Here is a 144179-nt window from a genome sequence, read left to right on the forward strand (position 1 = left end):
TTAAAAGAAAAGACAGATTGCATCTGCTGTCCTTTTTGCCTCAGCTCTCTAGTTGGTAAGATGTGACTCCAGTGAGGTATGGGGAAGAACTAGATTCTTCTCCTCTCCAGGGTCATGACAATCTTACCCACATGGCAGTTAGTACCTGAATTTTCTTATTTTTAATTAATTAATTAATTAATTTTTAGCTTTCAACATTCACTTCCATAAGCTTTTTTTTTTTGGTGAGGCAATTGGGGTTAAGTGACTTGCCCAGAATCAAACAGCTGGTGAGTGTTATGTGTCTGAGGCTGGATTTGAACTCAGATCATCCTGAATCCAAGGCCAGTACTCCATGCACTATGCCACCTAGCTGCCCCTATAAGCTTTTGAGTTTTAAATTTTCTCCCCCTCCATCTCCACCTCCCTCTCCAAGACAGCATACAATCTGATATAGGCTCTTCACATACATTCCTATTAAACATATTTTCACATTAGTCATGCTGTAAAGAAGAATTAGAACCAATAGGAGGAACTACAAGAAAGAAGAAACAAAATAAATCAGAAGGAAAAAAAAGAGCAAATAGTATACTTCAATCTGCATTCTAACTCTATGGTTCTTCTTTGTGGATAGCATTTTCTATCATGAGACTTTTGGAGATGTCTTAGATCCTTGTTTTGCTGAGAAGAGCTAAGTCTATCAAAGTTAGTCATCATACAGCATGGCTGTTACTATGTACAACATTCTCCCGGTTCTGCTCACTTCACTCAGCATCAGTCCATACAAGTCTTTCCAGGTTTTTCTGAAGTTTGCTTGATCATCATTTCTTATGGCACAACAGTATTCCATTATATTCATATACCACAACTTGTCCAGCCATTCCCCAATTGATGGGCATCCCCTGAATTTCCATTTCTTTGTAACCACAGAAGGAGCTGCTATAAATATTTTTGTGCATGTGGGTCCTTTTCCCATGTTTATGATCTCATTGGGATACCACCTTAGAAGTGCTATTGCTGGGTCAAAGGGTATGTAGTGCCAGGATTTTCAGGACGGTAAAGTTATACTTGAGTCACTGGAAGTTTCCTGCCTCCTTGCAGTACATCATAGTTGTAGAAAGTCAGATATTTTCTAACTGAGGCTTTACCACATAAAAAGACTTGCTTTAAAACTGAGTTTCCTGCATCCTTATCACAAATTCCAAATCCAGGTATAGGAACCACAAATGAGGTACTCTTCTCTTGGATAGCCTTCATCCAAGAACTGCAACTGCTTCTCATTTTCCTTTGCTTAAGAACTTGGGTGAGGTTATTCAAATTCTCCAAGGCCTTATGCAGTTTTGGCCAATTAGTAGCTTCATCCAAGGGCTATTATTTATTGTTATTGTTACCCAGTAGAGGTCACTGTTTCTGGCTCGGGATATAACCTTCTCTTGAAATCTCCTTTTCCTTTTCAAGAGGTAGAGAAAAATATAGGGCAGAGATTCTTAACCTGAAGTCTATGAACTTGGAAATTTTTGAAAACTCTATTTCAATATAATTGGCTTCCTATATAATCCCATATATTTTATTTTCTGCATTTTAAAACATTATTCTAAGAAGGGGTCAATGAGAGGCCGAGATGGCAGAGAGAAGGCAGGGACATACCTGAGTTCTCCCCCTGAACCCTTCCAAAGACCTTTAAATAATGCCCTAAAATAAATCCTGGAGTGGCAGAATCCACAAAAGGATGGGGTGAAACAATTTTCCAGCTCAAGACAACTTAAAAGTTGGGCAGGAAAAGTCTCTCTCTCTAACTCATAAGAACTTTCTCATTATTAGGGTAGTTAGAAGGAGTATATATAGACAGCAGGCACAGGAGTGAGTTTAATACAATAGGATGATATGTTTAAAAATAAAATTAAGGGATGAGCAAGAGGAATTCATTGGAAGAAAGGGAAAGAGAAGGTAGAATGGAGCAAACTATCTCATGTAAAAGAGGCAAGAAAGAGCTATTACAGTGGAGGAGAAGATGGGGGAAGCATGAGGAATCCTTGAAAGTTACTTTGATCAGAATTGTCTCAAAGAAGAAATAACATACACACTCAATTCAGTATAGAAATCTATCTTACCCTACGTGAAAGTAGGAGGGGAAGGGGATAAGAGAAGGGAAGAATGCTCATAGAAGGTAGGTGGATTGGAAGAGGCAACAGTCAGAAGCAAAACACTTTCAAGGAGGGACAGGGTGAAAGAAGAGAGAAAATGGAATAAACAGGGGGTTATAGGATGGAGGTAAATTATTAATCATAACTGTGAAAACATTTTTGAAGCAAATTTCTCTGAAAAAGACTTCTCTGTCACACATATAGAGAAATGAGTCAAATTTATAAAAATAAGATCCATTCCCCAGTTGACAAATGATTAAAAAATACGGTCAGTTTTCAGATAAGGTAATCAAAGTTATCTATAGCCATATGAAAAAATATGCTAACTCACTATTACTTGGAGAAATGCAAATTAAAACAACACTGAGGTACTACCTCATACCTATTAGATTGGCAAATAGGACAGAAAAAGGACAATAATAAATGTGGGAGGAAATTTTCCCACATCTCCAGCATTTATCATTTTCCTGTTTTATCATGGCAAAATTAAGATACTAATGAATTTTTGATGGAGTCATGAACTGATTCAACCATTATGTGGAACATTTTGGAACTATACCCAAATATTTATAGCAGCTCTTATCTGGTGGCAAAGAATTAGAAATTTAGGGTATGCCCATCAATTGGAGAATGGCTGAACCATTTGTGATATATGATCGTGATGGAAGACTATTGTGATAAGAAATGATGAGCTAGATGCTCTCAGAAAAACCTGGAGAGACTTACATGAACTGATGCAAAGTGAAATGAATAGAACTAGAAGAACATTGTATACAGTAACAGCAATATTGTAAGATGATCAACTGTAAATAACTTAGCGATTCTCAGCAATACAATGATCCAAGACAACTTTAAAGGACTTATGAAAAATGCTATGCATCCCCAGACACTGGTGGTGTCTGAATACAGATCAAAGCATACATTTTTACTTTATTTTGGGGGGGTACTTTGGTCTATGTTTTCTTTTACAACATGATCAATATGGAAATATGTTTTGCATTATAATGCATGTATAACATATCAAATTGCTTGCCTTCTCAATGAGAGGGATAGGGAAGGAGGAAGAGAATTTGGAACTCAATTTTAAAAATGAATGTTGAAATCCAGCCTCAGACACATAATACTCCCTAGCTGTGTGACTCTGGGCAAGTCACTTAACCCCAATTGCCTCCCCACCCCCCCAAAAATAATGAATGTTGAAAATTATTTCACATGTAATTGGAGAAAAACAAAATATTAATTTTTTTTAAAGGAAGGGGTCTGTAGGCTTCATTAGATATCCAAAGAGTTTATGGTATAAACAAGATTCAGTCTCTCTGCCTCTGTCTTTGTCTCTGTTTCTGTCTCTCTGGGGTGCACTTCCTTTCTCTGCAAAGCTAAAAAAAACCTTTAAAACTGCAAATTACAAACAGAATTCATAAAATGCACTCAACCCTCATAAGTCTCTTGATGGCCAAGGTGAAGATGATCTCTTTGAAGCCAGTTGAATTTAGTATACTCAATTACTCATGGGGTTTCCCTTCCCTCTTTCACACTCTCTAAAGCGTAACACAAACTTAGAATACAGTTAAGAATTATCTTAAATTTATCTAAGAAAGTAAAAATGTGAACAACCAATAATGAAAACTTTTAAATAGCAAAGAACTCTTGTCAGGGGTATGCTGGCACACACAAAAAAAGCATGCCGTATATACTTTTAAGTTTGGTCTATATTATTAACATTTTCTCCATCACTTTCTTTTAAATTTAATATTTTATTCCCCATCCCCTCCCCAAATTCTAGAACTCCCAGGTCAAGTAGAAAATATTCCAAGTAGCCAAAAAGAAACAATTCAAATATCATGGAGCCACGGGATAACACAGGATTTAGCAGCTTCAATATTAAAGGCTTGGAAGATGATGCTCTGGAGAGCAAAAGAGCTAGGATTACAATCAAGAATCACCTACATAGCAACACTAAGTATAATCATTCAGGGGGAAATGGATATTTAATGAAATAGAAATTATGTATGTGCAATCATATAAAACATATTTTCATATTAACATGCAAGTGAATTGGATTTAAGTGAGGGAGGGCTGCACAAAGTCACCAGGCTCACTTTCTCCTCCAGAACAATTTGGGTCCAGTGGTGAGATATGGATGAAGACAACTAGAAACAGTCCTGGATGAAGTGGGGGACTTTGGCTTTTTCAAGCTAAGATCTTTAGCAAGTCTCAGTTTGACTGAGGCAGTACCCATTCAGTGATTAAGGCTTAATTTTTTAAAAAAAGAGGCAAAGGATGGCTTCTTAAAAAAAAAACCTAGATCTGGGAGGAGAAGACCCTTAGGGTTTCTGACCAGAACAGAAACAACTGTTGATTTACATTCATTCTGAGCTCATCAGGGCCCAAGCAGTGACCAAGTAGGGATTGGTCTGGGACCAGAGTGATTAGGGGTTAAGTCTGGTCTTTAAGAGGAAAACAACAATAATAATAGCAAAAGTTTCAGAGATTAAAATTTACATTCCCTTTGGGCAGAGCACAGGCAGGTAAGGGTGTGATACCTAATGTGGAGAGAGAAGAAAGAAAGAAAGAAAGAAAGAAAGAAAGAAAGAAAGAAAGAAAGAAAGAAAGAAAGAAAGAAAAGAAAGAAAGAGAGAAGAGAGAAGAGAAGAGAGAGAATGGGGAGAGAGAGAGAGAGAGAAAGAAGAAAGAAAGAAAGAAGAAGAAAGAAAGAAAGAGAGAGAGAGAAGAGAGAGAGAAGAGAGAGAGAGAGAAGAAAGGAGAGAGAAGAAAGAAAAAAGAGAGAAAGAAAGAAAGAAAGAGAGAAAGAGAGAGAGAGAGAGAGAGAAAGAAAGAAGAAAGAGAGAAAGAAAGAAAGAAAGAGAAAAAAAGAAAGAAAGAAAGAAAAGAAAGAAAGGAAGGAAGAAAGCAAGCAAGCAAGCAGTGTTGCCCAACTGGAAGTTCTCTACTCACAGAGGTTACTGTTTGTCCTTCATTTTTGAACAGGATCATGACATAAGAGAGGTGATGCTGATGTGTTTGGGGTACTGGAGACCCGAAAATGCAATGGTACAGAGGATCTGCATCAAAAGAATTCAACCACTCAAGCCTTCTTTCAGTCAAGGGGCAGTTTATTCTATTGTCAATAGAAGAGGGCAAGATGCCAAGTGAATCTTCCCAACTTAATGGGGGCAAGATTGGTACTTATATAAAAGAAAAGACAGTGAGAAGATCTGGCTGGGATTAAGGAGTGGTAAATAGCCTGGGGTGGGCAGGGTAGAGACAATGAAAGGAGTTAAGTAGTCTGGGCTGGGTGGTAGAGCCACAGTAAAAGGGCCTTAAAAGGATTATTGAGTACCTAGGCCCCTGAGACCCCTTAAAGACCTTAGCTTGAAAAGGCCAAGGTCTCCCACTGCATCCTGGGCCATCTCCAGTTTTCCTGATGCTGCAACTAGTGACTTTGCACAGCCCTCCCTCACGAGAAGAAAGGACAAACAACAACCACCGTAAGTAGAGAGCTTCCAGTTGGGCAACACTGCTTCTTTCTTTCTCTCTTTCTCTCTTCCTTCCTTCCTTCCTTCCTTCCTTCCTTCCTTCCTTCCTTCCTTCCTTTCCTTCCTTTCTTTCTTTCTTTCTTTCTTTCTTTCTTTCTTTCTTTCTTTCTTTCTTTCTTTCTTTCTTTCTTTCTTTCTTTCTTTCTTTCTTTCTTTCTTTCTTTCTTTCTTCTTTCTTTCTCCATTCTTCTTTCTCCATGTTGGGTATCACATCCTTACCTGCCTGTGTTCTTCCCAAAGAGAATATGTATTTTGATCTCTGAAACTTTTACTGTTGTTGTTTTGTTTTGTTTTCTCTCAAAGATCAGCTTAACCCCCAATCACTCTGGTCCCAGACCAAGCCCTACTTGGCCACTATTTGGGCCCTGATTGGCTCAGAATGAATGTAAATAACAATTGTTTCTGTTTTGGCCAGAAACCCAAAGGGTCTTCCCCTCCCAGATCCAGTTGTTTGTTATTGTTGCCTAATTTTTATTAAGCCTTAATCACTGAATAAGCACTGCCTCCTCAAACTGAGACCTGTTAAAGACCTTAGCTTAAAAAGGCCAAAGTTCCCCACTGCATCCTGGATCATCTCCAGTTATCCTTATCTATATCTGGCCACTGGACCCAGATGGCTGTGGAGGAGAAAGTGAGGCTGTTGACTTTGCACAGCCCTCCCTCACTTAAATCCAATTCACTTGCATGTCATAGCATCACCAACCTGATGTCATGGTCCTCTTCAAGAACAAAAGGCAAACAATAGAATTTTCATATTAGTCATGTTGTAAAAGGAGAAACAGTTCAAAAGAAAAGAATCACAAAAAATAAAGAAAGTGAAAATAGTTATGTTCTGCTCTGCATTCAGACTTCAGCAATTCTTTCTCTGGATGTGGATAGCATTTTCCATCATGAGTTATTTGGAATTGTCTTGGATCGTTGTATTGCTGAGAAGAGCAAAGTCATTCATAGTTGATCATCACATAATGTTGCTGATACTATCTGCAATATTCTCCTGGTTCTGCGCACTTCACTTTGCACCAGTTCATGTAAGTCTTTCCAGGTTTTTCTGAAACCATCCTGTTTGTTATTTCTTATAGGACAAAAATATCCCATTATGATCACATACCACAGCTTGTTCAGATATTCCTCAATTGATGGGCATCTCTTCAATTTCCAATTCTTAGCCACTATAAAAGGGGCTGCTATAAATATTTCTGTACAAATAGGTCTTTTCCCCTTTAAGAAATCTCTGCGATACAGAACTAGTGGTGGTATTGCTGGATCAAAGGGTGTACACAAGTTTTATAGGCCTTTGGACATAGTTCCAAATTACCCTCCAAAACAGCTAGATCACTTTACAACTCTACCAACAATGCATTAGTGTCCCAATTTCACACATCCCCTCCAAAATTTGTCATTTTCCTTTTTTGTCATGTTAGCTAATTTAAAAGGTGTGAGGTGGTACCTCAGAGTTGTTTTAATTTGCATTTTCCCTAATCAATAGTGATCTAGAGTATTTATTCATGACTATAGATAGCTTTATTTGAAAACAGCCCCTTCATATCCTTTGACCATTTATCAATTGGTAAATAGCTTGTATTCTTATGTATTTGACTCACTTCTCTACATATTTGAGAAATGAGCCTTTATAAGAGCAATTTGCTATCAAGATTATTTCCCAGCTTTCTGTTTTCCATTCTAATCTTGGCTGCACTGGTTTTGTGAAATCTTTTTAATTTAATATGATCAAAATTATCCATTCTACATTTCCTAATGCTCTCTATTTCTTGTTTGGTCATAAATTATTCCCCACTTCGAAGATCTGACAGAAACTATTCCTTGCTCTCCTAATTTACTTATGGTATTGCCCTTTATGTCTAAATCTCATTTTGACCTTATCTTGGTATGTGGTGTAAGACATTGGTCTATAGTTTTTGCTGTGTTGTTTTCTAGTTTTCCCAGGAGTTTTTGTCAAATAGGAAGTTATTGTCCTTTCCAATCAACCATCCAGGTTGTCTTGGGCTGGGAATTTGTTTCACTCTGTCTTTTTGTGGGTTCTGTTGCTTTAGAATTTTATTTTAGTTTAGTTTTGTTTTGTTTGTTTTCAGGCAATTGGGGTTAAGTGACTTGCCCAGGGTCACACAGCTAGTAAGTGTCAAGTGTTTGGTCTGAGGCCAGATTTGAACTCAGGTGCTCCTGATTTCAAGGCCGGTGCTCTATCCACTGCACCACCTAGCTGCTGCTTTAGAATTTTAGAGCCATTTTTTTACAGGTATTTGGAGGGGTTGGGGGGGGGAGAGCTCTAGCAAGTCACTGCTTTTACTCCTTCATTCTGGCTACACTTCCAGCTCCCCAATAGGAAGTTATTATCCCAGAAGCTGGGATGTTTGGGTTTATCAAACCCTAGAGTTTGGCCCTTGCCAGCAGGAAGCAGTTTCAGAAGCTAAGACCTTTGCCTCTTACCCCAAAAGATTTTGGGCCTCATTTGTTTGAGGGGGTAATGACCCCTAAAAGGAAATGACCATGTCTTTGAAAGCAACCCAGTCCCTGAATTTTTCCCATGCATTTCAGCAGCCCAGATCACTGGCACCTCTGCCCAAGGCCATTGGCCCACCCCAGCCCACCTAGATCACCTAATCAGCTAACGACATTCCTTTCACTGTCTCACTTGGCCTACCCAACCCATTCCTTAATCCCATCTAGATCACCTAATTAGCCTCCTTGATTGTATTTTCACCGTTGCAGTTGGCCCACTCCAGACTACTTACTACTCCTTAATTCTATCCAGATCCTTTCACTGTCCTTTTTGTATATAAGCATCTCAACCAACTAAGTCAAAGATTCACTAGGAACTCTGCCTGCTTCTATTGGCCTTACATTAAACTGTCCCTTAACTGGGAGGAAAAAAAAAAAGGTGATCCAATTACCTGACAAAGATTCCACAAAGATTCTGCAAGCCACATAGCACATAGGTGGATCCTTTGTCCTTATGGAAGATTTACAAGGGGATATGGATATCAAACAGATCCAGGGGATTAGAAGAATGGATGGGTTGCAATCTACATAATTAGAGAGAGTACCTGCATAGTGCACATCTTGGATCCCTTAAAATATTGAACAAAGTAATGAAGTTTTTCCACAATGCCTAGCACAACATCCTGCATTTACTGAATGTTTGTTCAATCCATTGAATTGCTCAGAAACCTGAAAGGTCCCCTCATTTCAAGTTTGGGGATTATTCATTTTTTGTATTTGTATCCCCAGGGCCTAGCACAGTGCCTGGCACATAGAAGGAATTTAATAAAAACTTGCCGATTGGTGCACCTCCAAACTTCTGGCCCTGCCATGTACCTTTCCTAAAGAAAAAATAAGAGTAAAGCACGTTTAAAAGACCTACCTTAGAAGAGATAGTGTTTATTTTTCCATCAAACAAAATGAAATCTAACTTTATTAAGTAAAAAGGCAAATTAATTATTGCTGAAGTCTCACACCATTGAATTGCTATTATAGTTTCAGGAGCATCTTTATGGTAGAGGTTCTCAAGGATAGACTTTTTTTTTTTAACGTAGTGAGCTCTGCATTCTTAAAATGCCGGCAAAACCCACGTCAAAGACCTTATCCTAACAAAAGAAATGGGCTTTTAAAATGTGATTGTAAAATGTGTGTGTGTGTGTGATGTGGTGTATATGTCTATACATATGCATGTAGCAATAAAGGTGTAAGAAGAGAAGGTAGCGGTAAGTACACCTAGGGGAAACTCTCTGTAGGTGACCTCTTTCCTCCCTCCGCCCTCCCCCCCCCTCTACCCAGAGAAGGGGAAGGACGACTGCATACTTGAGTCCTTGTCCTTGAAGGCGATTGAATGAGCCGAGGGCAGGCGTCTCTCGAGTTTCCAATCACAATAGAGAAACTTTAGAGGCAGTGGAGGGTGCTGGGGCCCCGCCTCCTCCTCTCTCCTTGTAGCTAGGGCACGACTGGAGAAAGACGCAGCTGACACTGTCCTCTATTTGAGACAAATTTCATCACAGGCAATCAGCTACTCTTCAGGCAGGTAAGTTTTGGTCCTGGAGATTGGTCGCTTTGCTCCTTCAGGAAGGCGAGAAGGGATGGGGATGCGGTGCAGTTTTTTTGTGGGGGGAGTCGGTGCAGGAGAGGACCCTGGGCAAGAAGGATGGCTTGGCCTCCAAGTCTAGAGAGCCTTGGCACATCTTGACAGCCACTAGGATTCTCTCCCCGCTCCCTCTGATTCCTGGAGATGCTTTTCCAAAAGGGGGAGATGCAATTGGCGGGGAGAGACGGAAGCTCTTTAGAATGTACGGTGGTGGATTTTTTTTTTTATCCGCACTGCAGCAAAGAGGGCCCGGACCCCTGTCTCTGGTGTATGGCAAAGAAACCTGTTGCCTATGGGTCTCTGCAGCCAAGTCCTGAGAGCCCTTTGTGTCCTTGAGAGGTTCACTGAGTTCTCATCATCCTGGTGCCTGCTGGCAGAGGCCCAGGGCACTGTGCCCAGAAAACATGGGTGGGGGGGCGGGCGGTGTGTGAAAGTGTAGAAGTAAGGGGGTGGGGAAAGTTAGTAGAAAGACCGAGAAATAGGACAAAGGGATAGGGACGGAATAATTTCGAACTGGGCCTTCTACGGGTTGGAGAGAGGGTGGAGAACTGTCTCTTTTCGGGATGCCCATCATGCATATAGATAGTGATGAGATCCAGTGGTGGAGGGAACAGCAGAAATGTAGGATTGATCTGAAAGCGAATGCTACACTACATACAAGGAAGAAGGCATAGTCCCCTACCCTGTGCATGTCAAGTAATTGGCTGTCCAATTCTTTCCAGGCTTTTCTTGATGGGTTTTGTTGATTTCACCGTCTCCGTGTGATGAGTCAAAATGGCCTAGTCTCTCTGCAGAGACCTTTTTCTGATGGGAGCCGTGGCTGTTACTGTCTCAGCATCTTCCTTTACCTTAGCTACTGTGCACAGTGTGGTGCAAGGCGGAGAAGCACACGGGGTGTACCCGTGGGAGGCAAAAAGTATGCAGACTGCAATTAACAGCCCCAAGAGGGGGAGGTGGGAGAGGTACCCTTGTTTTAAACTCAAGGAAAAGGATTTTTCTCTTTTTTTATTCATAAATTTTGTTCTGATAATGTACACACTCCCATAGCAGACTCACTATTTGTGCCCACAAAATCTAATCCTGAAAACAGGACATGCAAAAGTGATTGTGATTGATCATAAATGAAACCTAACACTTTACTAACAGTTTACAATTACCTAAGTTTATGCTAACTTTACTGACAGTATAACTTTTATTAAAAGAAAGAGTGAGTACTTAAAAACTTGATTATTAAAATTATTGAATTTCAAAATCTATTGTTTGTAGCTGACTTAATTTTTATAGCTAGTGTTGCTGTGCATTTCAACCAATTTCAATTGGTTTTCTTTACCTTGCATCACTTCATACAAGGCTCCCCTTATTGCTCTGAATTCTTGATATCATTGCTGGGGGTGCAACTCATACCATATAGTATTGCAGGTAGCCCTGCTATGCTATTTGTGAACAGATAAATCTTTGTTTTTTGTACAAGTGAAGGGGTTCAAGTTCAGGTAGTGAGGATGATGGAAATAAAAGATCTGAACAACTAAATATGAATACATGTACATACACACATATATTTTAAAGAACTATACTTGAGAAAGATCTCCAGACAAGGAGCTTTGTGATTCAAGTTAATCTCTGGAGGACTCTCTGAAAGGCCCTAGAGAGATGACAAGCCTGTTTTCTGTAATAAAAGCAATGGTTCTTAGAACCTTCCTGGCCTGTTTTTATTACTTAGTACTCACCTGCCTACCTCTATTTACATTCTAAAACACGTCTGGGCAAATAATTTGAGTACACTTATGTATGCTGAGGGGGATATGGATGCTGAGGTTGGGGGGTTGGAGTGCAAGTCATTATCCTGCTTGTATATATGTGTACAATCAATTCAGTGAGCCAGGTTTTCATTAATCCCTGAAAGACAACTTGTGAGTGCATCATAATTGCCCAAATAAATCTATAAGGAAGACAATCACTGGATACTTTGTGCACTTAATGTTACTTTATTTCTGTAGCCAACATTTAACAATAAAAACAACTAGCATTTTTTTCTTTTTCTTTTTTTTTGTGAGGAAATTGAGGTTAAGTGAGTTGCCTAGAGTCACACAGCTCGTGAGTGTTGTGTGTCTGAGGTCACATTTGAACTCACATCCTCCTGATTCCAGGGCCTACGCTTTATCCACTTAGCCACCTAACTGTCTCAACAACTAGCATTTTATAATGCTTTAAGGTTTGCAAATCGCTTTACAAATTTTATCACATTTTATTCTCAAAACAACCCTGGAGATAGGGGCTATTGTCTCCATTTTACAGATGAGGAAATTAAAGGCAGAGAGAAGATAACTGATTTGTCACTTGTCACTTGTCACTTCACTAGCACATAGCTAGTAGAATCCAAGGACAGTTTTGAATTCAGATCTTTCTGACTCTAGGTCCAGAGCTTGTCTCCCATCACACCCGTCTCCCCATCCCTCGTCCAGTGTATATTTAAAATAACAATCAGTTAAATAATAGCCGGGAAGGACATTGTACTTTCACATTTTTTTCTTCAGCACCTACTCTAAAAGGATGGTTTGTTTTTAAATGTGAGTATCATAGTTATAGGCTTTGTTTTAGAAAGGAAAAAGGAAGGAGCTGCACAGCTTTGCTATCTTCCTTTCAAAAAATGTATTAGGGTATATGAGAAAATACAATGTTTGTATTTGAAAAGGCAGTGTCAGCATATTAACACCTCCACAAAGGATCATGAGTCATACATTTTAGAGTTGGAAGGAAGCATAGAGGTCATTTAATCTAGCACCTTCAGTTGAGGAAATTCGTTCTATTTTGATGCTTATGTTGTGGTGGTGACCTTGAGATCTCAAAGGCTGTGGTGAAAGAACACAAGACCCAGTATGTCATAGAATGCTGGAAGGGACTTTAAGGTAGAGGTCCTATGCCTAGTCACTGACTGTATGTCTTATGGAGGACTAGCCAAGTTTGAAGAAGTTCATTGTCATAGGCCTGGTCGATAAGTGATGAGTTTCTTTGGCCATAGCGACTCATTAAACCATACACTAATGTTTAGAAGGCCTACAATGGAAGAGTTGCTGTCTATTTGAGCTGATGGAATAACCACAGACAGGAAATTATTTATTGATCCAAGAAGTGCTGAAGTAATTCTATTCAATTTCAGCTGTTGGGAAGACAGGCTGGAAAACAAACAAAAAAAGTGACTTCTGAGCACCCAAAATAACTGTCACATAAATTCCTGCCCATGGTTCCATAAATCTTCATACAGTAATATTTCTAACTTGTACTTCACATGTAATTTTTTTTCACATTTCAGGTACTTTTTATTCTTATTTTGACCACTGTGTATGAAGGAGGAACCCCACCAGTAGTATAGTTTTTTGAAACATTTTTAAAGTTTTGATTTCTAAATTCTATCTCTCCTTTCCTGAGATGGTAAGCAATCGGATATAAATTATACATATGCAATCATGTAAAACATTTCCTTATCAGTAATTTTGTACAAGAAGATTCAAATAAAAGGAAAAAATAAAAGAATGAAAGTGAAAAATGGCATGCTTCAGTCTGTATTCAAACAATATCAGTTCTTTCTCTGGAGGCAGATAGTATGCTTCATCATTAGTTCTTTGGGATTGTCTTGGATCATTGTATTGCTGAGAATAGCTAAGTCACTCAGAGTTCTTCATCTACAATATTGCTGTTACTGTGTAAAACATTCTCCTGGTTTTGTTCACTTTACTATACATCAGTTCATGTAAGTCTTTTCAGGGTTTTCTGAGATCATCCTGCTTGTCATTTCTTATAGCACAATAATATTCCATTACAATCATATACCACATCTTGTTTAGCCATTCTCCAGTTGATGGGCATCCCTTTGATTTCCAATTTTGAGCCACCACAAAAACTTTTGCTATAAATATTTTTGTGCAAATAGGTACTTGTCCCCCCTCTTCCCCCCATTTTTTTTTATGTCTGGGATATAGACCTAGCATTGGTATTGCTGGATCAAAGGGTATGTATAGTTTTATAGCTCTTTGGGCATAGCTCAGAATTGCTCTGCAAAATGGTTGGATCAGTTCACTACTCCATAGACGGTTTAGCATATGATTTTTTAAAATTTTAATTTAATTTTGGTGAGGCCATCAGGGTTAAGTGAGTTGCCTAAGATCACACAGCTAGTAAGTGTCAAGTGTCTGAGGCCAGATTTGAACTCAGGTCCTCCTGACTCCAAGGCTGGAGCTTTATCCGCTGTACCACCTAGCTGCCCCCAGCATATAATTTTTAAGAAATTTAGCTCTCTGGTCTCCCTGAGCAGGTAAAATCAACTGAGCTTAGCACCTAGTTAGTAAGAATATGTAGTTAAAATAGGAAAATACCAGCTGGCTAGTTTGAGGTCTCCCAAAGGAGTTCCTCCCCCAGGCTGTCTCCTGTTAGGAGTCATCCCGCTGTCTGGGTATTGGTTCCACACATATCATATTAGTTTTTTTTTAAACTACAAATTCTTACTCCTAGTCTGCTTTTTTAGTTCTAGCTTAAACTCTTTTTAGTATTTGAACTTCATGGCTGTTTGAGTACATTATAAATTTCTTATTCGTACAGCAGGAAGAGTGGTGTCATAGAATAGTGAATAGAAATCTAGCTCTGGCATCTAGAAGACTTTGTTTCATATCTGACACATACTGTCAGCCCAGGCAAGTCACTTAAGCTCACAATGCCTTCGGCCAGAGGTATGCCCTATGGCTCCTTAGAGCAGCCTAAACCAGATTAAAATATAATTGAGAAATGCTTACACAACAAAATATAAAAAATAGATAATATTACATTTTAAAACTAAGTCAGTATGTGGGCACAGGAATCCTCATATATGAATGAATGGCCCAATTTGTATTTGAATTTGACACCACAGCCATAAGTGACTCTTAAGACTACGAGTTTCAGAGTAGGTACCCAATGGCCAAGGGAATTTTCTTTCTGGTAACTCCCTAAGCAAATAAAATTATAGGTCTGGTACAAAAAAAGTGCAGATATGGACTATCTCCAAAATTAAGGTGCTAATGTGAATGAAATCATGTTGAGCAAAATTTTGTAGTGATTTAAAAATGCAACAACAAGCAAATTGAGGTATAAAGGAAAGACTCCTTCATGTTGCAAATGAAGGGGGAAATGAATAAGAGGAAAGGAATTAGAATAATATTAGCCAAAATGAAATTATGTGTGACTACTTGGATTAAAAGCCTCCATTAAATGCATCATCTATTTTTTAAAAAACACTCTCTGAATTCCTCATAATACCCTTTAGGCATACCAGATCTTGTATGTTAGTTAGCAAATTGCTCCAGTAATCCAGTGAAGATACCATCTCAGTTCAAGTATACATCTGTGCGTAATGTTTTTTTTTTTCTTGCAGGACAAAATGGCAACTCTTAAGGAAAAACTGATTGTGCCAGTTGCAGAAGAGGAGGCAGCAGCCCCAAACAATAAGATTACTGTCGTGGGCGTTGGACAAGTTGGTATGGCCTGTGCTATTAGCATACTTGCAAAGGTACATTTCCAGGATGACAAATATAGTACATGGCTATTGTAACTTAGACTAGTTACATATTATCTCTGTTCTTCTCAGAAATGAATCATGTTATTAAAAGAAGAACTTTTTAAAAATTTAAATAAAAATTTATTTTAGGCAATTAAGTGACTTGCCCAGGGTCACACAGCTAGTAAGTGTCAAGTGCTTGGTCTGAGGTAGGATTTGAACTCAGGTCCTCCTGACTTTAGGGCCTGTGCTCTATCCACTGTGTCACTTAGCTGCCCCATAAACTTATTTTTGATAATCTAAAAAAAGAACTTTGTATAGCCTAGTTATTTGGGGCCCAATGAATAATTGAAGAGGTCATAAGTGATCTGTTAAGTTGACAATAGGGACCTTGGAACTGATAAGAGAACAACTAACTGTTCTCTCCTACTCTCTTTCCTGGCCCCTATTAAGGGCAATATTTTATCCATTCCTTCTATCACGTAGCAAGTTCTAGCTAACCCTATGCACACCTCTTCTAGGCCAAGTCTTAAGTATCTTTCCTCTGGTTTAGATTTCTTTTTTAGAGAAGAATGTTTGGTACCCTATTCGATTCTATTTTTTTTCTAATTTTCTTCCACATCTCTGCTTTGTTCTAATGGATTCCTTAAATGTTGGAGAAAAAAATAAAAGTTTTTTTCTTCCACTGAATATAATGGATCATTGTACTAATTGTGAATTATGCCCTGTACAATGCCTTGACCGTGCACTTTTAGCATTTTCAGAGTCAGATGTTTTAAGTTCTCAATATTTTACTTGGTGGTAGAAATCAAGAAATAGACCTAAAAAGCATATTATACATTTGGTCCTAATAATAATGAATAGCTTTGTAATAATTAGAAATGTCCCCAAATGGAATAACTACCTTTTGAGATAATGAGCTCCCAACTAGCTGAAGTGATTAGGTGGAGGCTAGGTGACTACTCGTCAGAAATGGTTACTGTTTAAGATGTTTGTTTGGTTTTTTTTTTTAGGCGATTGGGGTTAAGTGACTTGCCCAGGGTCACACAGCTAGTAAGTGTCAAGTGTTTGGTCTGAGTCCGGATTTGAACTCAGGTCCTCCTGACTTCAGGGCTGGTGCTCTATCCACTGCTCCACCTAGCTGCCCCTTATTTTTGTTTTTTTTTTTTTTAACTTCATGTTTAAGATGAAAGATAGGCTGGGTGACATCTAGGTTGGTTGGTGTTGGTTGTTGGCCTTCGTTCTCAAAGAGGAACAAAATGACATCACTATGTTAAGTCAAGTTCCAGTGTGTCCAGCTGTGGCTGATTAGAACAATACCAACTCAGAATACTGCACTACAGGTCTGGCACAAATGATCCATGTGAACAGTTAGGGTGGATTCTCTAAATTTGCACATCTTGCATTTCTTTTGAGCTACTTCAATTCTGCTTTGCTCATGCATAGCACCTTCTTTGATGAGGGCATGCCATGCTGGATGGTCCTGTGCCAGTGTCTCTCATGTCATACAAGCAATTCCAATGTTCTTCAGAGAGACCTTAAGATTGTCCTTGTAGTGTTTCTTCTGACCACTGTGTGAGCACTCTCCTCATATGAGGTCCCCGTAAAATAGTCTTTTAGGCAGCAAATGTATGTTTAGCATTCAAACAACGTGGCCAGCCCATCAGAGGTTCTGCTCTCTGCAATAGTCTGAATGTCTGGCAGTTTAGTTTGAGAAAGGACTTCAGTGTCTGGTACCTTATCCTGCCAGTTCATTGGATCATAGAACTGAAAGGGATCTTGGAAGTCACTTCCACTACAACACCACCACCGCTAGCCCCACTCTGTAGATGAGGAAATTGAATAACAGAGAGGTTATGTGACAAGGTCACACAGGTGGTGAGTGGCAGAACTGGCATTAGCTTTAGGTCCTTTACCTCCAAATCTTGTACTCTTTTCACCATACCATCCCGTCCTTTTTAACTATGATTTTGGGAAAATCTGGTCCTACAAAAAATGGATGACTTCCTTTTATTTTCCTCTATCTGATATAAATGTATTAGGTGTCTGGAATTTAGTGTAGCTGTAGAAAGAAAAAAAAACCCATCCCCAAATCCTAGAAAACTTAAGGTAAGTTATACCTACGTTTTTCATTTCCAATTTGGAAAAACAGTTGCTCTAAGCTAGACATGTATTTTCTCTCCTGGAATTTAAGTATTTAAAATAAAGGAAGAAGATGATAAGACCTAAAATATTTTTTCTTCTCCATCCACTTTTGAAAATTTGGATTTTTCACGGGTCTGATATTAAGCTTTCCAGATTGAAAAAAAAACACCAAAACTTCTATGTTTTAACAAAAGAGTATTTTATTTTCACTAAGGGACTTAATTCTCAGGTTTCCTCTTAAGTAAATGAAAATATTTGTTTTTTTTTAAAAAGATCAATTGGGCTTAACATACGTTATGCACCTATTATGTGTAAAGTATTGTGTTAGGTACTGGAGATCCCAAAATAGCAACAAATGTCTTATATTCCAATGGCATTTCTAAGACTTGTGCAAGAAAGGACTTTTTGTTTGCCTCATGTAGCAGAAAGAATTTATGAAATTAATAGTTTTAGAGATTGAAGGAATCTGAGAAGTTTTCTAGTCCAATTCCTTTCTAAAGCATGACATTTCCTCTGAAATGTCCATAATAAGTGGTCATATAGCCTTTGGTGACAAGGTACCTCAAATGACAGGGTAAATTCTTTCTTAGTTCTTCCACTACTTTGTATGACTCTTTACTTTAAATTTCTGGTTTACAAAATGAAGATACTCTATGCCATCTTTGGGAAGAACAGTTAAAATTATTTACTCTTTGAGACTGAAAATAATGATGGCTATCTTCCTCTTGAAAAAATATGTGTTCTCATGATTTAGAAATTTATAAATAGATGTTAACGAGCTAAGGATTGTAGTGTTTAAGTTGTATAATTCTTTTTTTTTTTTAAACTGGAGTACAAGGACTTCAAGTGGAGAGGTGAGAGAAGGCAAGGTTGGTAGGGAAGGTAGATACCATCCTATTATGATACTAAAATGAAGTGAAGCAGTTACAATGTCATATGATTTCAGAAGCCACAAAATGACTACTAGAAGCTGTAAGTCTGCTAGAGAAGAAAGGGAAAGACTATAAAACTAAAGTCTGGTCTACACTGGGGCCAGATAGCTTGAAGAAAGCCATTTTAATCATTGCTTACCAAGATCCATAACACTAGTCTCATGGCTAATAACCTTGTTTCTTAGTAACAAAATGACCACTCTTGTAAAACTAAATTGTTAGTCTTTCAAACAATATTTTGGTAACATAAAAATACACACACACACACACACACAAGCTTCCTAGCTATATGAATTTAGGAGTAAAGGGATTATTTATTTAAACCCCAAAAGAATTTAGTACCTAATCACATTTTCTATTTGTGTGACTGTAGGCTGTCTAGAATCCTCATTAGTGTGTGTACATCTAAATTCAGAGCTTCAGTGATGTTTTTAAAGTGCTGGATCTCTTCCTTCCTTGGTTGCTGAGTATAAATTTCTCGGCCAGTTTTTTTTCCCCCGCACCCACTGAAAGAGAACAGGATCTAAGATCATGTGACATCCTCTTGTGCTTAAAGCCTGCATTCTTTTGCTCTTTTTATCTTCCCCATCACACGTGGTGCTACTAAAATAAGCTAATATTCATTACTGCTCGGTTTCTTGACAGAACATCATGAGTATTATCAAGTGGTCTATTATTTTAGGGCTTTGGTGCCCATTTTTAAAAATGAAATAAATGAAGAATTTGCCTAATTGGGCCCAGGGCTGCAATGCAGTACATATAGCATATTTTAAGGTACATTTAAATGTTTTAATTTAAAATAACATTTTAGAGAAACAAATCCAATTGTAAGATGTTGAATTGATCAAATTATCTAGAAATAATAAAAGAACAAATGTTGAAAATAGAGCAAAGACATTGAAAAAAGAAAGAACTCAGTCTCTCTAACAATAGATGCAGTGTTGTTTCTGCTGTATCAAGCTGTCTTGTTGAATCAAATCCATCTGTAAATAATACATTTAGGGGATTTATATGCCCTCCACAATTTGATTCCATCTATCTTTCCAGAGCTAGAATTGGAACTCTGACTTTATATGCAGTGTGACCTTGAACAATATAGAGAGTTAAGTGCATTTTGGTTTCAGATCCTGTAACTACTACATACTTCTATACTTAAATGCAGCATTCCATCAATGTGGGTATTTTCTCTAATGATACCCATCTATCTACACATGTTCATCTAAGGTGACCCTTTCCATGTTCTCCAATAAATTTTCCACGGAGGGTGTAGAGACTTTCCTAATAAGCCCTTTTGAAATCGTGTAGCTACCAGAGGAGCCTATGGACCTCTGAACATTATTTATCCCTCCACCTTCCTTTGTATTGGACCCTTCTCTCTCTCTCTCTCTCTCTCTCTCTCTCTCTCTCTCTCTCTCTCTCCAGTTTATAGGAAGTGGGTTTATTGTGTTGACATACTGAATCACATTGTATGTTTATTGGAGTTAAATAATGATTAAAAACATAAATGCTTAATGTATATATGAATTCTCACTTCTCTCCCTTCTTCACTTCCCTGTTTGGAAACCAGCACACTAGAGTAAATCTAAATACCCAGAAACAAGTCATTACTGAATTCATTTAGTCTCATTAGAGTGCTCCAGGCCTGGGGTAATTTTAGGACAGGTCATTTTTTTCCTGAATTGTTAGACATGGCTAAGGGAACTTGTCCTATCCAAACTGGTGCCATCCACCCTGGACTTGGAGATTTCCTTCATGTTAGAATATTAAAAAGGTCTTGCATTCCACTAAATGTGTTCTCCTCAAGTTTCTAATTTAAGTGTCTTCAATCTTTAAGGAGTAGCTTTTGTAAATTTGTTTTTGGAATTTCCTTAAATTTAGATAAAGAAGAAAAATGTACCAATCAGAATTAGTTGAAACTTTTCTACATTTCTCTTCTATCTCTCTTGTAACTTTTTTTTCTATTGAAGTTTGGTTATTATTTGGTGATTACAAAGGGAAAATATTAAATACAATAAAATTTTTATTAATGGGAGAGGACCAATTTAAGTTAATGAAAAATCTGAATTAACATTTAAAAAGAAATACTGTTTCCTAACTTTAGGTTTTGTTGTTCAGTCATGTCTGACTCTCCACAACCTTATCTGGGGTTTTCTTAGGAAAGATACTGGAGTGGTTTGTCATTTCCTTCTTCAGCTAATATTGTAGATGAGGAAACTGAGGCAAACAAGGTTAAGTAACTTGCTCAGGGTCACACAGCTATGAAGTGTCTTGAGGTCAGATTTGAACTCCAGGAAATGCATCTTCCTGATTCCAGGCCAGGCACTCTATCTGCTGTGCCATCTAGCTGCCCCTTAAGCTGTAGGTACATACTTGGAACTGAGTAATATACTACTAGACCCTGATATAATAAGTAGATATTTTAAAATGAATTCATGTCTGGATGATCTCTGATTCCAAATTATTCTAGTAATTTGCTGAGGCTTTCTCACAATTAGAAATCAGCTTTGCTAGAATTAGTGAAGTTTTTCCATAAAATGATGTGAAATCCTGAAGGATCTTGATTAAGCCAAACAACCTATACTATATTATGACATGTTGACCAAACTTAATTTATTTAGGTACAACATTCAAGTTAATTTAAATCACTTCCTCTCCCAAAGGACAAGGTAATAAAATGGAAACAGCTTAGAGGCCCACGTATCAGTAGACCTAGTCATTGGCTCTGCTGTTATGTAACAGTGTGATCTAATTGAAAACTTTTCATTCACCTCTTTGCATCTTAGCTTCTTCTGTAAGCTAAATTGGACTAGGCTTTTTCAAGCTCCTAAAAAAATATAATGTGCTATCAGGGCCTAATTTTCAGGTTGTAACAGTTATATAATATCTTTTTATATTTTTTGTTTCTCCCTATTAGTATTGCAGTAGTTCAAAGGGCAAAGTAAATCTCAGTTCTCAAGTGTGTGTTCTAATATGTATAATTTAATACTTGAGCTTTTTAATCTTAGGAATTTGTTAAATCATTAAGAAATAGTTTTCTTCTCATTGATTATTTTGAAATTATGAAGTTTCTTTTTAAACAAAGAAATACAATGAAAAGTGAATTATAGTATGTAAGTACTATTTTAGCATGGCAGTAGGAAATAGAATTAAGTAATTATAAGGGGAAATAGGGCTGAATTTGGAGGCAGGTGATGTGAGTTTAAATCCTGGCTTAGACATTTAATATACCTGTATGACCTTGGAAAAGTCACTGTACTTCTGACCTTCAGTTATCTTATCTGTAAAATTAAGCGGTCAGGTTAGATCCATGAAGTCATCTCCAGCTCAAAATCTATGATCCTATGAGATTAGCAAAATACCAGATGGCCATTTATATTTCACCTAGTTCTTAGATATTGTTGTGCATCTCCTGAAACAAAAGATTTCTAGGACAAAGATTGGATTTTCTTAATGTTTTGTTAGTAAAGGGCCTGCTTTTGTATTTGTAGAGTCTTGCTGATGAACTTGCCCTTGTTGATGTTTTGGAAGACAAACTCAAAGGAGAAATGATGGATCTGCAGCATGGGAGCTTATTTCTTCAAACTCCGAAAATTGTGGCTGATAAAGGTAGTTTCAAATCTGTATTACTATATGTATTACTATATACATAAGTGAATTTCTCTCTCTCTCTCTCTCTCTCTCTCTCTCTCTCTCTCTCTCTCTCTCTGTTCATCTTCAATTTGTTTGGCTGCTCCTTTCCTTTGCTAGATTATCATTCATATCATGCCCCCTATCAGTGGATGCTCCCTACGGTTCTGTCCTAGGCCCTCTATTCTCCTTTTATGAACTTTCAATAACCTCAACAGCTCCCATGTTTTAACTATCATCTCTATGCAGATGACCCACAGATCTATTAAATATAGCCCTAATTTCTTACATTTTCCTGTTGGACACGTCAAACTGGATGTCCTAGAGAGATCTCAAACCCAATCTGTCCAAAACCAAACTCATGATCTTTCCCCACAAATCATCTCCATTCCAGACTTTACTATTTCTGTCAAAGGCACCAGCATCCTTCTCGCCTCTCAGATTCATAATAATACTTATCCTTGACTCCTCACTCTCCCTCACTGCAAATACCAATTACCAAATCTTGACATTGCCACCTCCACATCATCTCTCCCAACCAACCCCTTCTCTCTGCTTACACAGCTACCACTTTAGTTCAGGTCTTCATCACTTCTTACCTAGATTATTATAGTGCCCTCCTAATTGGTCTCCCTGCCTCAAGTCTCTCCCCACTTCAGTCCATCTTCCACACTACTGCCAAAATGATTTTCCTTAAACACAGATCTGACTGTGTGACTCCCCTATTCAGTTAACTCCAGTTACTTTCTATGGCCTTTAGAATCAAATTTAAAGCCTGTGCACAGCCCTATCACTACAACCTTATTGGATATTACCCCCCCCATCCCTTCACTCTACAATCTAAACAAACTGGCCTTTCTGTTACTCAAACATATGATATTCCATTACTTTTGCTGTATTCCATTCCATCGTGCTAGAATGTACCCCCTCCTTTCCCCTATGTCATAGAATCCCCATTTTCTTTTAAGACACAGCTCTACGTGAAACTTTCTCAATCCATGCTCCCCATCTGCTAGTACCTCACCTCCCTACCTTGTTATTTAACTACTTTGTATATATTTGTATTTATTCACATTGTATTTGTGTCATTATTTTTATATGTACTGATCTCCCGTTAGACTGTAGGCTCCTTGAGTGTAGGGATTATTTCATATTTTGTATGTATTTATTTATTCCTCCATAGCACAGTGCCTTCCACATAGTAGATGCTTAATAAATATTTGTTAATTGGTGGTGATGTTGAGAAAGAGAGAAAATAAGAACACAGTCTAGAGTGAGGAAAATTAACCAGGGTGAGAGGAGAGTTGAGCTATCAGCACAATTATTTTAATATTTAATATTATTAACAAAATGTGCCTAGTGAAATATAGTGATTTTCTTTAAGATATCACACAAAACTTTACACCAACTGACTTTGTAGTGGCTATTTTTTCCCATTCCCATTTTCATTCTTATTTTTATATTCTATGACTTGGAAAAAAAATTACTTTTAGTACTTTATTATCTCCTCACTCCCCACTACTAACTCTTTAATTTTATGATCCTTTGCTCTTTCTCAAGGAAATCTCTTAAAAGTAGAATGTAGTTTAGACTTAGAATCTTTGACAGAGCTAGCCACCTAGTTAGAGAAGAGTGTTTGCTTTTTGCTAAAGACCAGTTCATTTATGCAGTCCTGCCAAGAACAAAAGTTTCCCTGTCCATGATGGATGATCTTTCAAGAATGTTAGCTGGAATTGGTTGATATCTAAATTTTTTAATTTCTAAAATATAACCGTTACCAGGTGACTCCTAGTACCTCTTCCAGGTCAAAAGGTCTATGCTTATATCTTTTCAATATTTAACCACCACCCAGTAATAAATATACCTTGGTAAAAGGCCATAAGATACAAAAACTGAATTTTTTTCCTAATTTTAAATGAACCAAATAAATCTGAAGGGGCAAATGAAGTTATTTCCCAGGAGTAGAAAGGTAACAGATTCAAAACTATGAGAAATGATAGTATTTGAAAAATAAAATAAAACTTGATTAGAAATATAAAAGAAATGGTTCTCAAGAAATAATGGATAGGTCTCAGTTTCCTCATTTGTAAGAATGCAATGTCAAAGACTTCTAGCTCCAAAATTCTGCATTTGTGTCTAATTGGAAAGTATTTAATAAAGTAATCTGATTTTTAATAAGCTAAATTTCAAGATACTTTGGAATCTCCTCACTAGCAGAAAAAATCTAGGTTGAATCATTCCCTTCTACCTTCTCAGATCAGAACTATAAGATTAGAAGCCTCAAAGTAAAAGATTTCAGGAATGATAAATGATTCAATAAATTCTTTGTGTATAGGATTTAAAACTAGAAAAAGAACCTTAGAAGTTATTGAGTTCAACTCTTTCATTTTATAAATGAAGAAACAGTTGTGGCTCCCAGAGGGTGGTTCTCTTGAATTACAGGAATTTAAGAGCCTTTTATCTCTAATGTAAGTAATCTAGTCCCAACAAGTGCCTCTGAAGCATTTAATTGAGTGATTGCTTAACACTGGAAGTTGTAGCCCCATTTTATTCTGGTCAGAGTACATTCGATGTATTGTGTTTAGTTTATTTTGGCACATTCTAGGAAGGTCATTGACATGTTAGGGATTGTCCAGAGGAGCAAAACTATGATGGAAAAGAGTCTTAGGATCATGTCATATGAGGACCACCAGTTGAAGGAACTGGGGGTATTAGAGGGGAGAAGAGACTTAGGGAGGAAGACACAGCCTCCTTTAACTATTTACATAGCTATTATATGGAAAACTGCTTAGCCTTCTACTTGGTCCTTATGGGAAGAAGCTGAGAGGCACACTTTTGGGATCAATGTAGGAAAAACTTTGTAAAAACTGTTCAAAAGTGGAATAAGTTATCTCCTTTCAGAATGATGAAGATTTAACTGAATGTGACTCTTCTTTTGTTCTGGTGTAACTGACACAAATAATCACTGAAAGTGAAGTCTGAAGACTCCTTGCTCTGAGGTCTTTTTGTTATTAAACCTTTTGAATGAAAATCTTCTAGTCTTCCAACTATTGGTATACCTTCAGGGTTAATGTGTGACTATTAACCTACTTTCAAAAATTTAATGACAGTCATTTTCAAAAATCAAAAAATATAGATCTTAAAGCCATTCTTTTCTTGTTCTTGTTTTGTGCAATTCTGTAGTAAAATCCCATTGCAGAATACAAAGCTATTGGGAAGAGGGAAATGTTTCTTATGGTTCATTAATTCATTCATGAAACATTTATTCCAATGTTCTGGGTGCCAACAGTCATTCTGCAAATATAATCGGTTTGACTCTGTCTTTTTCTCTTACAGATTATTCCGTCACTGCTGGTTCCAAGATTGTTGTAGTCACTGCAGGAGTCCGCCAGCAAGAGGGAGAGAGTCGCCTCAATCTGGTACAGAGGAATGTGAATGTCTTCAAATTCATTATTCCCCAGATTGTAAAGTATAGCCCAGACTGTATCATAATTGTGGTTTCCAACCCAGGTAAATATAGCACCTTAAGTTCCTTAACTTCAATTCACTAAGTTCCTAAAAAATGGCTTTTAACTCTTTTTAACTTTTAATTTAAATTTTTAATTAAGCCTGTGTTAGTTGTACACCAAAGACTAACTTAAATTTCTGTGGTACTTTGTAGTTTACGAAATACTTTTACATGCATTATCTAATTTAATCTTCCCAACCTTTTGAAGCAGTGTAATTAATATGTCATACAGTGGTGAGCCTAAATGGGACAAATTCAAGTCTTTCTGACTTCTAAACCTTGGATCTCTTATACCTTGTTTGCCTCTCATTAGGAAACAAGTTACATTACATTACTTACACTATGGTTAACCTACAAAATGACAACTAAGGACTAGTAGGTGTAGAGACACATAAAAGATTTAATCTCTTAGCCCTGGCATGTTTTTATTGACCATTCACACCTTTAAATCTCCCCCCCCCCAAAAAAATGTGTGGAATGGGATATATAAGAAAACATTAGAATGCCCCAATCTTAATTGGTAACAAGTCATTTCACTTATTGATCTTGTTCTTTTGTCATGAGGAACACAGTGAATTTCATGTTCCCATCTGCTACAAATCTCTGAAAAGAGTTAAAGGAGGTGAACTTTGAAAGACAATGGCTTTTTTTTCCATCTAAAAATGTTTTTAATTTTCTTTTTAACATCATGCCCATACATATTCATTTTTTATCTTATTCCAAATATATGGAAAACTTTTCTCTTAAGAGCCTTGTCCTTCTCTAATATTTTCACACTGAGGTCAATAAAACCCTTAAATACATTTTTAAGAATGTACTGTGTAGGGGCAGGTAGGTGGGGCAGTGGATTGAGTGCTGGCCCTGGAGTCAGGAGGACCTGAGTTCAAATCCAGCCTCAGACACATAACACTCACTAGCTATGTGACTCTGGGCAGGTCACTTAACCCCAACTGCCTCATTAGAAAAAAAAAATGTACTGTGTAAAAAGCATCATACTAAGCTTTGAAGGAGATCCAAAAATTAGGTAAAACCCAGTGCCTGCTTTTGTGGTGTTTAGAGTGTTTTAGGGGAATATGAAAATATGCACATATCCCATAATGCAAACATGCACATAATGCATACATAGTTGCAAAACAATAAATATATGGTGAGTACATCAGCAAGATATAAAGTGAATGAGAGAGAAAAGGAAGCAATCACCAACTTGGAGATTATGGAGAGATAAATCAAGGAAGACTACTTACAAGAGTAGTGTTTGAGTTGAGTTTCAGAGGAAGGGTACTAATTCACTGAGTGAGGAGAAAATAAGTGAAGGAAGGACATTCTCCTTGTGAACAGTATCAGCAAAAGTATAAAGGTCAAAAAGTACAGGATATGGTACGTATGCCTTTGTGGCCATTTTTCACTTTTGGGGGTGGGCATGACAGTGAACTAATCATGAATATAATTCTAGTTCACTTATGACATTGTTTTATTCTCAGTGGATATCTTGACCTATGTCACCTGGAAACTGAGTGGCCTGCCAAAGCACCGGGTGATTGGTAGTGGATGCAATTTGGATTCTGCCAGATTCCGCTATCTTATGTCTGAAAAACTTGGCATCCATCCAAGCAGCTGCCATGGCTGGATCCTTGGAGAACATGGGGACTCAAGTGGTAAAGAAAAAAAATTTGTGTTTTCTTATGGTATTAAGGCAAGGTTCAGAGATGGAGACTGACAAACGATCTATATTTATTTCACAGAGTGACTTTTAATCTCCCCTATCCTCAACTGTAAGTGGGTGGGAGGGAGTGTTAAGTAAGAAATCTCATGTGTTGGTAGTCTACATGAAGACAAAGAATAATATGAAACCTTTATTACTATATCAAGTATCTAAGAGCCATTAGGAATGGAGTGTATGCATTCTTTACAAAGTGACTGAGGAACGTCGTATTAGTCTATCAATAGGAATAAATAACTTTTTCTACTATCCTTTCCTGTAGACTAATGTACACCCTGACCTCATAGGTATATAATATCATTCATTTACTCTAAAGTGTTTGAACAATACTGCAAATATATACCTGGAAATATCAATGGAGTATTTACTTTCATTAGAAATTTAATTAAAAGAGAATATGGGTACAGATTAGAAAGTATAAAGGATTGAACTAGTAGCATGTTATTCTTTGATGGCACTAAAAAATTATTTTTTAAGTAGGTAAAAAGCCATTCTAAATGTTTCAATGTAATTACTGTCCAAACCATCAAGTCTTTGTGGAACTAAATGGAGATTTAATTTGACAAATGAAATTTAAGTTAATACTAATTTTTGTCATTCCAAAAAAAATTACTGAATAGATTTTTGGGAATATCAATAAATATTCAATGACAATAATAATATACAGCATGTTATAATAAATAATATTCAATAATTTGACTAGTCATCTATCAGATCTGTATATCTGTCACAAAAGATTGAGGTGACCCATAATGTAATATGATTTTAGTATTAATTCATTGGAATGTTACTGATTAATGTCTAGTTTTTTCCTAAAATATACATATAAAGGTTTCACTAATTTAAGGATAGAGATAATGTAAAACTTCCCTTGAAATTAATACATGCTACTATCTATGCAGTTTAATTCCTTGTCCATATGCCTTATACTGAAGCAGAGTTAGAGAGCAAAAAACATAATCTTAATGACATGATTATTTTATTTAAAACAACAACAACAGTTTGACTCTCCAAGGAAGGGCAGAGTGAAACATATTGAGATCAGTTTATGATATGCTGGGAAAGCAAGAGCATATTCTGGACTAAAGAGTCTATTGTTATGGCTTCTAATAGGTAAGATCGTTCTTTGCCTATCTTTATACCGCTAAGTATAACTCCACGAACTTCATAGTCTGAATATGTAAGTTCACACCCACAGATAGTCCATTCCAGGCCCTTACAGTCTCCTCAGGTCCAGGCTAGATTAGACTATTAATGGGCTTAGAGGTAAGCGACAATGATCTGGACCCTACTCAAATGTTTCTAAAGTCCACTCCAGGGAGGAGGCAAATGAACAAAACATAGCATCCTCAACTTCTGTTACCTAAGCTTTGATGGAGAAGAAGGTTCAAAAGCCTTCAGAAAAAAAAATTTAGACTAAGCTAGAAGTAGTTTTCCTGGTTCTCTTCATTAACTTTCTACAAAGTAATCTGAAGGATTTCATGTTTGAATATGAACTAAAAACATCCTTAAATTTGGGACAGCCCTTTATTGAAAAATTTTGAGTATTAAAGGTGTCATGAAATTTTTAAAAATATAATAAATCAACTTCTTCAGAATCTCCCCTGTAGCTCTAATCACGTCATTAGATCTCAGCTTCAGTGCATAGTCATAACTTACCCAAAAGGTAAAGTTGCAGTAATTAAAATAAGAAATACTTTCTTCCTAAACTCCCTAGGTAGAGAATATTTTTTCTTTCTTTTTCATGCAGTGGCTGTGTGGAGTGGAGTGAATGTGGCAGGTGTTTCTCTCCAAGAGCTGAATCCAGAAATGGGAACTGACAATGACAGTGAGAACTGGAAGGAAGTTCATAAGCTGGTGATTGAAAGGTCAGTCGATAATGGCAGTTCCCCATGGCTCCTTGATTTTATTGTCCATTACCTGTCCACTGGGTAGAATTGTATAGTTATTTTGGTTGTCTTCTCAACTAACCACAGCCATAAGCATATGTGATACAGAGTTGGATAGGAGATTATAAATTATCCATTCTTTAGTAATCACTTAGGAAAGTATTTAATCACAAATAGTTGAAAAGATACAAATTGAAACAATTTTGAGATACCACTTCACACCCACCAAATTGGCATCTGTCTTGCCATAATATGCAGCAAATGAAGTAAGATTAGGGGCAGCTAGGTGGCGCAGTGGATAGAGCACCGGCCCTGCAGTCAGGAGGACCTGAGTTCAAATCCAGCCTCAGACCAAACACTTGACACTTAACTAGCTGTGTGACCCTAGGCAAGTCACTTAACCCCAATTGCCTAAAAAGAAAAAAAAAGTAAGATTGAAAGCACTTGCACTGTTTGTTTAATGAAACCTGTAATCGATACGCTATATGGTAAAATCAAACATTGCCTTTCTCGTGAATTCTTTTAACAAGTGAGAAATACTGCAAGCAGCACTAGATTAGGAGTCATGCTTGAGTAAATTACCTCACTTTTCTATGTTTACCTTTCCCTATGTATTAAATTAGGGAACGGGATGGGATGATATATTTGGTTCCTTCTAGGGGGATGCTGGAGCTAGCTCATACTGGCCTGCAAGAGCTGATTATTCATTTTTCAGTGTGAGCATTTACAACTTGGAAATTGGAAAATGTTACAAATCAGGGGTTGGTTTATTGTTTTGTTGATTGTCTAGGTTTAAAAAAACCAGCAACAGAGTGAGGCTTTCATTTCCAACAAGTATGGAGATGGGAGATAATTTTGTAGTGACATTTTATAATAATGCAGCTTAGTGGTACTATGGATAGAATGATGGGCCTGGAGTCAGGAAAGCCTGAGTTCAAATCCCACCTCAGACCTTTACCAGCTAGATGACCCTGGGCAAGTTATTTAACCCCTGTTTGCCTCAGCTTCCTCTTCTGCAAAATAGGGATAATAATAGCACCTACCAGTGTTAGTGGGAGGATCAAATGAGATAATAGTTGTAAATGCTTAACACAGCATGTGTCACTTAGTAAGTGCTATATAAATGTTAACTATGATAAAGATGATAATGATGGTGATGCTTGTATTTCTGCCATGGCCAAGTGATTCACATATGCTCAAAATGAAGATTGTATTCTCTCCTAGAAGAGAAACTTAAGAGTTCAATGAATGAGCAGATGAGAATGAAGTATTCCTTTAAAAATATAAGAAGGGCTTCACTGTTAAAACAAAAAAGAAATTATTCGAACAAATGGGATTTTTGACTTGGGTCAGGAGATTGGCAGGTGGAAGAATGTCACATAGAGGAAAAAGGGAAGAAGAGAAATCTTTGAATACTTGGACCTAAGTAACAGAGAACAAAAGGATCAGTAAAATGCCAACTCCCTGAGGCCTGGAACTGTCCTTTTTATTTATTTATTTTTACCTAGCACAGCTCAATGAATATTTGCTGTTCAACTGAAGGATTGATTGGTTGGTGGGCTTGAAGGACAATCTACAATGATACAGCAGCCCCAAATACTTAGTCTAATCTTAGGCAGCTTTAAAAGAAGCATAGTGTACAGGATGAGAAAAGTGAGTAATAACCTAGCCCATGTGAACTCCATCCTGGTCAGATCAGTAAAATGCCAACTCCCTGAGGCCTGGAACTGTCCTTTTTATTTATTTATTTTTACCTAGCACAGCTCAATGAATGTTTGCTGTTCAATTGAAGGACTGATTGGTTGGTTTAGTTCTGTAGGAAGGATGCTGATAACCTGGAGAATGTTCAAAGGAGGGTAACTAGGGTGGTGATAGTGGAGTGACTCCAAATTGTGCCATTTGAGGATCATTTGAGGGCTCTGGGGATTTTTAGTTTGGAGAAAAGAAAACTGGACAAGAGGACAGAAGAGATGGAGACAGCTGTTACAGCACTCTTCAAGCATTTGAAAGGCTATCATCTGAAAGAGGGATTGAATTAGAGATTTGTTCTGTTTGGCCCCAGATGACAGTACTAGGTATAATGTGTGGAAGTTGTAAAGAATGAAATTTAGGCTAGATGTAAGGGGAAATTTTTCTAAGAATTATAGCTATCCAAAAGATGCATAGCTTGCCTGGGAACATAAGGGTTCACCTTCAATGGCGAGCTTCAAGCAAAGGCTGAATAATTACTCATTGGATAGGTTGTAAAGGGGATTCTGTTAATTTATGGGTTGGATTTGATGACCTCTGAGGTCCTTTGAAAAAGGAAATTCTGTGATTTTCATTCTAAGCACTTTGTTAAGTTCTGTACGTAGTAATGATATTCTTAGGACAAGTAAAGAGTGATTTATTAGTTCAGGTTAGGCATGGGCAGGGATAAGTTCCTGTTTTGATTGTTTGAAGGTATTTAAATGGTTTGCTTCCTCAATCTCAGATGATGTCATTTCTTTTGCAGCCCTTTGCTCGTGCCATACAGTAAGGTTTATATTTTCAGTTACATAAGATGGCAGTGAAAAAAAAACCCAACATTCCTTTGATTAGATTATTTTTGTATGGAATTATGATAACTAAGTCAACAAATCCCTATTACTATGGCCTATATCCTTAGAAATTTGGTGATATTTTATTTTAGGGACATTTATGTTACAATGAAATTGTTATATAAAGAACCTGAGTTTGGTCTTGGAAAAGAGAATCTTAGCTGAAAGGGATCTTAGAGATCACCTTTAACTGAACTACAGAGGGGTTAAGGGATCTACCCAAAGCCACACAAGTAATTAGTAGTAGGGCTGTGTCTAGAACTCGTCTCCTCATTCAAGATACTGGACTAAATGATCTCTAAGGTGCCTTCTAGCCCTAGATTTTCTGTTGCTTTACTATGTCTCCACCCATTAGAATGTGAACTCTTTGAGAACCAGGCCAGTTTTCCACTTTTTCTTGCAGCCCTGGTACTTAGTACAGTATAAATATTTGTCAACTGACTGATGGACCACATAATAGCCCACATTTGCATAGCACTTTATACTATGCTTTCCCTGCAATATTCCAATGAAGTAGGTAATGAAAATACTATTTGACCCCATTTTATAGGTAAGGGAACTGAGGCACAGAGGGATTGATTTTTCTGACAGTCCCAACCTAAATAGTAACAGGCCTGGGAGCTAGATGTTTTGACCCCCCCCCCATTCTTTCTCCTCCACCATGCTTTCCCTTCTACCTTTGATTTTGAAATTCCCCACTACATTTTTGTGGCATAGATCAGAATGACTGAAAATTGTCAGGCAAGATTTCACCTTGCTCAAAACTGTTTCAAACCTGCCTGACTCCAGTGAGGTCTTTGCCTCAAGAAAAGGAAATATTCATTCTATTTGAAAAGAAAATGTGCCTACCATTCTTCTTATCCTTTCTTGAACATATGGCTATTTGGGTATTTATGTATATGAATCTCATTTGCAGTGATTATTTCACCACTGTTTTACCTTACCTTTTGAAGGGCTTTTTTTTTTAACATTCATTTCTGTCTTCTGGTATGTTGGCATGCTGCAAACATATCGACTGAGTCTAACCATAATGTGATGTGAGGTTGCATTTTAAGGAATATTTTAATTTTATTTCAATGCTCTCTTTCATTCTGTTTTAGTGCCTATGAAGTGATCAAACTTAAAGGATACACCAACTGGGCTATTGGATTAAGTGTTGCCGATCTAATTGAGACCATGTTAAAAAATCTATCCAGGATTCATCCTGTGTCCACTATGGTGAAGGTAAGAAAAGCTTGTAGAGAAATAACATGTTATTTTACTCCTTTCTGTTAAGAGACACTTAATAAGGACAATAGTCATCTGAATTCTCAGGCAGGTCCTCACAGGGTGTATTTACCATGGTGGGAGAGTGATAGACAGGGGATCGGGTAGGGAATGGAGGTTATCATCAGGTATCCAGGATCTGGTCTTTAGATTTACATATTCACTTGATTTTAATTACTTCACCCAAAGATAATCACAATAATCAAACTCCAAAAAGACTCATAAATTCATGATGCCAATTTATACTGAAAGATGTAACTCACATAGACCAAAAGGCTTGTGCCAGTTGGTCTGTGCCTTCTCTTTCCTTTTAAAAAAAAAACTTTCAGTGAAACCAAAATATTATCAGATCATTTGATGAGTTATAGAGTCAGAATGAAGGAAGTCAAATGAATGAAGTAAATAGTGTCATAAATCTCTTGAGGTCCTAATTTACCTATTTTGATAAATCTGTCAGCTAGTCAGTATACTGTTTTTCCTGAATAGTAATAGTAAACCCTGACAAATTCTTACTTTGAAATGTTCCTTTTTCTAGATATTAGGCTAATACCTCAATGTTATCAAAAATTCATTTACAAAATCATCTTTTAAAGTGGGTTATTTCTGCATATTTCTTATCATTTTTGTATTTCTTATTCACTTTTATTTGTACAATTGCTTTATTATATGCTTTTTATAGCATAACAGGACATAGGGGACAGTAATTTTTGCTGGATTTAGTAGACATGGTCTTTTCTTTTTTTAAGTTTAATTGATGCCCTTTTTTTTAACATTTTAATCATTTCTGAATATACCTCCCCCACACCCCACCCTCTCCACTCTGCCCTGGAATTGAACTCTTTCTTGTAACAAAGAAAAACAGTTAAGCAAAAAGTAAAGGACACAATCATTATAACTGACAATGTATGCAATATTCTCTTCTAGTAGCCTCTTCAGTGAGAAGAAGGATATTTATTTCATTACATATTCTCTTGGGCCATTTTTAGTTTTTTCAGTTAGTTACTCAGAGTTTGGCTTCCTTTTAGTGGTCTTTTCATTTATATTGTAGCCTTTGTGTAGATTGTTCTTTGGTTCTACCATTTTTTTTAGCATAATAAATTAGCCTTTTTCATATTTGGTAATTATGTTTGATTAATGGAGCTTTGCAAAAATTTTGTGAAACAAAAATTACTTGGAGAACTTGGAAAACAAGATGTATAGGTAAAAAAAAGATGTATAGGTAGACTTGAAAATTATATTTGGCAATATCATTTGCATTTATTGATGTACATATTTTAGAAAGAAGCAGTGTACCATAATGGATTGAGTACTAGGCTTCTGAATCAAGAAGACCTGGATTCAAATTCTACTTCTTTTTTGGGGAGGGAGGTTAGGCAATGGGGTTAAGTGACTGGCCCAGGGTCACACAGCTACTGTTATGTGTCTAAGGCCACATTTGAACTCAGGTCCTCCTGAATCCAGGGCCAGTGCTCTATCCACTGCGCCACCTAGTTGCCCCTCAAATTCTACTTCTAACAACAGGAGTATGACCCTGGGCAGATCACTTTATTTCTTTGTGTTTCAGATAGCTTCCTAGAACTAAGATACTAAGCCAGTGGTTCTCTAAGTGTAGGCCTGGGATCCCTGGTGACTGTTGAGACCCATTCAAGGGATCCATGAGATTACAACTGTTTTCATAAAAATACTAAGATAAATATCTTAATTTCTAATACAGAAAATATCAATAGATATAACTCATGTAAATAAGAGTTCTTTAAGGGGTTCTTAGTTATTTTTAAGAGTGTAAAGGGGTCTTGAGACTTAAAAAAATTGGGAACCACTGAACTAAGTCATAGACTCCAGTGGTACTAATCAAGTCATAGAAAGTCAATCATATTTCCATAATTAAAATTTTTAAATGGAACCATCACCATTTTAGCCCTACATTCACTGTTTTTGCTATTTTTCCACTTGCCTAGTGAAATCCACAGCAAAGACAGTATAAAACTCAAGCAAATTAATTCACCAATTGCTAATATTGAATGGCTTCCTATTAGAAAATATGCTAAACATTATAAATATAAATATGCTAAGCATTTTTTGCCCTCAATATCAGTATAATCATGGAATGGTGTACTTATTGGAAACATTAGCTTTGATTTTGATATACTGTAGCAGTTTTCTGGGTTGTTCACTTGGCCTTTTTTCCTTCCATATTTGCAAGCAAAGGGAGATTGAACTCTCTAAGGTATAGTAGCTGCCCAGGATGATCTCTACTTTCTAAGGTCTCTTCAACTTCAGGATTCTGTAACAAAGTTTTTATTACTTGCACACACATTGGTTCTAGGTTGCCCCATAGATAGGCTGGTCACAGAGAAAATATACAACTCTATGAATACAATAATCAAAGAAAAGGATTTTAGGCACATTTTCCAACACTGGAAAGTAATTTGATTTGTCTGTCTGCCCATTCCTATGTATAAAACACCACCACTCTGTTGGAGAGATTTCAGGGAAATCTGGTTCTCTAGGTCTTCAGCATAATTAAGTCAAATTCAATTTTTATCCTCATGAGACAGGTGGGGAAACAATTTTTCTTGAATAGCCAAATTCAGTACTAAGAGAAGATTACAGATTTAGAGCTGGAAGGAAGTTTAGAGGCTTCCTAGTTCTTGTTTTAAAAATGAGGAACTGAAATTTGCTCAAGGTCACACAAGGAGTATTTGAACAGCTAGAATTTGAAAGTAAGGCCTCTGACTCTAAGCTTATTATTGTAGGTTTGTGTTCTTAAAGAACTTTTGATGAGGAAAGGATTTCTGTTTCTTGGTCTAGTTCCTAGTAACCTAAATGCCTGTTCTTCTATTGAAATAAGTGAATGAAACAGTGTTGATTCAATTTTTGAACTTAACTCCTTTGAAAATATTTAGAATTCTTTATAGTTTTATGACTTTCTTAGACTAATAGATACTATTTGTTTACAAAAGGGGATGTACGGTATTGAGAATGAAGTATTCCTCAGCCTTCCATGCATTCTGAATGTCCGAGGACTGACTGGCGTTATCAACCAGAAGCTGAAAGATGAGGAGGTAGCTCAACTCAAGAAGAGTGCCGATACCTTGTGGGACATCCAAAAGGACCTGAAAGACCTATAACATTCCCAATAAGATTCTGTAGAACCCAATCAACATGATATAAATCTCCTTGCCCACTTAGTAATTAGCCATCTTCGTGGATAGAATTTTTCTCTTGAACTCAACTCTGGCCGCAGAATTAAAGCATATGATTAAAAGGCTTGCTATATGAACCTATGAACCAATAAATAAACTACTGAAGTGTGCTTTCTTCCCCAAGATGCATTCTTTTAATATTTCTGGTTATATAAATAGCTTTTTTCTTTTTAATGTAATAGTATGATTAAAAAAAATACAGCTTTAATTGCTAGGCTAAATAATCTGTGTCTCCAGAGAGTTTGGTTTTGCTTTTTTTTTGCCAAATATTGCTTTGTCTGATGGAACTAGAATATAATTCATACTTCACAAAGAAATGAAAATGGTGTTGAGGTGGAAACATGCTTCATCAAAACCTTACCAAAAACGGGCTTGTTGCATTGGCCCTCTATTATAGTGTTAAGGCTTAATTTCTCTTCGACTCTCTTCAAAGCCAAAAAGAATTATAGAGTTGAGGCAATGAGGAAGAAATGTGTTGCTGTGGGAAGGGAGGGTGGGGATAGAGGGTGAATTATTGGTTGTTTGCTAGATAGATCAAAATACAAGATTTTTGATACCAGGCATTTTGGCTACATCAACCTCAAGGCAAATTGAAGATATCACAAAGAAAGAAGCCTGCTGTATTATGCAAATTACTGATTCACACAGTGGGAACTACACAATTGTTGGAATTTCAGCCCTTTACTTTTTTTTGGCAGGAAGGGCCCTCTTAGTTGGGGTTTGGGGGAGGTGGAGGAAGAACAGTTGAGAAGGATTGACTGGATAAGCATTGTAGAGCACAAGGGACTGTCAATTGGATAGCTTACTACTTAAACTAACCTAAGCCCCTTGTTTTCCAGAGTAATTAAGTGTTTCTTCACAGAAACAGGGTTCTTTAGCCTCCAGTAAGTCTGATTACAAATTTGGAATGAGGATAGAGTGGCAAACTTTACAATAACAACAAAAAAAATATGGGGGTTATCTAATTATCACAAGGAGTCCAGATGGACTGGAATAGCTGCCTCACCCTTAAGGGGACTGGGACCACAGGGGCCTTTACCTGGCACCATATGACATCACCACCACTGTCTAGTTTGGCAATGGACCCATTCCATTGCCTCTACTGTTCTTGCGATGGTTCCTATTCAGTCCTGTTCTTTCAAGGTTTCAGACCACTTAACCAGATCCATAGCTACTGCCCCGGAATCAGTTCAGATGGAGATCTTCTCTGCCTCATCCCCATGGTTTTCTCATATGTCAGCCCCACCTCCAGGAACTCAGCCCTGTAGAAGGACTTGCCAGAACCTCAATTCTCTAGGGTATTTCTTTTATCCAAATTAGTAGCTACTGAAGTTTAGTTGCTACTTCAGCCTCTCTCATACCATATGGAGACATTGGTTAACCAGGCAAAATTGTGTCCCAAAGGAGGCAGATTGTAACCCATCAGGCCAGCATAGGAAGGAGGGTTTCTGGACCCTCCAAGTTGTAGGATCCAAGATACAGGAGATGTTTCACAATTCGTGGCCCTGTGAGTCCTTTTCTTCCTTTAAGGAGTCTCCATTAAGTTCACTTTGGGGACTAATGTCTTCAGTAAATGGGTCAGTATTTTCTCAGCTGGGCTGGCTCTTTTCAGAATAGGGTAATCTCAGCTGATAGGTCAATTCACTGCTGAAAGGGGTCAAAGAGGTCACTTGGCTTCTGTACTGGTTCTGGTGGTCTTTGCTACTGACTCTCTTTGCTGAGAGGCTCTTGGAAGTTAAAGTCTATTCCATTCCTGGATACTCATTCACCCAAAACCAGCAATTCATTCACACATGTATCATACATAACCCTATGGATGGATAAAGTAGAAAATTCCTCTGCCCTCACCAGCAGCTCTTAGCAATCTTCCTCATCTTGTCAAGGAAGAGAGCAAGGGATGGTCTGCTTGAAGCATCTTTGTATGCATGTTTGATGCCTCAATGGCATTATCAGTTCTGATTCCTCAGTCAACCAGAAGACTCTTTAACTCCATAGTATAATTCATGTATTTACAGAGATATTAGGATCATAGGGGAAAAAAGAACATACAGCTCAAGAACTTGAAAAAACCTCAGGGATTGTCTAGTACAACTTTATAGTTAAATAAAGAAATGACACCTAAATATAAATGTCAGATCTGGGATTCAAATTCAGGTCCCATAACTCCAAATTTAAGTGGATGAATAAACACCAGGACTTGGTGAATGCTGGATTTCACAATTGTCAGGAATAATTCCAAGATCTGGAGCCTTAGTGTTTGGAGAATGTGATATTGACAGAAATAAGGAAATCAGGAATTCTTCATATGCTCAAATTTTCAGCTATATGCAGTATGCCATATCCTACCAAGTATTCCTAAATAAATTATACCATAATTATTCATGAAACTGGATTAATTTACCCCCAAAAGAAGATTGGCACTAAAACTTATGAAATCATTGTGACATGACATTTCAGTATCGAAGTGATACAAATATTTATTAATCACCTATTGTCTTCAAAGAATGCTGATAAACTTGAAATAATAAGGGAACCTTCTAACTTCTCAAGACATTTATGGAATTAGAAAAAAGCAAACATGCTTTCCATTCAAGCAATTAACAACTGTTATTTCTTTATGTAAGTATTTTGGTGAATATCAAGAAAGCAGGTAAGAAGTAAGTGTTGTGTGATCCAGCTGCTACAGAGGGAGAAAGTCTGAAAATTAGTTACCAGAAAGTATCTGGATTCAGTAAAACTTTGGGGGATCATGTGTCTTATAGGAAATATTGCTCCTCCCTTATTAAATTTCTGTAGTGGAAAGAATGCTTGACTATCTCCTGGTTAAACTTTGGCACATAGCCTGTAGAGTCACTGATCTAATGCTCCTCAGGTAGAGATTAAGATAATGTAGTCTAGACAATGTAGTAATTAGTTGGTTTTATGTGTATCATTATTTACATTAGCAGGGAACAACATATAATGATTAGGCATGTAGTTTGATACTCCTTGTTTGAAGAAGCATGCAAATAATGGCCTGTTTTCATTTGTTACTTTCTCTACAATGTATTTATTAAAGCATTTTTATAGGGAACTCTAGGAATAGTATCAGCAGGATAGCACTGAATATTTGACCACTGCTATAACCATAGTATATAGGACTATAACTCAGGAATGAAGTTTTTAAAATATATTGTAGAATTTCAATTTAATTCAACAGTTTTATAGAGCACCTGCTACATGCTTAGTCCTATAAGAGTGTGAAGGAAAAGCTGCCTATTTCACAAAGCATTCAAATTATGACAACTGAATCATAAGATTATAAAAGGTATAATCCCTGTTTCAAAATAGCCTCTTTTATAGGTTACAGAAATGATTACTGTCTTTTGTTTGTTTTTATTTTATTAATTTATTTTGAGTTATCAACAATCACTTCTATAAGCTTTTGAGTTTTAAATTTTTCTCCCCCTCCTCACCTCCCTCCCCAAGAAGGCATGTAATCTGATATGGGATATACATAAACATTACTATTAAACATATTTTCACATTAGTCATGTTGTAAGGAAGAATTAGAACCAATAGGAAAAACCGGAAGAAAAAGAAAACAAAACAAAACAAGAAAAAAAAAGAGCAAATAGTATGCTTCCATCTGCACTCAAACTCCATAGTTCTTTCTTTGGATGTGGATAGCATTTTCCATCATGAGACTTTTGGAGATGTCTTAGATCCTCGCATTGCTGAGGACTGTGTCTATCAAAGTTAGTCATCGCACAAAGTGGCTGTTACTGTGTACAATGTTCTCTTGGTTCTGCTCCCTTCACTCGGCATCACATCATAAAAGTCTTTCCAGGTTTTTCTGAAGTCTGCTTGCTCATTATTTCTTATAGCACAATAGTATTCCATAATATTCATATAACACAACTTGTTTAGCCATTCCCCAAATGATGACCATCCCCTCCACTTCCAATTCTTTGCCACCAGAAAAAGCTGCTATAAATATATTTGTACATGTGGGTCCTTTTCCCATTTGTATGATCTCTTTGGGATACAGCCCTAGAAGTGGTATTGCTGGGTCAAAGGGTATGCACGTTTTTTATAGCCCTTCAGTAATAGTTCCAAATTGCTCTCCAAAATGGTTGGATCACTTCACAACTCCACAAACAATGCATTAATGTTCCAATTTTCCCACATCTTCTCCAATATTTATCATTTTCCTGTTTTGTCATGTTGGCCAATCTGATAGGTGTGATGTGGTACCTCAGAGTTGTTTTGATTTGCATTTCCCTAATCAATAGTGATTTAGAACATTTTTTCATGACTATAGATGGCTTTAATTTCTTCATCTGACAACTGCCTCTTCATATCTCTTGACCATGTATCAGTTGGGATACTGTCTTTTTAAGAGCATAGCTTTAGATGGAATGTTGAAAAAAGGCAATTTGTTCTGGCTACATAAGTATTTCCTATTAGTTACAAAAATTATTCATTTTCAATTTTTTATGGTGTAAGTAGGGAGACTAGGTGTATATATCAAAAATGTTTAAGGAACAATAGAACTATATGATGACATGCAAAAGTAAATTCTCCATTCTTCATCTGAAGCTACTATTATATCATAGAATCATAGAATATTTAGAGGTTGGAGAGATCTCAGAAGTCACGCAGTCCAATTTGTACCTGAACATGAATTCTCTCTACAAAATACCTAACTAGTGGTCATCTAGTTCTTTAAAATCAGATATTAAACCAGGTCAAAAGCTTTAATATATGATGGTCTAGTCCAGAAGTGTCAAAAATATGGCTTTCAAGGGGTGGCAAGGTGACACAATGGGTAGAGCTCCGGCCTTGAAGTCAGGAGGACCTGAGTTCAAATCCGGTCTCAGACACACAACACACAGCATGTATTAGCTGTGTGACCCTGAGCAAGTCACTTAACCCCAACTGCCTAGCAAAAAGCAAAACAAAAACAAAAACAAAAACAAAAATGAAAGGTAGCCTTCTGGCTATGTGGGGACCACAGCAGTCCCAAATGCAGCCTGAATCAGATTAAAATGTGATTGGCAAATGTTAACAAAATAAATAAAAAATGCAATAAAACATAGATATCATGTTTAAAAAACTAAGTCAATATGCAGTCCACAGGGATCATTATTTATTTTTCAGTGGTCCCCACCTCCATTTGAGTTTGACACAATTGGTCTAGCCCATAGCTCTTCATTTTGTCTATGATAGCATGAAAGTCTTGCTATATCTAATTCATGCCTCTGCTCTATAAGTCTAATGACTCTGCACCCCCAGCAAAAAAAATTTGTATGATTTGTTCTCTTTTAAAATATTTTAATAGTTTTCCAGATAACATTTATACCCAACACTTCCTCCTCTTTTAAAAAAGAAAACCAGTTAAGAAAGTACAATTGACGCGGTGACCATGTCTGACAGTTTATGCAGCCTTTCAAACTTGTAGCACTCTACTTCTCTACCAAATGGAGAGTTGTATTTCTTTTCTCTGAGGCCAAGCTTAGTGACTGCTAAGAGTTCATCTCAATTTTAGTATTCATTTTTTAAAAATAAAGTTTATTAATGTTTTTTTATATCACAATCATTTCTGAATATACTGTTTCCTTTCTTCCTTTTCTCACTAGAACTGAAGCCTCTTTTGTGACTGTAAAAAGGAATTTAGTTTTCTTTCAGCTCAGTTTATATAATTACCAATATTAAGATATTAATATACACCTGGTGATCCTTTTACAAAGTGTGAATATTTTTCTCTGAGTGCATCAGAAGGTGAAACTTCATTAGTTCATGGAGCCTTGCCTTGCTTCTTTAAGATCCTTAAAAGATAGTTCCATAATCAGTTTGAAGGTAACTCTAGTAGAATGTAGCAGTGAAGGAAGAACCCAGACCCTGAGAGGGAATTGCCCTTGGGGAAGAAGGGGGGGGGCAAGAAAGGGAGATTTCTCCTTCCTCCTTATCTCCATAGCACTAGCATCTTGAAATAAAGACATTCACCCTGGGTCTCCATAGCCATCAGCTTCACACTCCACTGAGATACTCTGCTGGGGGTACTATTATTCTCTTTTAGAAAGACAAGGGGTATACTTAGCACAGCAGCAGCCCTTCTTCCTCCACACTGGTCAGCTATGATCCCCGGTTCCCCCACAACCATGTTAAAAGGACCCATGGTTGGCACTGATCTTAGCACCACTTAATCCCCTGTGGGAGTCTTCCAACTTGGGAAAGTGATCATTGCTAATGACTAAGGAAACAGGACCACCTCAAGCTATGCCACCTTCACTGACACAGAATGTTTAATAGGTGATGCTGCAAAAAAAAAATCAAGTTGCAATGAACCCCACCAATGTAGTTTTTGATGCCAAATGTCTGATTGGTCACAGATTTGATGATGCAGTTGTACAGTCAGACATGAAGCACTGGCATTTCATGGTGGTGAATGATCATCAATGAGCCAACTGCTGCTATTGCTTATGGCTTGGACAAAAATGTTGGTGCTGAGAGAAATGTGTTGATCTTTGACCTTGGAGGTGGTACTTTTGATGTCTCCATTCTTACTGTTGAAGATGGCATCTTTGAGGTCAAGTCCACAGCTGGGAACACCCACTTGGGTGGGGAGGACTTTGACAACCACTTGTGAATGGGCAAAGCATATCCTCTCTTCTAGTACCCAGGCCAATATTGAGATTGACTCCCTCTATGAAGGTATCAATTTCTATACATCAATCATCTGACCCAATTTTGAAGATCTGAATGCTGATCTCTTCCATAGCACACTGGACCCTATGGAAAAGGCCTTAAGACACACCAAGCTAGATAAATCACAGATCCATGACATCATCTTGGTGGTTGGTTCCACTCGCATCCCCAAAATCCAGAAGCTTCTGTAAGACTTCTTCAATGGCAAGGAGTTCCACAAGAGTATCAATCTTGATGAGTCTGTTGCCTATGGTATAGCTGTCCTGGCTGCCATTTTGTCTGGAGATAGATCTGAGAATGTGCAGGACTTATTGCTGTTGGATGTCACTCCTCTTTCCCTTGCAATTGAAACTGCTGATGGAATTATGACAGTTCTGATCAAATGTAATACCACGATCCTCACCAAGCAGACACAGACCTTTACCACCTATTCAGACAACCAGCCTGGTGTGCTTATTCAGGTTTATGGAGGTCAGAGAGCAACGACCAAGGACAACCACCTGCTTGGCACGTTTGAGCTCACAGGAGTCTCCCCAGCACCCAGGGGTGTTCCTCAGATTGAAGTAATATTTGACATTGATGCAAATGGCATCCTCACTGATCCTGCTGTAGATAAGAGCACAGGCAAGGGGAACAACATCACCATCACCAATGATAAAGGCCATCTGAATAAAGAAGACATTGAGCATATGGTCTAGGAGGCTGAGAAATATAAGGCTGAGGATGAGAAGCAGAGAGACAAGGTATCTTCCAAAAATTCTCTTGAATCTTATGCTTTCAAAAGGAAAACTACCACAGAGGATGAAACATTGCAAGGCAAAATTGGTGATGTAGACAAACAGAAGATCCTTGACAAATGTAATGAAATAATCAACTGGCTGGATAAGAACCAGACTGCTGAGAAGGAAGAGTTTCAGTATCAGCAGAAAGAATTGGAGAAGATCTGCAACCCCATCACTGCTAAGCTGTACCAAAGTGTAGGGGTATGCCAGGAGGCTTGTCTGGTGGGCTCCCAGAGGGTGGAGCAGCCCCATCTGGAGGTGCTTCTGGACCCACCATTGAAGAGGTTGACTAAGTACACCAGAAGAAAGAGCATTCCACACAGCTTTCCAAAAATTGGAAGACTCAAATTTGTAGCCAAGGTAGTAGTGGTTTAGAACTAACATTTAAGCTGCTGTGAAAATCTGGGCATTCTGAATACTTAAATGTATGCAGAGGGAGAGAAGTGAATAACATTGTACTTTGTCAGTACTGTAAACAAGTGGAAATGCAATAGAATCAAATCTAATTAAAAGTGGCACCATAAAAAAAAAAAAGAAAGAAAGAAAAGGGATTATTACCTGACAGAAACTACTTCATCCCTGCTTCCTTGGAACCTTAGCTCTAGCCATTTCCCAAGCTTGCAACCTAAGTGTTATCCTTAACTCCTTACTCACCACCTCCCTCCCACAATATGCAATAAGTTGTTGAATTTTGATAATTCATAAGGTCATAAATACAATCTCTTGTGTATCTCCCCTTCTTTCCTCTGAAACTGCAACCACTCTGGCACCTCATACCCTGACTATTACAATAACCTGCTCCTTGGTCTCCCTGCTTCAAGTCTCTTTCCACTCCAATCTAGACTCCTTTCAGTCATCAAACTGGTCTTCCTAAAGTATAGGTTTGACTACGTCATTCCCTAGTCAATAAACTCCAGTGGACTCCCCATCACCTCCAGCATCAAATACAGAATCCTTTGTTTGGTGTTCAAGGCCCTTCATAACCTGCCTCCCCTCCACTTTTCAGTCTTCTTACACCTTAGACTATCCCACCTCTCCATATACTCTGCGGTCCAGTAACATTGGCCTCCTAATCTCCATCTCCTAGGTTTCTTGGCTTCCTTCAAGTATTACCTGAAGTGTTATCTACTACAAAAAGTCTTTTCTAGTCCTCCTTAAGCTTTGATTCTTCCCTCTAAGACTACATACAGTTTATTCTGTATATTTCTTGTTATACACAGTTGTTTTTATTTTGTCTTCTCCATTAGGCTATGAGCTCTTTGTGATTAAAGACTACTTTTTGACCTTTCTTTGTGTCTCCAGCACTTAGCAGAGTACCTTAAATATTGTAGGCACTTAATAAATGCTAGTTGACTGACTGAAAGAACAAAGGTTTAACCTTTCTCCTAATCTGATTTTCCATTAATATACTAAGGAAAAAAACATTTTAAGCAAAAACAACCTATACAGGATCTTATGTAACATTGTATTCCTTGCAACATTTTATCCTTGTAGTTTCCAGCCTCTCTGCCAAGAGGAGGTTATATGTTTCATTATCTTTTCTCCAGAACTATTGTGTGCTTTTCAGTTATTCAGAGTTAGGCTACTTTTTCTTGAACTTTTCACTTCCACTGTTGTAATCATTTTGCATATTCTTTTATTGGCTCTGTTTATTCAATACATTTCTTTCCACAAGTTTCTGAATTTCTCACATCTCTTATTTTTACTGTATGATAATATTCCATCATATTCATGGAGATTAATTAACAATCATTTATTAAGTACTTACTATGTGCAAGTCACTATGCTAAGCTCTGCAGATATAAAGAAAAGTAAAAACAAGATCTCTAATGTCGAGGTGCTCACATTCTAGTGGGAAAGACAACATGCAAATGACTATATAACAAACAATAAAAAGAGGGAAAAGTTCAGAAAAACCAACCAAGATATGAGAAAAATCTGACATTATATGCAGTGTTCCACATCCATAGTTCTCCACTTCTGCAAAGAAGTGGGGTAAGGTATTCAAGCACCACCCTTGGTCATTACAATTTCTTAGCCCTAAATTTTGATTGTTTCATTGTCATCCTTTCCATTTAGATTGTTGTAGTCACAAATATCATTTTCAAAGTTCTGCTCACTTCACTTTTCATTACTTCATGTCTTCTCATGCTTCTCTGTATTTATTATCATTTCTTACAATGCAATCATATTCCATTACATCTATGTATCAGACCTTGCTTGGCCATTCTCTAATCAATGGACATCTGTTTTTTATTTCTTTGCTACTCCAAAAAATAGAAGCTGCTGCAAATTTTCTGGTGAATATGGGTCCATGCTTTTTGTCATTAGATGGTGGTTATTGTTATTATTATTGATATTATTACTATTACACTAGGTTTATCTCAGTCTTAATATTGAAGTGAAAGAGATCTTTAAAGGATTGGCTTGAAGGTGGCTTGAAGTCAACAAGAGGAAAGTTGCCATTCTCTCTAGGTGGCTCATCTAAAGTGAGTTATCTTAGGCCAGGTCCCAGCTGCCAGACATTTACAGTGTGAAAAATAGCTATAGCACTAGTTAGCAGAAGAGCATAGACACAAAACATCTTTGGTCTCTCAGATAAGTTCAGTTCAGTTTTTAAAAAGCCCCAAATACTATTTCAGTTAAAAACAAAACAAAACAAAACATGATGCCTGAGCAGGAGATAAATTGTTAATTTAATGACAGAAATTGTTAATACCAAATGCAATATGGACTGCCACTCCCTTAAATGTTCCTTATAATGTCAAAATTTCAGTAATGTTCTTATATTCCTACTCTTAAAATATTTACTCTTGATTAGGTTGTGATGAACCACACCCTAGTTACTCCCAACCATAGATTTTAAACTTGTAAAGAACCCAGCTGGATTAGGTTAGAAACTGGATCTCAGCTTCTAATGTCCTTGCCCTCTTCCATTGTAATTCATGGCATTAAGAGCAAAAGAGCCACAAGGAAGTGGCTTTCCTTGCCCCAGTTGCTAAGGGCCACTGGCATCTCATAACCAAGCCTTACTCCATACTCCCTTACTGCCTCCTCCAGCTGTAGTCTGAGCTTTTGCATGGGTCTTGGAGTTGGGAAATCCACTGTGCTCTGCACCCATGGGATAGCTCCAGGGTATCCTATCTCAATTAAAGATGCTGTATTCCTCAATTCACAAATTTATTTCAGGACTTGACAATGAAAATAATGCTAGAAGAGGCAGCTAGGTGGCTCAGTGGATAGAGCACTGGCCCTCAAAGGCCCAAAGGACCTGAGTTCAAATGTGACCTCAGACCAGACACTTGACACTTACTGGCTGTGTGACCCTGGGTAAGTCACTTAACCCCAATTGCTGAAAAGAAAATAATGCTAGAGTTTTGGTTTTGTTTTCTTGGTGAAGAAAAGTAACACCTGTTTCTATAGCTTCCCCTTCTTCTTGCTGCATAGAACAGAAGGACAACAAGAGAAGAATAACTGATCATAAGCTAAAGGTTAAAGGGCAAGGGAGTGGGGGCAACAGGTTAGTTGTGGCCAAAAGAGGTCATACATCCCTGCCTGTGACAAGACAGCCAGGACTAAGTTCAGTGGCCCAGGATGAACCAAGACTCTTTGTCCACGCAGAAACAACAGCACATTCCTACATGCTAGGAGACACAAGTCCCCTATTCCTCCAGTTACTGTGTTGATACAGTGGAAAGAGCATTAGCTCTGGAGTTGGAGGACCTATTTCAAATCATGTTCCTGATATTTATTACTTGTGTGACCTTGGGCACATAACTTATCCTCCTTGGGGCCTGCAAAATGAAGGGTTTGTTCTAGATGGCTTTCAAAGTCCATTGGCTTTAGTCCCATGATTCTGTGCCCATTGTCCCCATCAATGACCTGATGACCAATCCTCCTACAAGTGTAAGTTGAACATCCTGAGGAACTGGGTTGTTCCACTCTTCTGTTCTGTTGTTCAGAGGAGAGCTCAAGCTGTACAATTCCTAGGACTCCTAGGCCAAAGCAGCTTGAATATTGTCTGGGTGACTTGCAGGGTCTGAGAGAACCGTGGGCTCACAGCATTGCTAGGTAAATGTTTTGTATGTTTACTATCTAGAGTTAATTGTGTTTGTTTTATTTGCTTGTTGTTACTTGTTTTGCTCCTATGCCAGGAACAAAGGCTGTATGCATAATTTAATTTATACATAATTGTGTATCTGCTTCTGCAGAAAGTCAACACCATTATCAGCACTGTTATTGACACCTACTGAAATATGGCAAGGGAAGTTTCAATTGTTTAGATCCACAAATTTATATGCCTCTTGGTATGGGCTATCCATAGAGGGAGGCAGTGCTGAGGGTTTAAAGGTCTCATGTTTCTGAGAACCAGAGAGTGCATCCCCTACTGCCACCTACTAGGAGACATACAAACTGCCAGAGCCAGTGTGTCAGACTTGGTAGTAAATCATAAGTATGACCTGCTGGCTAAATTTAAAAAAGAAGAAAAAAAGATGAAGCAAAACAAAATGCTCAGCAATGGGGAAAGCCCTAAGGATTAGGAAGAATGTAAATCTGAGAAGCCCAGAGAGATATAGGAAAAGAGAAGGATGTATTTCCTAACAGGAAGCAAAACCAAAACACTCCTAGAAGTGCTAAAAACTCACATCCCTAGGGCTTCTATTCACTTACTTTACTTAAGAAACACTGAGCTAAAACATGGCTCTGGGTTTTGGGCAGAGCAGCTGGGTGATACTCTTTGTCTCTTCATTCACCTAGCAAGAAAAAACTTTGGCACTATGGAATATGAAAGCAGTATGGGAATGCTAGAAAAGAGTGGAAGTAAGAGGGTAGGGTGGGGAGGAAAGGTGGGGAGGAAAGCTGGTCACTCTTTATTTTGAATATGTCTTCATTCATTTTGCAGTCTGAAAAAATGTTTCTAAGAACAATTCACTTCAGTACAGCCAATCCATTAGTAACAGCTTGTTTGGTTTTGTTTTGCAAATATGTTTTCATAAAGTACCTTTCTGTTAAGTAAAATTTTAACAAAATTATAACAGTATCCTTTGGGTTTCACTTTGATACTTTTGTAAGGGAAGTGGGGATGTGATTTCTTCCTCACCCAGCTCAGCTAATGTAATCACAAATGTAGTTACATATGATGAAGTTATAAATGTTCCAATAAGATGAGTTTATACCCCATGATCCCTTTATGAGGTACAAGCCTTTCTCATTGGATCAAGAAGATAATAGCTTGATCAACTGAACAGACAAGTTAACTGAGCTGGGGCTTTAAATAACTAGAGGAATTTCAGCAATTATCTGGTCCAGGAGTGGAAGAATTCCAGTTCCAAGTTCTTTCAGGTCAGTTCAAGAATTGGAAACAGTAGTGAAGGAAGCAGGCCCTGAGAAGAATGGATTCTGGGGAAAGCCATTTTTGACTAATTTTTTACTTTCTTCCTTCTCAATCCCCACAACAGAACATAGCATTAGAGAGACTAGGCCAGTAAAAGACTATGAGAGAAGAAAGAGATAGGACAGATGGGTGCAAGAGACCCAAAAGAGACCAAAGATTTTAATTCCCTTTGCTGAAGAGACATGCCAGCTTTAGACTTTAGAATGAGCAGTGCCAACTGGCTTGAGAATACTTCCCTTTGTTACATTTCCAACATATGAATGAAAATGAATGGAGGGGGAAAAATCATTAAGCATTTACTATGTACCAGATACTGCACTAGAGGCTGGTTACACAAAAATTAAAAGAGACAGTCTTTGACTTGGTCAAGGAGCTTACATTCTAGTAGGGGAAGACAACAGATAAGGGGTGACTAGGAAATGGAGTTTTGTTCTGGGGAAGTACAAACATATAAATGACCTGGGTATTTCACTGGATGACTGGATGGGCTGTGAAGATGAAGTATGGTAGAAATAATGGACAAAATATGCTAGTTTGTACATACTCATTGAAACAATCAATAGTATAAAGCCCTGGGGTGGGAGCTTGAAAAATGAGTATATTAACTTTCCCAGGGACTGGGGCATAGTTTCTGAAAGACATCACGTATGGAAATCTAAGTCTCAGGTCTAGCATAGGGATAGGGGAGGCAGTAGGGGTGGGGAAAAGTAGGCCCAGCAACAGCAGGCAGATGATGAGATAGACTGGGTGGATGACTGGATGGAATATAAAAAGCTCTGGCTTGTGTCTTACTACCAGTGCAATTTGAGTCTGATCCTATTCTTTCCATAGGCATTGTATGTAATTGTGGGAGATTGTATCCCAAACTTTTTTTTTGAGGAGGGGGTGGAATGTTTTAAACAAATTTTTCTTACTATACCAGCTTATTTTTACTAAAAGCTAATTAAGTCTACTGACTGTTAATGGGAAACACACTGGCAGAGGCTCAGGAGCTACAGTATTAGAATTAGCCTCTCATAGCATTAGCCTAGAACCTGAGAATAGAAGGTACTCCTCTGTGATCTAATGTGCCAGTGTGAATGTGAGCTAGTAGCAGAATTCCTAGAGAAGGTGTTATATTTTGATGGACCATGATTTCATCTGCTCAGGATCTTCCTCCAGTAGTTTAGATCCCAATTCCTAAACTTTTATGAATTTTGTTCATACCTTTTAATAAATTATTCGGAGATAATCATTCAATATATTGGGGACATTCCTCTTGTTCTTTTATCATTTGTTTATTTATTTGTTAATGTATTAATTTATTTCTCTATTTATTCTTTCACCTATCTGTTTATTTATTGTGGCCTGATACTCTGTTCTAGTTTTATTAATCTTTCATAGCTTCAAGTGCAGCATTTTGACTTGTCCATCTTCACTTCCACTGTCGGATGTCATGTATCGTCGGTGATGTCTTTCTGTTTTAACAAAGGAATAATCCAAAGGTTCTCATTTATTGATTCACCACTTTCCTTGGGGAGAAAGTGCCAGAATACTGAATGATCTAAATATGATATAACAAACGAAAAATGGACAAAGGTACACACAGTAGGACAGAACAAATTAGCTTCGATACCTCTGAAAGATTAGGGGGAGGGGGATTGTTGCATATCAAGCTTGGGTGGGAAATACTTATAGATATCCAAAAGAGTCAGATCATATTAGAAGGGAATAGAGTTAGATGGAGTGCAGAAGAGAATAGTAAGCAACTATAGGGGCTATTTTGGGATTCCAGTTTAGTGTTTACCCATAGAATGCCTCATTGGAGCATCCTTCCTTATTAGAACTCCTGAGTATCCCTACCCTCTATAATGCTGTAGTTAACAAAGGACAGTAATTATGCTTCAGGAAACCCAAATTTTACAAACTTTTAAAATGTATTAATTCTAACACATTTCAGCAGGCTCCTTCCATTGATCCTATGGACTTTTATGACAAGATACTAAAGGTAGGGAGAAAATTTCAGGCATTAACAACACTGAAAAAATGTGAGAACATTAATAGCTAACAATCTGTATGCCTACTCTCCAATCCATGTAGACCCTTTATGGTAGTCATCCATGCACAAGTTAAAGGCATAGATATTAGTAGGAAACAAGAAAGCTTTCAAAATAAATATTCCCCAGTGGACCACATGTACAGTAGAGATTAGAAGATCCTATTGTTTGTCAACATTTGATTCAGTATTTGATTTAATAGAACAAAATACATTCTTATAGGTTCTTTTACAATAAGGTATCTACTTTATTGTAATACATCAATGATTTATAACGTTTAAAGATTCTCATAACAAACATAAGGTGAGGTATAAAACTGGGAGATGTAAGCTCGCCAAATATATTATCTAATGCAATTGAGAAGAATTAGCATGGTTGAAGAGCGATTCCTTGTAAATGGTGAGACTGTCCAGATACTCACATTTGTGGAGAACTTTGTATGGATTGCATTAAACCCCACAATGGTGCAGGTCCTCTTGGAAGAGACACAGAATGAGTTGAATGAGTTTGGTCTCTCCAAAGGAAAGACTGGAAGAATATTGCTTAGATTTTAACTATTTTGAATGAACATCCTTAATAGTTTGTCTATGAGTATATGTACATGCATATGTAGATACATATATTTATATATGACAAACTCAGTTGACTATGAACTGACTGAAGCTGATCTGGCCTCTGTTTCCTGGGAGTACTCAGTCCCAGCCTCTGATTATTTTGTAAATCTCCCAAACTCTTACCTCTAGAGATCCCCAAGCTTTCTCTATGGACTTTCACTTGTTATGCAAAACAATTTACTTAGTGAAATAGTGAGAAGCTCCTGAACCCTCCAACCTGCAGCCTGCCATTCCCTCTCCCTTAGTACACTATATATATAAAATTCCTGTTCCCAACCCCCTTCTCAGGTACCCCAGTACTTGCTGTGTGGCACCCTCAAGCTACAACTCACTTTGCGCTGATTAAAGACCTCCATTTTGCTATATTGGCTGTTTTCTCTCTAATTCAGGCTGATAGATGGATATGTATATGTGTGTATATGCATATGATTTTGGCTTATCAATACACTCACATCATTTTAAACATACTTTACTTTCTGGTTCTAGTGGAACTTGCATTTGCAGGAACATTGAGGCAGTGTTACCATAAGCAAATTATAACTCAAAAGCAAGATAATAATTTAGATAAACCCTTGTATTTTGGAATACAGATAGATGCTCTTCTTCCAAACCCAACTGTTTTTCTACACAGGTCGTATTCCCTGACTAATTATTAAACTGCACTTTGCCTTTCAGATGCAGCTGGATGTGATGTTTATACAGATTCAATTTAGAACAAAATCCTTTGGTCCTCTTGCTTTGTGTGGCATAACTCTGTGGTGACGGCAGATGATGGGGCACGGTTTTAATGACGCTTACCATTTGAAAGGGTTTCAAGTTCTATTTCAGGTCCATTTCAAGCAATAGATTCTGCTGAAACTAAACATTGAGCAGGGACTAATGCCCGAAACAGCTAAAAACTATGGGAATATTAGCATCTCAGAATTCCATTCATAGTTTTACTGCAAAGGATAAACATTTGTTAGCTCAGTAAGACTTTTTAATCTTAATTGTAAATATTAATATTCCAAAGTACTGATTAACTTGAGGCTGGGGGTGTGACATAAAAGTTAGGTGAAATTTGAAATAGAGCAAAAACCCAATTGCTAATGACAAGTCCTGAAGTAGTCTTGTAGTCCTGGCTTGTTCAGATCAAAATTTTCCATTTTGAAATTTTTGCTGCATTTCAATTGCAGTTTTTCTTTTTCTCCAGGAAATCCTGCTTAGCACTAAGTAGAGAATGAGTTAGAGACATTGCTGAGACATTGGCCACCATTTTTTTGTTTAATTTCTGTCAAATTAGATTGTAGTTATAGCAGAGATTAACCTGCCTCCAAGATTCCTTGCAACAAGAGGAAATCAGCTGGTGTATGTCTGCCCAATGCTTAAAAGTAGCAGAAATGCTAACTTCAGAATTCCCTACCCCAAAGAATAGACAATGACAATTGACATTTATGGATCATTTCAAGTTTTACAAAGTACTTTCCTCACTACAAACCTGAGGGATAGGTAGCTCAAGCAGTATCATCACAAGCTTTAAAATGAAGTGATTGAGGTGAAGATTTGCCAGTGTCACACATCTAAATAAATGCTAGCTTTCTTGACTCCAGTTGGAGTTTTCTTAGCAAAGATACTGATGTGGTTTGCCATTTCCTTCTCCAACTCATTTTACAGATGAGGAAACTGAAGCAAACAGGGTTCAGTGACTTGTTCAGGGTCACATAGCTAATAAGTGCCTGAGGCTGGATTTGAACTTGGGTCTTTCTGACTCCAGGCCCAACACCCTATTTACTGCACCACCTAACTACCCACATATATATATATATATATATATATATATATATATATATATATATATATATATATATATATATGTGAAAGTATATATAAAAACTCTACAAATTAATTCATAGTAATTTTAGGGGGATCAGGAAAGAAAGAAGTAAATCTTGGAAATCCAAAGGGATATTAGGGAAGAATGAAGGATTCAATCAATTTTTAGTATTTCTACAAAGTTCCAAAACTTTATACAGCAGAGAACTAAAACAAATGGCAGAAAGGTAAAAAGAGAAGAATTTTGAAAATAGAAGAAAGAGCTTCCTAATAATCGGGTCGATACAAAAATGGAAAAGACTGTTTCAGTTGGTAATTTCTTTCTGGGGGAAATATTAAAGCAGAGATGTTGGACAAGGGATTCATTCCACTAGCTGTAAGATTCAATTTTTCTCTAGAAAGTTTTCTAGGAGGATCTGATATTGTTTCTCAAAATTATGAAATGAAATGCTTTCTGGATGACTTGATAAGCATGTGGGACAGGTAGCTTGGCCGAAAAAGGCAGGCCATTCATCAAAGGATGAACCTATTAAGGCCTTGCTGAGCAGGCAGGTAATTACCTGTAAGTCTTGTGTTCATGGGTTTTACTTGTCTTTGTATCAGGTGGCTTCAGAGAAATGTGGGGAGGGAATTTGTTCTGCCTGGACCTCTCTTAGGTGGCCCAGAGGGCAAAGAGGAGCTTTGTCCTGGAGCTCTCCAAAAAGCTCATGGGATTTTACTCTGTGAATTTACATCTCTAAGGCAAACAACCTCTCGACCTGGTGTCTGGCAGGAAGCTGCCTGTGCACACATTTCTCTGAGTGTACCTACCTCTCTGGGAACCTGGGAATTTTAATATTTTATTTGAACGTGGTTTGAAGGAAAATGCTACGAGGAAGATCATTGTCTGTGACCTCCCTGAGTGGGCTTCCTTTGTGGGACGTGCAAGAACTTCCAATAGAGGATTTGCTGTTCTTTGAAGTTGCCTGGGAAGTGACCAATAAAGGTTTGTAGTTCTTTTTTTTTTTTAAACCACTTACTTTTTTGGAAACAGATTAGAAATGATCATAACAAGAATTAATTTATTGGTGGGCTGTCAATAAAATATTCCAAAGATCTGACATTTTGTAGCAAATTTAGTTATTTTGGTAGGTAATGAAAATTTAAGTAAGTGATTAAATTTAAGTGGGGAAGAATTGAGCATCTTGGGACTAATTTAGGAGTATGTACATTTCAAGTAGGTACAGAAGCCAAGTGATTATAAGCAGAAAATGGAAATACCTAAAGTTTTGGGGATGCATCTGTGTATTTATTCTCCCCCTCCCAGAGGATTTCTTAGCCAGAAGAATAACTGAATGGCTTAACAGAGAGATTGCATCTAATCAGATCAAATTAGAATCTTGATCACTCCATTATTATTATTTATTTTTATTGTTAATTATCAATTTGTGAATTATTAAATATATTTCCTGATCATTTAAGATAAAAACCTGTTGAAGTAGGAAGAGCTATGTATTTAAATTTAAAAGATGGGCATTCCAAAACCAGCTTTACTCCTGTGTGACCTACCTGTGTAACCATGAACAAGTCATTTAGCCAGTCAGGCCTCTGTTTTGTCTTCTGTAAAATGAGAGGATTGGACTTGATATTCTCTAAGGTTCATTTCAGCTCCAAATTCTATTATCCTAATGAAAGTGGCAGCTAAACACTCATTCACTCTGGTCTACATAGGAAAATGTTGCTACTTACATGAAGACCATTAAAAGAAAAAAATAGGAAATAGGTATATTAACGGAGTGATCTACTAATTGTTACTAATACTAGTTTTCTTCTGGATTCCTAGAAAATGTGATTTATAATTTATAATGATTTTGTATTATAGAGATATCATAAACGATTACTAAATTAGTGGCTCCCTTAAGAAATGTTATAAAAAGACAATGAGAGAATATTGACAACAATATTAACAGTAAAATTTCAGTTCATTTCTTGATCATATTTAACGAATGTGTAGTTGAGGAAGATGTGTCTTCTACAAAATTTTGGAGACTGTTCTAAATCATTGATAGATAAATGGCAGTCAGAATCTGAGTAATTTGAAGATTTTTGCATGGTTGAAGATAATAGTAAATCACAACATTTCTATGCTCCCTTCCAGTCGTAAGTTCCATGATTTTATGGTACGATGGCAAGCAATAACAATTACTACCAGATATAAATTTAAGTCCTATAGTCTTATAGTGTCTATTTAGGATTTTCATCTTCAAACTGGCTTATAAATATTAATCCATCAAGGTTCCCATCAAAAATATAAATTTATAAATTAGTAAGTTCTACTTAATAGAAAGTAATGAAATCCTCTTAATAGCATACATTGTAATTCTCTAATGCATAGGGAGGTGGATCTATGGTTGGCAGAGTTGTGGAAAACTACAGATCTTTGCATTATAAGTTTTGTAATATCCATTTAAATGCTAATTGCTCACATTTGAGAGGAAGCATGGCATGATGGATAGAAAGTCAACCTTGGAGTCGGGAAGATGATTCCTTTGACACATAAGAAAGACATTTAAAATTTTAGTGTCATAGGCAACTCTTTAAAACTATTTTGGTCACTAATGAGATGCTGATGATCATGGCACAGGATGTTTTCACAGATCTGAGGGGAAAAAAAGATATTAACTTAGGACTATGTTGTGCTTTTAGGATTCTAAAGTGCCTTCTTTGAAACCTCATGGTGCAAATAGTGCAAATAAATGTTATTTTCTCAATTTTAAAGAGGAGGAAACTGAAGTTCAGAGAGATTGAGTGACTTGATTACTGTCATACAAATAATGAAAGACAGGAATTGGACCTAGGCCTCTCCTGAGTTCAAATCCCAACTTTTCTTCCACAACACCATGCAGGTTCTAACTCAGAGATACTTCAACACTTTCCGTCCAAAGTTCATGTTTTCACAGTCAATCTGTAGGGTACATCAATTCCAGGCCCATGCAGTGTGTGTGTGTGTGTTGGGAGTGGAAGGGGAGGGGAATGTTGCTGGCATTGGGCAAGAGCTCAGGGAGGTGGGGAAGAAGGAGGTGGCTCTGCCAGCTGAAATCAAAAGAAGGAGGTGATTTTATTTATTTTTTTTATTTTTTGCATCAGCAATCAGTCCATAAGTAACTCCCTCATCTTTCTTCCAACCCCCATTATTACCCAGGCTAAACCAATTCTGCCAACCATATCCCTCCATACAGATAGTATATTACTTTTCGGAGATATCAGGTCAGACAATCATTTAAGAAATGATTTTTATGCATGTATTATGTGCCAGGCACTGTGCTAAGCACTGGGGATACAAAGAAAGGCAAAAGAATAATTCCTGCCCCTAAGGAGCTCACATGCTAATGGATGAGACAGCAGTATAACGACTGTGTACCAACAAGATCTACCTTGCAGGCATGGTAGACAGTTAACAAAAAGACTCAGAGTCAGAATCAGAAAATGGAGTGTTTATGGGCTGGCAAAAATAAATGTAGCTAGATTCTTGAGTTTGTAGAATAAAAGGGAAAAAAAACTAGGAAGAAAAGAAGGGGTCAGCTTGTGAAGGGTTTTAAATGCCAACCAGAGAATTTTATATTTGATCCTGGAGGCAACAGGGACCCCCTTGAATTTAACAGGGCCAGGATTAGGGTGATCTCCATCCCTAGGACAAATTTCTCAACCTAAGCTTCAACAATGGTCTTTCCCTAGTTACTGCTCTGACAAATTCCTTCCTTTATAGTGTATATGTGATCAACAGCAAGCTTTTCAGGCTTTGAGCCACACTACAGATGATTTTGGGAAGTGAAAGGCATTTAGTCATTATGAAATCTTATTATTATTTACTAGTTGGGAAGATCAGGATCGCCCCATTAACACATCACCTCTATTGGATGGATCCATTCATAAGATTCTATGTTTTGTTTTGGAGTTAGCTGGAAAAAATGGCCCTATAGTTTGGGGAAATTGATATTATGCTTATGGTGATTGTTTTCCATAATTCCAACTATTCTTTCCATCACATATGGCCATAGTAGAGGTGAGAAAGTCATGACTATAGCCCCTGAGAGCATTTGTTGTAAGGGTTGTTTATCATACTTTCTTTTTTCAAACATAAAGAGGCACTCTCCTTCCTAATAATTTCCAGGTACATGGGGGTATGTGTATGTGGGGAAGCCAATGTAAAGTATTATTCTTATAGCAAACCAGACAAGGAACAAATCCTCATGATTACTAAGGGAATTAACTTGATAGAGATTTGTTTAATTGAATCCTAAATGATGAGTTCATTTGAATTAGAAAGAATGAAATAGTAAACTTAAAATTAATGAAACTGTTATAAACTTTTTTAAACAGTTGGTGGTATCTATACTGTAATCCAGACCAAGGCAAAAACAACTGCGGATGAATGGGGAGAAAATTATTGTCTGATTGGTCCATATTTTGAGCACAATATGAAGACCCAAGTGGAAGAGTGTGAGCCTCCAAACCCTGCAATTAAAAAAGCAGTGGATGCAATGAATTTGCATGGGTGTCAGGTACTGTGCTTCCCTTAGAAACTAAAAAAGAACAAAGAAAACATCCAGTTGATTTAGTATTATTTTGAGGTCAGTTGGGACATGAAGTCCCAACAGCTAAAGCCCTGTTACCTTTTCAATATTAAATTAGTAAAGATAATTTAGTAAAAACAATTTTTAAGGAAGTGAGTAAAGTTACATCCCCTATTGTAGAAGGAGCAATAAACTAATATAAGTTAGGTTAATTTTTTCCTAAAAGGTATTGAAACTATCCTTCAGATTAACTGTCTTGGACACTTAAGATCTCAGGCTGTTGATATCACTTCTGGTTGTTTGAGTACAAAATAACCACGAGGAGTTCTGAGTACTTGGCTGGTGAAAGACTATGGACAACTCAAGCAAGAGAGCTCAGCTTAGCTGAATCACCTTGAGATGTCCTCTGTGCCCTCCTTGTTGCATATCTTTCTCCCACTCTGGCTAGGTAAATGTCCTTTTGTTAGCCGTTGAATGAATTGAGTGTCTCATTTTGTTTCAGTATCAGACCTGAACTACCACAGAACTGGCCTGACACAGGCCCAGCCAGAACACCTATGGAAGTCTACTTAATCATATTAATGAGCTACCTTTTTTCACCTCCCCACAATGAAATTGCAATAGGTAGAAGACTGAACTGAGACTCAATTTTTGTATTACATCATTTTTAAAACTCCTACTAAACTTATGCTTCAGAATAGTCCTTTGGGAAAGGTAGTATTGCTCATTTTAAAAATATGATTTATAATAATAGAAGTCTGAAAGGTATTTTTCTTCATGCTCTTTATTGATTTATGAGCATATCATCAGAAGTGTCAGGAACAAAACATTTCCTGGGTACAAAGCATTCTAGGCAGTCTAGCTGAGGATCTAGGACAAATATTGCCATTTATATTCTTTCGTACAAAGAAGCAAATGTGAAATGCCAGTATAGACAATGTGCTATAGAATTTCAGAGACAGGAGAGACCATGTGGCCTATGGGGGTAGATGGTGGCCATGTGAAAGCTAGAGGAGGAATAAGGGAGAAAGGGTCTGAAAGACTCTAACAGAGGAGATGAGACTTAAACAGAATCTGGGGGAAAAAGTAGGATTTAAATAAGTCAGAGTAGAAGTGAAGTCATTGTAGATAGGTCTAACTACATATGAGTAATATGTGCTTTGGGATGCTCAGAGGAAAATGGGCATTTACCTAATTTAATGCATGGATAGAACTTGGATAATATAGATGAATGGATAATTAGCACAGCTCGTTAAGTTGTCTTTTTCAAATAAGTATTTCAATCAGGTGTAAAAAATGATCACTATAGTTTTCTATTCAACTTAGAAAATAATTTTCTACTCAACAAAAGTTATAGTCATTCACTAATGACAAATTTTTCTTATTTGCATAATGAACAGGTTCATTTTGGAAGATGGCTCATAGAAGGGAGCCCTTACGTGGTGCTGTTCGACATAGGATATTCTGCTTGGAATTTGGACAGATGGAAAGGAGACCTCTGGGAAGCGTGCCACATAGGAATTCCTTACCATGACCGGGAAGCTAATGATATGCTTATATTTGGGTCATTAACTGCCTGGTTCTTAAAGGAGGTACTGCTTCCAGATAGCAATATTCCAGGGGCGTGATGAAGCTGCCTTCATTTTCAGACACAGTAGATTGGTACACAAGTATGATTTCACAAGAGGTGCATGGTATAAAAGGAAGCTGGCAGTAGAGGAAAGAGTACTGGGTTTCCCGTCTCAGCTTCACCACTAACTCATGACACTACTCTGGACAAATAATTCTCTCTCTATAGCTCTCATTTATAAAATGAAGGGGTTAAATTAAATGATGTCTAAATCCCTCACTTCACTAAAATGCTATTCTTTTTAGCTGAAGCAAATTAAATGATTATGCAATTATTGGCTGACCTAAGACCTTTTCAAAGGAATCTGAGAAAGTGATTTTATCTAGTGTAAATACTAATTACTGGAACATGGCCAAAAATAGAAATACCATACCACTGTATCTCTGTTCTAATCTTTCTCCAGATTTTAAAAAGCTACAGATATGCAAACCAAATTTGTATTTTAAATCCTTTTTAAGAGCCCTACCAGCTCATTGGTATGTTTTATTTTTAAATCTCTAGGTCATTGTTTCACTGATATAAAAGTCAGCTTACACAGTCAAAGAGAAACATGTGCAAATCTGCTAGTCATCTATGTAAGTTATCAGAGAGTCAATAAGGATTAGTGAACTGAGAACTGACCTTGGAATCAGGAAGACCAGAAACCTACTTTTGTTACTACAAGGGTGAGCCTGGCCAAATCACTTGAACTTTCAGTGCCCCAAGCAACTCTCCAACACACTAAGTTAAACATGAATTGTCCATCTCCAACAATGGAAAGAGGTACCACACGAAGGAGAATGACACCAATAAAATCACAAGTCTGGAAAAAAAATGCCAGCAACAAAATATCAATGCTTTTGTCTTAAATTATCAAAAGCAAGTCTATACATGTAATATGTATATTATTTTTTATTTTTACAATATTATTTTTAATTTTTGAAAGTAGTATCAATAAGATATTTTAAAAAAATATTCATGGTACTCAGTGGTGATAATGCTGATGATATAACATACTGAAATGATCTGAGTTATGTCTTTAAGTACAAAGCTCTTATTCAATAATTTTTCTAATTTTTCATTCAAAACTATAGTAACAAATGTTTAAAATTTCAGACTTAATGCTACATAATATGTACTCAGCAATGACTCAGCAGCAAGAACAAAGAGGACACCCTGGAGTGGGGAGACTTGAGGCAGGGAGACCAAGCAGAAGGCCAGTTCAGCAATACAGATGTGAGATGCTGGTGGCCTTCACCAGGGCATTGGCTGTGTAGTAGAGAGAAGGTGAAGTATATAAGAGATATTACAGAGGCAGAAACAACAGGACTTTGCAATATATTGGATATGTGAAGTGAGTGAGAGTGAGGGGTCGAGGATGACACCAAAGTTTGTGAGTCCAAGAGACTATGAGAATAATGGTACTTACAACAGTAATAAGGAATATTGGAAGAGGGAAGGACATGGGAGAAAAGGTAATGAGTTCAGCTTTGGACGTATTGAGTTTAAGATGTCCACGGGACATCCAGTTTGAGGCATACAATTGGCTGTTGGATAGGCAAGACTGTAAGTCAGGTGAGAGGTTAGGACTGGATAAATGGACCTGAATCATCTGCAGAGATAATTGAATCCATGGGAACCGATGAGATCACCAAGAAAAATAGTATGAAGGAGAAGAGAAGAGGGCTGAGGAGAGAGCTGCAGAATGTATCAAAGGTTAACAGGCATGACCTGGATGAAAGGTCCAGCAAAGGAGAATGAAAAGAAGCAATTGTACAGGTAAGAGGCGAACTAGGAAAGAACAGTGTAATGAAAACCAAGGGAGAAGAGAGCATTAAGAAAAGGGTGGTCCACAATGTCACCAGCTGCAGAGAGGTAAAAAATGATGAGGACTGAGAAATAGTCATTAGATTTGGCAATTAAGAGAGTATTAGTAATTTTGTAGAGAAGAATTTCTGTTGAATTATGAGGCCAAAAACCAGACTGAAGAGAGTCTGGAAGAGAGTGAGAATAAAGGAATTAGAGGCACTGATTATAGCTGGCTTTCTCAAGTTTAGCCATGAAAAAGGGAGGAGAGGTATAGGGCAATAACTACAGGGAATGGTCAGAACCAGTGAGGATGTTTTTTAAGGATGGGAAAGGCATGAGTATACGTCTAGACAGTAGGGAAGCAGCCATTAGACAGCGAAATATTGAAGATTCGTTAGAAAATGGGGATGATGGGAGGGAGCATTCTGTAGAGGAAAATTCCATCAAATGGAATTAACAGCACATGTATAGGGGTTTGCCTCAGTAAGGAGAGGTACCACCTCTCCATGTGAGAACAAGGGTAAAGGAGAAGACAGAAGGGAAAATCATCTGAGTGAGGTGAGATGAGAGAGAAGATGGAACTCTAAGAAAACAGTCTCATTTTTTTTTCAGTGAAGTGTAAGGCAATGTCTTCAGTTGAGAGAGGGGTGGTGAGGGGTGCTACAAGACACTTGAGTACGGATGAAAAAATTTGGAATAGTCATTGCATTAGCTGGGATAATGCGAGGTGTGTTCAATTAGGAGGTGTAAAATGATTGCCTTGCTGAAGGACCAAGTAAGATTTTGAAACCTAAATTTGTAGTGTTCCCAGTTAGCATGGTTTTCCCAGTTCCATTAAGCAATATAAAAATAAGAATGAAGGCAACAGATGGTGAGAGCAATCCAAGGATGAAGCTTGGCAAAGCATGAGCAATGATAGGATAAAAGCATAAGGGACTCAAATGTAGAGGATAGATCAGAATTAAGCTGGTTCATTAAGGCAGTGGTTTCAAACTCAAATAGAAATGGGGTCCACTAAACTGTATATAGTGATCCCTGTAGGCACATGTTGACTTAGAAAATCACATATTAACATTATCCATGTTTGATTGTATTTTTATTTATTTTGTTAAGTATTTTTTGTTAGGTATTTGTTAAGTATTTCCCAATCATATTTTAATCTGATTGAGGCCGCATATGGCCCATGGGTGGCATGTCTGACACCTCTGCATTAAGAGGTTGAGACAATGAAGGGAAGAAACTGAAGCTTGATCATGAGATAACCCAAAAAGGAATTGAGGCATTGTAAGCCGTTATGAGGATGAAGAACTGAGTTATGGGTTACAAGGTAGAGAGAAAAAAAATGATAAAAAATTATAATTAATAAAGGAATTTTGTAGTTCATAAATATAGAAATGGAAAAAACTTATGGTTGTTAAGGTCATAATCATCTCTGTGCATGAGTGAGGTAGAGTGGAGAAGCATACTATACTGGTCATGTGAAATGAATAGATTGAGGAAGTGGGACTTTAGGGTGTTTGAGGGAGAATCAATATGCATGCTGAAGTATGTAGTGTGAAGGCAGGATTTGGAGTAGAGAGAAAGAACCCATTGAGGAAAGCTGGGGTGTATCCTGGGAATCAATAGATAATACCAGAATCTTGACTGGGTCATAAATTTGGATTGAATGAACCTCAAGGGGGAGAGATTGCTGAGATGTAGTTATAGTAGTCAATATAAGTGTACTGACTCCAAGTGTAGTAACTGTAAGCGCTAATGAGGAGCGAGAAGTTTTCTGACTCCCTCACCACAACCAGTGAATCTGGAGTATGAGTGAAAGTGAAACTGGTATTGGAAAGGGTGAGAGCCAGGTGAGTCTGAGGCTGAGTTTTATCAATGGCTGATTTCCTCTGCAACCTTAAACAATCAATCAATCAGCAAGCATGAACTGAGCACCTACTATGAGCAAGGCACTGTGCTAGGAGCTGAAGAATTCGAAAAAATCTTCAGTTAGAACTCATCCTTCCTTGAAAATCATCAGTTAATTTAATGAGTATGGAGAAAGCCCAACATCAAAGACTTAACACAGGAAACTAACTCTCTGAATTTAATAATGTAGCTTTAGATAATCTTGTCACTAGTAAGTCAAGGTCACCTTGTGGTTTGGGGAAGTAAAAAGGGCCTTTCCCTTTTTATTTCCTTTTCTGAAGGAATCTTTTTTTTTTTTTACTACTATTTACTACTACTCAATCATGTCAGAAAGAGGTGGAAAGAATGTTTCACTCAGAACTATCAGACCCCTGATTCAAGTTTTGGTTTAACTACTCATTACTTCAGTGAACTGGAACTTAATCTCTATAGGTCTCCTTTTTCTGATCTGTAGAGATTTCTTACAGTCTCAAGTCTCTGATCATACATGCCAGTGAGGTAAGCAGCCCCACCACCATAAGATTTATAAAATGTTAGAGCTGAAGGGAACCTTAGAGACTTAAATCTTACTTTCTTACTTTACGAATGAGGAAACTGAAGGTCAGAAAAGATTAAGGGAATCACCCAAGTTAAAATAGGTAGCTAATTTTAGATTATTACTAGAACCCAGGACTCCTGGTTTCTAGGTCAAATGCTTTTTTCCATTTCATTATGATGTTCTTTCCAGTGTGTACTCCCATCATCTTAACTTCGGTCACTATGTGGGAAGACCAATATCTTGAAATACACCAACCAAATCATCCCCACTCCCTCCCAATACAGGTTAATATTCAACTATACTCTCCATCCAGTCTTCAGGCTTCCTGCATTATGTTGGGTGTTTTGCAATTATAGCTCTTACTTTCATCTCCCTTCACATAAGAGACAAGTCAAAACTGAGAATGAAGGATGCTCTTAGTTCCACTCTAAAAATTGAGGAAGGAGTGGAAAATGGTGAAACAGCCTGATCTAATGGAGTAAGAAGACCTAGATTTGTCACTAATTGTGTGATCTTCCTACTGTTATCACTACTAGTAAACATTTATATTGTTCACACTGTGCTGAGAGCTTTACAATTATTATCTCATTTGATCTTCACAACACCCCTGGGAGTTAGATGCTATATTATTATCCCCATTTTAGAGAAGAGGAACTGAGGCATACAGAGGTTATGTGACTTGCCTAGGGTCAGAAACCTAGCAAGATTTGAACTCAGATCTTCCTGACTCCAGACCCAGCACTCTATCCACTTCACCACCATCTAATCTCTCTGCTCTTCAATTTTATTATCTATAAAATAAAGAACAACAAATACCTATAAAACAAGATTTTGTGAATAAAATTATATAAACCTGTAGATGTGAAAATATTTGGAAATTTTAAGTGTTATTTTTTTTCTTCCTATGTCAGGTAACTGACCATGTGGATGGTAAACATGTCATTGTTCAATTTCATGAATGGCAGGCAGGAACTGGACTAATTCTTTCTCGAGCCAGGAGCCTTCCTATTGCCACAATATTTACGACTCATGCAACACTGCTTGGAAGGTACCTCTGTGCTGCGAACGCTGATTTCTACAACCACCTTGATAAGGTAAAATAATCCTCTTTCGTTCCCTCCTCCTTCTTCCCACCTCATCTTCTTTCTTTTTGATTCTTAATGATGGTCAGAATTATTGATTCTGTAGTGGATAGTGCACCGGCCTTGAAGTCAGGAGGACCTGAGTTCAAATTTGGCCTCGGACAAAATACATGACACTTACTAGCTGTGTGACCTTGGGCAAGTCACTTAATCTAACTGCCTAAAAATTAAAAAAAAACAAAAAGAATTATTGATTCTGATTTTTCAGAGGTCAGATGCAGAACTCAATCAGTGTTCATAATCATGCTCCTCATGGAAAATCAGACATCTAGTAAATGGTATGTGAAACATGGCACAATTGTAATCTTTCAAAGAAAACATCATTTGGGCCCATATGACCTTAACCATATGAAACATTTACAAGGTTTGTGGGGGAATTATGGATCTAATGTTAAGGGGTAACCTTAGCTTCTCCTACTTTTGGTAACGCAATGGGTATGATGAGACAGGTATCATCCCATCAGTGGAAATAATGATACAGAATGCTCTCAGCTTCTCACTTTTATTGACAATGCTATTATATATAATATAGATATAATACATCATATATATATATATTTATGATATATAATAATATAATGCAGTGATTGGGGCAGCTAAGTGGCACATTGATAGAGTGCTGGGCTTGGAGTCAGGAAAACTCCTCTTGCTAAGTTCAAATCTGGCCTTAGACATTTACTAGCTGTGTGACCCTGGGTGAGTCAGTTAACCCTGCTTGCTTCGGTTTCCTCATCTGTAAAAATGAGCTGGAGAAAAAAAAGCAAACCTCTCCAGTACCCCAAAATGATTTGGGGATATAGCATACACAATAGCTTGTGGAATTTGGGAGGCTTCTCTCTTTCTTCAGTCCTGATGATACTATCTTTATCCACACCCTGGGCATCAAAGAGGTTCTAGGCATCTGCCCTTCAGTATGTGCCCTATGTCAAGTAGCTGGGACTTCATAGCACGGGGTATTTACATAGTATCTACTGTTTCCTTTTAGCCCTTTAGGGGGTAAATACGGTATGTAGGTATTGGAAGGGAGGAAATACTGAAACCTGGGCCATAATTCAAGGTGGGCAAACTATATATGCCTCAGTGGCCATACCTTTATATGTACTCACTTTAGAAAATGAAGCCAACATCATTTTCTACTGTAATTCCATTTGGCATCCTTCCATTGTACTCCACCAGTAGATAGTTTGTCTTTTGCATATTTATTTGGTTCTTCAGAATAACTATGTGGTTCTAATATCAAATCTTCTGATAAATAAACTGAATAAATTATCTCTTCTCCCTGATGCATAGATATTCTCACCTGCCAAATAAAGAAGTTGTAGTAGATGAACTCCAAGGTCCCTTCCAGCTCTAACAGTCTATGATTCTGTGAAATAGAACACAGGTGTGTTTTGGGGTTAGGTAGATGGGGACATGTTCTGATGATGAGAATGGAAAGAGATATTTTCATTTCAAAGATATTCATGCAGGATAGTTCATACCAACAAAACTTAGCATTCATAAAGCAATTAGTTACTGCTTCCCTGGATAAAAAAGGTCAACATGACCCAAAGGCCAGATGATAAACATAAGGAATTCATTTAAAATATGCTCATTAAGAAATTTGATAGGCAGCAAGGTGTTCAGAGAATTTTCTAGTTGCTTCTTAGAAGGCGATTACTAACTCAAACCAGTGATCCGTGAAAAGCCTAGTGGACATATCTGACTTTTGTGTGAGACAAGATATCTGAAGGGCACAGGACATTTTTTCTTTTAAAATCAGCCATAGTAAGGGAAATAATAACAATAAATACTAATTCAAAGTATATCTTGGACCTACTTAATTGCTTTACCTTCAGAAACACTTTTCTCAATGTAGATGCAATAGAAGACATTCATATTATAATTTCACCCTTTTGGGAAAAGGAAGTAAACTTATACTTATTTATTTCACATTACTTATTTTATATTACTATTATTATTTGTCATAGAATAAAAATAGTACAATGCAAAAGATAAGAATTCCTATAATGGGCTTAAATCCTATTTTAGGTGACACATAGCAGAACATCAAGTGATATATATATATATGGAAATTAAAAGAAAAACACATTAGTGGTGCTAAATGGTTTATAAGTTGGTTTCCCTTTTAGGAACCTGAACCAGCCCCAATACCACAGTTAAGTTGAGTAGGAAGGCAAACTAAGGTTATGATAATAGATAAGCATAAGAAAAAATTCAATTTTTATATGGGTAGAAGGAGTGAATTTTATGTTATATAAGAGGTAATTGAAACTGATTAAAATTTTTTATTTGCCTCTTCCTGGGAACATTGACATCAACTCACACGTTTCATAAAAGTCTATCATCTAAGGGAGCATTGTCAGTTTATGACACACATATTTTTCCTCAACTTTTAAACATTTTTATTTAAAGTTTTGAGTTCTAAATTCTATCCCTCCTTCTCTTCCTCCCTTCCTCCTTCCCTGAGACAGTAAACAATCAGATATAGGTTTTCCATGTGCAATTATGTAAAATATTTCCATATTAGTCATTTTGTAAAAGAAGACAAGTAAAAAAATGAAAGTGAAAAATAGCATGATTCTGTCTATATTCAATTAATATCAGTTCTTTCTCTGGAGGAGGATAGTATGCTTCATCATTAGTCCTTTGGGATTGTCTTGGATCTTTGGATTGCTAAGAATAGCTAAGACTTAGCTGCTAAGTCAACCACAGTTCTTTATCAAACAATATTGTTGTTACCTTGTACAATGTTCTCCTGGTTCTTTTCACTTCACTATGCATCAATTCATTTAAGTCTTTCTAGATTTTTCTGAAATCATCCTGCTTGCAATTTTTTACTGCACAATAATATTCCATTACAATCATATACCACAGCTTGTTTAGCCATTCCCCAGTTGACGGCATCACTTTGATTTCCAATTCTTAGCCACCCCAAAAAGAGCTGCTATAAATATTTTTGTACAAATAGATCCTGTTCTCTTTTTTATGTCTTTGGGATGTAGACCTGGAAGTGGTATTGCTGGATCAAAGGGTATGCACAGTTTTATAGCCCTTTGGGCATAGTTCCAAATTGCTCTCCAGAATGGATGGATCAGTTCACAGTTTCACCAAAGAGTCAGTGCCCCAGTTTTCCCATATCCTCTTCAACATCCAACATTTTCTTTTTTTGTCATATTAGTCACTCTGATACACGTGAGGTGGTACCTCAGAGTTGTTTTAATTTGCATTTCTCTGATCAATAGTGATTTAGAGCATTTTTTAATATGACGCTTTGATTTATTTGTCCAAAAACTGCCTGTTCATATTCTTTGACTATTTATTGATTAGGAAATGACTTGTATTTTTTATAAATTTGACTCAGTTCTCTATATATGTAAGAAATGAGGCTTTTATCAGAGATACTTCACACTTGTGAATTTGCTAAGACAAAGGGAGGGCATTTCTTCACCTTTACCCCCCATCAATCTATTCATCTGTCCATCCAACCTCTCAGCCATAATGACATAGGAATATTTCTACAACAAGAAGCATCCCTACATTTCCTTTTGCTTTTATAGTACATTGATTTGAATGTACATGGGGTAAATGAATCCCTAGGTTAAAAGGTGGGGGTGGTGCTGTTTCAGAGTGAGGAGAAGTTGAAGCATCCTTAAACAAGAGTGCTCTTGATTCTGGATTCCCACTTCCGGTCAAGTCTCACGATACTTATGCCCAAACAGAGGACCCTACCTTGGGCAGTCAGTTGATGCAGTAGATAGAGCACCAGGCTTGGAGTCAGGAAGATCTGAGTTCAAATCTGGTCTCAGCCACTTGCTAGCTATGTGAACTGGGGCAAGTAACAACCCCTATTTTCCTCAGTTACTCATCTGTAAAATGGGGACACACTGGAGAAGGAAAACGGCAAACCACTCCAGTATCTTTGCCAAGAAAACCCGAAGTCCATGGGCTCATGTAAAAGTTGTTCATAACTGAACAACAGGACCAAACCTTTCTTTAGTCAGTCAAGAAACATTTATTAAGCATCTATTATGTGCATGAGTTCATGTAAGTCTTTCAGGCACTGTGCTAAGCACTATGAGGATACAAAGAAAAACAAAAAAGCAATCCCTTTACTTGAGAAGCTTATAATCTAATGGGGAAAGAATATATAAAAAGAAGCTGAAAAGTAGGGGTAGAGGGAGAACAGGTACAATTCTTCTTCAAAGGTAGTTCTGTGAATCTATGACTTCTTCATAGTGTCATAGATTCACAGAATTGGAAAGGATCTCATAGGTCAAACCTGAGCATGTATTCCCTCTACAATGTCCTAAATAAGTGATCATGCAATCTTCATCTGAAGACTGCAAGTAAAGAGGAAACCACTAGAAGAAGTTCTATACAATTCTCTTTGTCTCTCGTTCTTGGGAAATTTTTCTTGACATCAAAACTAAAGCTGCCTTTTGGCAAATTTAGGATCATAGATTAAAGCTGAAAAGGATCCAAGAAGTCATTTAATCCACCCCAGTCCCATACTCATTTTACAGATCAGGAAACTGGGTCCCAGAGAAGTAAAATAACTTACCTAGGGTCACACAACTTTTAACTCCCCAATTCCCTTGTTAAATCATGGTACATAACTGTTCCGTGGAATGTAAGCCCCAGTACAAGAGCAATAACTCATATAAACTTTATGGTTTTTTCACATCTATCCTATGACATAGGCAGTATAACTCTTATTGTCACCATTTTGCAGATTTGGAAAGTGAGCTTCAGAAAGTTTAAGTGACTTGGGGGCAGCTAAGTGGTGCAGTGGATAGAGTACCGGCCCTGAAGTCAGGAGGACCTGAGTTCAAATCCGGCCTCAGACCAAACACTTGATACTTACTAGCTGTGTGACTCTGGGAAAGTCACTTAACCCCAATTGCCTAAAACCAAAAAAAAAAAAGTGTAAGTGACTTGCCCAGGGTTACACAACTAGTAAATCCCCAGATACCTTGTTAAATGATGGTGCTTAACTGCTAACCTCTGTCAACACAACTTTCTTTCATAGGCCAGGGTGCAGCAATGCCCTTTCATGTTGGCCAGGCCTTTGGTTTTCTATTCACCCAGCTTCTCTGTTCTAACATCTGTCAGTTCAATCACCTACTCAGCATCAGTTTCTAAATATGGCCTTGCCTTGCTGAGCTGCTCTTGGAAGAAGTCCTTGCTTTCTTTTCTATATTAAGCCCAGATCAGCCCAGCCCCTGAAATGTTCTTGCTCTATCGTCAGCTCAAATTTTCTGATACCTCCTTTATCCTCACTTGATCAAGTGCTTGCTCAAAACCATCTCCAATTAGCCACCCTCAATACAGAACACAGAGAAATAGAGCTTAAAGTGACCTGAGATACTATATATTCTAACCCGCTTGTTTCAAAGATGGAGAAAGAAAGTGAGGCCCTGAAAGAAGTGAATTGCATTGGATCAAAACTGATCATTGGCAGGGCCAGAAACTGGAATTCAGCTCTTCCCATTCCCAACCCAGTGACTTCCAGGACTCTTTTTATTATGCCACATTCCTTCTCAATAATTGAATTGGTTGTTATTCATTCTGTTCTGATTCTTTGTGAGCCCTTTTTGGGGGGGTTTTCTTGGCAAAGATACTGGAGTGGTTTACCATTTCCTTCTCCAGGTCACTTTACAAATGAATTTGAGGCAAATAGGGCTCAGTGACTTGCGCAGGGACACACAGCTAGTAAGTGTCTAAGGTCACATCTGAACTCAGATCTTCCTGACTGCAGGCCCAGACTGAGCCACCTAGCTGTCTCCTCAACACTTGAGTGAGGCCTATCAACCTCAACCTCACCTAACCATTCGCAACTGCAGGCCTAACCTGGATCACACTCACTAGCACAGAAAGAGCTTCAGAGAATACAATGGCTTATCTTGCTTTATCCAAAGCCAAGCTCTCTCTTCTGTTCTTAAGAACAGTCCCTTTCTACAATTCCACAAAATGTAAAAATGCAGCCACCAGGCATCCTGCCTCTCTGTTTCTGCCCAGGAAGAAGTAACCTTCCCAACTTTTGGAGGACTTTTATGCAAAGGTTTGCCCATCAGTTACTTAGCTTACAATATTTGTTAAGTTCAGAAGCAGTAGCATTAAGGTTTTTGTGCAAAAGTAGTTAGATACATGGTTGTTTTGTATACTTTGGATTCATACTGCATCAAGTGTGAGGCCAGCCCAAAGCCCTACAAAAGGAAACCAAATGAATCCTTTGACACCACTAATTTTTAAAAAATGTCAATAGATCTTAGTTATTCACAGATGCTCTTCTATGGGTCATCTAAAATAGACCTTAAACCCAGGAGAGTACTCATTATTGTATAACAAACAACGATAATATGAAATAAATACCCATCACATATAGGTATAAATTTTTTTCAAAAGAATAAAATATAATTCTAATGGCATTTATTGCATCTGCACTGAGAAATACCTCAAATCATATTAACATATTTTAATAAAGACTTATTTTTCCCTTCTAAATTTTTAAAAGTTTCTGATTGTCGTTCAAAGTTGTGGCTATGATTTATAGAAAAAAATTATGGCCCCCCAAATAATGAGCTATGTACAAAATTCATTTTTTGAACCAGAAAAATGTCTGTCAAGAGTAAACTTAAAAGAATTTGAACTGTAGTAAACTTGAAATCCAAAAGGTTTGTATTCAATAAGAAGCAAACAATCTGGAGCAGCTAGGTGGAGCAGTGGATAGAGTACCAGCCCTGGATTCAGGAGAACCTGAGTTCAAATCCAGCCTCAGACACATAACACTTACTAGCTGTGTGACCCTGGGCAAGTCACTTAACCCCATTGCCTAACCAAAAAAAAAAAAAAGGAAGCAGACAATCCATGAGGCAAAATGATTATTTTACATATTTTTATAGCTAAAACAGAACCCTGATATCATTTTGCCCAAGCAGTTCTCTTTACAGATGCATAAACCCATGAAGTTCAATATGGTTCAGAATTTATAAATTATAAATACAGGCAGCTAGGTGGATCAGTGGATGGTGGTGAGCCTGGAGTTATGGAGGACCTGAGTTCAAATGTGACCTCAGTTACTTACTAGCTGTGTGACCCTGGGCAAGTCATTTAACCACTGTTTGTCTGAATCCATTGGAGAAAGAAATGACAGACCACTCCCATATCTTTGCCAGAAAACCTTATGAACAGTATTAGCATACTGTGGTCCACAGAGTCACAGAGAGTCAGATACAACTCAACGATAAACAATCTCAGTTTAAATTATTTACTTAATAAAATTTTAAAAATAAATTAGTAAAATTTGTTATTAAAAATCTGAAGTCTAGGAGGGCAGATTATCTCAAATAATCACTATATTTTGAATTTGTTATTCCCTCCCAGAAATTTAAAATAATGTATGTACATAGAATCTAGGATTATCTATCACTGTTATAAAGGTGTAAAAATACTCATGAATATAATGACTGAATAACCCTGCCCCCAAGAAGAGTAACCCAGAGCACAGTAAGGAAGAAAAAGAACAAAACTGGTGGGGCCTATGTTGATAGGTACCACCATGAATATATATGTATATATGTTTGAATATATGTGTATATATGAATATGTGTGTATGAATATGTGTATGTACATGTGTATATGTGTGTATACGTCTGTATACAAATGGGTATGTAATTCATAGCCTCAGGCCCAGGTTCTGAAAATTTAAGTGACATTTCCTCTACTTGTCCGCCCCCACCCCATAAAAATTTTGGGGATTAGAAAACTGAAATGAGAGATTAGGCCCAATCTGCCCATTAAAGCCCAAGAACACATTAGAAATGACAGTTCCTTATTATGGATGAGACAAAAACTCTCTTCTTCATATTCTCCAAAAATGTCACTGAGTTCCAGACCAAGCTGAAGGTCTATAGAACAGCTGCAGTGTAAAATGTTACTTTAAATTATAATTTTATAACACCTGAATAGTGATTTTACATTTTGCAAAGTACTTTCACATATATGATCTCCTTTGGTCCTCACAACAAACTCTTCCAAGTAGGTAGAGCAGGGGACATTCTTCTCTCTTTAAAGATGGGTTCTTAGTGCCTGCTAGGCCATGTGACCTTCAGCAAGGAATTTGACCTTCCTCATCCTTTATTCCTTATCTATAAAACTAGTGGATTTCTTGCCATTCTAACAGCCTGGGAGCTCATAGCATTACCAAGTAAAACTTAAAAATGACAAAATTATAGAAGGAATCTCATTAGAGTGATAAAAAGGCAGTGGCAAAGTTTAATAGCATCCACCATGACATACGAACTTTTTATATTGTTTCTACCTGAAAGAACCACCATTCAAATAAAAGTGAAACAGTTAATTTTTATAGCCTCTTAAGGTTACCAGGGAGTTGGAAAATAGCAGTAGGATCTAACAACTTGTTTCTGTGTGAATAGCTAATAGTAAAAAGCTTCACAATTAATTTAATGAAGAATAAATTGATCATGCAGACCATAAACTTAGGAAAATTATCTTTCTTCTATGAAATAATATTAATGATTATTTCTTATGCCAAGTTGAATTTTAGCCTCCAGTGTTTATGGGCAATATCCTCAGACATTATGAGAGTTTTGAATCTCAAGGGAAAGGAAAAAGTTCAATTTCTTTTTTAAATGTGGGAAATGAATGTGCTAGGCAAATATAGAGTATTAGTATTATATGTCAGGGGTTTTTTTTTGTTAAGTAATTAAAATAGGAAGTAAAGAAATAATTTTTGTAGTTCTTAACTTTTTGGGTTTTTTTATTACAAGCCCCCTTGACAGCCTGGTAAAACTTAAGAACCTCTTCTCAGAATTGTTTTAAAGTCAAAATAAAATATATAGAATTACAAAGGAAACCAATTATATTGAAATACAGTTATCAAAGTGTATTTTTAAAAATAGGTTTAGAGGCCTCAGGTTAAAAACCCCTGATTTTGCTTAACCTTCAAAAATTGCAAATTTGATCTCATTTTAATAAGTGAGGTTCCTTTTTCTACATTTAATTAAGTCTATTTCGATGATTTTCATTATGTCTGTGGACCTAAGACTTGATGGAGTAGGGATTACTACCAGAGACAGGGTATGTGGAAGTATGTGTGCGTGTGTGTGTGTGTGTGTGTGTGTGTGTGTGTGTGTAGGAGGTGGAGGGTAAGTTTAAGAAGAAAGAGGAGGCTGGTAGGCACCAGAATGAAGAGGAAAAAAATGGTATTTTTTTGGATGCCCACATGGTATTATTAGCATTTTAAATGTATTTACCATGTATTTTCATATTATATGGTAAATACATTTAAAATGCTAATAATACCAGAAACCCACATGTTAAACATCTGGAATATCCCTTTAGACTATGAATTGTCCATATTTTACAATTTAAGAAACACTGTTCACACTATAAGTTTTGGAGTCACAAGTCTTGATAAAAATTCAGCACTAGGCAGATGACTTCCATATTCAACAGAAGGGAGGGCTAATATATATACATATACATACATATATATGCATATACATATATACATATACATATACATACACATATACACATACATATACATATACATATACATATACATATACATATACATATACATATACATATACATATACATATACATATACATATACATATACATATACATATATATATATACACACATATATATATATATCTCACAGTGATTAGGCAAACAGTGAAACACAGGAAGACAGTTCTTGCTTAGGGGCAGAAGGGATAGATTTCAAATTCTAAAGTGAGTGAGAATAAATTAAAAAATATATTCAGACCAGATTAATACCAGTTTATTTAGGAAACTTAAGTTAAAAGGAAAGCCTCAGGGCCACATCTAGGGTGGAGACTGAATCTTCATCAGGGTTACAACATCCAAGAAGGCACCCTTTATCACCCTGATTTTCCTTTGGCCCACCATCGCAATACTTTGTGGTCCTCTGACCATCTGTACAGCCTGGCACAACTATTCCTGACCTGTCACCTAGCCCTGGACCACCACCCTCTCCACGAGTAGGGTCCCATTACCAAGAAACTTATCTACGGCCACCCAACTTTCTCTGTTGCTGGGCCACCATTCTTAGGCCTAGGAAAATTCACTTGTTTTACCTGTTTGAGAGGTTGGTACGTTTTAGTTTCCCATAGGCTGGAGATTTTTATATGGAGTTCTGTTAATGCTAATAATTTTGTTTTCTTTTGTTTTATGTGCTGGAATAGAAACTAAAAGAACATGCAATTTAAATTCATCTCGTGAAACTTTCAGCATGAGAGTGGGCCTGACTGGTGCTTGGTTTATAAAACCCACCCCTCTCCCACCCAACCCAACTACATATTCCCCCAGGCTTAAGAATTCCTAGTCTTGGTTCTGCTAAGGCTTGAAACACCACAGACGCTTTTGTCCTAATTAACAGAAGCAATGAGAAAGTTTTGTTCTCCTTTATTTGTGTAGGAGTTTCAACAGAGGCAAATGTGTGTGCTTTGCTTAACAGTTTGATATAGACAAGGAAGCTGGGGAGAGACAGATTTACCATCGGTACTGCATGGAGCGAGCTTCCGTTCACTGCGCTCACGTGTTCACTACAGTTTCTGAAATCACTGCCATAGAAGCTGAACACATGCTGAAAAGAAAACCTGGTAATGGTCATCTACACGATCTGTCACTGAGCTTTGAAGGTGACAAATAAAGTGGTGGAGGCATGGAGGGATGGGGAGGAATCATATGGTACTTCTTATCTGAGACAGCAAGGTGGTGCAGGGGGTGGAGTGCTGGGCTAGGTATCAGAAGATCAGAATACAAATCCAGATTCAGACACTTAGTACTTGGGTGATCCTGGCCCAGTCATTTAACCTCAGCCTGCCTCTGTTCGCTCATCTGTAAAATGGGATAATAACAGCACCTACCTCCTAGGGTTGTTTTGAAGATAAAATCAGATATTTGTAAGGCATTTTTCAAAACTTAAGGTGCTATGTAAATGCCAGTTATAATAATAATAATAATTGTTATTATTATTATTTCCATTCAAATCCCCGTATTCAATCACAGATGATAGTTTAAACAAAATACCATTTTATACCATTGTTACCATTGCTTAGTCATTTCAGTAGTGTCTGACTCTTCATGACCTCTTTTATGGGAGGTTTCTTGGCAAAGATACTGGAGTGGTCAGCAATTTCCTTCTCCAGTTCATTTTACAGATCAGGAAACTGAGGCAAGCAGGGTTAATCCCAGGGTCACACAACTGGTAAATGTCTGAGGACAGATTTAAACTCAGGTCTCCTTGACTCTAGGCCTGACACTCTTATCTACCACACCACCTAACTACCCCATTTGATACCATTCCATATGTATATATAGAATAATATATACTTGGACATTTAGGTGCATTGGTGAGCTCGTCTGCATGGGTGCTCTGTCCCCAAGTAGATCACAACATCTTTATACTTTCTCATTTTGGGTAATTTTGGATCATGTTTTTCAATAAATCCTTCAGAAAGGGCTCACTCTGATCTGCAACCCTTCCTCCTATTTTTTTTTTTTGCTTTTAGGCAATTGAGGTTAAGTGACTTGGCCAGGGTCACACAGCTAGTAAGTGTCAAGTGTTTGGTCTGAGGCCGGATTTGAACTCAGGTCCTCCTGACTTCAGGAGCCACCTAGCTGCCCCCCCCTCCTATTTTTAAAAACATCTCAAGGATATTAATGCAATAATTGAACTCTCTTTCATTGCATCTTATCCTTATTTTGTGGTTGGCTTATCTTTTTTTCTAGGCAGATCTTTGACGAAGTTTCTCAGCTATACATATGATGTACATAATTCTTACTTTCGGCAGCATCTAATGGAAATCATTAGATTTCATTCATCCTTTAGATTACAATCTCTTTGAACGCAGAGACAGTCTTTTTGTTGTTGTTGTTGTTGTTATTATTAATTGTATCCCCAGCATTTAACACATAGTAGATACTTAATAAATAATTGTTGGACTGGATTGGAAATCATGGTTAAAATTATCTGTGGTATGAAATGAGTTGTCACAATGAGTTTAAATCAAAAATTCTCTTTAAGGAAACTTAAACCTGGGCTTTAACCTAGGAAAATGGAAGTCAAGATCAAGTTTTAGGATGGGTCAATTACTGTGAGAACACTCTATTCCTGGCTTCTTCCTACCTTTTCAGTCTTCTTAAAACTTACTCCCCTCCACATACTCTAAAATCCAGTCACAGTGATCTCCTTGCTGTTTCTCTAATACCCTTGTTCCAATTCCATGCATTTTCACTGGCTAAGCCACTCCTCCTCTCCCCCATGCCTGGAATGTTCTCCCTCCTCTTCCCAGACTCCTGGTTTCTCTGGTACCTTTCAAGTCTCAGCTAAATCCTAATTTCTTCAAGAAACCTTTCTTGATCCTCCCTTAATGCTAGTGCCTTCCTTTTGAGATTATCTTCAGTTTAGTCAGTACATAATTGTTTGTATATAATTGTTTCACCACCCATTAGGTGGTAAGCTCCTTGAAAGCAGGGACAATTTCTTTTAACTTTTCTTTGTATTCTCAGTGCTTAGCACTATGCCTCACATAGCATAGGTACTTAATAAATGCTTATTGACTTGACTCCTATATTCTGTGAATTTTCTGTTTTGTTCTTGCATCTTCAATAACCTATTATGTGCCTGACAAAGTACAAGACCCAAGATGTACAAATATCCCCACTCAAAGAATTTACATACCTCCTATCCAACTGCCCTTTCATCTGGATTCCACCTACTCCACTTCACTGAATATTGGATGGTATGATATATAAAAAGCACTTTGAAACACCATATAAATATAGGTTATCATCATCATTGTTATTGTTATTATTGAACCTACTCTAAGCTCACCAATGACTACTTTATTACCAAATATGTAATTTCCCTTTTTCTTAGCCTTCATCCTTCTAAATCTAAAGTATTTTTCCCAGTACTCTTAAAGATAAACTCTTCCTTTGACTTCTGTGATTCTGGTTCTCCTTAAGACTCTCTGACTATTTCTTCCCTCTTTCCTTAACTGGCTCCTCTATTCTTGACTCCTAAATTTAAGCTCTGTCCTTACCCTTCTCTTTTCTGTGCATACTCCCTGAATGGGCTTCAACTATTACAACTTTGGGCAAGTCTCAAATCTCTATCTGTATCCCTCTTACCTCTGTATTTAACTACCTTACCTCTCTAACACCACCTCTCTTACATTTCAGTCTCTAATTTCCAACTGTTTTTATCTGGTGGACATCTTCCCCATACGTATTATTTCATAATCCTTATCACCCCATATGTTGATTATTGCAACAGCCTTTTAAGTAGTCTTTCTGACTTTCTCTTCCCTTCCAACTCTCATCCATCCTATAGACTGTTTCCTGATTAATCTTCTTAGAGCACCTTTGATACTGTTAACCTTTCTGCTTAAAAATCTTCTGTTGTCTACTGCATAAAATCTGAATTTCATAACTTGGCATTCAAGATTCTCCACAATTTAGCCCCAAATTAGTTTTCCTACTATATCTCTGACTACTCTTTTACATGTACCACACGTTCCAGATAAATGGGATTATCTTCTACTTCCTAAGCAAAGTTTTCACTTTTAACAGCTCTATCTTTGTTTCTTTCTTTGGCTTGTGAGGCACTCCCCTCTCTTACTATCTCATCTTTTTGAAATCTTATCCATTTTTCAAGGCTTAGCTCAAATGCCACTTAACCCTTATTCTTCTGTGCTAAAAATAAGATGTTTCTTATATAATTATTATTTCTATTCAAATTCCTGTATTCAATTATAGATGATAGTTCATACAAAATGCCATCTTACACCATTGTTATTGTCATTTAATTACTTCAATTGTGTCTGACTCTTCACAACCCCTTTTAGGGATCCTATTGCTTTTTGTTCTAACAATGCTTACAACATTTACTACAGCCTGTCTCAGGTTACATTTATTTGTGTACATATCCTATCTCTCCTGTTAGTTTGAAGGTTACTTGTGATGAAGTTTTGTGTATTAGAAAAATGCCTTGCAAACTATTGTTGTTTAGGAAATGTTCACCCAATGAACATATTACACTGTGATTGAACAAATCCTTAACAAAAAGCCTTGGAATAGTAGAGAGGCAGTGAAAGAGGCCTTTCTTCATTCTTCACTATAGAGAATCAGCTGAACTACTTTGGTGGGTGGTGTTGTGTTTTTAGGGAAAAAGACAGACTAGGGAGTTGTTTCAGAGATAGAATCAACAAGATATGGCAACTGATTAGATAGGTGGTGTGAGGGAAAGCCGTAAGTTGAACGTGACTCTCAGGTTGCAGATGTGGGTGACCAGAAGGATAGTAGTGCTCTCAAAAGGGACAGGGAAATTCTGAAGAACACTGAGTTCTTGGGGGAAAGACAATTGTTCCTGTTTTGGATGGACTGAATTTGAGATGCCTATGAGATGTCTAGTTTAAAATATCCAACAGGAAATTGGTGATGTGGGACCTGAGGTCCAGGAGAGTGACTAGGACTAGAAATATAGATATGAGAGTGATCTGTGTAGAAATGATTGAACCCATTGTTGTTGATGAAGTCTCTGAGAGAGTGTGTGTGTAGAGGAAAAATGAGAATAGGGCCAAAGAGAACTTGGGAAACACCCATAGTTAGGAGGTGGGATCTGAATGATTATCTAGCAAAGGAAACTGAGAAGGACTGGACAGACAAGTATGAGGAGAACCAAGAAAGAAGAAAGTCACAAAACCCCAAAAGAAGTAATATCCAGGAGAAGAGAGTAGTCAACAGCAACAAATTCTGCTAAGAGGTCAAGAGGGATGAAGATTAGATGGGGGAAAGCCAACACATTTGGCAATTACGAGATCATTGGTAACTTTGGAGAAAGCAGTTTCCCTTGAAACTGGTAGGAAACCAGATTATAAAAGAGAAGGAAAGGAGATAGTTCCCTTCTCCCCGAAAGAGTTTACTTGTGAAGGAAAGAGATACAAAATAAAGGCTTAAGGGCATGATAGGGTCAAGTTAAAGTTCTTTTTAAAAAATGGAGGACACCTGAGCATGTTTGTAGGCAACAGGAAATGAGACAAAAGGAAAGACTGAAGATTGGAGAGAAATGTGGGGTTGATCTTGTGGAAGAGAGACAGGATAAGATAAATACAAAGGTTAGTCTTGCATAGGAAGGAGAGAGACCATCTCTTCATCAGAGACCAGAGCGAAAAAGAAGAGACTTGGGAATATTAACAGTTTTTGAGGTGCATAGAAGGGAAGAAGAGGATATGATCTCAGTGGCACTGGGAAGGCCTTTCTTTGCCTTCACAAACTCCCTGCCTTCTCACTAATACCAGAAATTTCACCATTTGCACTTTGTTCCATTGTCCAGAAGCTAATGCTTTCAGCAGAGAGTGCAAGAGGAAAAGAGAGATACACTTGCTGAGACAGATACAGAGACAGAGAAAGAAAGAGAGAGAGAGAAAGACAGACAGACAGATAGACAGAGACAGAGACAGAGAGACTGAGAGAGAAAGAAAAAGAAAAGAGGAGAGGAGAGGACAGAACAACTGCTTATATTTGGGCCATGGCAATACAATAATTATGATAACACTAAATTTAGGGATAGCAATAAAGCATCAGAAAGTGTTGGGAAGTAAATAGATACTGAAAAAAAAGAAAAAGGAGTAAAAATCATAGAATTCTTATCACCTTTATTATGGCTACTTTTTAATTGAGGCATATGCTATTAAAACAATCTGGGCTCAGATCCATGTGAGAAGGCATCATGGCATAGTAGAAAGACCAGACCTTCAAATTCCTGCTTCTTCACTTAGGAGCTATGTGACCTGGGAAAAGCCGCTTAACTGCAACTGTAAAATAGAGACAATATTTCATAGGGTTGTTAAAATGAATGGGATAATATATATGAAGGGCTTTTCAGATCTTAAAGTCTATATGAACATTAATTATCATGGTTCAAATACAAAATCAGAACTTTAGAGCTCAAATGGAGTCTCAGGGTTTTATTCTAAACCTCTTATGACATTTCAATCAATTTCACCTCTGACTAGAGAGAGAAAGGTTAAAACTGAAGTTGTGAAATCCTTGGTCACTCATAACTCAGAAAGGTCAATGGACTTTTGTTGATCATTAAACCTGAAAGACTTTCCCAAGGGCATTCTTCTTAGTACTCACCTCATCTAGCTTATGTTTTTATTCGAATCTCCCCCACTCCCAAATTAATGTTGTAGTCACAGCAACAGCACTGGTTAAATGAAGAATTACACAATGAGAGAGAAAGAGATTTGAGACAACAGGCAATTAAGGATTTAGTAAGAACCTAGTATGCACTAGGCACAAGGGATGCAAAGACAAAATCCTTGCTTTTGAGGAGAACTACATTCTACTGAAATGGCATTTTAGGTAAATATTCACTGAGACTGGCAATGAAGTACGTATTACCAACCTTTTGAGGTACAGAAAAGCTGGGAGAATATTTGCACCTCAGGTGGTGATTTACCTAAATTTAGAAATTTTGCCTCAGAGTAGTAATCAAAAATGCCCTTTAATAGTGCTAATATTCCTAAAGTAGGGTTGGTGCCTGGTTGCAGGTGGGAAGAAGAGCAGAGAGAATGATGGAACGGGAGCAGACTCTTTTTTTTTTTAGGCAATTGGGGTTAAGTGACTTGCCCAGGGTCACGCAGCTAGTAAGTGTCAAGTGTTTGGTCTGAGTCCACATTTGGACTCAGGTCCTCCTGACTTCAGGCCTGGTGCTCTATCCACTGTGCCACCTAGCTGTCCCCTCCCCCTTTTTTGTTTGTTTGTTTTTTTGGGAGCAGACTCTTGCTGGGAGAGTAGATCAACTGTTTCTCAGGGACATTTTCTTCTCGCATGGATTAAAGCAAGAAGAGATTAAGTGACTGGCCCAGGATCACACAGCTAGTAAATATCTGAGGCCAGATTTGAACTCAGTCAGGTCTTTCCAAGTCCAGGTCCAGGACTTTATCCACTGAGCCACCTAGCTGCCCCCATTATGCAATCATAGTCCATTCTCCAAGAAGGTGTAGCATGCTCAGTAGCCACACCCTGTAAAACTGTCTTGGTAGAAGGGTTAAAACCAAGTTGAGGGCAGCCCATTGATGAGTTAGACCAAGCATGTGAAGACCTCCCTGACAGAATGGGTGAATGAGAACAGTTTGTTCCAAAGGCCATGAATGCATCTGAATCTGTGAAGTGCTTAAGAGCTTGGTCAGACATCAAAGATGCCATGGTCATCCACTGCATCCCAAGCCATCACCAGTCATTTTGACTTTTGTCCTGCCGCTGGGCTTCAGTGACTCTGGAAGAGAGTGAGGCTGCTGATATGGTGCAACTGCCTCACTTCAATCCAATTCACATACAAGTGAAGACATCAGCCTTGATGTCATTGGTCCTCTTCAAAACAAACGATGAATAACAAACATCGCAAGAGAGGCTATGGTCAATAAAGTGAGGGGAGAAGATTAGGATGGCCAAGATTGGGAAGACTAGATCAGGATGTATGCTATTCAATAGAGTCTGTGGATATTGGAATCAGGCATCTCTCCATCTCTCAGCAGCCTTACCTATCACACTCCCAGTAGCTCCCAGCAAGTTGCAGGGAGGAGAAACATGAGGATGAAACTGGGAATGGTGGGTAGTCCCTAATCATAAACTTTCTTGTGGCCAAGCTAGATACTTTGGCACACAGGAGAGTGGGAGGAGAAAATATGGGCTGCCCCCTCCTACATCTCCCCCCCCACCCTCATGATAGGTTCTGGTGAAGCTTTTGCCTTCGTGTTTAGACTAGCTAAGACATTCCTCCCTTACCATGTGAAATTGACAGGGAGAAATGGTTGGAATACCTGAGGAACAATAGAATTCCATGGTTTGATTGAAGTAAGGTCCTTTTCCCTTAGTTCTCCTCAAGAGAAGTTGCAATGGCTGAGGAGATGAGGATATATATATATATATATATATATATATATATATATATATATATATATATTATATGTTGGGCCTGGATGCAGACACTAGGTATACCCAGTCATTTCCTATGTGCTCTTTTTACCTCATCCCCAAATATCCAGTAGCATGAGACTGTACATATGATAGGCCAGAGTTTCATGTACCATGTTAAGGAGGGATATATGTGTGTCTGGAATTGAACCTGCATGCCAATATTAGTGGATATGGTAGGGAGCTGGGTGAAAAGGTTAGACCTTCACATATTCCAGATCTGCATCATGGATAAGCCACACATGGCCTAACCAGCAGCTTCTTAGTGAAATGTTATTTAAATAGGAAGATATTGGCTTCTCTGTCTCCTCTTTTCCATAGCCCCAAACTCAGAAGCCATTTATACTTTCTACCACTTCCTTCTCATTCAACCCCTTGTAATATGGCTTTTAATCTCGCAACCAAATGAAAAGACTAGCTCTTAGGTTTTTAAGTCTATTCAGCACTAAATTCAAGAACTTTTTCCGAGTCCCTGTTCTTTTTTTATCTCTGTGTAGCTTTTGAGATGGTGACCACTCCTCCTCCTGAATTCTCTTGCTTCCCTCAGATTTCATTGATAATGCTCTCTCCTTGTTCTTCTTCTAGCTGTCTCCTCCTCGGGCTCCTCTGATAGACTATTCTCCATGTTCTATTCTCTCTCCACAGGGCACCCCAAGATTCTGTCCTAGGACTTATGTCTTCTCTCTCTTTACCTTCTCTCAATGATCTCATCAACTCCTATTGACTCCCAGAAGAACAACCCTAATCTCTCTCTTGACTTCCAGTTCCTCATCACCAGCTGCTTTGTTGTATGTTTTGAATTGGATGGACCAAAGGCATCTCAAAATCAACATGTCTACAATAAAACTTTATCTTGTCCTGACTCTAATTTACTTCTCTAAACTTCCTAGTTCCTGTTGAGGGCACTGTCCAGTCACAGCGATTGGAAACGCTAGCAGCACTTTTGACTGTTCCATCTCTCTAACTTGCCATACACAAGCAGTTGCCAAGTCATTGTTATTGTTGTTGTTCTTCTTCAGCCACTATAATTTCTCTCCAACCTTTCCCTTTCTTTCTTTTCACATTACCACTGCCTTACTTCAGTTCCTCATCACCTCTCAGATGGACTCTTGCACTAATATTTTAACTGGCCCCCCCAGCATTCTGTTACTCTGCTCTCTAATTCTTCCTTGATAAATACATCTACCGAAATGATCTTCCTCTAGTACAAGTGTGACCACATCACTCTCCTGTTTACTGACAGTGTCATTATTCTGCTGAAGAAACTTCAATGGCTCTATATAGCCTCTAGGACAAAACAGTGACTCTTCACCTTGACCCTTAAAGATCTTTATAGTCTGGCTCCCACTAATCAGTCAATCTTATTTCCTATTATTCTTTTTCTTGCACTGTGTTTCAACCTAAGGGGTCTATTTGCTATTCCTTGGACTCCGTATTCCATGTTCCACCTGTTTGCCATTGTGCAGGCTGTGCACGTGCTAGAAATGCACTCCCTAATGCCCTTCCTTAGAATCTTTAGTTTGTCTTTTTCAAGACTTTGATTGAAACAAAGATTGGCGTAGTGGGAAATGTGCTGAATTTGGAATCATGAGAACCTGAGGCTTTTCTGCCTCATGAGAGACCACAGAACCTCAGAGCCAGAAGGGACCTTAAAGGTCATTTAAACCTGTCTGTACCTAACTAGAAATCCGTATCCGTCAGGCAGTCACTAAGTCTTTATTTGATAATTCCCAATGAGAGTGGATCCACTATTTCCTGAGGTAGTTCATCCCACTTGTTGACAGCATGGATTGTTAGAATGGTTTTCTTTGTGTTGAATTGAAATCTGGTTCCTGGCAGCTCCCACTGCTCTTGGTTCTGCCCTCTTGGGTCTCGCACTATAAGTCTAATACATCTCTACTTGATAATCCTTTGTAGACAGTTACCATGTTGTTGGTAAAGTCTTTCCTTCTCCAGGCTAAACACCTCCAATTCCTTCAATTGAGTCCCCTTATGCTATGAACCAGTTTTCTTGTCATCCTGGTTACCCTTCTATGGACATACTTCAGTTTATCAATGGCCTCGCAAAGCTGCTACAGTAGCACCGAAAGCTGAACACTGGACTCTAGATGGAGTCTAAGAAGGATAGAATATAGCAGGACTATCACCTCCCTTCTTTGGATGTTATGTTTCTACAAATATAGCCTAAAATCACGTTGTGTTTTTAGGCTGCAACATCATACTGTTGCTAAAGTCCACTAAATTTCTGGCTCTGACCTCTCTCTGCCTTTCCAGATGTTGTTACTCCAAATGGTCTGAACATTAAGAAATTTTCAGCTGTGCATGAGTTTCAAAATTTGCATGCTTTGTATAAGTCCAGGATCCAGGATTTTGTTCGTGGTCATTTCTATGGGTATGTACATGGGCAGCAAGATCAGAGATCTTGGAACTGGAGGGGACCATAGAAATCATCAAGTCCAATCTGTTCACTTTACAGATTAAGAAACTGGGGCTCAGAGAGTGATGTATCTAGGTCTTACAGGTAGTGAGTGGCATAGCTAGGATTTGAATCCAGGTCTTCCAATTCTAAATCTAACACTTTTCCCATTGTACCAATATGCTTTCTCTAACTCAAATCAGTGCATGAATTTTAATAGTTATCCAGCACACAGAAAGCAGGATTATAACTATAGATGAAAAAGAGGAGTTCCATGTTTTCTCACTAATCTGTCGCTTTTGTCCACATAGGATTCCATTTGGAATAAGTGGATTCCACATATATTCCATTTGGTTGAGACCCATGACTTCATGGCTATAGGGAAGGAAACTCCTTCCATTAACGCAGATAGTCAATTATTCTGCACTTTATAGTCTTAGAAAGTTGTCTAGGGAATTAAGATTAAATGACTGGACCAAAGACATATAGTCAGTATATATGAGAGGCAAGACTTAAAAGAAGGTCATCCTGACTCATCCACTGTGCAATGCTGCCTTATAGGCAATATATTTACAGGAATCTGTAGCGAATCCTTTACTGCACTAGTTGGCACAAATTTCCATTCTGGATCCCCAAGAGCCATTAACAAAATCCTAGCAAAAAAGAGTTCCCTTTTCTTTTCCTATCAATTGTAAAAATAAACAGATTTTTAGTGGACCTCCTTTGATGATCTCCATTGTAAAGTTGGGATTGTTTATCCTGCCACAATACCCTTCTTAATCATGGTAGAGTGTTTATGGATGAAATATCATTTGTATTTAACTCAGAGTTAAATCACTATCAAGTCCCCTAGGGTTCATTTTAAGAGTGTTTGACTGGGCTTTTTGGACTCCAACATTAATAGTTCAGGAAAAATGTGCCAAGAAGCTTCCATTTGGGTACCAAATCTTAGTCAAAGATATTAAGAACCTCAAATGACATTGTAAGAGGAATGAATACTAGTTAGGTCATTTCCCAGCCCCAAATGAACACATTTTATTATTTTGTTCCATTTCAGTCATCTTGATTTCGACCTTGAAAAGACTTTATTCCTTTTCATTGCGGGGAGATATGAATTTTCAAACAAAGGAGCTGACATCTTCTTGGAGGCTTTATCCAGACTAAACTTCCTCTTACGGGTAAGAAAGCTCTGGGTTCTGAGATATGGCATAGTACTTGTAGGGAACACTCTGTTTTTCTAAACAAGTAGAGTGGCTTTTAGCACTACCAAAAGAGCTTTCATGAAATTGTAAAATTATTGAACTAGGAGAGTCCTACATTAATTCTGATTCTGCATTTCAGGTTGTTTGTTCAGAAGGTCACATTATCTATTTGAATGTGTACCTTCCATTGCCAAAATGCTTGCTTTTACTTGAAAGATGTTCTTCAAAGTTACATTGAATCGTGTTTAGGACAAGCATATCCTAAAGGAAGTCTGTCCCATTTCCCCTTAATTTTAGTGCCTTCCCTCATAATGTTGATTATTTTCTACTGACCCTGTATACTGCTTATTTATAGTTTTTTGCATGTTGTCTTCCCCTTCAATCTCTGAGCTCCTTCAATTGCTTTTCTTTGTATCTTTGTATTCCCATTGCTTAGCACAGGACCTAGGATACAGTTGTTATTCGGTTGTTTCAGTCCTGTCTGACTCTTCATGACCCCATTTGGGGTTTTCTTGGCAAAAATACAGGGATGGTTTGCCATTTCCTTCTCCAGATCATTTTACAGATGAGGAAACTAAAGCAAGCAGGGTTAAGTGACTTGCCCAGGGTCACACAACTTTTCCATGTCTGAAGACAGATTTGAACTCAGGAAAATGATGACTTCTTCCTGACTTTAGGCCAGACATTCTATCCACTGGGCCATCTAGCTGCCTGCCTCATATATAGTCAGCCCTCCCTCACTTAAATTCAATTCACTTGAATGTTATGGCATCACCTCCCTGATGCCATGGTCCTTTTTTTGAGAACAAAGGACAAATAACAACAACGTAGTAGGTACTTAATAAATGGTTATTAGCTGGTTGACTGGCATGTAAGGTTTTTGAACTAAAAACAACTGCAAAACATGCAACCAATAAAAGCAACTATAGAAAATTAAAATGTATAAGAATCCCATATTTCTTGAATCCTTTCAAATTTTTTCTATTTTTTTTTGTTTTCTGAATGTATATTTGTTTCTGAACATAACTCTTTTCCTTCCCTACCTGGAGAGCCATACAGTGAGAGTCTCTCCTCACTGCCTAAAAATACTCAGGCCTCAACTCTTATTTTCACTTGATGCTGCCACACCCTCAAACTATCATCTTATGTATCTCCTCACTTTAATTGCCAAATTCCTAGATCTTCTAAGTCTGAAGACCTTTTCTTAGTTTTTAGTTCTTGTTTTTCTTTATTTTTTCTTTTTGTTTTTATAATTCTTAACTTCTGTAGTTTTTGTTATCACTGACCACATTACCTCCATCTGGGTACTCTCTGCATCCTTTGCTTCAAAACAGTGAAGAAGCAAGTAGATATTGGAATTAAAGATCTGAGTAAGGGAATGCCCTGTTGGACAAGGGGAGGATGTAATCAAGAGCAAAGGAGGAGAGGATGGATAAAGGTATATGAGAGATTTTAAAGTGTAGAGAAGAGAATGTGATAGAACTCAATAAAGAGTCTCTATTTTCTCAGCAAAATAGAGAGATAAATTACTGAGAGGAAGGTGGGGTGGGGTGGCATTGATGACTTAAGGAGAAAGGAGAAGTATTGGAACAATCACTTCAAAGGGTATAGTAAAGATTCAGTTGTGGAAAAAAATAAAAGGATTAGTTGAGATTTTTTTTTTCAAAGTGAATTTGTGGTGGACCTTGTCAGTACAGTAGTGTGACATTTTTCTAGCAGTGTTCAGTAGTTCATGAGTTGAAACAGAGAAGACAGATGGCAAAGTAACCCAGGGCAGAGAATTTGCAGGGAAGGAATAATGGAAAGAAAAGGGGAAAAGGGAGATTCAAAGGTAGAAAATGACTTCTTATTGAGAGCATCAAGCTCATGAAGGGAGGAAAATGATACCAGACTAAGGATGATGGACTGGGAGAACAGAGAGGAATTGGGGATGACAGTAGGGACAAACAATAGATTTAGGAGGGATGAAGCAGAGGGAGAAATAGAAGGACAGGAGACTATAATCAGAAAGGGGAATTCAAGATGATGAAGGTGGAATAGTTTGAGATAATAGTGAATTCTAAGATATGCCCAACCAAGTGAATGGCTGAGGTAGAATTGAGATGTAGGTTATGAGAGTTGAGGATGCTGATTAGTTGGGAGACTAAGATGACCAAGAAGATGGAAACTTAAATATTTCAATCCCCAAGTGCGAGGGTAAATCTGGGGGTATAAATGAAAGCCGTTATCCAGGCATACTTGAACAGGGAGGGAAGCCTACCTGACAGCTCATGGATAATTTTACCATGAGGAACTGAACAAGGTGATACAGATGGATGGAGTGAACCTCAAACAAGGTGAGGTTGCTAAATGATGGTACCAGACACAGGATTGGGAAATTCTAAGGGAGAGGAAGCATAAGTTTACTACTCCTTTAGGCTCAGTTTTTGGCCCAGAACAGGAAAAAAAAAGCAACTTGCACTTGAGATTGCAACAAGGGATAAGGTGTATTCTGGAGAAAGCTTTGTTTCTGTCAGCTCAGGAAGAAACAAAGAGCTAGAGAGTATAAGAAGAAGAGATGCATGACGATGGAGAGTTTGTTAGTGATAAGACATTGTTCAGGTGATGCAGTGGATAGAGCACCTGCCCTGAAGTCAGGAGGACCTGAGTTCAAATCCGGCCTCAGACCAAACACTTGACACTTACTAGCTGAGCAAGTCACTTAATTCCAATTGCCTAAAATAAAATAAAAAAAAAATAAGAGAGAGAAGTTGTTCTAAAAGGTACAATGAAAGGAGAATAATGACCAGGGACAAATAGAATTGAGCTACATTGGTGAAAATTGGGGGTGAGGGAAAAGGCAACTGGAAAGGTGTTTTTGCCTTGAATCTCAGGAATAAGAATATCAGGAAGTAAGAGTCTGCTAACAATAAGACAGGAGAAGCACCATTTGATAAGGATATTTAGTTGATTAAAGCAGAGTATAGCAGATTCAACTAATATAGAAGCTATAAAAATTGTGTGGTGAAGATGTCCTAATTCCTAATTTTTCCACTTCTAAATTTACAAAATTATAAGCTAAAAAGCCAGCCTGGAAGAAAAAAACTAAATTGATATATGAAAGGAAAATTCAAAAGGCTAAAAAGGGCTTATGTTTGGCAAGAAAATTACATGATGTGGATTGTAAATGAGGATCTTTGCTATTTAACTGATTGAAATTTAAATGCTATTTTCTAGGGTTTAAAAATCAATTTACCATATTTTGCTTTTATCTTCAATACTTGGCACTTCTTGTTGCGTTTTCTGTTGTCAGGTGCACAAAAGCGATGTCACAGTTGTGGTGTTTTTCATTATGCCTGCCAAGACAAATAATTTTAATGTGGAAACCTTGAAAGGACAAGCAGTGAGAAAGCAGCTATGGTAAACACTGTTCTTGTTAATGTTCTTGAGCTCTGAACCTGAAAAGATTTTCTTTTAAAAACTGCTCTATATTACATATTCTTGAGCACCCTTTTCTTGATTCAAGATTATTAGAGAATTCCACTTGAATCTTGCTTAGTTATGCTGAGTTATGGCTATCTGTGTGGCTGGACACACTGACACTGGAATGGACTGTCTGGAGACATTTTGTGAGATACTTCTTTAAAAATCGATTAAATTGTTTTTGTCAACATAGTGGAGTAAGAAGTTTGGAAAGAGCACAACTCTTCAATATCCCCAACACAAATAGAGATAGTAATACTAACAGTTAGATAGACAGACATGTAAATGTAACCACCAAAGGACTTCAAAAAAGAATAGTCTCTCAGAGAAAGAAAAAATAAAGAACAAGAAAATGAGCAAGTAGGAAAAAAAATAAAACCTCCAAAACAATAATATTAAAAATTGAAAAATCCTGAAAAGTCTCTAGAAGGAAAAATTTAAAAATTAGTTCAACAATGACCCAGAAAGAGAGCTGGATCGAGTATAATACACATCAAATTGGCTCCCTAAAAAAAAAAAGCTGACACTTTCAAAGAATGAAATATTTTTTTTAAATAGCTGATAAATAAGAGCAAAGAAAAATCTCAATTTAGTAATGCATAAGAACTAGTATCTAAAGAAACAGGCCAAGAAAAAATGATAATGAAGATCATCAATGTGGAGAAAGTGGCAGTACATATGAATAAAAGTATAGAATTGATAAGAAATGAAATTTCCATTTTGGAAGGCAAATCCACCAAACATGAACAAAAGATATCTGAACTAGAATAAATTTTGAAATCTTTACAAGCAAAGATGATAAGCTTAGAAAACAGAGTTCAAAGAAATAACTTGAGTCATCAGATCAAGAGGAAAATATGGGAGCAAAAAGCCTAACTACCATTTTCAAGAAACTGTATATGACTGTTTCTCTAAAGCATCAAAGTTTAAATTCAGCTTTTGGATGGATAAAATGCATCCTGTGCCATAAGAGAAAAATCTCAAATTCAACTCCCTAGGCACAATTTTATTAAACTAGTTTAATTGATTTAAAAAATAAAAAGAATTTTCCAAGTAGCTAAGAATGACTCATCCAGGAGCCCCAATTTTAGCTACAAAGGCATGCATACCCAACATAGGAAAAGAAAAGAAAAATACCTAGAATATGATTTAAGGCAAGGAAAACTAGGCCTCACCCCAGAATCAGCTAACCTAGGTATACTTTTTGAAGATAAAAACACATGGTTTAATATTCCATAGCATCTCTGAGTGTTTCTATAGGAAAAAGTGAAAGAAGATAAAATCTTTGATATACAAATAAGCTCAGGAAAAAAAATATCTGGGCAATTCCTGCTCTTCCATCTCAGATTGCCACTGGAAAACTTTGGAATATTTGTCTCTGGCTCCCTGAGATTCATCCATGTCATTTGAGAAACTGTTGGCCTTCAGTTCAATCCATTGTACTAAAATTCAGTATATAAACTCTGGCTAGTGTTCAGTTTTGGCCCCCAAATCTACCATTCTCCATCTACCTACCCATTAAACTAGCCATAAGAGGGCAAAATATAATTTAGTTTTACTTTCAAGCTGTGGACAGACACTTCAAAAAAAAACTTCAAATGTAAAATAAAGCATTATTATTTGAAAATAAAACATTTGTTAAAAATCATTGAAAGGAAGGAAGGAAATAAGCATTTATTAGGAGCCTACTATGTGCTAGGTACTATGTTAAGCATTTTACAAATATTATTTCATTTGATCTCACAACAACCCTAAAAATTAAAAAGTGTTATGCAGGGAAACTGATCATTTAGATTAAATTTTACAACAATTTAGATCATCTAAATGCTCTTTGAATTTACATGGTTCCATAACTGTATAACCACCTTACTCTCCCCATAGTCTTGGAAGAAAAGTCTTGGAACAAGATAAGAGTCTCCTTTGTCTTTGTAGAGTCCTAAGTGTCAGAGCTGGAAGGTACCTTCGAGACCACTGACTCCAAGTTCCTAATTTTACCCACTACAAATTTATAGTGGAAAATCTGAACAGGGTCTTCACTGCTACCTGTATGGGCAACCACTGTTTGGGAGAAGTAAGCGTTTTAAAAGAAAACTCCACCCCCGAATAAGGAAAGAGCTAAAAGAAAACTATTCCTCCATAGAGGGAAGATGGAGGAAGTACTCCCCCCACCAAACATCATAACATACATAACAACTTAGTCTGTCTTTCCATAGCTTGCCAGTGCCATTTGCTGTTTAAGTGACCTTGGAGCTGTTCATGACTCTTCCCTCCCTCTCAAGACACAAAGTAGTGGTTGCCCACAGCTTGAAAGTAAAACTAAATTGTATTTTACCCTCTTGTAGCCAGGTTGGTGGGTGAGTGGATGAGAATGGTAGACTTTTCAGCTTCTACCCTACTTCAGGCTCTCATTACCTCTTGCATGGACTACTAGAGTAGCGTCCTTGCCTCCATTGTCTCCCCTTTCCAATCCATCCTCCATTCAATTGCCAAATTGATATTCAAAAACACAGACCTGACCTTATCATGTGGCTACTCAAATTCTTCAATGGCTCCCTATTTCCTCTTGAATAATAAACTGTACTTAGTTTGGCATTAATTACCTCAATAATCTGTCTCTCCAACTCCTCTCACCCACTTTATTTCCAGTCTCATCCTTGTTACTATCTAGGTCATATCAATCAGGTCCTAGTTGTATTCTATACATGAACTTCCATTTCCTGCTTCTGAGACTTTGCAGAAGTGATCCTTCTTGTTGTGCTATCTCCAAAGTTGTACTATGTCCCTCTTGAAACTTTTTTTGTTATCTTGGATATGTTTTACATTTATTTTTATACATATCACAACCTTTCAATAGAATGCAAGCTCCTGGAGGGCAGGGACTGTTTTGTTTCTGTCACTGTATTCCCAGTGCCAAATATGGTGCATTGGATATAGTAGATATTTTTAAAGTATTATGGTTTAAAAAAATTTAATTGGCAGAGCTATAGTAACAACTGGCACACTACTCTTTCTGTTGTTGAGAAATCATCCAATGTTTTTAGAAAGCAAAATAGAATTACACAATTAATGTCACAAAAAATGTTCACAATCCTTTGACCCCGAGATACTAATAGACTATATCCCCCAGGAACTTGTTGCCAGGAAGGAAAAAATCCATCTACATAAAACCACTCTTAGTAGTACCATTTGTAATAGCAAAGAGTAGATATCCAATGATTGGAGAATGACTGAATAAAAGCATTACAAAGGAATGCAAGGAGATGTTATTGTTCCTTTAAGAAGCAACAAAATATGATACATTTCTAAAAATGTGAGACCTATGTGAAGTGATGCTGAATAAATTAACTGGAACCAAAAAAACCCCCAATATGCTCTCATTACAATTATGTAATTAAAGACAACAATAACAGCAATATATCCATATTAAATTAACAGAAAAAGTTAAAAAAAGGAATAACAAAAAATGGTAGGTGTATTAGTGTGCAAAAGTCAATACATACATTTTTGAATTGGTATTAAGAATCACCAACTAAAGGAGCTATACAAACTATAATCATTTACTATCTATTTTTTGTTTCATTTCACTTATTAATTTTTATGTCCTCATTTTAATATGTGCATACACACATATGTATGTATGCATATATATACATATATATGAATTCCTGTACTTGTTGATAGAAGTTAAAATTAAAATTTTATGTAAACCATAGGCTAAATTCTCAACAGTTTGAGATAGTTTAGATGTGGTACCACCAGAAGGCTGGAGATTAGACTGGGATGCAAATAATAATAATAATGAGGAGGAGGAGAAGGAGGGGAAGCACTATAGAAAATATGTAGAGTTAGTCTAAATGCTCAGTTGTCAGTACAAATTCTTTTCCTCTTCATTTAAAAATTTTATTCTTATTTTTTCCCCCAAGCATTTGTTTTACTTCCTTTGGACTTCCTGGATCCACCTACTTCACTCTGGATCAGTTCATAGAGATCTTCTTAGTTTCCTCTGAAACTGTCCATTTCATCCTTTCTTATGTCATGATGATGTTTTATTGAATTTATATGCTGTAATTTATTTAGCTATTTCCCAATAGGTAGGCTGCCAGCACATTTTCAAAGGAAGTAAAGTAATGACTTTTCTTCATAACATCCAAAGTTTTAAATAAGACAAACTATGGCACCAAAAATTAATCCTAAAATATCTTATTTTAAACAGGGACACTGCAAATTCAGTGAAAGAAAAGTTTGGAAAGAAACTCTATGATGCACTACTAAGGTAGGTGCCTTGAAGACATCATTTCAAATATTTAGGTTTTTAAAAACAATTTTAATTCAGAATATATATTATAACATAAGTACTATATGTACACTATGTATGAAGACTTTTCTAAAGATGTACTAGGTCAGGAGGCCAGGATACTATATATCCCATAATTTGATACAAACAGAATAAATTTTATTGCGATACCTAAATGAGAATGACCTTTAAACATGCAACCAAATTATTTTTAAAAAAATATTCATTTTTTTCAAATTTTGAGTTCCAAATTCTCTCTCTCTCTCTCTCTCTCTCTCTCTCTCTCTCTCTCTCTCTCTCTCTCTCTCTCTCTCTCTCTGTCTTCCCCGTCACCCCCACCCATGTGTTGAGAAGGCAAGCAATATGATACCCATTATACATGTGAAGTCTTATGTAATCAAATTCTGAGTCATCTTTGGCTTGTTAGGGTGTTTACAAGGTGGACTGAGTTGTAGTCTGAGACCTTTGTAAATAACTATGCAGAGAAGCTTTTCTTTTAGTTAACTTGTGGTAATGGTGGTGGTCTGAATGGATATTGGTGGATGTAGGGTGGGCTGGATCATTCGTTGCTACCAGTCCAACTTAGATTAGGAATATCCATAGAAAACTCTGTATGCTGCAGATAGAGCTTCAGTAAATGGTACTCTGGTGAAGTGTACCAAATGTAATGACTGAATCCCATTCAGGGGTGAAATTAACTTCTTTGAAAGTTAATTTTAAATGTCTCTTGCATAAATAGTCAAGTGGATTAGAATCCTCTGCAGATGGGAAGCAGTTTTGTTGAAAGGGAATTCCTCCATGCCTTTCACAAGCTTTGAGTCTTTATTGGGAATTGCTTTAAGTTTAATTTGCTTTATTCTGTATATTTTCTCTAAAGAGGAGAAATTCCGGATTTGAATAAGATCCTGGATCGAGATGATGTGACAATTATGAAAAGAGCCATCTTTTCCACTCAGGTAAAAAAGAAAAAAATTTTCCATGCTTCAGTGCAATAATTTGAACCAGAATGAAAATGGGTATTTTAAAATCCTGATTTATACACACACACACATACACACACACACACACACACACACACACACACACACACACACACATCCTAAAGAGAGAAAGGCAGCTGTAACATATTCAACTAAAATGTGTTTTTTCTCTACTCATGCATATCTTTTCAGTGAACCTTTTCTCCTTGTAAATGTATAAGATGCAATTTATGTAAGGTATCATGAAAAAAGTATGTGTGCTCAATTGTAGTGTGGCCAGCTGCTCTATGTGTGTGGGGTTAGTGGTGGTGGGATTAATTGTAGAGGGGGGATAAATGTGCTAATATGTAATAATAAAGCGAATCTTCAAGCAATATGACTAAGATAAGCAGTGCTGAAAAATACCAAAAGACAACACAACTAAAAATAATCCGATGCCCTCTTTTGAGAAAAGACTTTCAGGACATTTTTAGATTTCAAATAAATCCCAGAGAGAGAGAAAAAATCACAACAGATGATAGCTTTTAACATCACTACTACAGCTGCAAGTCAAAAAACAAATTTCATGTGTTTTCACCTATTTGTTTTTTCAGCCAAATGCAGAGACAAAGCTTATACTCATTGCCTATAGTGTCAAACTGGGAAATTGTATAGTGGAAGATTGGCCAATGAAAGCCTAGTCCTTGGAGTATGCTTTGTATAATCCTTTGTATAACCAAGATAGACAGTTTCCTCATTACATAATTGTGGCAATACATAGACAGTGTCTCATTGTCACATTCATATTCCTAGAGCCTGTTAGTATTCATCATCTATTCACCCACTGCCCAGTAGACCCTATGTTTTTCCTCTGAAACTCTATAGCCAGTCAGGATTAATCATTTAATAGCACAGCAATTTACAATGGCCTAAAAGATCTCTAACAAAAGATGAGAACCAAGCAATAAATCTATCACTACTCATTTCCCAAACTTTTAGGGAATTAAAGAGAATTTTAAGTTTTCTCATATCAATTTATAGAATAGGAAAAACAGGTTCTTGAGACTACTCTCTAGGGCGGCTACATGAGAACACCAAAGAAATCTATATGGGAGTAAGGGGAGCTAGTAACTCCCAGCACTTGAATCCAGGAGCTTTGGAGTATGAAAAGTGGTACATCTTAGGAAGAGATTTACAAAGAACTCAAGTCTTACAACTATGATGATGCCAATAACAGTTCTTCCAGGTGGATTACTGAGGTCTGCCACCTCAAAAATAAAAGCAATTTTCCAATACTGCTCTTGAAAATATAGAGAGTCATGGTGGTGGATTATGTGTGTTAGTCCTTGAATGCTGCCCACATCCTATTTATGCAATGTATACACATCAGTCTTCATTCCTGAGTTTCTTTCTCAGTTGATTCTTTTATTTTCCAGGCATTAGAGACTGATCAAAGTTGAATGTCTTTGGCATCACCCTTGCTTAATGGAACTGGAGGATTTTGTTCCTCTTTAATGCTTTCCAGCCCACTGGCCATTTTCTTCCTTTCCAGAAGTAGCTAGGTACCTTATTGGTAGAGTGCTGGTCCTGGAGTGAGGAAGATTTGAGTTCAAATTTTACTTCACATACTTATTAGCTGTGTGACCCTGGGCAAATCACTTAACTTCTACCTGCCTCAGTTTCCTCAACTATAAAATGGGAAATAATAATAGCATCAATCTCCTAGGGTTGTTGTGAGGATTAAATGAGACAATATTTGCAAAACTCTTAGCACAGTGCCTGACACATAGTAGGTAGGGCCTTGATAAATTCATGTTTCCTTCACTTCTTCCCTCCTTCCTTCTTTCTTTCCCATCTCCCTCCCCTTTTTCTTCCTTCCTTCCTATGTATCTGCCTATCTAACCTATCTATCTATCTATCTATCTATCTCTCCTCTAATGAGCTCCCCATAATGCAGCACCCCATGTCCACATTCTGGTTTCTAGGACCTGATGGGATTCACCACTTATTTAACTACTGCTCACAACCAACTTTTCTATCAACGTAGGCATTTAAACTGGTAAAACAGGAAAAACAGACCTGTAAGCCCACTCTTTTGGCACTTAATGCCACTACGTCAGCATAAGGAAGCAACCTAGGAAAGAACAAAAGGCTATTAGCAACTTGACTCCTGGTTGAGCTCTGATGTCCTAGGACGTGGACGGCTTGTATCAAAGCACTGGATCCAAGATTTTGGAAGGGAACTATAGCTAAGAAACTTTCTGCAGCAATTGCATCCTAGCATGGAAAACAGAAAGCCTTCTATTTAATGGTGTGAAATGTCAGACCCAGCAGCCTGCTGGCTCCCTGGCCATTTTCCTCTCTCTTTGGTTGAAATCTCACTCCTCTCATTTCTTTCATGAGCCTTTGTATCCAGAAGCATTTCAAATGTTTCCTTCCAATAAGAGTCTGCTATGTTCCCCATAGGTTTGTTTGGGATATAGATCCCAAGGAGAACATGGCTCCTCCGTATGTAGAAGATCATGACATGAAGAATGTTATGGTATAGTGGGTGAAGTTGGGACCTCTAATCAAAAGGCCTCAGTTCAAATTTCCTCTGTGAAACCTAACTCTGTGACTGATCAAATCCCTTCGCTGCTCACCTTCAAAATGCTCATTTGCACAATGGAGAGAACACTTACACAACCTTCCTGGTTATGAGGAAAGCACTTTGTAAACCATGGCATGCTAATAAGTGGATACTGTTATTATAATGAAGAAATGATGACAATCAGCTATTGCTGAGTCCAATCACACATAGATTATCTCTAAAACTTAATTTTTTCTTCATCCTACACCTCTAGCGACAAAGCTTGCCTCCAGTGACTACTCACAACATGATTGATGATTCCACTGATCCCATCCTCAGTACCATCCGGCGGATTGGACTTTTCAACAGCCGGACAGACAGAGTCAAGGTAGAGCTAATTGTTCTGATTCACATTTTAGAAAATTAAATTCCCATTTATAGATCTTTACTACAGGACATAGATGAGAAGCTAAGGTTGTAACAGTATAACCTCATTTTATCAGATTGTTTGAAGAATGGGATGTTTGTAAACTGAATTTAAAATTTTCACTTGTTAAAACCTTTGTTTATTAATGTACTGTTCTGCTTCTCATGAGGTAGTAGAATATAATAAACATTATTAATTCTTTTATTGCAGAACTTAAAGTGTTTTAAAGATCAGAATTCTGAAAAGTTCTCATTCTATGATAAAAGTCAAGTACAAGAGATTGCATTAAATCTGGACAAACCCTCTGGCATATCCTCTAAAGATTGTTTTACTAAGTAAATCCTCATAGCATGCTTTACTATCATTTTGTTTTCTTTTTTGGACTGGGGCCTATGACTTCATTTGCAAACAAACTACTAGACTAGACTAGATTAGACATCAAGATACTCAGATTCATATCTTGGCTTGGCCACTAACTAGGTACATGACTTTGGACAAGTCATTTAATACCTTCGGAGTTCAATTTTCCAATATTAAAAATTAAGATAGAGAAATAGATGATCCTTAAGGTCTCTTTCACTACTCTTTGATTCTATGATCTAAGATCTATCCCTGAAAGACTCGATATATTATTATTTTTTTTTTTCTATTTGTGCTGTCCTTTTGTTTTGCTGGAAGACCAGGACTGGCTTTGTATGTGGGTGGTTCTAGTTTTCCCATATTGGTAGATGGAATATGAGCTTTCCCCAACTAGATATTCAGTGGTCAGTTTGTTTTTCCAATTAACAAGCATTTATTAAGCACCTTCAACATTCCAGGAACTATGGTAGGCACTAGAAACACAAAAAAGAAGATGAAAAAGTTATTAGTCTCAAGGACCAGCATTTTATCAGGAGAGACAATTTTTACACTTCAGGTTGACAATTAAATTTCAATCACAGTGTCATACTAAAAAGCTGATAACTCTACAATAGTCAGTCAGTCAGTCAGTCAATAAGCATTGATTAAGCACCTCCTATACACCAGGCATAGTGCTAAGTGCTGGGGATACAAATATGATAAAGTTGGAAATAATCAAAATAATCAATACAAGGAAGCTATATGGTTTATTAATTTGGAACCCAGCATAATGCCATAAACATAATAGATGTTTAGAGTCTGCTGAATTAAATGGAATACTTTTTAAAAGTTCACAAATAGCCCTGTCTGAACCTTAGTAAAAGTTTCTGTTGGTTCTTATTTTATGTCAATCAATTTGCGCTGATAATGATCTAGAGCCCTATTGGGAGCAAATTCCAATTAATTTAGTCTTTTACACCTTCTATAAAAATGAATACTACTGAATTAAGATAATCTATAATAAGTATTTATTAAAGGACTATTATGTCCTAGGCACTGTTTGGTGCTGGAGATACAAAGACAAAAATGAAACAGCACTTGCCCTCAAGGAGTGTATGTTCTAACAAAGGAGACGACATGTACATATAATGTGAATATGTACAAAATATATGCAATATGAACATAATGCTAAATGGATTAGGATCATGTACAAGATGGCCCTTAAGCTGAGTTTTAAAGAAAACAAAGCATTCTAAAAGGCCCAGGTGAGGAGGGAGTGCATTGAAATGGAATGCCACATATAAGGAACAGCTGGAAGGCCAGATTGGCAGAATTACTGAAGACAAGAAGGGAAATAGTAAATAACAAGGCTAAAAAGATAAGAGGAAGCCTTGCTGTAAAAAAAAACCAAAACAAAACAAAACATACACACATACACACAAAAAATCCCTCCAAAAGTTAAAGAAAGAATTTTAGATACTGTATTTGATCATAAAGGCAATGAGATAGATACCTTTAAGCTTTGTTTTCCTCCTTTCCTTTTTTTCTCATGTGAGTTTTGCTTAACTAGGTGATTTTACATCCAGAATTCCTTTCCTCAACCAGTCCATTATTACCTATGGATTATGAAGAGTTCGTCAGAGGCTGTCATCTTGGAGTATTTCCATCATACTATGAACCCTGGGGTTATACTCCAGGTTAGTATCATGTATAAAGATTGTGTGTGTGTGTGTGTGTGTGTGTGTGTGTGTATACACTTGTGCATGTGTGTGTGTGTGCACGTACCTGCATATGCAAGTGGGTGTGTGTTGAGAGCATATACCGTCAGATGAGTTAGATGTCAGTTGACTTTCCTTAACTACTTTTTTCCCCATTCTTACCTATCTTTAAAATCTCTGTTGCAAAGGATGACTTACAGTCAATGTCCCATTGTTCGTAGTAATGGATAAGAATAGAAATGCATAAAATAATAAATACAGTTATCCCTTCCACATTGTGGAGTACATGCATATGGTGCCCTGAGATCTGGAAAATCCATGTAAAATTTTTTTCCCTTCCCTTCATACAAGAGAAGAAGTCTGAATTATTATGGTATTAAAAGATAAAACATGTTGATATTATATAATACTATACACATATTTTATGCATTTCTGAGTTTTTTAACTTTTTCTCTGTTGTCTGCTGGCCTTCATGTGTCATCTGCAGTTTCCTCAAAACTCCTCCCAAAAAACATTTAGTTTCTTATATCAACCCACTATACATAGGAAACCGTGATGGTGAAAGTCATGCTGTGGAAGGGATAACTATATTACCTAATCTAATCTAATCTAATCTTATATATATATATATATATATATATATTACATAACAGGACACTGAAGATGAATATATGCTGGCCAGTAGAAATTCTCAGTTTCCATAAACACACACCCCCCCAACTTTAGAAATGTATACACATGCTTCCTCATAAATTCATATTTTGTTCTGGTCCTTACCTCTGGGATAGACCTGTCTTTTTCCCTCTGCCCTCAATTCCATGTCAGTCCTGTTCTCTTGTCTAAACCCACAAACAAACTGAAAGTTGACTTTAAGTCCAATGCAATTAAAAAATAGTAAAGCAATTCTAGAAAACCATGATAAAAGCAATGTATCATTTTGTGCATTTCTATTCTCATCCATTACTATGAACAATGGGACATTGACTATAAATAATAATAATAATAATAACTCACATTTATATAGTGCTTTAAGATTTACAGAGTACTTTACATGCATTACCTTTTAATCCTCACAACAATGCCCCCAAAGTAAAAACTTTAATTATTACCTTTAAGATGAAGGAACAGGCAGAGAGAAATACAGGGTCACAAAGCTATTAAGAGTCTGAGGCAGGATTTCAACCTAGGAATTCCTTAATCTAAGTGTATCCCCCTTATCCATTGTTATACCTAGCTTCCTCTATATTAGGGCGTCTTAGCTTTTTTTGTGGATCATGCATCCCTTTTGCAGTCTAGAGAAGCCTTTGGACCCCTTTTCAAAATAATGTTTTTAAAAACATAAAGTAAAACACATAGGATTACTAAGGAAACCAATTATATTGAAATACAGCTCAAAATGTTTTTTTTTTAAAGTTTATGGATCACAGGTTGAGAACCCTTTTTCTACATGCAGATATATGCACACATCCTTTTCAGCCTCTCGGTATTCTCATCTAAAAAAAAAAGATAGTGATTAAAAAAAAATAGTAAACAATTTTTTACGTTGCTCCTTAAAATCACTTCCAGAGTATATACTTTTAAGGGTAACATAGCAGCACGACACCACACTTTTCTACAGTTTATTCTCAGTGCCATTACCTCATTGGTTTTTCATGGACCCCCACCACTAATACCTTTTCACCAAGATGGATCAGTTTTTAGCTGGATCTGTGATGCCTAATTGAAAGACAAAAAATTTACTTTCATATCTAAAGCAAAGAAAATATTGACTTTTTTGTCTGACAGTTAACAAGAAATGTACCTTTTTACTTGTTTAGAAATAATTTCATTTATTTTAAAGGAAGAAGTTTCAGAAAAAATAATCAGTTTCAAAATCAATGGCAAAAGAACTATTGTGTCTTTATGATACAATAATCCTTGTGAAATTATTAATTCTAGACCTATCTAAGGCAAATTAGGGTAGCTAGATGGCACTGCTGAGATCCGAGAGATTTCAACCCCTCAAGGACCCGAGTATAGGATGAAGTCGTCTGAAATAAATTCACAGACTCAAGCATTTTTTGAGTCAAGGTGGCAAAGATTAATTGTTACAATACACAGTGGGAAGAGGTCCTTAAGGAATTCTGTTATGGTGGGCAGACCTCCTTAGGGAACTTGCAACCTAACAGGAATGGTGCTAAAACTTATAGAGGAAAAGTGGTGAGTTATGTGGCAAGTAGGGGGAAAGAGAGGGTTCCTAAAGGGTATGTCTATTATGTCTGTAACAAGATAGTTTTGGGAGCTGACATCTATAGCTTGACCTCTAGGTTATATACAGTAACTGTGGGCATCAGTACTTGATAGTTCTGTTGATACAAGATAGTACAAGGGAAATTCGACAGAGGTCAGCTTGTTCTTGTAACAGGTAGAGATAGTCTACCACACTGGGCCCGCTCACGAGTCACTGCCAGAGACAGGGTCTTTGGGCTGGAGAGAAACTGTCAGGGATAGTGTTTCTGAAGTTAGGGAGAAATATGATCTTAGAAGTGGGGTCCGAGTACAAGCACCCCAGCACCCCATCAGTACAGTGGATAGAGTGCCAGGCCTGGAGTCAGGAAGACTCATTTTCCTGAATTCAAATCTGGCTTCAGACACTTACTAGCTGTGTGACCCTGAGCAAGTCACTTAACCCACTTTGCTCCAGTTTCCTCATCTGTAAAATGAGCTGGGAATGGAAATGGCAAACCTCTCTAGTACCTTTGCCAAGAAAAGTCCAATGAAGAATCAGACGTGACTGAAATGACTAAACAATAACAACACAATGACCCAGATAAAGGGAAGGCAGAGGTTGGAGGACTATGGATCATAGGTTTGACTACAACAATGAAGAACTTTAAAAATCTTCAGAAACTCAATTGTAGTAAAAAGTGAATACTAGTGTCCAAAGAAGTATAAAATACAGAGTGAAAGGCCCTTCTGGATTTTTGCAATAGAAAGAGTAAACTATTGGCCTATATAAATGGACGCAGAATATAATCTCACTGTTTAGGTTTCTTCTAAGAATCAAGTTAACCAGCATTTAAAAAACCCCAAAAACTCTAGGTTCTTCAGGGACAAATGAGGAGAGAAGAGAGTAAAGAGGATTACTGATAGGTAGGACACAATAGCCTATTCAATTGACTTTCTGTCTCCAAAAGAAGGTAGAGTGCTATTCACATCAATTAGTTAGTTAAGCTTCAATGAGTTTAGTTTCATTTTTGAATAGTTCATATTGGCCATGATACTCACTATTGAATACTCCACATAAATCTCTTAAAGAAGTTTGTAATACCTTAATTCCCCTTTAATTTATGTTAACATATCTGCTAATGTATTCTGCTTTTTCGTTTATCATAGTATCCCTAATATATCTCAAGATCAACCACTGAATATGAAGGAAAAATGTAACTGACCAGAAGCTATCCTTTAAATAATATATTCTTATGGCCTGAGCGTATGAATGTGGACATATATTTAAACAATTTTATTATCATGTATTTTGCACATGTAGGCTGTCTTAGCCTTATTCTGTGTTATGCTTAGGAATATATAATAAAAACAAAAGCCTGATTTTAATGACTGTATCATTTAATATTTTGTAGACCATGTATGTATATATGTATATGTGTTGGTATGTATATGTATATATATATATGTACATTTACACACACACATACATCTATACTGAGAGAAAACATAAAGAGCTAAGTGTTTTTAGTTTAGAGGTAATAGAAAGGTAACCTTTTTCCTCTCTCACTTAATTCTACCCCCAAATTAAACAGTATATTGTCATTTGCCCTCTGGCTAATTCCTGGAGCTTTACAGTATTTCTACTATACATAATTAATAAATGGTATTGAATTGTATTGATCACATTTTTTTCTTTTACAAGGTAGCTATATGTTTCAAAATCCCTAATGTATTGATAACTGTGCTGTGTAATCTCTCCCAGGAAAGTCAGAAACATTAATTAACTAATCTTAGTACCTAAAACTCAACCACCTACACTCTTTTTTAAAAAAATCTGAATGGAAGTACATTTTCCTGAAAACCTAAGACCCTAAGAAATTTAAATTCTTATAAGCCAGGGAACCATTATGACCCCTGCCTTACTTGAAATGTATATTTTCTATGAGCCTATCACACGAATAGTTCCTAAATTCTTAAGACTTCAAGACATACCTCCAACTAGTACAAAAAAAATTGTTCAACAACTCTGTTTGGTTGTTGAGTTGTGTCAGTCCTGTCCAATTTTCTGTGACCCCATCTGAGGTTTTCTTGGCAAAGATACTGGAGTTGTTTGCCATTTCCTTCTCCAGCTCATTTTACAGGTGAGAAACTAAGGCAAACAGGGTTTAGTGACTTGCCAGGGTCACACAGCTAATAAATGTCTGTGATCAAATTTGAACTCAGTTCTTCTTGACTCTAGGGCTGGCTCTTTACACTGCACTACCTAGTTGCCTTAATTTTGTTTTGCTGTCATACAAATAAATGAAGATCTGTTTCAGAGATAGTATATAAATTGCATTGTGCTGCACTGATTTTCTATCTAAATATAATTAACCAAGATCAAAGAAAAAATGCCATCTTACATTTTACCAAACTTAACAGCTTCACTCTATTCTTTATACTACTATTCTATATATTCTGGGCTCAACTGAAATTCAGAATTACCAAACAAGCTGAGGCTTTCTACAATCTGCTTCGATGGTAAAGATGAAAATTGTTTCATTGCTTTGGGTTAAAACTTTGATTTCTATGAAAATACGAATTTTATTTTTCAGAGATAGGGTAACACTTTAAGTCTTATGAATATTTTACAGTTTAAGTGCAAAAAACATTAAACTTTTTTTCTGGCTTTGAATTGAGAGAAAAGGGAAAAAATTTGAGTCCATTGGTGCCTATGGAGTGGGAAAGGGTGGCAGCAAGGGACAGAAACAGGGAATGTTAAACATATATTTTGCCTACTTCACAAATTTAGGATAAGGGCTCTATATGGTATAAGTAAGCAAATATATTCTAGGTGAAGGAAAATGTCAACCACCTTTCCTACCTGGACCAGAAATTTTTTGTCACTAGAATAGATGGAAACTATGGCCTATTTTCTCCACAAGATAATTGTGTTCTGAGTATAAAGTAGAATCTTTCTCCCTGCCTATTGACAGCTGAATGCACTGTGATGGGCATTCCTAGTGTGACAACAAACCTCTCTGGCTTTGGTTGTTTCATGCAAGAACACATAACTGACCCAGCTGCTTACGGTAAGATTTTTATCATTCACCTAAACCTGGAACAAGATGGATTAAATGTATGTACACACATACATATATGTGATGAGATTATCTATCTATCTATCTATCTATCTATCTATCTATCTATCTATCTATCTATCTATCTGTCTGTCTGTCTTTCCATCCACTTATCCATATATTCATATCTATCATCTATCTATGCATCTCCATCATCTCTCTCAATCTCTCTGTCTCTTTCTTTGTCTCTTTCTGTCTCTGTCTCTCTCTGCCTATCTCTCCACATATGCATATACACAGTCCATAAGGCTGGTCTGGTTTGTCTTATATCTGATTCTATAGAACTAACAATGTATTTAATTAATATTTATTTTCTTGGTTTCAATGAAAGTTAGATTCAGATCTGTGGCTATAGATAAGATAAGGTTATAAACCTTAATGATAGGTCCCAATATCCCAAACAGGTCATTATCACTAGGATAGGCAGAGCAATGTAGTACAAAGATTATTAAATTTGGAGCCAGAGGATATGGTTTGGAATCAGGTGCTGCAACTTCTTGTCTCTGTAAGCTTCAGGGAAACAATGAGCCTTCCTGGGACTTAGTCTTCTCAGTAAAAAGGAGAAGACTAGATGATCTCTGAGGTACCTTCTAGCTCGAAATCCTATGGTCCTTTGGTTCATGTATCAGTTCCTTTGCTTTCTGTGTATCTATTTTGCCCTCTACTGTCCAGGATAAGTATTACAATAACCAAAATGTGGGGGTGAGTAAATTGATAAGCATGTACTATTTCTACCTAAAAAAACCCCCAAAACCAAAACTGACTTTACCCATGATTTGGCCTTTAAATAGATTTCCTATGAGGCTTGTAGACCTTTTCTTTTTCTTTTTTCTTTTTCCCCAGGAGGGAGTCTCTAAGGCAGAGATTCTTAACCTTTTGTGTATCATGGGACCTTTCAGTAGATTAGTGAAGCCTATGACATGCCGCCTTTTCTTAGAGTAGTGTTTTTAAATGTATAAAATAGAATACATGAGATTGCCAAGGAAACCATTTATATTAAAATATTAATCAAAACATTTTTGAACCCAAGTTCATGGACTCCAAATTAAGAACTCCTGCTCTAAAGAATAATCTAAACAAGACCAGTTTACCTTCTTGTTAGCTCACATTAAATTGGGTTACCAGTATTACTCTATTATGATCATCTATGTATTATTCAAATGTGTTTATCCATCAAATGGGCACCCCACCAACAGGGAAATAGACCTTAATGACAACTGTACAATTATGCAGCTTTGGTTACATGTTTCTCTTAACATCAGAAGATGCTGTGAGATGAGGTACAAGAATTGTATTAACTCACCACCAGTAGAAATACTCTTGGTATGATATCATGTCAAAATGATTTTTTAAAAAAAAGAATAAAAGCAATGTATGCAAAAACAAAAGCAAAACAAAACAAACAAAAACCAGGCCACATCTAAATGACCTAGAAATAAAGCTAGAAAATGACATTCAGGTCTGACCATAAAAAGCCATGTGTATGGCTTTTTCCTTTAACATTTTCTGACTGTAATACTATTGTCACACATATTCTGTCCAACTAGTGTGGTATTCCAAGACTCCCACCCTTTACTTTTAACCAAGTGTAGCTAGTTAGAAGGAGGTCACACAGAAAGTAAAGGATCATGGGGAAAGGGGTAGGTTATAGGCAAGGAGGAAAACAGGTGGTAATCTAAGGGAAGAAGGAAAGAAGAGAATAATATAAAAGGACATAAGGGGAAGAAGGAAAAAGGACAGTAGGAAGGAAAGCAGAAAGAAAACTTCTGTCACAAAAATATGAAATTTTACGAGTGTTTTGGCCTCTATGCCCTTCAGGTATTTACATTGTTGATAGAAGGTTCTGCTCACCAGATGAGTCCTGTAATCAGCTGACTCAGTTTCTCTATGGATTCTGCAAACAGTCTCGTCGCCAGAGAATTATCCAGAGGAACAGAACTGAAAGACTCTCTGACCTGCTGGACTGGAAATACTTAGGCAGGGTAAGTGAACATTAGAGTTTGACCTAGATTTAGGCTGTCAGGGCCTTTCCCTAGGCACAGAAATGGTGCAGGGACAGCCTCCTGACCAACCCACTCTCTCACCTGGTCCCTAAGTTACCACCTGTCAGAGTCCTAAGTTCTACCTCCATGTTAGGCCACACTGTCCCCATTGTGCCACCTTGTCAGGTGACCTGTGCCTCATGAGATGTCAAGAATGAACGTGGGAGGGTCAGCTAGGTGGCAGAGTGGATATAGCATCGGCCCTGGAGTCAGGAGGACCTGAGTTCAAATCTAACCTCAGACACATAACACTCACTAGCTGTGTGACTGTAGGCAAGTCCCTCATCCCCAATTACCTCACTAAAAAAAATGAACCTGGGATCAGCGTGGGTCTGTTAGGAATCTGCACTGACGGTGGCGAAGGAGGCAAATGCTGGCTGCCATCCTTACTGCACAGCTAACCCTGTCATAATTTTCCTTAGTTCACATCCTTCTCTGCCCTTCCTTTCCACTGGAATCCTCCTTTATTGTTAATAAACTCACCTTCACTCTAGATTTCTTCTTTTCACATTCATTCTGTCTTTCTCTGAAACCTAGCTTTTCCCTGAAGACTAACTATTACTTGGCACCCTCTCTAAGGATTCTGCTCCATTTCTCAGATGTCCTGACACATAGGTTCCCAAGAGTGAGTTTGGGTACTCCTTCTTCTCCATTGCCACTTTCAGTCTCTTCCTTTGTCAGCATAACTAAGCAGACACTTCATTTCTTTTAAAACTCACTCCATTCTGCCCAGATCTTTGTTGCTGTCATTTCTGGACCTCCAGGTGTCAGTAAGTCTCTCTCCTCCCAATTAAATTCAGTACTTGGCTCATAGTATTTTTTTCTACTCTGACCCCTGCTCACTGCCTTCTTTTGAACACTCTGGCATCTTAATTCCTCAACTCTCATGACCTCTCTCTTTGGTCTACCTGAACAATGCATAAAAGTGGTCAAAACTTAGGTCAGTGGTTTCCAAATTTTATATAACAATGCCTCATTTGTCCAGATGCATGGGGTCTTTTTTTTTTTCTTTTGGAATTCATTTGTGGCTTTCTCAATGTTCCTTCTGAGTTTGAATTATTTGGTATATTTCTCTCTTAAAAATAAAGTTGGACTTTTTTTGGTAAATATTCATTCTTTAAGTATTCATTTTTCTTGGAATAATATTGAATGTAGTAGTTTTTTGATAATTTTTCTTTAAGCCCTTCCTAATTTTTTTGGTAATTTTCCAGTCATTTTTTTTAAAATTTGACAATTTTTCTTTTAGACTCAGGTAGCAATACAGAATCATTGAAGTTTTTTGAATGGGATCAGAGGTGACCTGGTCAGATTTGTCTTTTAAAAATATCAATGTTAGGGGCAGGTAGGTGACACGGTGGATAGAGCACCGACCCTGAAGTCAGGAGGACCAGAATTCAAATTCGGCCTTAGACCAAACACTTGACACTTATCCCTGGGCAAGTCACTTAACCTCAATTGCCTAAAAAAAAAAATCAATGTGATAGCTGTTTGCAGAATGGATTAGAGAGGTTGGAGATTGGGGAGAGGGAGATCAATGAGGATTGTAATTACAATAGTCCACATGAGAGGTGATGGGGACCTGAACTAGGATAGAGGCTGTGTTAGTATAAAGGAAGGAATAGATTAGAACACAAATTAGATATTGAAGAGTAAATATAAATATAAATAGACTTGGCAACTGATTACATATGAGGTTTGAGGGAGAACAAAGTGTTAGGGATGATGCTTAAGATTCCAACCTGGACAACTTTAAGTATGGTGGTGTCATCGACAGAAACAGGAAATTTTTAGAGGAGATAGGTTTAAACAGAAACATAAAATGTTATGTTTTGAACGTGTTGAAATGAGATGCTTACATGTCATTCAGGTGAAGATGTCCAGTAAGTAGCATAACAGGTTTCTCAGTACAAGTCAATAGTGTAACACAGCCATCAAAGCTTAACGCAATCTCACATTAAGGAAAGCATCTTTTCCAGGAATAAGTAGCTGATGGTCACACTATACTCTACCCTAGTCAGTCTGTAACTGGGGTATCACATACAGTTCTGGATGTTTCAATTTAGGAAAGACAATGATAAACAAGAGAGCATTTAAAGAAGGGCAACCAAGATGGTGGAAAGCCTTTAGTCTATACCATGTTAAAAGAATTGGGGATGTTTATCCTAGAGAAAAGAAGATGGGGAAATTGTGATAGCTTCCTTCAAGTATCCCTTTACGGAGAAAACAGAAGCAAAATAAGAGTTGAGTAGTTCTACCTTCACATCTCACTTATTTTGCTCTATCCTGAGTAGTTGCCCTGTCCCTTTTGGGATCTTTCTCTGGCCTCCAACATAACCTTAAAAAATTCCTTTTTGCTATCTTTAGCATACACTGCCAGTTTTAGCTCTTTGTGGGCACTTTGGTAACCCTGCCATTACACTTACAGAGGACGATACTACTCTTTGTCGGTCTTTTTCTGTCACCTGCCTTTGCTTCTATCTTCCAAAAAGGCTTTTTAAAATTTTGAGCTGATAAATGAGATCCCTACTGAGCCACATCAGTCTTCAGTACCCTGAGAGCAGGGACTCTTTAATTTTTCTTTTTGCAGCCCCAGCAGCTGGCATAGCATTTAATAAATGCTTGTTGATTGATTGATTTAAATAGCTCCCCCTTTTTGCTCTTAGAGTGACTTCTGCAGAAATTTAGGACATTGGATCTTTCCTTTTTCTGAACACTTTGAAAATGGCTTTCCCAACATTTGAAACGCATACTAGACTAATCTTTTTATCATGATAAGACTTAGTAGACACTCTCTTCCAAGGTTCCTTTCACTTGTAACTTCTCTCCATTTGGCATTGAACTGGTCAAAATCAGGTCGAGGATAGCAGTTCCTCTCATTTTTTTCTTCTGTATTTTGTAACTTGTGCACATGCCTTGACTTCTATCTGTTTGATTTATCTTTCTCTGAGCCTTGGGTGAAGACTGGCAAAGTTGATTTATGATGATCTTGGAATACACAGGAGGGAGATCGTCCATTGTCCCTCCCTGGGAGTTTAAGGGAACACATAGCTGCAATAAAGAGAAAGCCACACGATAGGATAGAGGGTCACAAGATCTATCTATTGGCATACAGGTTGGGCTGCTGCTTTTTCTTTCCTCTAACTTTGGAAACAAAACTTTTGCATTGGGACTACAGGGCTTTCATAAGTAGACCAGATTGTGATCTACCAATCACTATATTGGTTAGTGAATGAGACTGTCAGAGATAAGCTCTGTGAAGGTTATGGCCTTGGAGCAGGGGGGGAAAGGAGTTACTATGATAAGAGAAGATCTTGAACACTGAAATTCCCAGAAATTAAGTTCAATTGGGATGGAGGGCTGAGAAGAAAGACTGTTCCTAGACATACAAATACATACCCTTTTCTTTATTCCTTTACAAGATATATGTGATTCAGAAATTTCTCCAATCACTCCTAAAAATCTGGTAGGATAAATGGGACAAGGTTTATTAGATAGCCACAGATGAATGGTTCCATGAAGGAGAATGTGATCTATTTCCTTTTCTTTTTTCATTAAATAAATTCTATGATTACGATATGATAAATAAATCTAAGTCTGGCAGATGTGGATGGAGGTGTGAACCAACAGAAATGAGTCCAGGAATGAGATAAGAGCTATAGACATTATTTTAGACCATGGTTCTCAACTTGGGGTATGTATACTACCAGGGGGTATGAGAAGTTTTTCAAGGAGTATGAAGAATTAGGGTAAATAACTATGTCATACTATTAAAACTAATTAATCCCTTCTATTTCTTATGTGTATATGCATGGTAAATGCTAGAATTTCTTTCCTTTTATGTTAAATGGAGGTACAGGAAAGTTGACTGAAAACCAAGAAGTAAGAGGGTTGAAAAAGTTATGAAATTCCTAGTATGGAGCATAGATTACATGGTTTTACATTTTGAATGATACACTACTTCATCCAATAACTAAATTCTGAAACTGGCCAGTACTACTGCTTGATGCCATGGAGGAGGCTGGCTAAGCAGGGTAATAACTTAGGCTTTTATGAAGACTGATGTGCCAGAAAGACTGACAAAAGCTTGGACTCTTGGCCCAGGAAGAGAGCCATCTGGTGGGCAACTCAGATCTTGCATTTTTTTTTTAGATAGAACGGAGTGATACTGCCTTTGCTGGTTTAAGGAAGGCAGCAACTGAGCAAATTTGTACTGTTTGCAGTGCCACAAGTATCATAGGTGTGAGAGAAGAATGAAATGTTTATTTAGAAAATGTTTCAAAACTCAGAAACCTATGAAGAAAGTATAAAATTACATATTTTTAAAAAACATGTAAAATTGTTTTTCTACTATAGTACTATATGCATGCCAGACACCTGACACTAAGCAGAGCTTTTCCAGATAAATTTCATGCTGAATCTGCACCACCAACGGTAAGAAAAAATTTTATATGTATATAATTTATTACATATTGTTAAAATTATTTATATATAATATTTATATATTTATTTATATATACTTTTACATACATGTAAACTTCTTTTTCACAGGAAACTCTATTAGTAGCATTTAGTTACTGACGAAATCAATACACAACATTTTTCCACATTCAAATCAAAGCAGATAGGAAAAGAATGAATATTAAGACGGACGACTATGTGGGCAAGAAAATGGAACTGGATGGAATCAAGGGTAGGAGTAGAGTATTTGGCCTTGGTAAGGCGAAAGGATGCTCCTTTATAAGAGACTAGAATAAAGGAGGAGAGAATGCTGATTAATGTCCCTCACCTAGTACATTTTCTCTGAACAAGCTGGGGAAAACCTTGTGTTTGAAACCTCCAGTATGTCTGCTCCAGGTAGAGAAGAACTAAAATGTTACCTGTGATTGGTCTCTGGTAGGAATAGACAGGGCAGGACTGGTTGAAGGTAAATTTGCTGGGAATCAGAACAAGTCCATCATTGGAATCTAGGGGCCAATGTAGCTGAAGGCTGGTTAGCTCCCTCCCCTCTACAATAAATAGTCCAAGACAAGTCCAAAGGATTTGTGATGAAAAAAAAATGCTGTCTACTTCCAGAGAGAGAACCGAAGAATTCTGGGTGCAAATTAAAGTATATTTTTCTTGTTTTCTTTATTTTTCTAGCTTTTTTGAGACATGGCTAATGAGGAAATATGTACTGCATGATTTCACATATATGAATGATATTGTATTGCTTGCCTTCTCCGTGGGCCAGGAAGAGGGAGGGAGAGAATTTGGAATTCAAATATTTTTTAAAAGAATGTTAAAAATAAATAATTTTAAAAGAAAAAAAAAGAAAAAATTAGCAAAAAGTTCCATTTTTATAAAATCTCAGGTTCTAAATGTGCAAAACATAAAAATTTCATGAACAGATTAATGCACACATAAAGGACTCACATCTGAGCCCATATAGAATCAAGAAATTTCCCCCCAGTTGGCATCTCTTTCCAGGAGGCTTGGACAGTGGTTGTGGCTTACATTACTGTTTTGGGTGGGGCTCCAGCCAGGGGAAGATCCTAGGCTTGCTCCAAGTGCTCCAAGACCCCTTTATCTGGGCCCACACCTAGTTATTTCTCTCCACTTCTTATCACCTCCCACCTGCCACTGTTCCCCCTCCTTTTTGCTTCCTCCTGCTCTGTTCTCAGCCTTGCTGCTAGGCTTTACATATTGCAAAACTCAATCTGACTGCCGCAGCTCACCTTGGGGCATTTGCTGATGCCTGTAGTTGTACAACTGTGCAGCAGATGGCATACATTTCTTTCCTCAAGGGACTAACTCTGTAGCCCTTGGTGGGTATAACATGACTCAGCCTCACTTGCTGTGTTTATGGCTCAATAACAGATTTCAGGGTCAGAGTGACAGAGCTTTGAAATTTCTATTGTACAGTAGGCTCCATAGTCCAGTTCTTTCATACCATTTAAAAACATTTCCCCAGACAAGCAGCACATAGTATTTGAATATGGAAGCATGTTTCCCATTAAATTCCATTATAATAGGGGATATATTCCCAAAGAAAGCCGAAGTGGGGATCAGAGGGCAGACTTTGACCCCAACATTAAAAAAAATTACTCTGCCACCTCAAATTTTTTTGGAAGAAGGGAGGAAAATAATAATCACTTAAAAGATTCCAAAAATTCATTTAAAGAATTATTTTTGCTTTTATCAGTATAGTCTGTATGTACTTAGTTGTCTGGGGTGAGCTAGTTGGAAGCTAGAGTGCTGGGCCTGGAATCAGGAAAACTCATTTCCTGAGTTAAAATCTGACTGCAAACATTTACTAGCTGTGTGTGACCCTGGGCAAGTCACTTGACACTGATTGCCACAGTTTCTTCATCTGTAAAATGAACTAGAGAAGGAAATGGCAAACTACTCTAGTGTCTTCACCAAAAAAAAAATACCCCAAGGGGCAGCTAGATGGCACAGTGGATAGAGCACTAGCCTTGGATTCAGGAGGACCTGAGTTCAAATTTGTCCTCAGACACATAACATTTAATAGTTGTGTGACCCTGGGCAAGTCACTTAACCACATTGCCTAGCCAAAAAACAAAAACAAAAACAAAACAAAACCCTCCTACCCAAATCTGGGGTCACAAAGAATCAGACACAATTGAAATGACTGAATAACAACTTTGTTTTCTCACAAAACTTCATTAAGAAGCTATTCAAAAAGGCAAATAATCTCCATTTTGATTGGATGCTTATTTAAAAGACCTAGATATATTAAAAATGAAACCACAGTAACCCTTATTTCAATAAAAATAATTACTGAACCTGGGGGATTTAATGTTTAAGCATCCATGGTAGGTATACCCCATTCTTCAGCACAGCCACAACTGATGTAACAGGTGTTTCTCCACCCTACCCCCCACTTACTCCAAAGGCAAAGGGGGCAGGGGAAGTGGAAGGACAGTTCTTTTTAAAAAGGGTTAAACAGAGATACTTTTGCCAAAAGAGGTAAGTGGATTCAGGCCATCCCTAGTTTTGCCTTCTAATTTTAAAAGGTATTGTTGTCACCTGCAGGTCTGCCAACCTCCTATGTACAAAATTTTCCTGACCTAATAACTAACACATTACAAAGAGGATCTATCAGCAGAAGAAAATTTGAAGTGATCAACAGAAGTTCATAGATTTAGAGCAGGAAGGGATCTTAGAGGCTGTCTAATCCAATCCTCTCCTTTTACAGATGAACTTATTTGGTTTTATTTAGGTTAAGTAGGCAACTGAGCTGATATTTGAAGATAGGTTCTCCAACTCTAAATCTAGAACTCTTTCTACTGTACTAGTCACTGGGCCTTTTAAGTTGTTGATTACTCTATTGATCAGCTGCTAAAGTCAGAACAAACTGCAGATCAATGGTACCTGGGCAGACAATGCAAAATATATTGGCATATGCTTTACTAAATCTGCGTATGGGAGAATTCTACTAAGTAGACTTTTGCTAAGTGAAATACAGCCCAATTTTTTGTGTAATTAAGAGTAACCAGTCATTATAATGTTTGTTTCTGGCAGACAAAAGGTTTTAAATTTCCAAGGCCTTCATCAGTGCCACCATCACCTACAAGCTCTCAGCATTCCAGTCCTCCTAATAGTGATGTAGAAGATGAGGATGAGAGATATGATGAAGACGAAGAAGCTGAAAAGGACCGGATGAATATTAAGTCTCCCTTTTCCCTGGGTCAAATCCCTCATGAAAAGAAAAAGCAACATGGTGAACACAAGAATTGAGTTTCTGTACTATTGCCTTCTCGTGGATATTTACCCTCTGTAAAACAGTAACTTCAGAACACAGTCATTAGGGATTACTACATATTAAGGAACCTAAGCTAACATAAGGAAAAAATTCTTTATAGAAATAAAATAAACTTTAGAGAAAGTGTCTTTTCTTCTTGTAATTGGTGATAATGGAAAACTAGTCACTACTGAAAAAGTCAGAAGAGATAAAAAAAAAATGAGGCAATTTATTTCTACCATCTTCAGAATGAAACCCAGTAAGTAAAATCATTGTTTTATTTATTTGGATTTCATTTATTTAGGTATTTCCCCTAATTTCTCTACCCAAATATGATTAGCTAGTAAACTAAAAAAATTGGAAAAGAAAACATTCCATCAGGAAAGGCTGACAATATTAAAATATACTTTTTTTTACATTAAGAAATTTTCTTTTAATTTTTTTTTATTTTTGGGAAAAATAACCAAGTGTCATCTATAATGTGCTAAATATAAAGACACAGTGATTGCCTTCCTGACAGCTCAAAGCATTTTTTTCCCAAAGAATTCAGACTCTAGTAGTGCATGCACCAACACTTATGGTTTGAAAATAGCCAGTTGAGTGAACCAATCAGTGAGCATTTATTGTACCTACTAGATGCCAGGTACTGGGTTAGACACTGGGGACATAAATACAAAAATGTTGTTCTCAAGGAACTTGGACTCTTCTTAGGGTATATATGAAGGTTGTCATTCCCTACATAAGAAAAGACTCTCTCTTTTTAGCTGGTATGACTCAGAGGCTCATAATCTACAAGGAAATAGCCATCTTTGGTCCTGAAGAATTAATTTTCAGGGGGGCAGCTAGGCAGCAGAATGGATGGTAAAGCTGGAGAGTGGAAGTCTGGAGAGTGAAACAGAAAATGGGATGGTAATACCTGGGAGTGTGGAAGACATAACAGTAAGATAAATGGCAAAGCCATGGGCACATTCCTTTGCCCACCACGAACCTCATTGTTGAAGAGGTGAAGTCTCCTTCAGTGTGTGCTTTATCATCTGTCAGACAGATTTATGATAGAGTGCCCCCCTCACCCTGCTGCCATCATTGGTTCTTCCTTGTGTTCCATCATTCCCACAGCCCCAGGCTGGGATGGAGACAGGATAGAACTGTGGCTGTCACCACTATGGTCATTGCCATGGCTAAACCACCTACTATACATATGTCAAGCACTCTGCTAGTCATCTTTAATCTCGATAAAGAGGGTCATGAGCCTAGGATACTGCCATGAATCTGAATACAGGGGTGTTCACAAGGGAACAGAAAGGTTTAAACATTCAGAAAGAAAAAAGGTGAGGCATATGAGGAGCAAGACCAGCCACCCTTGGCAATCCAAACAAGAAAACCCACTTCATTCTGTTTGTTATTACCTTTCATGATCCAATTTGACTCAAACTTTAATGTGGGGGTAAGGTTACTTGGAGTTACTTTCTGTAGCTGTGACTAGTCCAACTTAGTTTCTATTTACAGGATAAACAGAGCCCAGAATTCCAGGGTGGAATTCAGGCCAACCTAATTGAGAGTATTATAGTACCTTAGGAGCAGGAATGCAAATGACATTCTTTAGACTGAGGGGCTTCTCTTAACTGCCAAGATGGGTTTTTGAAACAGAGAAAGGAATATTGCATTTGATATTAGCAATATTAAAATTAACTTTCCTGTCAAGACACTGCTCCCAGATGCTGTTGTCCCTGGTGGGGTGATGTTGGAACACTGATGGAAAGATGGGAGGCCCAAAATCCTAAGGCCTTGCTAGAGGAGATCAAGAGCAATCCAGACTGCTCTCCTCCCAGCCAACCAACTCCTCAGGGCCTTAGCTGGAGTATTCTCTCCTTATTTACAGCATGAAGTAATCTATTTAACCTGGTTTTGCACTGGTATGTTATTTTGTTTTAGAAAACCCTTGGGGTGTGACCAAATTTCCTGAGCCAGTCTGAACAGTCTTCCTTTATAATGTTTCTACAATTCATTTCAGGGTTCAACAGAAATATACAAATCAATCAAAGCCTTTTCACATGTAGTTGTAATACCTGTGATTGATTTTATTCAATATAATGGAGGGTTATTCCTACCAAGGTAAGGTAGCATAGTAGCATTTCATGTACAATACTTTTTTTTTTTGGCTAGGCAATGGGGTTAAGTGACTTGCCCAGGGTCACACAGCTAGTCAGTGTTTTGTGTCTGAGGCTGGATTTGAACCCAGGTCCTCCTGAGTCCAAGGCTGATGCTCTATCTGATGGGGTTGGGACCTGGGCAGAAAATGAAAAACCTGGATTTTCCCGAGTGGCCAAAACTCTGACGTTTGCCTGAGGCTATAATCCCACCAAGTGGCTTTTCATTGTAGCTACACCCAATCTCCCTTCCATTGTCTTGCCCTCCCTATGGCCCCAGGCCATTTCCCACCCTTAATCCTAGCTAGGCTCCGTTGGCCACAAGGTCCAGGTCCCAGGAGTTCTGTTCACCCCAGCTTACTGGCCATTCCTAGGTCCCCCCCACAGTCTTTCTGTATATGAGGTCCACCTTGTCTCCATTAAGATGCTGAGATTCTTAAAATCTGGCCACTGCTCAGATTCCTAAAACCTAGCCACTGCTGGAATTCTTATAATCTAGTTACTGCTTACCCATGTTCAGACTCCTTAAGAGTCTGCCTAATATGATGGATGTTCTAATAAACCTTGTCTTTGGCTAAAAGAAGGCTTGGGTCAAACTTTTTCAGGCAGGACCCATGAACTGTGATTTTGGGGTCCCAGGACCCCTGAACCCCTAAACTGCATCATATCCACTGCACCACCTAGCTGCCCCTATGTACAGTACTTTGAAAACCTTAAAATGCTACACAAATTCTAGCTATGATTGTTGTTGTTGTTACTTTATGTGGAGTGGGCTTATTTGATTGATTTACTCATTGACCTCACATTTACAGACTCATCATTAGTAATAATAATAGTACTTATATAGGGCTTTAAGGCTTGCAAAATGCTTTACAAATATTATAATTTTATCCTCACAACAACTCTGGGAGGTAAGTATTATTATTGTCTCAATTTTACAGATGAAGAAACTCAGTCCGACAGAGGTTAAGTGACTTAATGAAGGGTCACAAAGCTAGTAGTAGTGCCTGAGGTCAGATTTGAACTCAGGTTTCCTAACTCTAGGTCTAGTTCTCTATCCAACAGCACCACAACATTCCTGAGAGGTAGTTGGTTGGTTACTGTCTTTTGCTCTGGAAGAGGACCAAAATGATATCATAATGTTAGAGTCAAGTTAGAATGTGTCCATTACAGGATGTCTGACTGTGGCTGATCAGACCAGTTGGACCTTGGAATGCTTTACCACAGATCAGGCACAAATAATCCATGGGAATATTTGGAGAGGATTCTCTAAATTTGCATATCTCAAGTTTCTTTTGAGCTACTTCAATTCTGTTTGGCCCATAGAGCACAGCACCTTCTTTGATGAGGGTAGGTCATGCTGGGTGGTCCTGTGTCAGTGTCTCCCACATCACGTAATCAATTCCAAAGAGACCTTGAGATTGTCCTAGTATCCTTCTGACCACCACGTGAGCACTTGCCTTGTGTGAACTTTCTGTAAAAGATTCTTTTAGGCAAGTGCACATTTGCTTTCGAACAACATGTCTAGCTCATTGGAGTTGTGCTCTCTGTAGTAGAGTTAGAATGCTTGGCAGTTTAGCTGGAGAAAGGACCTCAGTGTCTGGTATCTTATCCTGCCAGGTGACCTTCAGAATCTTCCTGAGGAGGAAGTGGGTGTAAGAAGGGTGTAGGGTGCTCAGGGAAGATTAGTACCTCTGTCAAGAAGGCTGCTGAGCCCTTTCCAGGGCTGCTTTCCACCCTGGGTGTCCACTTGTTCCATCTAATTCTCACATGTGGCTCCAAGAAGCTGTAGCATACAGAGTGGTCACACCCTGGTAAACTGTTTTGGCAGACAAGGCTAAACTAGGTTGAGGACCAAGGGGTCTCAAACCAGTTGGTGAGTTAAGGGGGTGTCTACCCCATGCATGTGAAGACTTCCCTTGGTAGAATGGGCAGATGAGAACAATCTGTTCCAATGGCCATGAAGGCAGCTGAAATAGGCGCTGTGGAGCATTTGACACTTGGCTAGACATCAAAAATGCCAAGGTCATCCATTGCCTCTCAAGCCATCACCAGTTGTCTTGATTCTGTCTTGTCACAGGACTGTGATGACTCTGACTCACTTAAATCCAATTTACACACAAATCAAAAGCCATCACCCATACCATTTTACCATTTTTACCTACCTCAAAGTCCTATGGTGACAGGTAAGTGACAAAGCAGAAGGTAGGGATACACTGGGAGCTGTAGTCACAACCCTGCACAAGGGTGGTCCAGGCCAGGGTCATCTTCTCACTGGAAGCAGCAGTGGGATTCGGCAGCCCCCTGGGTGTCTGAGCAGCCTTTTATGGATCACACTGTTCACCTCCTGGTGTGAGGAATGGGTTAGAAAAGGTGTCCTAAAAAATTGTCTGCTTACCCAACCCTGGCCTCACTACTGTACCAGGTGGGGATCCCACCCTTTGGTTGAAACACACAAAAAAAGTATAAAAACATCTGCAAAGATGATTCCACTCACCATCAGCACATGGAAGGTGTGCACACTTATAGACAACACAAAATCCGGTACACCTGAAAGATGAACAGCTCTTGTTGCAAGAGAACTCAGCAGGTATTGCATCCAAATAGAGCCCCGAGTGAAGCAAGGCTGGCAAATGAAGGCCATCTTACTGAAGCTGGAGCTGGATACATATTTTCTAGAATGGCCATAGTCAAGGGGAGCACCATAAAGTGAAGCTGGTGTAGGTTTTGCAATCAAAACTAATCTAGTCAACAAGCTTATATGTCTACCAAAAAGGAGTAAATGACAGACTCATGACAATGTGATTACCAATTGCAGGAAATGCCATGCCATCATAATCAGTGCCTACACTCCCTGTGTTTATGACAAACCCTGATGAGGTCAAAGAAAAAATTTTATAAAGACCTGGAGACTCTTACCATTAATGTGCCAAAAGAGGACAGGTTTATAATTCTCGGGGGCTTTAATACTAAAATAGGCTCAGACTATCATATTTGGCAGGGAGTGAAAACAGCAACAGGAATGGTCACTTACTACTGAAGACTTGTGCATCTCATGACCTCATCATCAACATTGTCTTCTGTTTACCTAAATGCAATAAAACTTCATGGATGTACCCTTGCAGCAAAAATTGGCATTTAATAGACTATGTCACTGTAAGGGGAAGAGACAGACAGCATGTGAGAGTGACCAAGGTAATGTGTGGTACAGAGTGCTGGACTGATCACAGATTTATTCTCTCCAAGCTAAATGTTCACATTCAACAAAAGCAGAGGTCCCAAGGCAAAATGACTACCAGAAGAATTAATGTCAACAGATTAGAGCTCTTTTCTGAGAGGAAACAGTTTGTTGCTAACTTGGAGGGAAAGTTGAGCCAACACACGGTTGGCAACAATGGAGCAGAAAAGGAGTGGGCAGCTTTCAGAGATTTGGTGTATAGCACTGCATTTGCTCACCTGGGTCAGAACACTCACAAACATCAAAACTGGTTTGATGAAAATGATAGGGAAATTCAGAAGATGTTAAATGAAAAATGAGAACTACAAAGGGTTTACCAGCAGGATAGTTCATCCATGTCTAAGAAGGCAACATTTAATTCCATCAAAAGTAAAGCACAAGAAAAGCTTAGAGAGATGCAGGATTCTTGGCTCAGTAAGAAGGCAGATAAAATGCAGTTTTATGCTGATAGTAACAATCCAAAGCACTTTTATGATGCCTTGAAGCTATTTATGGGCCAAAGACCTATGGTGCATCTCAACTAGTCAGTGCTGATGAAGCCACATTGATTAGTGATAACGACATGATCCTAGAGAGATGGGCTGAACACTTCCATAGTCTTCTCAACAGACCATTCATTCATCAATCAATGCTGAAGCCATTCATGTTTACCTCAGGTTGAAATCAATCCCTCCCTAGCTGCAGAAGAGGTTTAGAATACCATTAGGTTCCTTTTGCGTGGCAAAGCACCTGGTGCTGATTCTGTTCCAGCTGAGATTTACAAGGTAGGGATCCTTTGCTTATACAAAAGCTGACTGAAATTTTCTAGGTTACATGGCAAGAGATTATCCCTCAGGAGTTCAAGGATGCCTCCATTGTCCATCTCTATAAAGATTATCCTCTGACAATCATGGGGGGGGGGAATTTTCTCTTAGTCATTTCTGGAAAGATTCTTGTCAGAGTCCTCCTTAATAGGCTGATCCTTCACCTGGAAAATGGTCATCTACCTGAGAGCCAGTGTGGCTTCAGAAAGGGCTGAAGAAGGGTAAATATGGTGTCTGCTGCCCAACAACTCCAGGAGAAATGCCAAGTCTGTACACAATGTTTGTAGATCTGATCAAGGCCTTTGATACTGTCAGTGATGAGGGCTTATGGAAAATTACATCAAAATTTGGTTGCCAGGAGAAGTTCATCAGCATTGTATATCAATTTCATGACGGCATGCTTGCCAGGTTCTGGATAATGGACAGTGCTCTTGTGCTTTCCCAGTCACCAATGAAGTGAAACAAGGCTGTGTACTTCCTCCTGTGCTTTTAAGCATGATGTTTTCAGCCATGTTGTCAAATGCTTTCAATGAGGATGAACACGGCATCAAGGTCACCTCCGCACTGATGGTAACTTCTTCAACTCGAAAAGCTACAAGCTAAGACCAAAGTACAGTGAGTGTTGGTGCATGATTTTCTGTATGCGGACGATTGTGCAGTCAATGCAGCCTCTGAAGCTGATATGCAATAAAGTATGGATTGATTCTCTGCTGCTTGGGCTAATTTTGGCCTAACAATTAACACCAAGAAAACACAGGTGCTCCATCAGCCACCACCACACCATCCATTGGTGGAACCATTGATTACAGCAAATGGAGAAGGTTTGAATGCTGTGGATAAGTTCACTTACTTTGGTAGTGTACTTTCCAGGGATGTACACATTGATAATTAGATTGATGCATGCATTGCTAGAGCTAGCTTAGTGTTTGGGAGACAACGAAGGAAAGTGTGGGAGAGAAGAGGTATTAGGCTGACTACCACACTGAAGGTCTGCAGACCTGTTATTCTGACCTCATTGTTGTAGGCCTGTGAAACCTGGACAGTATACCAACACCATGCCAGGAAACTGAATCACTTCCATTTGAATTATCTTAGGAAGATTCTGAAGATCACCTGGCAGGATAAGATACCAGACACTGAGGTCCTTTCTCAAACTGAACTGCCAAGCATTCAAACTCTATTTCAGAGAGCACAACTCTGATAGGCTGGCCATGTTGTTCAAATGCAAAACATACACTTGCCAAAAAGACTATTTTATGGAGAACTCACACAGGGCAAGTGTTCACATGGTGGTCAGAAGAAGTGATACAAGGACACTCTCAAGGTGTGTCTGAAGAACTTTGGAATTGATTATGTGACATGGGAGACACTGGCATTGTTCAACATGGCATGCCCTCATCAGAGAAGGAGCTGTGCTCTATGAGCAAAGCAGAATTAAAGTAGCTCAAAAGAAACTTGAGATGTACAAATTTAGAGAAACCACCCTAAATGTTCACATGGGCTATTTGTGTCTGACCTTTGATAGAACATTCTGAGCTCATATTGGTCTGATCAGCCACAGTCAGACATACTGAAACTTGACTCTAGTATGGTGATGTCATTCTCTTTGAGAATGGAGGACAACAACCAAGGAGGAAAGGATTATAAGGGATTACAAGACTGCTCAGATAGAATTTCACCTTTCTCTCATTTCAATCCAGGATTGCACACTTCCTGGACAAATCCAAGAGCATAGATGTTCCCAGATCTAAAAAATTGACAAAATGTTGTGATCTTTCATACTGAGAGCAGAACTTTTAGATTGCTCACTGGTCTACCTGCTGGGAAACACTGGAGAAGATAGCTGCACAGGACCACCTGGAGACAGCCATCTTTAAATGCCACATGGCAGCCTATGAGTAGCCCACTCTATCCTTCTCTCAGTGGGTATGTGAGGGGCTGGGGTTTTGAGGTTATGACCTCTTGCATGGCTGGCTAAAGACCTATTTGAGACCAACCAGAGAAGGAAGCAGTGTTGAGCTACCCACCCCCTTTGATGCAGAAGCTGTTATAGATGGTAGATGGCAGAGATCCTCTTTTCTCTCTAACATGCTGACTGAAAACATGGTAGCTTTTCCTTAGTAAAAATGGTTGGACTTACCTGATTATAGGTGTCTAGAGATATGGGAGTAGTGCTTTTTTTGATTAGACTGTGTATAGGACTCCAGGCCTTAACAGAAGGTAGCACAGGGCCTAACAAGGAGACAGGTGAGCTTTTTTTTTTTAACTAGAGTAGCAAACCACCATTTGGGATGTCTCAACATGGTGTTCTATTACCTTACTACTTCTTGCAACAAATGTACCTAATTATAACATAAGCATGAATGCCTCTTTCTCACACAAAGATGAAATGAGCCACAAGCTTCATTTAGAAGTTTCCATGGATTGAACTCCAGGGTAAGGGAGTGAGACATGAGCTGAAATTGTGATAGATTTATGAAATATTATATGTGAATGATTCTTTGATATTCTCAAAACCCTAGACTATGACATGTGCCAAATGAAGAGGAGGTGATTGCTATAATTAGGATGATTTCCCAAGTAACCTACTAGACAGGTAGAACAAACTCTACTTCTTCTACCTATTTTTAATGAGGAGTATTAAATCTCTCATTCTAATGGGGACCATTCTTATCACTAGAAGTGGGATGACTGTCATCATCATCTTCATCATCATTTCTATAAGTTATTCTCATTTTAGTGATAAGTAAACTGAGGTTCATGGTCATAGAACTAGTAAGTGTCAGATTCAGTATTTGAATTCAGATCTCATCTGACTCCTGGTCCAGCAAGTAACATCCCCAGTTCCTTCAACTGCTTTTAAAATTGTTCACTAAAGCATCTGGATCCATTCAAAGTTCCATAAACAGTGTATTAGTGTACCTGTCTTTATTACTCTTTTTCCCTCCATAAAATATGAGAGTGGTGGTGTATAGAGAACTGACCTCAGAATCAGGAAGAGATTGCTTCAAGTTCTACCTCAGACACATGCTGGCTGTGTAAGATGGTATAACCATAGACCAGTCAGTAGACTTCTCAGATTTTCCAGGCAATTTCTAAGACTCTAAGTTCCAGAGCTGGTGATGATCTGTATGGTCAGAGAAAGTTCGCTCTAACAGGCTTGATCCCATCTCCACTCCTTCTCTACTCCCCCCCCCCCGCGGAAAACATTTGATGCATTAACCTTGTTATAATTGTGGATAGCTGGGGTTGATCCATATTCCATTGAAACTTACTTTTAAATTAAATTGAAAAAATGCAATTGATAGATATCTACTCACATCATAGAAATTATGCCTCCCTTTATACTAGCATAAACGTAGCATATGCTACCATCAGGATGTAGCATCATTAGTTAATTGCCACTATCAAACAGGTTAGAGATAAAATAGTAGTGAGTAGTACCATGAAAAAAATTTAATACTCATTTATCAAGATGTCTGCTAGTTACAAGAAGGACCACTTAGAACATATTTGAGCTTTTAATGTTAAAATGCTATGACAAATTTAAAGTGTGATACAGTGTGATCGAAATGAAACAGATAATAAAGAAAAAAGCAGTAATGTTCTCCACTAAAAAGATTTTTCAATAATTATCCATAAAAAGATTTAAACTGAGATTACATTTTATATATATATATGTATATATATATATATATATATATATATTCCTTCAGAACACAGACCATGTGTAGACCATGTTTTTTATTCACATAAACAATGGCTTCAACAGAAATTTAAGGAAAATTTTCTGTGACTTGGATCATTTTCTTCAGTTTAATAGATGATCTTCCAAGAATCTTGATTGATGAAGGTTTATCTCTCTAGCTGTAAGACAATAGTAAAACAAAATTATAAAAGTTTTTTTTAAAACCCAGTACAATCATCAAGGGAATATTATCTGGGTCTAAGGTTCTTTGTCCCCAGATTCTTTTTGTTTTATCTCCTCCTTCTAAAACACAAGACATTAAAAAAGAAATTTTTTTTCCATAAATATTTATCCACCTTGACCTTTCTGTGAATTTCATTCTGTTGGTCACTTTCTCCTTCTTCTTTGTCTTTTCCCCTCTTGGGTTCTGGGATGCTGTTCTCTTTCTCAATTCTCCAGCTTCCTCTGTTTCCTTCATGGGCTTACAGTGTTCTTTCTGGCCTTTTCTTTTTCCCCACTAAACTCTCCCTAGAGGAGATCAGCTATTTCTAAGGCTTCAATAATTACTTTTCTATTAAGGACTCGCAAGTTTAAATCTCAGCTCTGACTTCTCATCCATCCTACAGCACAGTTCTGCTCATATCCTGCTATCACTGCAAACTGAACTTGGCTTTCTCTCTAAATTGGTTTTCATTTTCTAGTGATAGTATCACTCCCTTTTCCTTCACTCAAATGTTTGAGTTATACTTGGCTCTTCTCTCCTTCATCCTGTATATCCAGTCAGTCACCTTCATGAACTCTCCCGAGTTATCTCTACACCTCGTCCTCATCTTAGGCTGGACAATCAACTCATATGTGCATTAGTCCAATATCCTCCTGTCCTATTTCCTCTCTGGCATAGTCTAAGGTATGGCATTCTTGGGGACACAATAAGGTAGACTTTTTAGTATCACTTTTTATTAGTGCACATGCTTTCAACGCCAGAAAATTCATTTCTCTATGGGCTTTTAAGTAGATTTTTTAAAAAAGTCTAGTTTTTTGGGTTTCAGTAAAGCCCCCAAGCCCATGGTGGACAGTAATACACAGGGCGTAACTTCAATCATGTTTTATCCTGATTCTCCCCACTTACTGCTCTATCTAATTTACTCTTCATACTCTTGCCATATTAATCTTCCTAAAACACTGCAGTGAAGTACAGTAGGAAAAGTCTTGGCTTTGGAGTCAGCCCCAATTCTAACATTTAGTGCCTGTGTGATCTTGGGCAAATCCCTTAATCTTCCTGGGCCTCAGTTTCTCCATCTGCATAACAAGGAAGTTGGACTAGAAAGTCTTTAAGGTCCCTTCCAGATCTAGACCTCAGATCCTGTGATACCAGCGTCCTGCTAGTAAATTAAAATAGTTTAGTGCTTATCAGATCAAGTACAACTTATCACCATGTTGCTTAAGGCCTCCCAGCAATTCTCTCCACCTTGTTTGTCTAATCCTCTCTCCTGATATTTGGAGATGGATTCTCATGCCAGATAGACTAGTTGACCTTACCTCTCTCACCTTCCACCATCACTGCCCCTCTTCCGTTGCAGGTATCATTCCTCCTCATTCTGTTTCTTATACAAAGAATGGATCCTGCCCTCTTCTTTCAAGGTCCAGCTCAAGATCCACTTCCTTTACAAAAATTACTCTCAGTCCACAATGATTGTTTTCTCATTCTCAATAACCAAAGCACTTCAAAATAATCCGTACCACACATTTTTCATGCTTCCTTATTGATTGTTTTAAATCATTAGTATTTTACATACGTATGCCATAACAATACTTTTGAAAATTTTATTATGAAGCCATATGGGATAGTGGAAAGAGTGTAGGACTTCAAGTCAGGAGATATCTAGGTTCAAAACCTACTTCCAACCAATACTTTCTTTTTAATGCTTTCTTTTTTAGAATAATATTTTATTTTTCTCCCAATCACATGTTAAAACCATTTTTGACATTTGCTTTTTTTAAGTTTTGAATTCTAAACTCTATCCCTCCCTCTCTCCTTCTTTTCCTCCCTCCCTGAGACAGTAAGCAATCTGATATACGATCAACACTTTCTAGTTGTGTAACAATGGGCAGGTCAGATTCCTCAAGAAATATTAATACATATAATTCCTACCTCACAGAGTTGTTGTAAGGATGAAGGGAAATAATTTAAGTAAAGTGTTTCTAAATATCAAAGAACTACAAGTAAAATGTCAGTGGAGTCATGTGGCCATTGTGTGATATCTTTAATAAATGTTTTCAACACCAGCATCTTTCATTCAAGGACTGAAGTATTATTTCTAGAAGATCTTAATATTTTTAAATGAAAAATTAATTTATTTTACTGTTTCCACTTATTCTGAATAGTCATGCAGTGCTAAACAATCTTAACAAACTAAAAAAAAGATTACTTATTTATTTTTGTTCTATAAAATTCAATTCTTTATGTATACTTCTGAAGAAAACTTCATGGTACACAAAAAACTGCTGGGATAATGTCAGAAAAAACTTCATGTATATTTTCTAATTGTTCTGAAGAAAGTTGAATGTGTTTACGTGTTCATTGATGCCATCACCAAATGTCTCAAAGCAAAATCCTAGGTAATCAAAAGCCTTGATTTCAATTTTAGCAGCAATTATTAACATGATAAGGAAGAAGAGGGGCATGCTGCTGCAAGTTCAAACTTGTGATTAATCTCCTGTTTAAAGGAAATAGGACTTAACTAACATCTAAAAGCCCATCTGTTCTGAGTCCATAAGATACATACAGATAAATCAAAATACCTTGCAACATTCTTGGAAGTCTATGCAACATTCATTTACCTTTAAATTAAGGCCATGCACACAGAGTTATTGGATTTTTTGTTTGCTCAAAAATCTAATGCACAAAAAATAATCTAATGCTGCCCTTTTAGAAAAAAGTCATTCCTGATAGGGTACAGAAATTACAAGGAGTATCACTAAAAATGTCTTCTTTATGTGCTGCAATATGAAATTCACCAAGACTATGTCTTGACATTCTGAGATGTACAATGGATTGATACTAAGTTGTTGAAGAAACCAATTAACCTATGTATATTGAAATAATTTAGATGCCTATGTACCAGCAACAATTGATAAAAGAGATATTAAGCCCATAATATTTATTAGAATTTTAAAAAAAAACCTGTTACCATTTTCCTGATACTGAGATATGGTGAAGTAATCTTTTGTGCATATTCCTATATAAATTATTTCTAATTTTAATAAGAAGGACATAACCATATGAAATATTTGCACATAGTTGTCATTATGCAGTATTTATTTAAAAGTTGATATATTTTTAAAAATTTTCATGCCTACTATTGTACCTATGATTTAATCATGTAAAAAGGACTAGTCCAGTGACCGTTGTTGTCCTGCACATAATATGCTTTAAACATAAAGGGAATCCCAGTTGGAACAAAAGGGCAGATTAGGCCTGTATTGAACACCAAGTAATGTAAATCATTACATTACATGGTAATGGTAATTAACACTTTAAATAAAACATTTTCTTTAAAAAAAAGTGTGTGCATGTGTGTGTTTGTATGCCTTGTCCAGCAACAGTTGGCATTACATGAGGGGGAAAAATGCTAGAATTCTTCTACTTATTACTCACATTGATTGTAGATCAGTCCTGACTGTGACTATGTGAGCATCAGCTTCTCATCTATGAAACAGGGAAACTAAGACAGGATGTCCCAAAAGTCTTAGTGCAGCCTTAAACTTGACACCCACAGTAAGGTCTTTGGTAAGGAAGTGCTTTGCTGATCATAAAATCCTATAGAACTTTGAGCTGTTATTATTTTTATGACTTTTTTTTTTTGTTACATCCCCAATCATGACCAGCAGACCTAAGAAGTGCTTACAATAAACTTCTTGAAGTTCAGAGGGAATCATAGGCCTAGAGTTAGCAAGGACTTTAAAAGCCATTATTATGAATATATTTACCTCTTTTTACAGATGAAGAAATGGAGGCATAGGAAGGTTGAGACTTACCCAGGGTTACACAGGTAGTAAGTGTCTGGAGCAGGATTTGAACACAGGTCTTCCTTACTCCAAGTCCAGTTTCTTATCCACTGAACCACCCTGAATCAGGGTAGGTCTGTAGCAGTGGCTCATTAGCAAAATTTTCCTGTTTCCCATACTACATTTTCACTAGTTTTCAGATTCAAGACATGATGTAAATATGTTGTAGTTACCAGACCATAGTAGACATCTACTAAGCCTCTCATTTTATAGATAAGGAAACTGAGGCCTAGTGAAATTAAATGTCTTGCCTAAGGTCCCACAACTACTAAAGTGACAAAGTCATCTTTTGAACCCAGGTCCCCAGATTACAAATCCCAAACTCTTTCTACTGTGCCTGACTGTGTCTCATTCTTCTGATATAAAATTAGCTTTGGCTAATCTTTATATTTGCTCATCTTTGTGGAACTGAATCATTATCTTTACTGGTACATTAAGAGAGAGGGGCTTCTCCCCTCCCAACCCCATATAAGTTATCACTTCAGTTTCTGAAAGGGAGATAAAAACTTTTTTGAAGTAACAGAAGCCCTAGTGGGTGTTAAATTGTGAAATTCATATTAAATTGCACAATCTAAGGAATTTTTTTGTTTTGTTTTGTTTGTTTGTTTTGAGGGATTATTATAATTTCAGTATTCTGGCTTCTTCACAACAAACATTGCTGTGAATTTCTGGGGCTATAACTATAAAAAGTAAAGAATTAAGGAAGTTCAAAACAAATATACTTTGTTATATTCAAAATGGTCTCCAGGAGAGTATACAAAATTCTGTTGTCTGACTTGAAAGGGTTCATTACATATCTACCTTCTTCTGGTGGTTTCTGCAGGAACTCAAAGAACATGGTGACAGCTTCAGAAATAGGTTTTGGGTTTAGGCTTTGGCTGCGCTTTTCTGGAGAAATAAAATGTAAACAAATGCTCTCATCACATAATAATAATAATAAATGCTTATATAGTGCTTACTATGCTTAACAATGAGCATCTCACTTGATCCTTACAAGAACCTTGGGAGTCAGGTGCAATTACAATTCCTACTTTGAAGATGGGGAAATTGAGGCAAACAGAGTTAAGTGATTTGCCCAGGGTCACACAGCTGGTAAGTATCTGAGGCCAGATTTGAACTCAGGTCTTCCTGATTCCAGGCCTAGTGCTTTATGCACTGCACCACCTAGCTTTCTCATGTCTAGATTGATCTAATAAATACAGTGAAAAGCAAAGTCTATATAAAATAAAGATTTTGAAGGCCCAGCTGGTGGCCCCCTTATTTTATTCAATATACTGAATTTTGAGTTGCAAGGTGGCTGCAGTGGATAGAGTTCTGGACCTGGAGCCAGAGAGACAGGAGTTCAAATCCTGCCTCTGACATTTACTGTGTGATTCTTGGCAAGTTGCCATTTAACTGCCCCCACTACAAAATGGGAGGAGTTGGCCTTGGTGGCCTCTAGGGGTCCTTCCAGGCCTAAATCTATGATTTATTAAAATTTTAGACACTTCCTTGGAAATAATTTATAAAGTAATATAACTTACACTACTTTTGCATTGTGAAAATTTAGAGAGGCAATGTGGCATACTGGAGAGAGTCAGTCTTAGATGAAAGTACAGGTCCTAGCCTTTCCTGTCTATGTGATTAGGATGCTGTAGATATGATCACGCTTTGGAGATTGCCCTCTGTCTTTTCTTTACATGCTTTTCAGTCCTGGATCAATGGAAACTTCACCAACTCAGCATGAATGTGATAACTCTTCATACATTTACTAGCTGTGTGACCCTAGGCAAGTCACTTAACCCTGATTGCCTCCTTAAAAAATTATATAACAATAAAAAAATCACAAAATGGTTTGCTGTCAGATTAATCTCATTCAAGAGAAGCATATTGGATACTTTCCATACACTCTCAGTACTGTGACATGTCCTGTACTCACTGGCAGGCATTCAGTAAGCTAATATTTTCTCCATACTAAGTAATTCCAAGATCACTAGTTTTTCAGAGTAACAAGAACATTTGCAGACAACAATGTAGCAGTGATCAAAGTTGTAACTAGCAATATTGGTGCCTGGAGCAAGTAGCTCTAAAACTTACAGTCTGATCAACTTTGGAGTAGTGTTGGGAAGACACAAAACCTGGGACAGGAGAGTTCACCTGGTGTAAATGCTTACTTCCTTTGAAATTTGGCAACCTCCTAGCTGTCCTGCCCTAGCTACAGTTCTGATAAGGATGTACCAAGAACAGCAATAACAGCATGTGTGCTACAATTCTTGCTCTTCTACAATATTTGAGGACTACATAGGACACTTGGTGATTATTTTTTCTTTGCAGAAGTGGAGGTAGGTGTGCCTTTAAAAAAAAAAAGCCCCATAATTTAATACTAGCCATGGGATGCTTTTTAAAAAATTATCTTAAGCATGAAAATTGGGAGAGGAAGTAGACATGCATCTGAAATGAAAGAAATGGCAGCCCAATTATAGTAGGGTCAAGGTTAGTCAACTTTTCTTCTCTCCTCCTATCCAAACATACTTTTCTCTTCCTGAAATGGTTGTGTAATGTCTCTGGGATCAAATATGAACTCCTTTGTTTACTTTTCAAAGTCCTATACAATCTGCCTTTCCAGTCTTACTGTACTTTACTCTGCCACTAGCTCTCTCTCATGCCTGGAATGCCTAAGAGGCACCTTTGTACATCTTAGAGTCTCTCCTTTCATTCAAAACTTTGCTCAAGGGACACCTACCTGAAAGCTTTCCTGACCTACCTTAGCTGCTAGTACCTTCCACTAAAATGGTTACCTTGTATTTATTCTGTTATATACTTACAATATAGATAGCATCTGACTCCACAAGAATGTAAGTTCCTTAAAGACAGGGCTTATTTAATTTTTGCATAATATACCCAACACTTCTCAGTCCCAGACACATAGCATTAGCTTCATAAGTGTTTCTTGATTGACACTTTCATACATACATACAGATACACAAATACACAAAGCATGCATGTATTATATAACAAAGAACATAAATATATACATGCATACACATGTATAATACACATGTGTATGCATGTATATATTTATATTCTTTGTTATATAATACATACATACAGATACACAAATACACAAAGCATGCATGTATTATATAACAAAGAATATAAATATATACATGCATACACATGTATAATATACATGTGTATATATACACATAAATATACACGTGTATATAGGTATAGATACATACACACACACACACATATAGTCCTGTCAATTTCATTAGTGTAGAAAACATCCAGTGAATCAACTCCTTCCCACCAGTATGGATCAGCACCTGTTCTGAAACTTAACAATCTACCAGCGGGGCCCTGAAAGTTTAAATGACTTGCCTGAGATCATGTAGCCAACACATATCAGGGGAAGGACTACAGACCAAGTCTTCCTGACTGCAGCACTGGCTTTCTAGTTACTATGCCACCTTCATCTCATTATAAATATGCTGACACTTAAATCTTATGCTCAGAATCAATCTTTTTAAATGCAGAGGAATTAGAGTACATCTAGACTTTGAAGGGTGAAATTTAAACAAAGGTTATTCTAATGAAGTAACTGAGTGTCATTTTTCCCTAAAAGTCTAAGACCACTCCTCCTCCTACTTTTTTAAACACATCTGCTTTTGGTTGCCCATGTATTTCACTTTTCTGCCTGTTGATTTTGGCACAGACTGCAGTGGTGAAATTGTAAACCCTGCCTGACCTTCATCCCTAATTGCTCCCCTTTGTGATTGCAGTTGAACAGAGAGCAAGCTGTTTTGTTGTTGGTAAGAACAGTAGTAATCACAAGAAAAATGTCCCACTTGAGCACAGGGCTAACTTGTCTCTGCTCCGGCATGAAATCTATCTCTTTTCCTTGATATAATTCTTAGCACAGTGCCTTGCATGCAGTAGGTGCTTCATAAATGTCAGTTGACTGAAAGGAACAATGGAAAGCCCCAGCACATGTGAGTCAATAGACACAAAATTCTAATCCCAACTCTACATTTATTTTGTTAAATTACCTTGACTTCTCAGCATCAGTTTTTTTTTAATCTGGAAATGAAGTAATTGGACTACCTGTTTCAAAAGTTCTTTCTCTACTCTAACATTTTATGACGCAATGAATCATAGCAAAGCACACTCCCCCTTCCCAGGATGAAATGGAAAGAGCACTGGATTTAGAGTCATGGGAACTTTGTTCTAAGGACTGCTGTGTGATCGTGGGCAAGTCATGTTGACGGGGTGCTTGGGTGCTTGTGCTGGTACTTGTACCTCAATTTCTCCCTAGTCTCAGAAACACTGTCTCTGACAACCACTACCCAGCCCAAGGACACCGTGCCTAGCAGTTATTCATGCATGGGCCTCAGCACGACCCTTATCTCTCTCCCTGGTACAGCTACACAGAGCTGGGCTGCTCAGGCCCCAGCCCTCAGATCATGTCTCTGGAAGCCTCCCAATTTAGTAAGTTCCTGTCTTGTGAGAAAGCTTTCCCTTGTTGCAGAGCATTCTCTCATCAAGACAGAGGGAGAGGGGTGCCTTGCCCAGCCCAAGGAGTTTTGTCCTTGGCCAGCCCAAGGACTTTTCCTCCTGCCACACTCCAAAGATCCATCCCTCTGTCATCTCCCTCCCTGTCTGGTATATTCCCTGTACTTTCTCATCCATAGGTCCCAAAGACACCTGGACCTTTAGATGACCTCATCAGTGTCCCTGGCATTTCTTTCCCATGCTCTTTTCCATATCAACCCTAGCTGCATTCTCAGTCTCTCCCAGGAATCCTTAAGAATCCTTGCCCGCTGAGAAGCATAACAATAAATCTTTGCCACCTTGAATTAAAGAATGCTTGAGTCTGTGAATTCATTCCAGATGACCCATCCTGTACTTTGGTCTTTGAGGGGTCACAACCTCTCAGCCTCTTACACCACAACAATGTAACTTCTCCAGACATTAGACTCTAAAGTGAGTTTTAAATTATTGAATTATCTAATAATCAGACAAAATAATCTCTGTCTCCCTTCCAGCTCAAAGCATCTGGCTTCTCTGTTTCTGTTTCTCTTACCCAGCTGTAGTTTGTTGTAGAGATCTTTCCTTCGGCTCTCCTCTGAAATGAATTGACGGCCTTCTACAAAGCAAAACGATACAAAAACAAAATAAGCAAGCAAACAACAACAACAACAACAACAACAACAACAACAACAACAAAATTAGAGAAGCAAACTGGAGTTTCGGATAGCCTCAGGGGGATGCCGGCTGCAGATTTGCAGTGGGGCAGCTAAGTTGAATAACTTCTATCTCATAGTGTTGTGTAACACATACGCTTGGGAGGATGGCTTGGTCCCGCTAGGTAACAGGGAAGGGGAAATAATACCTCTGACTTCACTCAATAAATCCTAGAATCTCACCCAATGGAACTCTTTCTCTAAGTTTCAGCCTGAAGGTGATTGATAGGAATTTTGAAAAACACCTCTGCTAGGTGGTGTAGTGGATAGAGCACCAACTCTGGAGTCAGGAGGAGCTGAATTCAAATCCACCCTCAAATGCTTGGCACTTACTAGCTGTGTGACCTTTGGCAAATCACTTAACCCTGATTGCCTCAAGAAAGAAAAATGCCTTTTTGGAACCTGGGGAAGAGAGGGGAGAGAAGAGAAAAGGATGGGGAAAAGGTTTTTAAATTTTTTAAAAATGAATTTGGCTTTTTTTTGCTACAAACTCTGCCCTGAAGATGTTTGTGGACTGATGCAGAGCAAGAGTGAAATAAGCAAGACCAGGAAAACAACATACAAAAACAACAACAATGTAAAGGAAAAGAAAACAACGAAGAAACTGAATGTAATTATAATGAACCAAACTTGATCAAGAAGAGTTGAGAAACACATCCATCCATCTACTCTTTGGAAAGGTAGGGACCTATCCGTGTGGAATATTGCGCATATTGTGACGTGCAGTTGATGCGTTGGCTGGGTTGTCAGAACTGCTTCCCTCCATCTTTTTTTTTTCTTTTTTAAACTTTGATAAACAATACATCTGGCTAGTTAAGGGGAAGGGGAAGAATATATTCAGAAATGAAGGTGATACAAAAGCAAATAAAAAGCAGTCTGCCCTGTGATAATTGTGGTGCTTCTTTAGGCATTACCTTGGCTAAATTAAAAGGTCGGGTTCCCAATTCACACAAAGATGATCTCCCCCTTTCAGCATACTAACCCATGGGATCTGACACATTTGAAGGCTGGCAAAGCACTCCAATACATAGACTGGGACTATATGCTGTGGCAGTTATGTTCAAGAGCTGAAAATGTTATCTTGTAACCAATCTAAGAGTCCCATTCTCTCCTCCTAAATATATTGGCATGCAAGTGCAAAGCCAGTTTTTAGAGGCTGTGAAAATTTCTAATCAGCTGAAAATTTTTACTTTTTCAGCACTGCAGTCTTGTTTAATTTTAAAAGGCATTCTTAAAACTGCAAGGCAAAAAGAGTAGCCTATCAGAGTTCCTCTGTGTCTTTTGCTATGGACTCTTGCTCTCACTGAATAAATATCTCACAAAATGAAAGACCTTTTTGTTTGTTTGTTTTGTTTAGTACTTACCAGTCCCCTTGAGGTAGAGGATAGCTTGAGGAGTCCAGTTTCTTCTTTCAAAAAGTCTCTATAAATCCAGGGAGAAGAACAGTTAAATGGACATTATGATTCAGTCCTGTGCAGGTTTAAAAACAGAAAGACCAATCACAAAAGAATAACTGCTTGCAGATTTAGAGGATTCCACTTTTAAAGAATGGCCGTTACCTGGGGAGCACAACAGGAGAGGGAAATGAATTAAACTGCCAGGAGTAGGGCCAAGCCAGAAGCTTTCAGACTTTGGATTCCCTCCATAGAAGAAACAAGCACTCTGGGTATATATATTTGTTTTGTGCTGTGGTATTTGAAATTCCCCTCATGCTGTTATGGTGCTCAATACATAAATTTTACAATAAGACCACAAGCAATGAATGTTCTTTTCAAAAAGAATAAATGAAAAAAAATGGATCAACAATACTAATCAATGAATATTAGCATAATTATCAAGCTCTGTTCAGCTCTTAAATACTGTTAAATATTTTCTAATGTGATGAAATTATATTCTAAAAATATAATTATTAAAATACTCTCCACCCTCTGAAATGCTTATTGACTAAAGATGAAAACTGTTAACAAGAAGTAAGCTTTCCTCTGTGGTAAAGGAAAACCTCACCTACCTTCATTGTTACTTCCTGCCAGGATTCTCTGGGAAAGTTCTCTGAACCAATTTGAATACAGGGAACTTTTAAAACATTCCCTGTCAATGGACACCTTTCCATTTCTTTCAGAGTGAGTGTCTAAAGGGACCTCTTGTTAGCCCTGGAGATAGAGAAAGAGGTCTGATGACTCTTCCTGAGAGATTAGCCAGCAGGAAGTCGAGATGATTAAAAGGGTAGACACTCTTAGTTTAGCTACTCCGTCACATCAGCCAGGCAACCTTCTGAATATATCAACATCATCAACTCAGTTTGTCCCGCTAATTTTCAATGAAACATTATTGTCTTCTGAATGATCAAGGACTCTGTCCAGAAACAAAAGTTGAATGATATCATTGACATTTACATAGCACTTTAAAATTTCCAAAGTATTCTACATACAACATCTCATTTGTGGCTTATAGAAATGTGAGATAGATGATCTTATTATTTCCATTTTTCACATGAGGCAAGTTAGACTTAGAAACATAAGGTGACTTGTCCAAGGTCACACAGCTATCGTGTGTGTGTGGGGGGGGGTGTGAGGCAAGATTTGAACCAAAGTCATTTTGATCCCAGGTCAAGCAATCTATCTACTATTCAAGCTATAATTGATGCTACAACTAAACATTGGCTCAATTTTTGAGAAGTTAAAATGTGAGGGAATCTCAATATGACTTTGTGTCATGTACTCATTATTTGACTGACATTCATTCATTCGAGTGCTTACTATGTATAAAACACTGTGAAAGGTGCAAGGAAGAGGGTATAAAAAGTTCAAAATGCCATAGGAGTTGGGGACAGGAGAGATTTAGTAAATGTGTTGTCATTTAAGCAGACTTTAAAGGATAGATATGATTTTAAGGGGTAGCATTTGGAGGGGCAGGTTTTCTATGTAGAGATGACAATGAACAAAGGCATTAGACCAATAATTAATTAAATATTTTTGGGGAATGCTTAGTAATGCAATTTGACCTGAGAGTAATGTATGGAAGGTGATAATAGACAAGGTTATAAAAAGGCACATCATGGAGGCTTTTGAAGACCCAGTTAAGGAATTTGAATTTTATTCTGTAGGGAATGAAAAGTGATTGAAGAATTTTGAGTAGGGGATCAATTTAACTCGGATAGTGCTTAGGAATATTGTTCTGATGATGTAATCTTAGAAATCAAGAAGGCTAATAAATGCATTGAGAGAAGCATAGTACTCTAAACTAGGAAAGTGATAGTCTTGCCATATTCTGCGCTGGTCAGACCACAGCTAGAGTATTATGCTCTGCTCTGAGGTCCACATTCCAGAAAGGACATTGAAGGGGCAGCTAGGTGGCACAGTAGATATAGAGCACCGGCCCTGGAGTCAGGAGGACCTGAGTTCAAATGCAGCCTCAGACCAAACACTTGACACTTACAACCGTGTGACCCTGGGCAAGTCACTTAACCCCAACTGCCTAAAAAACCAAATAATCAGAAAGGACATTGAAAAGCAGGATTGTCCAGAGGAGGATCAATAAGATCATAAAAGGCTTAAATTCATGCTATATGAGGATTAGTTGAAAAAAAGAACTGGGAATATTTAGCCTGGAAAGATTTTGGGAAAGGTCATATGACAGCTCTCTCCAAATATTTGAAAGGCAGCCCCATGATAGAGAGATTAGATTTTTTTCTGCCTGGCCCCATCAGGCAGAACTGGAAGCAGTGGGAGGAAGCTACAAAGAGGCCAAGTTTAGGCTTAATGTAAGGAAAAAACACTTAACTATACAAAAACTGAGTGTACTCTTGACAGATAGTTGAGTGAAGGATGAATGATCATTTATCCTTATCTTCTTGAGAGAATTCTTGTTTAGGTACAGGGCTAGACAAGAATACCCTGTAATGTCCCTTCCAGCTCTGAACATCTGTAATTCTTATTCTGTGTCTTGGATAGATTGGGCTCATGTGGGGAGCCTTAAGGCAAAAAAACTGGGTATGAGGTTCATATGAGTGACATCAAGTAACTAAAATAATATCTGTTTCACTGGGTTGTTAGGAAGAAATCACTATGTAAATCTTTTTTTTTTTTGGTGAAGCAATTGGGGTTAAGTGACTTGCCCAGAGTCACACAGCTAGACATGCTATGGTATTTGTGTCTGAAGCCGAGATTTGAACTCAGGTCCTCCTGACTCCAGGGTCTGTGCCCTATCCACTGCGCCACCTAGCTGCCCCACTATATAAATCTTAAAGCACTAGTTAAATGTGAGTTATTATTATGATTGAGGAGAATACGATAAGCTTGTTTTGGGGTAGATTAAGTTAGATACGATAGTGGAAAATGGAAATAGAGATGTCCAAAAGGCAATGGGAAATGTTGGTCTGAAGTTCAGGGGAAAGATCAGGGCTGAAGCTAAAGACCTTGGAGGCATTTTTTCATTTTATTAGATGTTATGTCTAAACCTTTATTCAACAAGTTCTTCTCTTATGTTCTATTGGCAAAGTAGGACATAGTTGAGTTTCTTCTATTTCTAATTAAACAGAGGGGTGTGGAAAGAGAAGAAAAAAGAGGCCCACAAACCTTGTGTACTCCTTGTGAAGGGGTGCAAAAACACTATTGATCAGGCCCTGTAGTTCCATATAATTGCTCTGAATGATGGTGCTGGTTATCGTTAAAGACACATGACTGAAGGCGATCACTAAGAGGGGAAAATGTAGAAAAGAAAAGGCTGATTACAGAACCCTGGGAAATGTTTCCACAAAGAGAGTTAAGGGGAGAAAGAGAATTAATTAAAAGGGAAAGAAAATTAATCAAAAAAAGATATTAGAATAACTTTTGGAAAGTATCATTGTGAATGGCAGAAAAAGTTTCTTGAAAGTGGTATATTGATAAATAGAAAAAAGAAAAGGAAAGGAGAAAAGAATGGAGGAAAGAAGGAGGAAGGAAGGAAAAAAGGAAGGAGGGATGGAGGAAGGAAGAAACAGCCATCCTATGGAGCATGTAGGCCTATGGAGCACTTGGCCACTTCTGTGGACACACATGCTTAGTACTGAAGGACTTGGCTTTTTAGGATGATGACATTAAACTCTGATTGGTCCCTTTCTTCTCATTCCCTTCCCCCTTCTCCACTCCCCAACTCCCTCCCCAGGAGAGGGAGGGCTGAGTCAAAGCAATACCCGAGAGTATTGATCACTGAGTCAGGAAGCCCACTCAGTAGGCTTCAAAAGGAACAATTCTGTTTTCTGGTTTTCTATTTGAAATGTTTAGTTTGTTTCTCTTTGGGACTTCTCATAAAGAGTGAGGCCAGAGTCCCACTTTCTTTAAAGGAAAAAAGCAGGTGACTCAGCCCTGCTAGGATGAGCAGCCATTAATTTAACTCCTCATACAAACTTCCACAGACCAAATGATAAAGCTTCTTATGGGAGGGGAAGATTGACCTTGGCAGCTTGAGTCAAGAGAGTTTGAGAAGTAGAGGCTGTCAAGAAGTTTGGGACACCTGGAGATCAGAGGAGCACAGTTGCAGAGACCAGGAAACAGAACAGACAATTTGATAGAATGAGGTAAGTAGCACCATCATTCAGAGCAATTATATGGAACTACAGGGACTGATCAATAGTGTTTTTGCACCCCTTCACAAGGAGTACACTGGTTTGTGGGCCTCTTTTTTCTTCTCTTGCCATACCCCTCTGTTTAATTAGAAATAGAAGAAACTCAACTATGTCCTACTTTGCCAATAGAACATAAGAGAAGAACTTGTTGGATAAAGGTTTAGACATAACATCTAATAAAATGAAAAAATAAAATTGGAATAGGTAGGACTTTCCTGGAATAAATGTTGTTTAAAAATACAGCAAATAAATTTTGTAATAAAATCTCTACATGGGAAAAATTGAAATTTTTAAAAAAAGATTTAATGCATTCCAAAAGGATTAAAGAAAAATCTGGTCACTGAGGAGAAAGAAAAGGCAAAATAAAATGCAGTCTTCTGAAGTGGGGAATTGTTTTTCTTTTTTTGAAGCCAAATAAAACAAACAAAAATGAAATCAGATAAACTCAAACAGGTTTTACAAAAACAAAGCTTAACTCCCAGTAGCAGAAATAGGAAGAGAGAAAGAGAGGAAGGAGGGAGGGAGAGAGAGAGAGAGAGAGAGAGAGAGAGAGAGAGAGAGAGAGAGAGAGAGAGAGAGAGAGAGAGAGAGAGAGAGAGAGAGAGAGAGAGAGAGAGAGAAAAGGAAAAAAGAAAAAAAGAAAAACAAACCCTCAAAAATCAGTTGCCAAGGACAGAACCAGCACGTGTAAGTAGATATGGGTGATATAAGTGAGATCAGGGCTGCTCAGGTGGTTCCTCTTGAATAAATCCTCATCTATATCTGTCACATGGAATGTAATAATTGTTGTTCCCTCACGTACTACTGGGCTTATGTGGGGAGCCATAGAGGTAAAGAATAAGAAACCAATTACCAGGGGGAAACAACATGTACATCAGTAAAGGATCCCTTTTCCTAGATGCTGGTTGGCTTTCAAAAATGTGTTCTACTTCATCTAGACCCTTTTGTCATGAACCCTTTTAACAGTCTGGAGCCTATGGACTCTTTTTTCTTTGCTTTCTGCCTAAGCTCATAGCACTGCCAACTTTAACCATGAGACTAGGATTACAACCAATAGTTTTCTTTATATAGTGGGAAAATTAATGAAAGCAACGAAGAACAGAGAACAAAGGAGGAGGTATTGAATTTGTGGACATACTCAGCTAGTACTGACCACTGCCAGCTGCAGAAGAAATTGACTTCCTGCTTTAGTCCCCACCTCTTGTGAACAGCAGAGCAGTTACTCAGTTAATGAGAGTTCTTCCTTCATCTTCTTGGAGTCATGAGAGATGGAAATCATCTCAGAGGGGAAATTTGAGTCATGTCACCATACTGGTTCTGTATTAGCACAGTAATATTCTTACCCTTTCCAAAATGTCACTTGTTGTTGAATTCTTGGGTGGTGTCTACTTGTACATCTCATCTCCATGGCAATGCAAGTTGAACTTAGAAAAGGCAGATGAGCTAAAAACAGTTATTATGAGTGCATTCTAACTCACACGAGGGATGGCTTGAGGATAAATTAAGACATTAGGAGTGGGTAGGAACAATCAAAGATAAAAGCAATCAGAATGGAGCGGGGACCTTCAAAGATAGAACCTGGAGGGTAGGAACAATCAAAGTCAAAGCAAGTGATAGGAACAGACACTCAAGAACACAGTTAGGAACATTACAATGATCTTCAGGCTACCCAGAAGGAAGAAAGCTTTGGGGGTAAAGATCCCACAAAATGCTCCCTTTTGGATCTTGTACATCCAGGTTACACCAAGCTTTTTAAACTCTATTTTGGCATGTATGTATGTACACACATATATGTTTATATAAATACACATATACATGTGTATGTGTGTACGGTGGCTTATTATCCACACTTTTTGCATTTTCAAAGTTATTTATTTTTAGTTTTCAATGTTCACCTCTGTAAGATTTTGAGTTTTTAATTTTCTTCCCCTCCTCCTCCCCTCTCCCTAAGACTGCATGTAATCTGATATAGGTTCTACTTATACATTCATATTAAGCATATTTTCACATTAGTCATGGTATATAGAAGAATTAGAACTAATGGGAGGAACCACAAGAAAGAAGAAATAAAACAAAACAGCAAAAGAAAAGGAGAGCAAATAGTATGCTTCCATCTTCATTTAGACTCTATGGTTCTTTTTCGGTCTGTGGATAGCATTTTCCATCATGAGTCTTTCGGAGCTGTCTTAGATTCTTGAATTGCTGAGAAAAACCAAGTCTATCAAAGTCAGCCATCATTTAATTATCTCACCTATTATTCAAGTTTAAGGAAAAGCAAATCAATATTTTGTTTAGACTAATTCCATTTGATTTCTAAAGCAAACATTTTATGTAAGAGTTGTCATCATTTTTAAAATAATCCATATCAAAGAAGAGTTGTTATGACACAATCAAAAATAGTCACCTATTTTTAATAGATATCTAAGGCCATAGATTTTTTTTTTGTGAGTCCCTTTCTTGAAGTTTGTCTCCTGTGAACAATTAAATACTCAGAAGAAGATGGCCGGTAATATATTACAGTGGAGATTTCATAAAGTAAGTCCTATTTATACAATCATGGCTCCAAAATGTTAAGTAAAAGAATGCATTCATTATCATTATTGGGCCCAATAAATCTGCCCTTAATGTACACGTTCCCAATATTTCTCTTTTCATTGGAAGTTAAGAATTTCACTATTTAAGGTCTCTTTTTCTTAAATAATATCCTATTCCATTTCCTCATCATGGCGTGGAAGGTGACCCTGGCATCTTAAATGCTGCACCAGCGTAGTTAAACTTTGATAGGTCTTAGCACATTAAAAGGTTTCTAGCATGATCCAATGATGGACTATACGTTTGTGGTCCAAGCACCAGCCTCACTAAATAAGAAGGATGAGTTGTTACTGTTGTTACCACATTGGCTTCAAGAAGGAGAAATCCTCAGACAAAGTAAATCTTGAAGACCGTATGTTAATTAAGAAAGGAGTTGCAATTTGCCTTGGTGAAGGGACTACTCACAGCAACAAAATCAAGGATCCTTGAAATAAGGCGTCTGCTAAGAGCTTCCTTTCTAATGGGGAAGACAACACAGCAAAGGGAGCTGAAACAGAGGCTGGGAGGGCATGGTAGAGAAAGTCCTATGCAGTTGGGCCAACTCTGCAACCTGGACAAGGATCATCTTTGACCTGAGCCTCCTCCTTAAATTGTAGGTTCTCAGAGGAAGCAGTCAATCGAAAGGTAAAGCCTTGGGGAGAAGGAAACTTCCAACATGAGAATGTCCAGGGATGGAGTGAGCTTCCTGGGAGAAGAGATCTCTAGGGCATGGTAGGGAAGGTGTAGCAGACGCCTGGGTCCACTACAATGTTAAATCTCCGGTGAGGCAAAAAAGAGAGAAAAAAGGGAAAGAGAGTGAGAGCGAGACAGAGACACAGAGAGAGAGAGAGAGAGAGAGAGAGAGAGAGAGAGAGAGAGAGAGAGAGAGAGAGAGAGAAATCATGAGGACCAGGGGGTAGCAAGTTATGAACAAGTTCCGTTTATTGATCTGAGAGTTAAGACTTTTATACCCCACTCATGGGAACAGCACCCGGAGCAGAAAAGGCAGAAGTATCAACAATAATTTTTCTCATGGGAACGGTAACTGGGGGGAGTCCTCCCAGAGTCATCTCCTCGCTTCCCGGTTATCTTTCAAGGTCCTTCTGTTCTCAAGGAAAAGGCAGTGCAGGGGAGGGGTCGGAGAGCCTACTTTCTGACTTAGGTGGCTCTTAGATTTTAGAACAGGCTGGATGTAAATCCCTGCCTGACTTATATCCTCAAACCCATCAGTGCAAGCCCTCAACAGGAAGGTCTTA

General features: G+C 37.7%; 3 protein-coding genes, 1 long non-coding RNA gene and 1 pseudogene across 5 annotated transcripts; 3 read left to right on the forward strand and 2 right to left on the reverse strand.

The window, feature by feature from the left end:
• Positions 1-9583: 9583 nt before the first annotated feature.
• Positions 9584-36258, forward strand: LDHB (lactate dehydrogenase B). 2 transcript variants are annotated; one of them, XM_020994330.2, is made up of 8 exons: positions 9584-9692; positions 15154-15288; positions 21842-21959; positions 25317-25490; positions 26970-27143; positions 28959-29076; positions 32777-32900; positions 35906-36258. In XM_020994330.2, the coding sequence occupies exons 2-8, from the start codon at positions 15160-15162 to the stop codon at positions 36071-36073; spliced, it is 1005 nt and encodes a 334-aa protein (XP_020849989.1). In that variant the 5' UTR covers positions 9584-9692; positions 15154-15159; the 3' UTR covers positions 36074-36258. The 2 variants fall into 2 exon arrangements, with proteins under 2 accessions (XP_020849989.1, XP_078011318.1); XM_078155192.1 differs by lacking the exon at positions 9584-9692 and adding an exon at positions 10593-10668.
• Positions 36259-42291: 6033 nt separating this feature from the next.
• LOC144455412 (heat shock cognate 71 kDa protein pseudogene) lies at positions 42292-43913 on the forward strand (annotated as a pseudogene).
• Positions 43914-54237: 10324 nt separating this feature from the next.
• On the forward strand, positions 54238-115728 carry GYS2 (glycogen synthase 2). Its single transcript, XM_020994427.2, has 16 exons — positions 54238-54462; positions 57837-58018; positions 59431-59622; positions 64806-64988; positions 75551-75695; positions 85357-85474; positions 86556-86676; positions 89993-90099; positions 94376-94435; positions 95334-95412; positions 98259-98372; positions 100321-100447; positions 105652-105747; positions 107614-107777; positions 112191-112268; positions 115362-115728. The coding sequence occupies exons 1-16, from the start codon at positions 54342-54344 to the stop codon at positions 115575-115577; spliced, it is 2103 nt and encodes a 700-aa protein (XP_020850086.1). The 5' UTR covers positions 54238-54341; the 3' UTR covers positions 115578-115728.
• LOC110213886 (uncharacterized) lies at positions 80740-90025 on the reverse strand. Its single transcript, XR_002326144.2, has 2 exons — positions 89936-90025; positions 80740-80915 (listed from the first exon to the last, which is right to left on the reverse strand). It is a non-coding gene; the product is annotated as an uncharacterized LOC110213886 (long non-coding RNA).
• A 9757-nt stretch (positions 115729-125485) lies between the features above and the next one.
• On the reverse strand, positions 125486-136930 carry SPX (spexin hormone). Its single transcript, XM_020994416.1, has 5 exons — positions 136759-136930; positions 136115-136172; positions 134591-134653; positions 130327-130413; positions 125486-125636 (listed from the first exon to the last, which is right to left on the reverse strand). The coding sequence occupies exons 1-5, from the start codon at positions 136858-136860 to the stop codon at positions 125581-125583; spliced, it is 366 nt and encodes a 121-aa protein (XP_020850075.1). The 5' UTR covers positions 136861-136930; the 3' UTR covers positions 125486-125580.
• Positions 136931-144179: the final 7249 nt, after the last annotated feature.

Source organism: Phascolarctos cinereus, unplaced genomic scaffold (assembly GCF_003287225.1).
Source record: "Phascolarctos cinereus isolate Bilbo 61053 unplaced genomic scaffold, phaCin_HiC Scaffold_1;HRSCAF=81, whole genome shotgun sequence".
Taxonomy (NCBI): domain Eukaryota; kingdom Metazoa; phylum Chordata; class Mammalia; order Diprotodontia; family Phascolarctidae; genus Phascolarctos; species Phascolarctos cinereus.

Coding starts and splice junctions, on each gene's coding strand:
- SPX (XM_020994416.1), bottom strand. CDS start 136,860: ATGGAAAGGTGTCCATTGACAGGGAATGTTTTAAAAGTTCCCTGTATT. Junction 130,414..134,590: donor CTACAACAAACTACAGCTGG/GTAAGAGAAACA, acceptor TTATTTCTCCAG/AAAAGCGCAGCCAAAGCCTA. Junction 125,637..130,326: donor GCAGAAACCACCAGAAGAAG/GTAGATATGTAA, acceptor ATTGTCTTACAG/CTAGAGAGATAAACCTTCAT.
- GYS2 (XM_020994427.2), top strand. CDS start 54,342: ATGCTACGAGGAAGATCATTGTCTGTGACCTCCCTGAGTGGGCTTCCT. Junction 94,436..95,333: donor CTCTATGATGCACTACTAAG/GTAGGTGCCTTG, acceptor TTTTCTCTAAAG/AGGAGAAATTCCGGATTTGA. Junction 107,778..112,190: donor ACTGGAAATACTTAGGCAGG/GTAAGTGAACAT, acceptor TTTCTACTATAG/TACTATATGCATGCCAGACA.
- LDHB (XM_020994330.2), top strand. CDS start 15,160: ATGGCAACTCTTAAGGAAAAACTGATTGTGCCAGTTGCAGAAGAGGAG. Junction 25,491..26,969: donor AATTGTGGTTTCCAACCCAG/GTAAATATAGCA, acceptor TTTTATTCTCAG/TGGATATCTTGACCTATGTC. Junction 27,144..28,958: donor AGAACATGGGGACTCAAGTG/GTAAAGAAAAAA, acceptor TTTTTCATGCAG/TGGCTGTGTGGAGTGGAGTG.